The sequence below is a fragment of the Leucopleurus acutus genome, assembly GCF_964270905.1.
Source record: "Leucopleurus acutus genome assembly, chromosome: 4".
Lineage (NCBI taxonomy): Eukaryota > Metazoa > Chordata > Mammalia > Artiodactyla > Delphinidae > Leucopleurus > Leucopleurus acutus.
The window spans coordinates 115,839,478-115,963,984 of record NC_139146.1 but is presented as its reverse complement, the minus strand read 5'-3'; the positions used below and the strand labels follow the sequence as shown (position 1 = coordinate 115,963,984).

Sequence of the window (124,507 nt, the reverse complement as noted above, 5' to 3'; positions counted from 1 at the left end):
AGCTTCCCAGATGAGATTAGAAACTGGCCCCAGACAGGGAGGACAGGGAGAGACTGAAGATAGAGGCAGACCGCTCCACTTTGGTAGGTGGTGATTTTAATAAGCAAGAGAACTAACAGAGCTGTGCCTTGGGTGGCCATAAGATGAGTAGATCTCCACGCCCACCCACCAGAATCTTAACGTTTATATAGAGGCCCATCTTAGTGGGGTTCAGCCACATACACAGTCCAGATGGTCTCAACAACATACTGCTCTCTCAAGGCTGAGTCCTTGAAGTAGCTTTGGCTGTGAGAACAGTGGGCAGAACATTCCAAGGACAGGGGAGGGGGTGGGGAGCCTCCGATTGCTGGGGTTCAGCTCACAAATCAGTCAGTGGTCAGGGACTTCCCTGGTGGTGCAGTGGTTAAGAATCCACCTGCCAATGCAGGGGACATGGGTTTGATCCCTGGACCAGGAAGATCCCACATGCTGTGGAGCAACTAAGCCCATGCGCCACAACTACTGAGCCTGCATGCCACAACTACTGAAGCCTGCATGCCTTAGAGCCCGTGTACTGCAACTACTGAGTCCATGAGCCACAACTACTGAAGCCCACGTGCTCTAGGGCCCACGTGCTGCAACTACTGAGCCCATGTGCTGCAATTACTGAAACCCGTGCTCCTAGAGCCCGTGCTCCACAACAAGAGAAGCCACCACAATAAGCCTGCTCACCACAACAAAGACTAGCCCCCGCCCACCACAACTAGAGAAAACCCATGTGCAGCAACAAAGACCCAATGCAGCCAAAAAAAAAAAATCAGTGGTCAAGTCCTTCCATGACCTCTTTCAATGATGGTCAAGTTGCCAAATGGAGTGTGGTGAAGCACAGAAGCTGCCAGGACCAATAGGGTCTGGCTGTTGACTTGTCTTTTCTGATTTACCTTCTCAAGGTGACTTGGAGGGAAGTGTTTGTTGTAGGGATGTATATTGCTTTAGTATTCTCTTCAGAACTAAAACTGGACAGCTCTCATGGTACAATTCTAGGGGGTGATAAACTCACCTTCTTCCTCTCTCTCCTTCTCTTTTGGGACCCATCTCTGAGTGTCTGCTTGTTTTGCTTTCTTTACTATGAGGCTTTTTTTGCTTGCTAATAGTTTCTATTGCCTCATAATTTTGGATTGCATGTGCCTTTGGCTTGCTATGAACCATGCTTCATGGCTTTTTTCAGCTTCAATTCATAGCACCAGCTGGTATACTCTGTCTGTATGACTTAATTCAAACTTAGGAGACAGAGAACTTAGTCATCCCAGCTCATCTTTTTTTTTAACACCAGCAAACCAAAGGCTTAGCTTTGCTCAGGTTCTCACCATTAGCTTAAGTACCTGAAGCCTGGATGGTAGGAGGAGGGAAATAAAGAAAAGGGATTGTGTGTATACAATGTAGTAGCTTAGATATCAGGGGCTGAGGGTGGGAAAATTTCCCTCCAGAGGTGGTGTAGGTGAGCAGACATCAATTGACATCTCTTATTCGGAGAATGAGATGACTGCTTGAGGGGGAATTGAGAGTTAACTCAAGAGTTTAAATATTATCACTAAGTGCTAAGTGTCAAGAGTAGGCTTGTGAGGGAAAAAATGAAACCAATATTTAGCAAAGTCCGGCAAAGTCCGGTTGGGAACAGAAGGCAGTGAGCTGTCTTAGGAGGAGTCTAAGGAACATCTCTAATGGAGGTTGGTCTATTTCTTTTCCAGGTTGGCACCTGCCACTCCTATTTTATTGGGCAATGGAAGAAATAGGGCAAGTCCTCAAGGTCATACACATATAGAGAGATGTATCGGGCTGATCCAAGATAAAAGCTGAAGGGAAGCTGAGGGTTCATATAAATGTAGGTAGTATGCTCCAATGGCCTTCATTCATTTAAGACTTAACTCAGAACTCGGTTCCAGGCATTGTCATAAATACTGGGAGTATGGCAACTCTTCCTCACCATTGACACTCCCTATCCCCCTTCCCTGGTCTATTTTTGCTAATACCACTTTTAACTTTCTGAAATACTACCTATTTCACTTACTTCTTTATTTTTTATTCCTCCGTGGAACCTGAGATCCATGGTGTCTAAGCTCTGTGAGAGCAGAGATGTTCTCTACTTTTTCAGTGTTACATTTGCAGCTCCAGAAAGTGCCTTGCTCAAAAATAACTTGCTGAATAAATTAATGAATTCCATAATTTATCTGTGTTACTTGTGCAGGTTAGAAGAGAGATCATATTCATAAGTCAGAAACTATCTGAGTGTTCCCTGGAAGCATTGATGAGGCATGTATACATTTCTGTATTAACTAGAGGATTTTCCTCTCTTATTGGGCATAAATACTTCTCAACATATTTACCAGTATATTAATCAGTATAGGCTACAGTATGCTGTGGTTACAAATTAGCCCCTAAATCTCAATGTCTTAACACAACGTATGCAGTGATGGGTAGCAGGAGGTTCTGCTCCATAGGGTCACTCAGGAACCTAGGCTAACAATGTCTCCACCATTCTTTGACACTAGCACCTCAAAATGGTACTTCAGAGTTTGCTGCTGCAAGGAAAGGGAGAACAAGGATAATTTACAATGCTCTTCATGTTTGCTCATAGCTTGTTCCTTTCTCTAGTAGGACTACATCTTTTTCCAACATGACCTCAAGGGAGGCTGGGAGGGCTTTCCACATATCCAGGAGGCAGAGGAGAACAGTTACAGTAAGCACACATCTCTAGCACAGCCAGTGACCAATACTATGGAACTTTCACTAATGTTAACATAAAAAGCCCCTGGAGAGGGGCTTCCCTGGTGGCGCAGTGGTTGAGAGTCCGCCTGCCGATGCAGGGGACACGGGTTCGTGCCCCGGTCCGGGAAGATCCCACATGCCGCGGAGCGGCTGGGCCCGTGAGCCATGGCTGCTGAGCCTGCGCGTCCGGAGCCTGTGCTCCGCAACGGGAGAGGCCACGGCAATGAGAGGCCCGCATACTGAAAAAAAAAAAAAAAAAAAAAAAAAAAGCCCCTGGAGAACACAGAATTGACTTTTTGGGTTAAGTTGTTTGGTTTAACAAGATTTGAAATACAGGGCTAGAAATAAATAATGATAAATGCTACTGCATATGTATGAACAACACTTGAAGCTATTTTTTCAGTTAATTAAAGGAAAAAAATCACACAGGATGCCAACAAGTAGTCACTGACCCACTCAAGTAATTGGGTCAAGACTCTCTGGCCTGTTGTGAAAATTTGTATCTGAACCAGCTCTCTCAGTACTCATTTCCTTTCCTCTCACTGAGAGGGAATTTGTTTTTATCTGCTCTTAATGTGAAATTGCTCCAGCAGAATCCATCTTTCTGAATAGAGATGTCTATTTGAACCTGACCTCCAAGGCCCTATTAAGCAGGAAAAGCAAGTGCTTACTATCTTCTAAAGACAACAGTTTCTGGCTTTTTATCTTATTGTGAAGGAAATTCCATCATACGAACAGTCACTGACCTTGAACTCTCAGGCTTGGCAGGAGGAGTTGTGTGTAGTCTCAACAAGCTCAGTTATCATGAATTCACCCTACGCTTCATGGGAAATGTTTGCAGAAACTGGTTGTAGGAGCAGGCAGTTGATGAACTTATATTGACACGTCCTAATCACCCAAAGTCCATAGTTTACCTTAGGGCTCATTCTTGGTGTATAATAACATGATAACATGTATCCAACAACATATAGTATTACACAGTAGTTTCACTGCCCTAGAAATCTTCTGTTGTCTGACTGACTGTTTATCCTCTCCCCTGCCTCTTGGCAACCACTGAACTTTTTATTGCCTCCATAGCTTTGCCTTTTCCAGAATGTCATAGAGTTGGAATCATATAGCATGTAGCCTTTTCAGATTAGTAATATGCATTTAAATTTCCTTCATGTCTTTTCATGGTTTCATAGCTCATTTCTTTTTAGCACTGAATGATATTCCATTGTCTGGATGTACCACAACTTATTTATCCATTCACCTACTGCTGAACATTTTGGTTGCTTTCAAGTTTTGGCAATTATGCATAAAGCTGCTATTAGCATCCATGTACAGGTTTTTGTGTGGACATAAGTTTTCAGCTCCCTTGGGTAGATACAAAGAAGCATGATTGCTGGATTGTATGGTAAGAGTATGTTTAGTTTTGTAAGAAATTGCCAAACTGTCTTCCAAATGGGTTGTACTATTTTCCATTCCCCTGTTGCTTCACACCCTCGCCAGCATTTGGTGTTGTCAGTGTTCTGGATTTCGGTCATTCTAATAATTGTGTGGTGGTATCTCGTTGTTTTAATTTGCATTTTCCTGATGACATATGATGTGAAGCATCTTTTCATATGCTTATTTACCTTCTGTATATCTTCTTTGGTGAGGTGTCTGTTAAGATCTTTGGCCAATTTTTTAACCTAGTTGTTACCTTATTGTTGAGTTTTAAGAGTTCTTTGTGTATATATATATATATATATATATATATTTTTTTTTTTTTTTTGCGGTACGCGGGCCTCTCACCGTTGTGGCCTCTCCCGCCGCAGAGCACAGGCTCCAGAGGGGCAGGCTCAGCGGCCATGGCTCATGGGCCTAGCCGCTCCGCGGCATGTGGGATCCTCCCGGACCGGGGCACGAACCTGCATCCCCTGCATCGGCAGGTGGACTGTCAACCACTGCGCCACCAGGGAAGCCCTATATATTTTTTTAACATCTTTATTGGAGTATAGTTGCTTTACGATGTTGTGTTAGTTTCTGCAGTATAACAAAGTGAATCAGCTGTATGTGTACATATATCCCCATATCCCCTCCCTCTTGCGTCTCCCTCCCACCCTCCCTATCCCACCCCTCTAGGTGGTCACAAAGCAGTGAGCTGATCTCCCCATGTGATGCAGCTGCTTCCCACTAGCTATCTATTTTACATTTGGTAGTGTATATCTGTCAGTGATACTCTCTCACTTCATTCCAGCTTACCCTTCCCCCTCCCTGTGTCCTCAAGTCCATTCTCTACGTCTGCGTCTTTATTCCTCTCCTGCCCCTAGGTTCGTCAGAACCATTTTTTTTTTTTAGATTCCATATATATGTTTTAGCATATGGTATTTGTTTTTCTCTTTCTGACTTACTTCACTCTGTATGACAGACTCTAGGTCCATCCACCTCACTACAAATAACTCAATTTCATTTCTTTTTATGGCTGAGTAATATTCTCTTGTATATATGTGCCACATCTTCTTTATCCATTCATCTGTTGATGGACACTTAGGTTGCTTCCATGTCCTGGCTATTGTAAATAGTGCTGCAATGAACAGTGTGGTACATAACTCTTTTTGAATTATGGTTTTCTCAGGGTATATGCCCAGTAGTGGTGTTGCTGTGTCATATGGTAGTTCTATTTTTAGTTTTCTAAGGCTCTTTGTATATTTTGGATAACAATTCTTTATCAGGTATATTCTTTGCAGATGTAGTCTCCCAGTCTGTGGCTTGTCTTCTCATTCCCTTGACGTTATCTTTTGCAGAGCAGAAATCTTAAATTTCATTGAAGTCTAACTTATCAATTATTTCTGTCACGGATTGGTGCCTTTGGTGATATATCTAAAAAGTCAGCAACATATCCAGGGTCATCTAGGTGTTCTCCTATGTTATCTTCTAGGAATTTTATAGTTTCAGATCTTACATTTGGGTCCATTTTGAGTTAATTTTTGTGAAGGGTGTTAGGTCTGTGTCTAGATTCACTTTGGATGTGAATGTGGATGTCCAGTTGTTATAGCACCATTTAAAAGACTATCTTTGCTCCGTTGTATTTTCCCTTTGCTCCTTTGTTGAGTATATTTATGCTGGTCTGTTTCTGGGTTCTCTATTCAGTTCCATTGATTTTTTCCCCCCATTCTTTTGCCAGTATCACTCTGTCTTGATTGCTGTAGCTTCCTTCTAGTCATTTTTATTTTTATTTGTACACACACACACACACACACACACACACACTTCAGGAGATTGAAGCAAATGGGCATGGCTGCAGTTTACAGCTGCTTTGAGTGTAGACTATTTTCAAATCAAATTCATTGTCAGAGTGTATGAGAATTCTCAGACCCTCAAAATCAGGACACATGCATCGGACTGACATAAGATTACAGAAAGCAGGTAAACACCTGCAACTGCCCCATGATTTTCACTAAATTAACACAATTCAGAGCTACATTTCGAGTGTGTAGATGGTACCTTCAAAAAGTAACCAAGCAAGTGAATCCTCTCACTCCATGACAAGGTTTAATATTAAGCTGAATTCTTAGTTAATGTTCAGACTAACACTGACCTTAGCTAGATTACAAATTTCAGCCAAAACAAATAGATTTCATGAGACCAGAGTTCAGATTCAGTCAAAGAGCAGGGGGAATCTCCTGGATAAAAATTAGTAAAACAACTCTTCATATGAATTCTATCATGTTTTCCATTACTCTCTCATCTGTTTCGTGGTTAGGAACAGAAAGTTCTTTGTTCTTATCATGCCAAGTCAAGGTGAGTCCAGGTATAGACCAAATGTAATGATAAATTAAGGTAGATCAACTTCTGTTTTTCTTTTCTTTTTGCTATTTGTATATACACACTAATATTAAAGGGTAAATCCTGAAGTTCAAAAAAGAAGGTTAAGAAGAATACAGTGGCTGTGTTGCCATGTTTACTTTGTATTTTTAACTTTCTCTAAGACTTTAAATAAAGAAAAGCCATTAAAGTCATACCTTGCAGAACAAGGAATTAGAGGGAGGGTGACTCAGAGAAACAAAACATCAGACCGGCACATGAAACACCTAAATACTAGGTTCCAAACCAGCAGTGGTGCCTCATCCCCTGAGTTTCTTAGATGGATTTTTGTTTAAATTCAGATCCTAAATGTATTGTTTTCCGTCAAGAGCTGAATTCTACTTCAGTCTGTCTTTATCTCTCAAGTGCACTTTTATGATTCAGAAGTCATTTTATAATATTTATGATTATAAATTAAATGGAGACACTCAGGAAGAATAAACTGTCCAGAATATTGAGGATCAGGAGAGTGTTACTTGAATACTATTAGTGGGGTTTATATTTTCCTGGTGATGCGCCGGTGGGTTTTGCATCTGCTACATGTCTGCCCTTCTCCAGAGGAAGATGCCTTTCCCCAACACCTGGAAGGCATTTCCCTGCTTATAAATATGACTGAGGATGAAGTACATGAAGGTATTCAGACTTACCTGGTGTAAGCTTGAAGGAGCCAGCTGCCCACATTCTGAAGGCTGAAGTGGCCCCAGTGGGAGTAGCAGAAGAAATGCATGTGCTCACATCAGCCCAAACTGCAGAAATAGAAAGTACCAACACCAAAAGCTAGCTTTGAATTTGGATAGAAGGCACAGTTTTCACTTCTCTTCAAGGCTGATTAACAACACAACTTGTATCTAGCAATCACTTGTCAATTATAAGCAGCAGGCAGCAGATGATACTGTTACTGTCTGCTGGATAGTAATTTTTAGAGAGGAGCATTCAAAACAGAATTGGTTTAGGAAACAATGTAATTAAATCAGCAACCAAGAGAAAGATATTTCAACTGTTCTTATTGCCCTACTCTACCCCTCTCTATTTGGCTGACAGAGTCTTTTCTTAGGGGGTGATTGTTACTACCAATTTCTAAGTGGATTCCAATGTTGCCTTTTGATGTGACATGATTTTAGAACAGCAGCTACATGATATGCCAAGTCTATTCAATTTAAATTGTTTCCTTTAATGTTATCTATGTTTTAGAATAATAGAAACTTAAGAGAATTAAGAGAAATTCCACCCAAGGGGGATCCTCTTTATTTTAATAAACTGTGTCTGGATCAGTAACACTCTATGGCAATCAAACATCAAAAAACTACGCCAGGGCTTCCCTGGTTGCGCAGTGGTTGAGAGTCTGCCTGCCGATGCAGGGGACACGGGTTCGTGCCCCAGTCCGGGAGGATCCCACATGCCGCGGAGCAGCTGGGCCCGTGAGCCATAGCCACTGAGCCTGCGCGTCCAGAGCCTGTGCTCCGCAACGGGAGAGGCCACAGCAGTGAGAGGCCCGTGTACCGCAAAAAAAAAAAGAAAAAAACTACCAGCAGCATAACAACAGCAACAAGGCCAACCAACCAACAAACCAAAACACATCAATCTCATAATCGTAAAGTTCTTACAGGTTAAATCAGTTCGATATTTTGAACTGAGTCAGATTTAGTGTTTATCTGTAAAAAATGAAACAACAGAAAACAATTATATTCCTTCTCTACTCTGTACTCACTCTGAAAAAAATGGCATCTTTCAAAGAAAGACTTTAGATGGTGAAGAAACACATACTCTTTATGACCTAGCAGTGTTCTGACCTGTAATGTTTTAGAAAGGGTGTAAAATATTTTATGAATATGAATTACCATTATTATCTAAGACTCTATTTAGCAGAGCTGGAATGCAGCATCAGTATCTGCCAGTAACTGAAGGATATTGGCAAACAGTTTGTCATGCTCACCACTCCCTGGAATGTTCATCCTCAGACACATCTACCAGCTTGCCTAGGATGCTCTACAACAGACACCGGGAAAAAGTAAAGAGTCCTGGAAGATGGCTGCTGCTATTTGATGTCATTTAGATTGACAGGATCTGCTCTAAATGGCCTTCTAAATTAATCAACTCTTTTCTTAGATTTTAAAAGAGCAGTTATCGGGCTTCCCTGGTGGCGCAGTGGTTGGGAGTCCGCCTGCCGATGCAGGGGGCACGGGTTCGTGCCCCGGTCCGGGAAGATCCCACATGACGTGGAGCGGCTGGGCCCGTGGGCCCTGGCCGCTGAGACTGTGCGTCCCGAGCCTGTGCTCCGCAACGGGAGAGGCCACAACAGTGAGAGGCCCGCATACAGCAAAAAAAAAAAAAGGAGCAGTTATCAGTGTCATATATTGGTGAACAGCATAGATTTTGGAGGCAGACAACGTTGGGTTCAAATTCTTGCTTTATTATTCTATATAGATGATCCTAAGCAATTTAATTCAGTTTATTAAATGTCAGTTTCCCAATCTCATAAATATTAATCATACTTACTTCATGGGGTTTTGCCTAACCCAGTGCCTGGTGTATCACTGTCGAGTGAGAATGATTAACTAGGGTTATCTCTGGCTATCTTGCGATCGATCTAGGTGTGTGTGTGTGTGTGTGTGTGTGTGTGTGTGTGTGTGAACACTTAGGCACAGTATCTGCTTAGTAAGTAATCAATATAAGGTAGTTACATAGTGGCCTCAGGGCCTTCCTCCCCGTTACTCTTAACCTGTAACACTCTCCTCCAGGTTTTCCCACATGTCTTGTGAAGTTCTTATTTGCAAGCAGCAGGAACCAGCTCTGGCTAGTAGAAACAGAAAAAGAAATGTATGAAAAGACATTTCTAATGAAAGTTATATAATCTTATAGATCAATGTTACCTCAATAATAAATAAATAAATAAAAGACACTGCTAAAGGAAGTCTAAGTTTGGTGAAGTGCATGTTGGTACAACCACTTTGGAAAACTCTTTGGCCTTGTCTACTAAAATTGAGTATATACAGAGTCTGTGATCTAGCAGTTCTTCTACCACATAGAAAAAATATACATATGTGCACCAAAAGGCATGGGTAAGGACGTTCATAGCAGTACTATGTATAATAGCTTCAAACCGGAAATAATACAAATGTCCATTAGCAGTGAAATGGATAAATTGTGATATATTCACAGGATGGTACTACACAGCAATGAAAGTAAATGGACTATAGCCATACACAATGCCACGATGAACCCTCCAAAAATAATGTTAAGGAAAAGAATGGAGATCCAAAAATATATATTCTGGGTAATTTTATTCATATGACATTCAAGAAGGCAGGGAGGGGCAGGTGTGGGAAACTATGGTGTTAGAAGTCAGGATAGTGGCTTCCTTTGAGGAGTGACCAGGAGGAAGCATGGAGGAGATTCTACCTGGACGGGGCCCTGATTGGCCCTCAGGTTGCTGAGCAGGAGACCATCTTTCCCAGGGGAGGTAGAGAAAACTTCTATCCTCCTTGTCCTAAGAGATCTGGGAAGCCACAGTCTTGATTAGAGGTGTGAGAGGAGAGTCAGACCCACTAAGGGACAAGGGGCAAAGGTGACTCCATGTCCTAAAATATATCTGCTTTAAAATTTTTACCTTTCATAATAAAATTTCAGATTAAAATGTCACTGGCATGAATCCTCTCTACTAAAATACCACTGTACATTCCATTTCTTTGCTTGCTTGAGAGAAACTAACGTTTGTGTGATACTATACCTTCTAGCTTTTAAGTCATGCTCTTTGGCTTTGTCTCATGTGGAGTATTGCTTTGGGAATTAAAGACAATGTCAAACATGCCTCAATCACTGTGCTGACCAGAGTGGCCATTCATAACAAAGCTCTGAGGTGGGCAGCGCAGGTAAGAGAAAAGTTGTAGCAGTGTCTTTACTTTCTTTTTGAGGAATCAAAGAGAAAAAAGGCTCCAACCCAGATCTTCTGACACTAAATTCTGTGCCTTTCAACCTGAATGCAATTTGGATAATGGATCACGACTTCTAATAAAGAAAACCAAGCAACTGATTTAATGATTGAACACATTACACAAGATGCTGTGACAAGAACCCCACACCAGATGCCTCCTTGAGCAAGTCCAAGTAGGAGTCACCTCTGCTCTTGTTCTAAAGTCCAGCCCAGAGAGGGCTATCCTGCCATCAGGAAGAACTCATCTATTGATGAGTCAAGAACTACTTCCATAAAACACCATTCTTGTTCCTGAGATCTATAACCATAATAACATTTAAATACCTGAAATAATACAAATTGCATGGTATGGAGTCTACAATGTGGACAATTTTAGGATTTTTTCCCCTATTAAACTGGAGATTAAAATGGGAAAGACTGCTTTTGGCTTATAAATCAATGTGACATGTAACACATGACAGGGAACCCCAAGGTGCAGTGATGGGGCAGATGCAGAATCTGGTACCCCACTGCGTCTCTCTCAATTGCAGTCATCGGTCACTCCTCCTCGCTCTATTTCTTTCAAAACCTGATCTTAAGAGATTATTCTCCCTCAGTCATTTTCCCCTTATTGTGAATTAAAACCAACATGCCATCTCTCCCAGGGAGTTTCACACATTAAACCTTTTGCTAACTGTTAATTACAGAATGAATGTCTTTTCCTAGAAAAGAAATTTCAGGTGCAGATAATCAAAGGGTGGGCTTCCTTAACCTCTGCACTTGAAATTGTATCACCTATCTGCTCTCTGAGAGAATTATGCCCATGGGTTATGGTTCCATTTATGATCTTCCAACTGACCTCACTTAATTTCTAGTAACACAAGAAATTTTAGGGATGACTAGTTAAGGGCTATATTGTTTGAAAATGTTATTACTGTACACACTTCTTAGAAGTGGTCGAGGAACTCTGAGCAATATTGTAGCTTCAAGGAGAGAAGTATGATTAAGATATTTTTACTTTACTATGTTTAGAGCTGAAAAATGAATCCAAGAGTCACTATAAGGAAGATTTAAGAGTAGCAGGCAAGATGCATCTGCTTGGGGAACAGAGAAAAGCCCCCAAACGTGAGAACAAAAGCTTATTCCCTTTTCCTTAGAAGTGGTATCTGAGTATAAAGGATGCATGGATATTTTCATTTTTAAAATTATTTTAACATTGCATAAAACTTAATTAATATCAATAGATTTCTATCTTTGAGAACAGAAATTTTGTCTATATAGTCTCAGAATCCAAAACTTACCTTGAGCCTGTAGTTAGAGCATTCCCAGGTGCTTGGAACACATTAAGCTCATGTATTTTCAGACAGATCATTTTAGTGATTTTGGAATCCAATTTGACTATCTTTGTTACTTGTATTTTACCTGAGCTCCTGACTTGGAAAAAGCACTGCAATGTGTCAAGTACAGTTTGTCATAGCCCTCTAACCTTATATCAAGATAAATTTGCCTAAGAGTGTAATTAGGCCATGCACACTGTGGCAGTTATATATAGATAAACCAGTTTTTAAAATGCAAATAAAAGACAAATATCATATGTGGATATCATATCACTTATATGTGGAATCTAAAGAAAATGATACAATTGAACTTATTTACAAAACAGAAATAGACTCATAGAAAACAAACTTATGGTTACCAAAGGGGATAGTGATGTTGGGGGCGGCAGACAGATAAATTAGGGATTTGGGGTTAATATATACCCACTACTCTATGTAAAATAGGACCTACTGTAGAGCACAGGGAACTATACTCAATATCTTGTAATAACCTATAATTGAAGAGAATCTGAAACACTTTGCTGTACACTTGAAACTAACATAACATTGTAAATTAACCATACTTCAATAAAAAAAATTGGTCAGGGAGGTAGTTTACTATTCCTTTAAAGATAAAGCAGTTGTATATCAATGACTTCCTTTCCACCTAAACTGATTAGATTTGTGTCCATTACAATGTGTCATTAAAAAGTAAAGTTTAAATTAATGTCACAATCATTAAAAAAAATACAATTGAATTTTGTTAGCAATTTTTTAAGTGCTTACCAACAGGTTTGGGGATTGTCTTACCTGCTATTTTGGTACCTGGCCATGCTTAGACTTTCAGCAGGCCCCTTGGTTCAAAAAGCAGGAAAAATGCTGTTAAACATACTAAAATATAAAATGTTTTTGTTTCTTCTGCAGTCTCTCAACTTGTCATGCTGTTCTTTATTTGCTACTTGTCATTCTAAGTAAAGAAATATTAAATCAAATCGTCAGTATGAATTTTATCATTTATATCTATATTGTACAATATCTGCTTTAAATGTCCGTATAAGAGCATATAACTTGTATGCAGACAATGCATGTTTAGTAGCTTGTGCACGTATGAGTATTTCATTCTTGGCAGAACGGTGAACCCACGGCACACCAGGGTATGTGCATGGGAGAAAGCAAAAAAATTTGGTGACAGCGAAAAGTTTGAGTTGAGATAAGAAGGCAAGTTAAGGCCAAAACATAGTACAACATTTACATCAAAGAATAATACATTTAAAATCAGGACTCTGAAGTGTGAGTGCTCTTTGCGCCTTTTGGTGCCCAGGGTGTACCCTGATACAAAGGAACTGCCCCTCACCTGCACCCTCATCATGTCCTTCCCTTCTCCTGGAGTCTGTCAAGTCTGTGCTCCTTGTCTCTACTTCCTCACTCTCTAGACGCCTGTCTTTCCTGGTTTGTGATAACAGTAGCCTAAACGTTTACCTAGCTTACAGTCTTTCCTCCTCTCAAATACACGCTCCCATCTCCTGGCCAGGTAATCCATTCAAACACTATTATAAAAGAATCGTGGGCTTCCTGCCTGCCTTTCCAGGGTCATCTCTCTCCACCTCTGTCTCACTCTTTAAGATCTAACAGCCCCAAATGATCTGTGGTTCACATAAAAACTCAACAGTTTTTTGTTTTTGGTACGCGGGCCTCTCACTGCCGTGGCCTCTCCTGCCGCAGAGCCTGACGCGCAGGTCAGCGGCCAAGCTCACGGGCCCAGCCGCTCCGCGGCATGTGGGATCTTCCCAGACCAGGGCACGAACACGTGTCCCCTGCATCAGCAGGCGGACTCTCAACCACTGCGCCACCAGGGAAGCCCTCAACATTTATTTTTATTTCATACCTCTTGCCCTTATGGCGTTTCCTCTTCCTGCAACACCATAAACCTCCTTCCATATCCCCAGGCCCTCCCTCCCCTCCCTGCCCCACTCCACTTCTTTGACTACCTAACTTTTGTTCTGTCCTTCTGTCCTCAACTGCTGTACTGCCTCCATCTAGAAGCCTTTCAACCACGGGAACTCCTCTCTTGGCTGAGTTAGATGCTCCTCCCTTGCTCTCACTGCATCTTCCATATCATGGACACTTTCTCCAATGTCCTGAATATGCACCACTCCTTTTGAATGTTAGTTGTTTATCTCTCTCCCCTACTAGACGTGGGGGAGTTCCTTGAGAACAAGACAGCATCTTATTCTCCTGAATATTCCCAGGGCCTGCTCAGTGCTGATGTACAGGACGCTGCCCATTCAGACTTCTGCCTCTGCTTTGACACCAGTCACTGCAACATCTTCTCCCCAGTTCATTTGGAAACCTTTCCTACACTGACTGCCTAAAAGCCCCCAAAAGGCATCTCTTCTAAAGGCCCTTCCTCCTGATATTGAATCTTTTTTTTTTTTTCCTAAGAATCTTTGTGTTAGTTTTCTAGGGTTGCCATAACCAACTACCACAGACTAGGTGGCTTAAAGAACAGAAATTTCTTTTCTCAGAGTTCTGGAGACTGGAAATCTGAGATAAAGGGGTCAGCAGAGGTGGTTTCTTCTGAAACTTCTCTCCTTGGCTTATAGATGGCCATCTTCTCCTTGTGTCTTCACATGATCTTCCTTATGTGTGTATCTGTGTATAAATTTCCTCTTCTTATAAGGACCCAAGTTATTTGAATTGGGGCCCACACTGATGATCTCATTTTAACTTAATCACCTCTTTAAAGACCCTACATCCAAATACAGTCATATTCTGAGGTGCTGGGAGTTAGGACTTCAACATATGATTTTGCAGTCAACTTATAACTTGCACTTACCCACTGATACCTTTCCCTAAATTTGGTGCTGGTCTCCAAGCAGCCCCCATCTCCCGAGAGGCAAGTTACAGCATCCCCAGCTCCTTCCCTCACTCCTGTAAAGCTCCATGTGATTATTTTAGATTTGGATCTCTCAGAGCCCATACTTCAGGATCATTTTGCACATGAAGTTGACCTCCAGTGATACATGGGAACTGTGGAGAACTGTTTCTTCTCCTATGTGATGTTTTCTCATGTTTGAATAAATGATGACTTTGGATTTTCATTTTCCTTCCTATTTTTTCTGAACTCCTATTCAGGGTTCGTATCATACAAGTGAATGGACTGTTGTATGGTGTAACTACCACATCTTGATTTTGAAGTATCAAAAAGATGTACAATTTTTATGTATTGTTGATTTGAATGTTTTCAAATACATTGCCTTATTGGATCTTCTAAAAAATAGCAAATTATATACTATACTTTTTATTGCTAAAGAAATATGGAACCCCAAAGAAGTCATATATCAAGTGAGTATCAAAGCTGTTCTCAAATCCCAGACTTTGGAATGGGGGGCCAGGGTGCTTTCTACTTTATCATTATCGTCTTGTTTATAAGGTCCTTCGAGCCAGACATATACTTTTTATTTTTTAACATCTTTATTGGAGTATAATTGCTTTACAATGGTGTGTTAGTTTCTGCTTTATAACAAAGTGAGTCAGCTATACATATACATATATCCCCATATCTCCTCCCTCTTGCATCTCCCTCCCTCCCTCCCTATCCCACCCCTCTAGGTGGTCACAAAGCACCGAGCTGATCTCCCTGTGCTACGTGGCTGCTTCCCACTAGCTATCTATTTTACATTTGGTAGTGTATATACAGGCATATACTTTTAAGATAAGTATTTTAACCTCTGTGGCCCTTAGTGTCTCCATCTATAAATATGAGGTTAACTGTGGCATCTTCCTCGTAAGTTTGCTGTGTAGAAAAATGTGTGTGTGTATATACATGCATACATACATGATACATATATGATATATGGTAGCTGTGTAAACTAGTCCAATCATTTTGAAAAGCAGTAGAGGTAGAAAATAGCAAGAGCCATAAAAATGTCCATATATTGGGCACAGGAACCCTATTCCCGGAAAAATATTCTAAAGAAATGATTCAAAAGACCAAAACAAGTATATTTTCATAGATATTAAGTACAGGGAAAAGTAGTTTGATAGTTCCTCAAAATGTGAAATATAGAGGTGTCTTATGATCTGTCATTTCCACTCCGAGGTATATAACCAAGAGAAATGAAAACTTGTGCATGAATGTTCCTAAATGCCTTATTCATAATAGCCCCAAAGTAGAAACAACTCATATGAATAAACAGATGCATAAAATGTGGTATATCCATTCAATGGAGTTTTTTTGGCAGTGAAAAATGATGAAGTGATGATACATGCTACAACGTGGATAATCTTTGAAAACATTACACTATATGAAAGTCACAGAAGACAACATATAGTGTGATTTCATTTATATAAAGTGTCCATAATAGGCAAAAATATAGATAGAAAGTTGACTAGTGGTTGCTTAGGGCTTGGGGAGGGGACAGGAGGGATGGTGAAGAACTCCTATTAGGTAAAGTGTTTCTTCTGGCAGGGGACACAAATACTCTAAAATGACATTCTGGTGATGGCTGCACAACACTGTGAGTGTATTAAGAAACATTGAATTGTGCACTTTAAATGTGTGGAGTGGATGGTATGTGAATTGTATCAATAGAACTGTTTTAAAAACTTCAAAAAAAATTAGGGAGAAAAATGGAAATAATCGAAATATGTATCAAGATAGCAAATACATTATACTCCATCCTGTTGATGGAACAGGATGTAGTCACTAAATATTATAAACCCAAAGACTATGTAAAAACACAGAAAATATGTAATGTGATGTTAAATGGAAAATGTATAAGAGTGATGCGAAATGGCATTGTAGCTAAATATACATGCATTTGGATAAAGGCTGGCTGGAAACTCGGAGACAGGAGAGTATGGTGAAGGAGATGTGCCACTTTCTTTCAAAAGTCCCATTAATGGTTTTGAGTGTTTCGAAAGAACTTGTTTTAATGTTTCTTGTCATGGCAGCCTTGTGGTAGGTACAGGTGGTACTGAGGATGCACAAAACATAGGAAAGGAAGGAAAAAGCACAAGGGACATTTTAAAAATTAACATGTAAAAATCTAAGAAGTAGAAATTTAAATGCAAAAATTCAGCAGAGCATTTATGGGAAATGGGTATTGAGGGAGGTGCTGAAAAATGTATAAGCAGGTCAGGCCCTAACAAGATTCTGCCCAGAAACTTAAAAACCGGAATGCTTGCGAGGCTCTTCTCCCCCCGTGAGCCTCTCTGCTCACAAGTTTTGAAGGGGAGGGGATTTTCATATACCAGAGCTGGTGTAGGTCTGTGATAATAACCCAAAGGAAGTAGGAACACTTAGCAGTGTGCACAGTTTACTTAAGTTCACCAAATTGTACTGGAATGTGGAAAAAGGGAGGAAGTCTGGTCAAGCCTGAGTGAGTCAACATTTAATGGCCCTCCACCCAGCTCTCCTCCCTTCCCAAGGCCACCTCACCTCTGCATCTGTGTGCTTGACCCTTGCTAAGAAGGAACTCCAGCTGGCGTGGTGGGGCGAACCCAAATTCCTGCTGATTGGTCTCAACCATTAGGTTGGGGGGCCAGAGAGAAGACGAGTCAGAGCAATGGGGTCTGGCCCTTCTTCTCTATATATCTATATCACGTCCCTTTTCAGGAACTTTCTCCTTCCTTGGTTCCCAGTGGGTGTTTGAAATATCACAGTTCTCTCAATGTCCTAGGTCCCAGAAACAGCTCAGGTTTCTGTGAGGGGCAACTAAACTGCGGTGTTAGCAGTTCTTTGAAAGCACTCTATAGATGGAAGGTGCATTTGTTTTTATTCCAGATAAAGAATGGGTGACAAGTTGAGGCTGGATAGATGAATGGCAGTCTTTAAAGTAGAATCTGCTTCCATCTCAAAAACAGATTACATTGTTCCTAGCCCTGAGGTGGGGGGAGAAGGGACCGGCAGTTGATAGATATCCACTTCCATGTTTTCTGTAGGGTATAAGATCGAGATTTCTGAGGGAAGACACGTTCTTTCCTTTGGAGTTATTAGGGTCGTTTGAGCTGGCCAGGGACGCACCCTTAGGCAGATGCCACCTGGACTGACCCCACTGCTCAGCCAGCTAGCTGAGTTGCCAGATGATCCCAGCATCCTTCCTCATCAAAATCCTAGATTATTTCTGTCCTTTGGCGCCAGGAATTGCCCTTATACTTCAGACTCCAGGGTAAACACTGAAGGTTGTAATTACAGTTCACAGCCTTAACCACTTCTTTGGTCTCCTTTTAGGAATCCAGTCTCAGAAAAGTAACCCCAGGTACCTGTCATGTGGAGAGCTCTGAGTGGTTCCGTAGCTTCTCAGGAATGCTCTGAAGTTATGATGGGAAGAAGATAAAGGGGCAATTTTGCCCTTATTTTGCAGAGAGCTAGAGGATGGCCGACTTGCCTGAGGCTTCAACAACTTTTCTCTAATTCTCTCTCATTCCACTTTGTCCAAGTCAATCCTCAGTGCCCTGTCCCCATATTTAGCAAGTGGTGAGTTAGATGGGGGACAACTCTTAACACTAGCCGCTCAACCATCCAAACAACAGCAACAGCAAACCCTGTGTGGAAAGCCTGAAATGAGGAAAGGAGATAGGGAAAGGGAAATAATATTTAGTAATAACTATATACCCCTGACTACTCTGTATTTTGCATGTGAACCCATTATTTCAGAAATACCCTTTTATATATGGTGCAGAATCATCACATATTTTCCCACCACATAAATAATTTCTAGGTAAGAAGTCTGTACTTTGTGACTCTTGGGTTGTTTTTGTCTTAAGTATACCCAGTGCAATTGCATCAAGGGACTCTTTGGTCTAAAGAAAATCAAGCTCCACAACAACCTAAGAAAACTAGTTACATGTTGCCGTAGCAACCGGACCAACGTCAGAAGGAAGGCAGAGTTTTTCAGATTCATCTTCTGCATCTGCAGATTGACTTCCTCGAAACTGAATCATGTGTCCTGATCATCAACACTGAACCTGTTATTTTCATTAAAAAAAAAAAAAGTTGCAGTCTCAGTTGATGTATTTTGGCCTTTTCCCTGGTGCCATTCAATGTCTTTTTATCTCTGAAAGGTGGAATTGGGTAACTGGATCCTTTGGAACTTTCTTTCATGCATGCATTAACATGGTTGGGACCTAGGCCAGTGGGTTTGGTAGTAATTAAACTTTGATGGCTGGAACATGACCTGTGAAATGAGTTGCTAGTCTCAGTTTAACTCCTAATGGACAGAAATCCACATCCCTCGGAATCCAACCATAACCCATGTTTCCAGACCACGGGAAGAAGTCAGAGGTTTGAATGGCTTATCCTGGGGGTAGACTGCAGGGCCTCTTCCTCAGGAATTATGCTTTGCATTTCCAGGCCACAGATAGCTCCACAGTTAGTCTCAAAATACCCTGTGAGATGTGTGTAAATAACACAAACCACATTTACAGGCAGGGCCACCCTGGTAGAAAGTACAAGTAATTTGCCCAGAGTAAGATAATTAGTAACAGCAGGGGTAGAGATTCCAGAGGGTCATACTCCATTCCTTTGCTAAGACCACTGAAAAATCTTCCTTTCACTCAAGAAACATGGCCAATTAATGGACAGCGGGAGGTGGGGATGGGTCAATGCTTGCTGATTCGTTTTTAAAGGTCATTTTTATCTTATGGGGTTGTTGGTACCTATAGTTAAGGTTTTTTTTCAATAACAAGTCTCTTGATGTTTCCTCTAATGACACCGAAAAATGTGTGTAGTGAGAATCAGAGCTGGGGGCTGGAGAGAGCTGGATCTGCTGGGATGTTTCTACATAAAGAAAAGATTCAGCTGACGAAAGGGAAGAGTGCTCTAATGGAAAGCACCTACATCTATGTCTTAGTCCCTTCAGGCTGCTATAACAAAATACCACAGACTGGGGGGCTCATAAACAGCAGATATTTATTTCTCACAGTTCTGGAGGCTGGAAGTCTGAGATCAGGGTGTCAGCATGGTCGAGTGAGTGGCCTCTTCCAGGTCGCAGACTTCTACTTGTATCCTCACATGGGAAGGGGGCCAGCAAGCACCCTGGGACCTCTTTTACAAGGACATTAATCCCATTAACTTCCCAAATCACTTCCCAAAGGCACCACCTCCTAATACTATCACTTTGGGGCTTAGGATTTTAACATATAAATTTTGGAGGGACACATTCAGACCAGAGCAATGCATGAGACCTGTGTTAGATTGTGAAGGATACAAAGATAGCTAAGACATGAGTCCTGTCTTCAGTAGCTCACCTTCCCAGCAGATAGTGACAAGTACTCTAATAATAGTACAGTAAGTCCCCTAAATAGGAACGAGTTCAGTTCTGAGAGCACGTTCATAAGTCCAATTTGTTCCTAAGTCCAACAAAGTTAGCCTAGGTACCCAACTAACACAATCGACTATATACCGCTGCTTTTACATTTGCTTCCAGACATCCTGGGCTTGAAATAAAGATACTGTGCTACTGTACTCTATACAATACTGTACAGTAAAGTACACAAAAGCACAACCACTTGTAGAGGATGCCAGACACGTGAACTAACTTACGTGATTGAACATGCGAACGCATGTTCGCATCTTTGAAAGTTCACAGCATGAAGGTTCATATGTAGGAGACTTGCTGTATGTGGATCCTGTGTTAGGGAGAAATGTATTCTGACTCTCGCCAGAGTGGAGGAATATAGAGAAATTTTTCTTGGGGAATCTGAGCTGGGCTTTTTAGGACAGGTAGGAAGTCATAGACAGATAGTGAGGAAAGGATCTTTTAGGAACTAGGAACAGTATAAACAAAGGCATAGATTGGAGTCTATTTAAGAAAAACACATTGGCCAAATGTGGCTTGAGGTTTAGGTTAAACTGTAAGACAGAGTTGGAACTAAAGCAAAAAAGTGAAAAAGAGCCACATTTTGGAGTGTTCTGAAAAGCAGGTAGAGAACTTTGGACAGTATCCCATATAGAATCAGATATTTCAAAACCAGAAGTTTAACTGTGGTCAGTGTTTTTATGCAGTGAGATGAGATATTAATAAAGTTACTTAAAAAAAAAAGATTCACATAGTCTAATCTATGTTCTAGAAGGATGCCTTAACAGATTATGCTGAAAATATTCTGCACTTTTGTCAACATTCCTTCAAAATGTCATAAAAGGTTTTGTAATATAACCCTGTAAAAGGTTAAATGAGTTTGCACAGACTGCAAACTGAAGATGCCTGTGCAAAAACGCTGACTCAGGTATTTCAAGTGACAACCATTACGGTTAAGTGCTTGAGGCACTATTGTGGGAAGCAGGGAAATGGCTTCTTGCAGCAGAAAGGCCAGCCAAGTCCCTGAAATCTCTCTCTCTGTTTCCTTTCTCATAGGAACAGCAATGGAAACCTTCAATGTACAGCAGCATTACTCCAATCTGCTTTACAAGCCCTCCAATTGAGAAGCCAATTGGCAAAGTAAGAATGAATTCATTTCTTGTTGAACAGTATGATTTGAGCCTGTTGGCTGTTCTTTCTTTTTGTTTTGAGCTATCTGGGTGACATCATCAAATTGATCTCATAAAAGTGACTGATAAAAATCCAAATTTTGACCTATTTGGTTTGCCCTAGTTGCATTTGCCCTAGGCAAAATGTTGAGCTGAGTGACATTGAGCTGAGATGCCCTGGCTTCAGCTTCTGCCCTTCCTTGCATTTTGATGATGCCCTCTCCAACTCCCTTCAGTGCCCTGCTTTCTCAGCTCTTTGACCACCTTCCCCGCCTATCAGAACTTATTAGAAAGAAAGAGGTGGCTTTTAGCCATTTACATAATAGGGGAGGGAAAGAACCTTTTTCCTCTTCTCTTCTAGGCTTAGTACCTGGGGTGATGAAAATTAAACTAAAAAAAAAAAAAAAAAGATGGGTAAACAGGAGGAAAGATTTATTATTATTATGAATAAAGAGGCCTTCATAGAAAAGAAGTGAAGACCCAAAGAAGCAGTTGTATTTGGGGCTTATATACCATTTTAACAAAGAGTGATTAACTGTGGAGAAGTGACAAGAAAGGAAAAGGGGTTTGGGCTTCTCTGGGCCATAAATTGTGAGATGGTAAATATGTGGGGACAATTAATGGAAGATTGTGTTATTTCGTAAGGTTTGTTATGCAAACTCACGTTGGTACCTTTTCTATTGATAAGAATCATCTCCAGTGATTAAAAGTCATCTTCTTCCTGGTATGGGAAAGAAAGACACCTTTACAAATTTATGTTACCTTTACAAAGGGAAATTTATGTTCTACTTTTAGACAGAAAGGGAGAGGGCAGGGAGCTTTTCCTACATCTGTTATTTCTCAATTGCCTTTGGCTCAAGATAATCCTTATGCCGAAGTGGCATATTTTGGGGTGCAAACTCTGATCCGCTTCAACGTCTTAGTGTGAAATCCAACCACTATACTACCTCTTTCAAACATATTTGTTATTTAAATTATGTTGTGGAATGAAAGACTTTGCCTCCAGAAGAGAAATTACAGGTATTTGGCTAAACTGCACCTGTTCTGAACCTGAAATCACACCCATCAGTCCCACTAGGGAGTGTGGAGCTGGATGGTTAAGAGTGTGGGCTTAATGGCGTCCGGCTGCCTGGGTTCAAATCCCGGCTCCACCATTCACTGGCTCTGTGACTGAGAAAATCACCTGTAAAGAGGGCTTCATAATAATACTACTGCCTCACGGGACTGTCATCAGAATTAAACAATTTAGGGCTTCCCTGGTGGCGCAGTGGTTAAGAATCTGCCTGCCAATGCAGAGGACATGGGTTCGAGCCCTGGTCCAGGAAGATCCCACATGCCGTGGAGCAACTAAGCCGGTGCGCCACAACTACTGAGCCTGCTCTCTAGAGCCCATGCACCACAACTACTGAAGCCCATGAGCCTAGAGCCCGTGCTCCGCAACAAGAGAAGCCACCGCAATGAGAAGCTTGCGCACAGCAATGAAGAGTAGCCCCTGCTCACCGCAACTAGAGAAAGCCTGCGTGCAGCAACAAAGACCCAACTCAGCCAAAAATAAATAAATTTATTTATTTTTAAAAGAATTAAACAATTTAATATAAATTCACAAAAGCAAGGATTTTTTTAACCCATTTTCTTCACTATGTATCCAAATACTCAATGAATTATGCAAATGAGTTGAATGAATGAATAAGTGAAATGCTATACACATGGTAAACTTAGAGGAAACATGTGCTCAATTTGCTTATCCCAAGAAATGGGAGCTGGGGCGTGTTATATGTCAGTGTTACCGAGTCCAAGCTTGCTCTGCTCGCCACACGACAGGCCAATAAATCGGGAGACAAGGTGTTGAGTCAAGGAATACGACTTTATTCGGAAAGCCGGCAGACCGAGAAGATGGCAGACTAATGTCTCCAAAAAACCATCTTATCAGGGTTTGGATGCCAGTTTCTTTTATAGAGCAGAGAGGGGGGAGGAGATGAGGAAGTAAAGTAATAAAAGGCCGTAAGTTTTGCAAATATCACCTGGAATGGCCAGCCTCGGGGAGGGGGTGTGTTAATTTCTTCTTCCTTGCAGCCATCCACGGGTGGACAGGGTCAGGATGCTTCCCTGAACAAAGGCACTTTGGTTTAACATTTAGGCAGAGGGGCAGGGTTCCCCGAGGCAGGCCATTACGTATAGACAGTATCCTTTCAGTGAACAAAAGCAGGGGAAAGAAAAGGTTAAAGTGAAAGAAACAGATCCAACATGTAGTCAGATTTGGCTCTTCCCTGTTACATCAGGAAGGGAGGCAAAACTCTGGTGAGTATGTCAAGGACACTTTCCAGGCACACCTTAACTGAAGGGCCAGTCTACCTGGGATAGCAGCCACCTTCCTATCCTTTGCTACAGTGGTGCATCTCTGGACCACACACACTCCAAGGACTAGGATGAAACGTAGTCACTGTCCAGACAAGTCAAAAACAAACAGAAGTTCCTTCAGTAGGGCTTTTCTCTCCAACTTATATATATGTGGGCAGAACTGAAGCTTTTGTAGTTTTTAAAAGGAAATGAATCTATTTTCCCAGCAATTCCTGGTAATTTTGCCTTGGCGGCAAGTCCTGCCAAGACAGCTTTCTGCAGAGTGCAAACTCCCAGTCGAACAGGAAGTCTCCTTCCCGCTGTCAGCCCGCTGAGGTTTTGCAGGCGTAGCAGGGGAGCAACCCAAGCTTCTAGGGACTGACTTTCTGTACTTCGGGTTCAGTAAGGTCTGCAATTCCCCTCTGCTGACTTCAGTTCCAAGTAAGAGGAGTATCCTTTGACCCAAAGATTAAAACAACAAACAAACAAAACACTCCCTGAACATCACAAAATGTGTTGGCAACAGCTCCATTTCACTGCCTTCCCCTGGCCTCGGTCCCCTCCAGCCCCGCCTCCTTTGACTTTATATAGGTTCTAAACAGAACACCACTCTGTGGGGATGGAAAGAAGCTGTTTCAAAGGCTGAGGTCAGAAGTCCATGAACGCTGGAGGGGTCTTTTCTGACTAAATTTCACTTCAATCCAATAGATAGTCCAGAGTTTACTGGATGTTTTCCTAGACCTGATTAGAAACACTAACAGCAGTATAGAAACGGTAGAGAGTAACTTTGGGAAATGCTTGTCAGAGAGCAGAAGGAAATCAAGTGCAGTATGACCATTCTTGGTTCAATGATATTTCACTGTGTGTTCCTCAGGTCTCCTTCCCGCCCAGGGCGGAGTGAGCAGGTAGGTGTCTTTCTGCACAGTGACACTAGGACTGTCCTGGGATGAGTGGGGCTGCTCCCAAAAGATACTCTCGCCCTTTTTTCTCCCCATAGCTCTGGCTTCTGGGCTTAACACATGTTCTGTAAAATACTCTAATGAATTCGTTTTGCAATCAGCTCTGTGATCATCCACCTGGAGGGGAAAATGATGCCAAATATATAAGAAAGTCAAGCTTTAATTATAGGGGTCAATGGAAGGCAGCATTGGGGGTGGATAATTAAAACCTATGGTTAACCTGCCCAGAATCCAAACTCTCTTACTCACTGCCAAGAAACTTTCTGTTGGGTAAAAAGCTTCAAGCTGGACCCAGAGGCAATTTCTACCACCCAAATTAGGGTACCCCAAGCTGAACCAAGGACCAGTGTTTCCTTCCTACCGGTGGTGGAGGGGAGGAAATGTGTTGGGAAAACACCAGTTGGAAAACAGACGATTCCAATGTGAGCTCATAATAGAAAAAAAAATATTTTGGAGCCAACTCCAATCTTACCATTAAATGATAACTCTTTTCATTAGTGGTTATGATTAGAGGGTAGGAATAAAAGAGGGAAACTTCCTTCTTTTCAGGGGAGAAGCCCTGGAAATCACTCTGGGCAGCAAGCAAGCCTGGGATGTGTGATTATCCACTCTCAGACATAGAGGAGTTTCCTGTTTTATTTTACATAATTGGAATCAGCGCCTTTTGAATGGAGCATACAAATTTATGTAAATAAGAATGCAAATGAGAAAAATATGTGTCTTGGGAATTCCTGGGGATGACCTGGCAGCTTTTTCTTTCTTGACTTTGCAGCAGCTAAATATTGTTGTGAAAACTCAGGATGAACTTACTTCCCCAAATGCCACAATGTTATAAGTAGAGGACTTTGTAATTTGTAAGAGATACTCTGGAGAATGAATTAAGACAGACTACTTTAATGTATTTGACAGTAAACATGTTTCCCCCAAGAGGTTGCACAGGCTAACAGTAAATGCAAAAGGGATTGGAGAATTTCAATAAATTAATGGCACATTCAAAGTGGACTACTGAAAGGGAATTAGAGAATAATGATGGAAACAAAAGCAGGGATTTAGGGAGATAGGTAACATTGGAAGATGACATAAAATTCAACTTCCAGGCTCTCCCACAAAATTCTCACTGGTGCTACTGACAAGACAGGATAGTGGGCTGAGAGAAGTATTAGTTCAACTCAGCAAAGCATTGCGCAGCTCATGCCAAGTCAAAACGACCCAATAAAGTGCCTTGACCACTGAAAGCTGCATAGAATACACAAGCAGAGGGAGCTGTTTTGGATTAAGAGCTGCCCATGACCATGGCTGTGCCAACCTACCTTTCTCAGTAGAATTTAAGTGACAGGTAAACTTGTCCTCAGTCTAAAGAAATGTAACTTTAATGCATTATTTGATTTTACCAGAAGGAAATGGAGGTAGATAAACAGCTTTGCAGGATAGCAGTGTTATTACATGGAAGGGTGGCTAAGAAAGTTATCGAGGCTCCCTGGGCCTTCTGTATTTCTGGGTGAGTGAAGGGGAAACTGGAAGAGCTAGATGGAAGTAACTGGATAAACAACAGATAAAAAGAAAGGAACTGGTGAACTCAGAATCAACAAAATATAGAGCTGCTTTATTTCAAAATTGGGAGGCATCTATGGGAAGAAAACAGAGGTGCCCCGTTTTGCAGATTGATCTTTAGCTTCTTTTAGCACTGGAGAATTTTTCTTACCAAAGGAAAATTTAGCTTAGCCAACAAGGGCCATTTTAAGAATAGTCTTCTAAGTCATGACCCGTTGAGAATCACTGAACGTTACCTCATTATATCATGGCTGGGTCTGAATAGACAGCACCAATTCTATGAGAAGTAGCTTGGGACTTAATGTTTAGGGCTCTAAGTGACCCAGGAAGATGGAGAAGCCAACCCACAAGCTACTCTGTGGCCTATTGCTGCTTCCAAAAACAATACCAGAAGTCAGGAATAGAATAATCAAAAGATAATAATAATTTTGAGCACAGGAATCTACTATAATTGCTACAGTTGTAGATAAACATAACTTTTTGAGGGTGAGTGCCCCTGATTTTACTGGATCTCTTTCTTTATACATTTAGCTTATGGTCACTGAGGCAAAATACATTAAGCTGAATATTTTTCTTCTAGGCCTTCTTGTGACAAGGTGAAAGAAACTTTCAAGTTAAGGGGTCGATTTTCTTCTTCCTCTAAGATAGTGGAGGATTTAGTTGGGCATACATCCACCCAGCTAAAGAGCACATTTTTCAGCCTCCCTTGCAGTTAGATGTGGCCATATGATGTGAATGTGGCCAGTGGGATATGAATGGAGGGGATGTATTCAATGTCTCAGTCATGCCCTTCATAAGAAAGGCAGACCCCACTTGCTGGCTGGAATACAAATATGGTAGCAGAAGCTGAAATAGCCACCTTAGACCAAGAGAGGATGGCAGAGAAACAACATAGAACCATTGCCTGCTTGTTTTCAGACTGCTATTGCCTGAGACAGAAATCAACTTCCACCTTGATTACACCACTACTAGTCTGGCCATTGGTATAGTAGCTGCAGTGGTATCCTAGCACACAATTAAAGCAGGGGAGAAAGTGGGCTGCATGCCCTATGAGAAGTCGCTTAGGTAGAAAGCAGAGCCTGGCACAGTAAATATCAGTTCAAGGGATGAAAGTGCTGAGTTGCTGATACCTGTCTTCCAAATCAAGCCTGGATGAGGAAGAAGAGTTAAGGAGGCTAACTTCTGGTCCTGAGGATAAGGTGATGAACAGAACTCTGCTCAACAGAGAGCCCCATCTTTGAGCTCTAACATAGTAAACCTAGATATCTATCATATCCTGAATTTTGGAGAAGCTCTCCTTAGAACTGAGGCAAACAAATTTCTACTGAAAATGCTCAAATTCAAGCGCTGTAGTGGAACTCGTTATCTGGTCAAATAACATTTCTATTGATACTTATTGTATGTAGGAGCTGTCATGAGTTTGGAAATATGTATAAATATCTTCATGTATTTGGCATAATATTCTGTTCTTTCATCATCTGAAGCAGGTATGGACTCCCTGGGGCTCTAGGGAATCATCTTGGGTTTCAGCTTTTGCTGTAACTCAGTTACTCAGGATTTTATAGGAAAAGTGAATTGTTACCTCATACCTCATTCTAGATCAACTCTCCTTTTATTAACATAAAATAACACATTATTTTGGCTTAGTAAATTAACCCTCTAAAACATCGACATCATCAGGACTCTTACTGCTACCCCACGTTAGAGTCCATGTCATTTTCCCCCATCATCTCTTCGCCCAAAATGCCTGACACATGACATTCACACAATAAGCAGGTAGTGTTTGTCAACTGATGGTTACATGAATATGGAATTTTAGTTTGTTATTCAGCTATCTTCACCTTCGTATCCTCGTTCACAATGGTTGTTGAATAGTACTCTATGTGAGTGGGCTACTATATCTATAAAAGACAAGAAAAAATTTTAATCAATACCATTAGCACTGTCCTATAAGTATCAAATAACTAGAGGTGAAAATATATTTGCCCTAAATTTATATTCCTGGATTCTCACTACCACTCAACCAAAACCTAGGCTGAAATTTACTACATTAGGTCCATTGGTAAGAGTTCAGCTGGGTGAGAAATGCAGCCTGACACACAAGGACAAGAAGTCTTTCCATCCTAACATTCCTAACAGGCAAGCTGACTCTATAAACAGACTTTGTAAGCTCCAAAGAGTTGGAATAAGGTTGAACAAATATGGTTAAACCAATGGCAGTTCAATTTATGTCCTCGTGTAAGCACAGAAACATATTCAATTCCAGATCCCAAAGCCTACAGGAAATAAGTGAAACAATATCTATAGAATATATTTTATTAGGCTTATAAAATTCATTAATTCAGAAACAGGTAGATGCTTATACACTATAAAAATGGGAAATAGCAAACTTAAAAATCATTCCTTTTTTTTTTTGGCGGTACGCAGGCCTCTCACTGTTGTGGCCTCTCCCGTTGCGGAGCACAGGCTCCGGATGCACAGGCTCAGCGGCCATGGCTCACAGGCCCAGCCGCTCCGTGGCATGTGGGATCTTCCCGGACCGGGGCACGAACCCGTGTCCCCTGCATTGGCAGGCGGACTCTCAACCACTGCACCACCAGGGAAGCCCTAAAAATCATTCTTGTTCTCTGATCTTGCTTTACAGCTTATCTCTAAAGGCTGAAATGTATGATACAACATGTATGACCCAACTGCAAAGTACTTGATGTTTAAATTTAAATGTGAGATAAATGTTTTGTTAACAACACATTCACACACGTAATCACCAGACCCTTACTATTGGGGACCGTGCCATTATCAAAGGTCTCAGAGTCATATTTGTATTATATAGAACTATTGTTTATTCTTTCCTTGTCTCAATGTGGTGACACTTTCCCATTAACGCTGCCTTGATTTCTCTCTCAGAACCTGGTTGCAAAATACCATGTGGAACTTCTGATGGAAAAATGCTAAGTAAAAATATTGCCTGTTTTGTTATTGACCAAAAAAGAAACTTTAATTTGTCCCACCTGAAAACAGGGAAAAAAGATGACCTGGGATTGGCATAGTATGCATGTACTCTATTCACATAGATCAGAAAAACATAATATTACTATATTCTGAGACATAGCACTACAACATTATCAGCAGAATTAATGCAGAATTTATGTAGCTTTGCTACCTTCTCAGTACTCGGGGTACCCTTGAGAAAGCCAAAGGAAGCTCCTCTTGGAAATATTGCATTCTAAGCATTCTATGCCAGCTGCTTATTTCCACTAAGAAATAAACAGACATTGAATGTCTTCCAAGTGTGAGGCCGTGTGCTATAAACAGTAATTCAGGGCAATTTGGTATAAACAATAACGGCAATAATCATTATTATAATAGCTTCCATTGTTTGAGAACTCTGTGCCAAACACTACCCTGAGTTCTTAATATCCGGTCTCTCATTAAATCGTTTTACAAATGAAGCCTGGAAAGGGTAAAGAACTTATTCAAGGTCACAGACTGGCAAACCATACAGTTGGCATCCAAAACCGGGCATGCTTGACTTAAGAACCTATGCCTTAACCACCTGCTGGAGAGATTTTTTTAAAAATTTATTTGGACAAGCTCTTTTTTATTCCTAGTTGAAATATAATCAAAGTTTCCTGAGAGGATGCAGAAGGATGCCAAAAAAAGTATGACCCGGCTTATATTATGGGTCACTCTGGCTACAGTTAACCAACCTTAGATTTTCATTTTCCAAAAGGCCCATTATAAATAGCAACCCTGCACAATAGGGAAATAATGTGTGAGCATGCAGCGTTAGGTTGCCCCTGTAAAGGCAGTTGCTTTACAAAGGACTTTAAAGGGGGTATGAACTGCAAAGATAACACCATGATGTTACTCAGATCAAAATAGTATTCCTCAGAAGCCATTCCATATATTTGGGTGTCCCAGTTTATCTCCTCTGGAAGAAGGAGGCTTGGTACTCACCTAATCCATGAGGCAATGCATTTAATTTTAAGAACTTTAACACTCTCAATGAAAAGGGTCAAAGTGGTATTATTAAAGTTCAATGTAACAAAAGAATCACCATACAGACAAGGGTAGAGCTGAAATCTCCACTTGCCACTAATGCCTTTTTCAGGTAGGCAGTTTGGTTGCCTGGTAAAATAAAGGCATCTGTTCTCTTTAGTGAACAGAGAGCAGATTGCATAAAAGTTTATGGTCTGAAGAGTAGGGAGGTAATTAGTGGTGCGATGAACTCCCCAATTGTGTCTATGTTTTTAAAGGTCATTTCCTGGGTTTTATGAGAGATGGGGAATTACATTTGGGCCCCCATAGAACTTTGCTTTTACTGCTATGAATGTTTTTTTCAGCTTACCTTACTTTAGGGTTGGCTGATTGTGTGTCTGCCTTTTTGCAGAGGCTTGTAATCTCCTTGTGAGGGGGCAGAATTGTGCCTTATTCATTATTTATGTCCCCAACGCACCAAGCTTAATTCTTTCCATATCTCAGCTGGTTATTGAGGAGGGGGAAGTGGTAGAAAAAGAAAGGGAAAGAAATTCTCATTTTGTTTATCTGAGATCGCTGTTTTCAAATTACCTGGGTTCAGGCTGCTTTTCATTAAATGCCTTCTGAAACCTCTCTAACGAACAGCTTAGTGAAAAAATTCAACTTTACCTTAAAAGACATTTACTTACAGAATAACTCTTAAAAGCCTCTATTCATTTGCAAAAGGCAGAAACTGCAATTTTTACACTAAGGACTTTCAAAGAGAATCAGCGATAAGAGACATGTTGAGATTAAAACAAAATAGAAAAAGAGAGTGAGAGAGAGAAAATGTTCTCATGCTTTGTGGCATGGAAGTTGTTTCCTTCCTTCGCTGCACCAGTGAAAGTGATCTTGCCAAGGTCAATAGGAAAATCCTAACTGCTAATACCCAGAGTACACTTCAATTCTTCTCGAACTTGACTCAGTTGACCTCTTCTCGAAAGTTGTTCCTCTCTTGAGGGATTTTATGAGAGCTGACTCTTTTAATTCTCATCTGACCTTCTCAGTCTCTTTTGCTATTTCATCTGCCCTCAATAATACCTCCAGTTCTGTGTTCCCCAGTGTTCCATTCCTGGTGCACTTAAAAAAAAATCAACTCTCTCTTCTTGAGCAGTATTCTTTATTTTCGTGTTTCATTTGCTCAACACGATTGAAACTAAACTAGTCAGTGCCTCTTTCTGGTCTTCTGATTCCCCTGCTCTACAGATGTTCTGTTCCTCTCTCAGTGAATGTTCCTACCTTCTACCGAGAAATTCAAGCCAGGTTCTTGGGTATCACCCATAATTCTTTCCGCCGACCTCATCCTTTCAGTCAGCCATCCAACTGGGATGGTTCTAAATCCTTAATATCTCACCTTCTCCTTTCCCATTGTGATTGATGTAATTAAGGCTTTCCTCATCTCTCATCTGGTTCCTAAGGAACCCTCTAACTGGTTTCCCTACCTTCACTTTCATCCTCTTCTTTCAATACCTCATCAGTATCACTACAGAGTTAACCTTTCAAATTGCAAATATGATCAAGTTACTTACTTGACTAAAAGGTGGAATGGCTTTCCACAGACTACTGAGCTCATCTGCATCTCTCTAAATAGTTGAGGGAGGCATGTGTGAAATACTCCCCCTCCTCTCGCCTCAGCTCCCATTACTCATTTCCCCCAAATCCTACATGACACTCTATTTCACGACTCTGCCATTGTGCATGCTGTTCCTTTTACTTGGTCCTGCCTAATCCCCTCCTCTTTTTTAAAATCTGTCTTAACAGTTTACTTCTACTTCTCTTTTGTCCCTCCTACAGCCTCTATTCTGAGTTAAACTGTGCTTTATATGTTTCCTATTACAGCACTGCTCTCACTTTGTTGAAATTGCTTGTATCTCTGCCTCCTCTCGGTAATGGAGCATGTTTCTTAGCTTGTATTCTTCCGGGTGTGGCACAATGCATGCACACGCCAGGAATGGATGGCCCAGAAATCTTGTTGGTGCCTATGAATACCTTGTCCATTTCACCGCAAACCCAGAATTCAGAGCTCATTCAAACCCACAATTTAGAACTCTTCTCCCCACTTACACATTTTAAGATTTTCTTGGCTAGTGTACCTGACTCTAAACTTTCATTAATGAGGAAAGTAAACACTACTCAAGGATGATTAATGCCGATTACTATGCTGAAGCTCATAAAGGGGAGATTTTTATCACTTGGAGAAGACAGCACCCTGGCCTATGTGAATTCCTTCCTCTTAACTGGTAGCAATGAGATAACTGAGGAGATAGACATATTAGCTTGTTTAGGTAAATCAACCAGATCTATTTTATTAAATAGAATTGCGGTGGGAGTTAGAAGGGCCCACAGTGCCTTTAGAAGGCAAGAGTGATCATGGTCAGTGTTTCCAGGTGCTGTCTGTACAATGGGAAGGAAAAATGGTTACTGGCTGCAGCTTGGACTTTGGATGGCTGGTCAGTTACCAAAGAAAGTTCAGCCTTTGGTACCTTGAAAATATCTGACCAGTTTAAAATTACGCATTCTGATAGGGAAATGCCAAGTGTGAAAAGATGGGAGCTTTGAGTATACCAATTTAAAAGTCCCACAATGGAGAGTTTGTAGCACTAAAATTTGTACTCTTTAGTTTTAGTCAATATGGCAATCATAAAAATAAAATTTAGTGGTATGCTTCTTTTAGAGGAGAAGAGATGAAAAAAAAATCAAGAATTCTCACACAGCTTCATTTTAGCATGGAACGATTCTTACTATGAGAAAAATATACACTTATATAATCAAAAATGTTTATTAAATATAGGGCTAAGTATTCTGGGAGATACTAAAGAAGTTATCCTGTCTTAAGGGATACAGAATGACTTATTCAGCACTGGAAGCTAATTTAAATGTCCTCTAGCTCAACTTCTCATCTAATGCTTAAATCTATCCTGCAAATACCTGCCAAATCTCCTCTGAATATCTCCGTTTAGAGGGAGCTTTCCACCTCCTGAGGCAGTTCATGTCATATTTAAATAGCTCTTATTATTAATGATAATAAATAAAATGTATTGAGTGCTTACTATATGCCAGACACTGAGCTAAACATTTTGTGTTCAAAAATCCTATTTAATCTTTATCACAACTTTATGAAATGGTACTGTTATTATTTCCATTTTACAGGTGATGGGAAAACTGAGCAACTGCCCAGCATCCCATAGCTGGCAAGTGGAAGACCCAGCTTTGACTGTGTAGTTTGCATTCTTAAACAGTATACACATGCAGCCTCTCTAACTCAACTTCTTCCTTATGATGCCCTGAAATCTGCCTTCTTATAGCTTCTATTCATAGATCCTAATTTTTAATGAGATAACACTAAACATGTCCCGTCTTCTTCCACATGTTAGCTCTTCAAATAGTTGAAGGCAGTTATCTTATCCACTCTACCCCTTCAGTATCTCTAATGGATACACAATTGCATTGCTTTCCATTTTTCCTTGTGTGAGATGGTCTCTAGGCCCTTCAGTATCATGATCATCGTCCTCTGGACAAACCCCACTTTGGGGTCTTATACATTTAACACAGCATAAAATCATATAAGCTTTGTTGTAAGAGTGGAAACACAAGGTTGAGTCATATGCTTGTGGTCAACTAAAGCCACTAAGTGTTCTGCATATATGTTAGTAAGCTATATCTCTGCTATCCTCTATTCACACAGCTGGTTTTTTTGAACTTGAATTTAGAGCTTTGTACTTAAATCAGTTTTTTGTTTTTTGGTTTTTTTTTTTTGCGGTACGCGGGCCTCTTACTGCTGTGGCCTCTCCCGTTGTGGAGCACAGGCTCCGGACGCGCAGGCTCAGCGGCCATGGTTTATGGGCCCAGCCGCTCCGCGGCATGTGGGATCCTCCCGGACTGGGGCACGAACCCGTGTCCCCTGCATCAGCAGGCGGACTCTCAACCACTGCGCCACCAGGGAAGCCCTAAATCAGTTATATTTTATCTCAATAGTGTAGTTTATGGTTGTAGAATGCTAAAATATTCTAGGATCAAGATTCTGCCATGTAAAAGTTTTTACCCTTTGTATTCATTAATGTTACCATGTATGAAGCCATCCCAAAGTTAGTGGATTAAAGAACAATTTAATTCTATGTGTCTGAACTTAGGCTGGGCTCACTTTAGTGGTTCTTGGACTTGACTGGGCCTACTCATGCATCTGTGATCAGCTGCTAGGTCAGCTGGGGGCTGGTGAGTCTAGAAGAACCTCAGCTGAAATGGTTAGTCTCTTTCTGCATGGTTTCTCATGGTTTCTCCAACAGGCTAACCTACTCTTGTCCACATATCAGAAGAGGGGTCCTAAGAAAGCAAGTGAAACCAAGAGAGGCCCCATGAGTCCTCGGCTCAGAACAGGGACGCCATCATTTTCCCTGTATTCTGTGGCCCAAAACAATTCTAAGGCCAGAAACCTTCAAAGGCTGGAGAAACAGGCTCCATATCTTGATGAGAGGAGCTTCAAAAGTCACTTTACAAAGGGTCTAGATAGGAAAAGAAAACACGACAATTGTGTCCATTTTTTAAAATCTACCGCACTCTCACGGTTATGCCATTTGTGGATTTGATAAGCACATCATCAAAATGATCCTTTAAAAATTCTTAAGAATTTTATTTTAATAAGATCTAAAAATAAAGTCCTATGTAGCATACTACTTTTGCTCTTACAATCTAGTTAGACAACCATAACAAATATACTGTAAACAGTAAAAGAAAAAAACTTACATGCTAAACTATACCATTCTGTTTCTAAAGAGGCATATTTAAAGAACAAAGAGATCTACAAAGGCCACCACCAAGCAAATGCTTGTAGATAAATTTAAACTTGATATGTATGGATTTTTTTTTTTAAAGGCTAGACTCTGGGACTTCCCTGGTGGTGCAGTGGTTAAGAATCTACCTGCCAATGCAGGGGACACAGGTTCAATCCCTGGTCCGGGAAGATCCTACATGCTGCAGAACAACTAAGCCCGTGCGCCACAACTACTGACCCTGCTCTCTAGAACCCGCGAGCCACAACTACTGAGCCTGCATGCCACAACTACCGAAGCCCACGTGCGTAGAGCCTGTGCTCTGCAACAAGAGAAGCCACCGCAATGAGAAGCCCGCGCACTGCAACGAAGTGTAGCCCCTGCTCGCCACAACTAGAGAAAGCCCACGCTCAGCAATGAAGACCTAATGCAGCCAAAAAAAAAGAAACAAAAAAAAAACTAGACTCTGTACTGGGTAAGAGAAATTGTAAAAGTGTTCAGATTAGGGATTAGCAAGTGCAAAAGCACAATAAGCTCAGAGAATAGACTAGAGTGAAAATATTGAAGAGTTACTCTGAAGAATGAGTGGTAGGGGAAAGGATGGCTAGTTGGTGGGTGATCCGTAGTGAAAGAACATGGAACTAGGAATTGGAATTTGAATTTGACTCTAAGCAGTGGGGCTCTATGGATGGTTCTTGAACACAGAGATAAAGTGATTAAAAGTTTTGCACAATTAGCCTAGCATTAGTTTGAATGGGATATTTTTGTAGTCAGGGAAATCATTGAGAAAAGCCTTACAGCTTTTTTATTCCTGATTAAAATCAAGTACCTAATACCATTTATCCTACAGTAGTTTAAAAAAATGACCTAAATAATTACCCTGCCAATAAGTTTCATTTCTGCCAGTTTAAGGAGAAGACAGAAGGTGCCAACATCTGGAAAGAGGTGACTATGTTCTTTTTCTTAAAGAAGAAAAGAAAGTATAACAACTTCTGCTTAAATTTGAGTCATTATGTCATGTGTATAGATTTTTCAAGGTTATTTCCCTCAATGGCAAGATGATGGTTTATGGAAATAAAAAGCTGACATTTTCAAAATTTGAAAACTTAGTGATTGAGCAAAACCCTGAGTACTCACAAAAGTCTTAGTTTTCCGTTCTGGTATAAAAGTACTCACTTACTGTGAGAAAATGTAATAGCACCCCAACCTTCTCAGATACTCTGTTAGTCTGAGTCCTACTGTCTCTGTAAATAACAAAATCTCTCTCTAATCAACGTTCCAATGCCAGGACACCAAGAGTATTGGAAAAATTATTAACTGTTTGGAAAACAGTTTGGGATCCCCTTAGGAAAGCACTGTAGCCAGTCAGAAATTCCATTGCTAGTTACGTGGTGTTACTTGTCTGAAGACCTTCTTGGAACACATCCTTTCTAGAAGAAATCCATTTAAATCCTCATTTTCCCTGTACGCTGAAGTGAATTTCAGGCTGATTCAAGATTTGAATGTTTAAGTACACATACACACACACAATAAAGTCCTGAGAAAATATTTAGTGATCTGATATTGTAAAACATTAAGGCTTTCTAAGCTCAAGTGCATTAGAGCCCTAGTGCACTAATGGATCTAGAAAACAGTTATCAATGACCATTAAAAATGTTAGCTCAAACGTTGATTAGGAATTTTATAAAGGATAGATCAGGCTTACAATCACTGCAATTAGTAGTTAATTTTAACATCGCTAGAAGTGGGATAGTGTTTAGACATCGTGTGTCCCATGACATGATGCAAAAGGAGATTCACAGTACCTTATGTCCTCCAAAATTAACCCTGAATTTTATCAAATCTGTAGATCCAACTATCGCTTGGTACACTTGGTAGAAAATTCAAGGGATAGAGGAATGTGGTAAATGACATCACAAGAATACAGTCATCCAAATCCAGCAAGTAGGATATTCCTTAGGACAGATGACCCAGTTTCTTCAACAAATACAGGGCATGGAATCTAAAAGGGAGGGGAAACCTCAGTGTCATATCAACTGAATATGGCACATGGACCCTATTTGAATCTGGGTTCAAAAATCCTATTCTGAAATGATACTTTTTTTAAATTAGAGAAGACTGAGCCTGACTGGGTATTAGATATTAAGGAACTCTTGTCAATATTGATGGGTGTGTTGGTTGTTATTTGAAAAGCTCTTATCAGCTAGAGATACATTCTGAAGTATTCTCATGTGACATAATATTATGTCTGAGATTTACTTTAAAATACTTCAGGAAAAGAACAATGAGGGGATGGGAGATAATAGACGAAACAAGAATTGCAGAATGGTGACAATTATTGTGCTGGGTAATGAGTACCTTGGACTCATTATAATATTCCCTTTACTTTCGTGAATGTTTGGAAATGTCTGTTCAAATTATTTGAAAATTGTTGGAAAATTCATGAAGGCAAAAGTTAATACAATCTATGCCATAAACAAAGTTAAGAATTTCTGCGTTTTCTTAAACAGCAGTCTGGGGAAAATATTTGTTACAAATATGGCAGACAGAGTTAACGTTCATTTTCATACAAATGCACATATGTGTGTGTGTATATATACATATATATGTATGTATATATATATTCATATACACACATACATAAAAGCTGATGGGACAAATCTAAGAGCCCAACAGCTAAATGATATAAATAGAATTTGAAAGGGGAAATGCAAATTGCTTAAAATATCCCTTTAGAAATAATCATTAAAAAATCAAGATGAAATTTTTTTGAACTGCTAAAGCAAACTATTCTCCAGAATATACATGCCTTTTATGTCCTGGAAAACAGCCATTTCCTATGATCAATAGAGAAATCTTTTAAAATAGTAGCAGCCTTTTTATTAAATGCCAAAATAGAGTCACGTACTGTACAGTAAGGACGATTCCTGGAAAGCCTTTCTAACACTACTTCAGTGCTGATAAAATTTTGGCCAAGAATCCCTGCTGGAGCCGAAGAGGGAGTACTTGAAAAACATGAACTCAGGGGAGGCTAGTGACAAGGAAGTCTTCACGGGGTGCTTCTGTGGGTGTTGGCAATGTTCTTAATGCACTTGATAGTCATACGGATGTTCCTTTATAACTATTTCTTAATAGTGATTTCTTATTTGTACGTACAAATTTCATGCCCTTTAAAAGATATATGCAATATATTTTATAATGAAAGTGTTTTTTTTTAAAGTAAACTCCAAAAAGTGTAGTCACTCACATGACTTGAGTTGCCTTATGTGTTGTCCTGAAATCACCCTGATTGAGCAAAGAGGAGCATGACCGCCTTGGAATGGAGTGGGCTTGAGGCTCTATAATGGTAGAAGCTATTTCCCAAGACGCACTCTGAACTCATGTTTGGCTATAGGGGTTCCCCAGAGGCATTGTTGGCTCTTGGAGGAGTGTTCAGCTCTGGAACTACCCTAAAGTTAGAATACCATAGGAAAACCCGAGAATCCCCTGAGACATTGCTCTTGTTCTTTATAAAATCCCAACCATATGGGATATGTTTAATGACCAGAAGAAATCTGTGTATATTATCCATAAAAATACTGGCATCTGGACTTTCTAAGAATGATCAGACCCTAAGATGGTTCTAACAGTGAAGATGGATTTATTGTTACTTATTTTCATCTTCTTACCTAATTCCTCCAGGTGACTAACGCGTGTTTGCAAGGTGGATGGCAGGGGTAAAGGAATGGATGATTTGGTTAAGCTATGATCTTAAAAAGTAACCGAGTTAGTTCTCCAACGTTAGCTTTCAGCTTTAAGATGCAGTGTCCCGTTTGTAATTGCCGGAAGGCTTGTACGTTAAGCAGTCGTATCTGGTCAATATCAAATCCTATTCTTAGCATCAGGTGCCCAAACAATGATTTGTCCATGGTCATGCAAGGGGAAAAAAAAAAAGATAAATGATAAAAACAACCCAAAAATATCACAGAAAAATGTGACCGTTTGTTGACCAAATTGTGGAGGTATTCTGTTAGAAAGAGCTTTTTAAAAAACCTACTGTGCCAGACAAATGGGAACATGTAAATACAATAATAATTCACCTTTAATGGCTTCTAATAATTCATTGCCTACTTTATCATTTAGAACAAGGAACTAAGGCTTTTCCTGAAACCATACAACTCACATTATACTCTATTAATGTAATTCTGTCTCTCCACATCTCTCTCCAATTCTCCCCAACTTTATCTAGTTACCTGGAACCTGAGAATTATATTCTGTCCTCAAGAAAGTCTCTCCCAGGGATAAGGGATTTTGTCTTTTAGTTTCATCCATGAGTTTGAAATATCAATTAATGACAAACAGGAATCACATTTGATTATCTACAATAGAATTTGGATGTCTTTTCTTGGTTCTTTTTTTTTTCTTCTTCTTTTTCTTTTTTTTGCGGTATGCGGGCCTCTCACTGCTGTGACCTCTCCCGTTGCGGAGCACAGGCTCCGGACGCGCAGGCTTAGCGGCCATGGCTCACGGGCCCAGCCGCTCCGCGGCATGTGGGATCTTCCCGGACCGGGGTACGAACCCGTATCCCCTGCATCGGCAGGCGGACTCTCAACCACTGTGCCACCAGGGAAGCCCCTTTTCTTGGTTCTTAAAAATCTCTTCTGATTTTGGAAGTAATACTCTCTCATTCTTCCTCATTATGGGTAATTTGGAAAATTCAGGGACAGTCAGAAGGAAACAAAGATTTCCACAATCCAAAGATAACCACAGTTAATATTTTGGTGTATTTGCTTCCTACTTATGCATACATTTGTATGGTGTATTTTCTTCCTACTTATGCATACATTTGTATTATATAACTGAGATTATTCAACATATGCATAAATAACCTTTAACTTTATATTATTGCATGAGCATTTACAACATCATTACATAGGTTTTTTAAATCATGATTTTTAATAAGTGAGATTTGAGTGTATCACTATAGCTTAATTTAATTTATAACAAGCCAACTCTGAGCCTTCTGGTTGTTTTTAACTTTTGTCATAAATAATGCTAAAATAAATAATGAACGTGATTATAGAGAGATCTGTGTGTGTTTCTCTGATTATTTCTTTATAACTATTCCTAGAAATGGCAAAGGTTGGAAACTTTTAAAATTTCACAATGTGTACTGCCTAGTTGCATTTCAAAAAGATTGTTCAGTCTGCATTTCTACCAGCATTATATAAGAATATACTGGGGCTTCCCTGGTGGCACAGTGGTTGAGAGTCCACCTGCCGAAGCAGGGGACACAGGTTCGTGCATCGGTCCGGGAGGATCCCACATGCCGCGGAGCGGCTGGGCCCGTGAGCCATGGCTGCTGAGCCTGCGCGTCCGGAGCCTGTGCTCCGCAGAGGGAGAGGCCACAGCGGTGAGAGGCCCGCGTACTGCAAAAAAAAAAAAAAAGAATATTAACCTCACTATACCTCCATCAGCTTGACTATTATAATTTTTAATCTTTGCTAAGTTAAATCATGGTATATTTTCATTCGTTATTGTTTACTAGTGGGGCTGATTTTTTCCTATATCCATTTGTCTTTTATATTTCTGCTTCTGTATTGTGTATGTTCATATCCTTTATTCATTTTCTATTGGAACTTTAGTATTTTTATACTGACTTTTTTATATGTATGACAGAGATAAAAGGAAATTATATTAAACCATGAAAGTTTGTAATCCTTCCATCTCTCCCTTTCTCTCTTTTCCAGTCCCCATTTCTCTACTCATAGGAGGGAATGATGAGCCTTTATCTCAGCTAATTGGATTGAGTCATGGTTGGGAGAATACAGGCTAAATTAATGTAGATGAGAAAAGACATGGAAATATATTTTTAAATGTGGAAATATGGAGATAACTGATGGAAGGGGGTGAGTTATGAAAATAGCAAGAATTTGGAGACACTTAGTAGCAGAGAGAAGAGAAAAATAGCCAGAATGGACTACGGTTTTGGGGACAGAATGATAAGGGAGATGAGAAGCTACTCTGATTGATGAGGCTTTGATGGGAAGGATAAGCAAAGAGGGTCGTTAGTATATTTTGCCGTGTTTTATGCAGTGAAACCTTGTGTTTGCTGCCACCTCTGCCCTTCAACCAAATAAAACCATCTTCAATAAAGTATATACATTACTCTTCAAGCTTGTGGAATTAGATTTGTGTTGGGTGTGTCGCTGGGCAAGGATGGGTCTTAAGAGAGGGTAAGATAACCCATGTTTACTATTAAGGTTAAACTTACATAATTAATACAAATAATCCTGTCATATTTTTAAACAATTATTTTCCCCTACTGGCTGTTTAATTTTGTTTGTGAGAATTTGGAAGGTGGAAATAGCAACTTACAAAACTGAGACTGAAAAACAGTCTTCTGTCTGGGAAAGATGTTTTCTTTAACCAAATGTGTGGTATTAGACACACATACAATATAGTTGATGTTTGAGAGGACCCCTCCTGTCCAAGCAGATCACTTGGGTCAACGCAGGCGATCAATTGTCACAACCAGGAAGTCTGCTCACATACAGTTGTACTATTATGATACTTCTCCACATTTAAGTAAATATCTGTAGCTGTATATCTCTGTCTTTATATGGTTATGTTTACAAGTGTGTGTGTGTGTTGGAGTGACCCAACATTATCACCTTTCTTTTTTTCCAGTTTTTCTGTGGCATCAATATTAAATAATTATGGGATGAATGACTTTTAATTTGTAGGATGAGATGAATATCTGTGTTGATTATTTTTTAAATTATCCAGTTTGTTCTCATGTCATCATTGGAGAGTTAATTCCTTCCCTGTTAGTATATGTCACTCACTTTTTTACATATCAAGTTCTCATAAGTATTAGAACCAGTGGACTTTGTCTCTTCTTTTTTGGTAGCATACTATGTTGATTTTTGTAGATTTAGAGTACCTTTTGATATTCCTTCATCACTTTTTCTAAGTTATTTTGGAAATGTTTTAAAATTTTTTTGAAACTTTATCAAAAGTACATTAAAACTATAAATTACTTCGCAAAGAATTGACATCTTTATCACATTTGTTCATCACGTTCAGAATAAAGAATAGCTCCCAGTTCCAATATTCTCTCTGTTCCATCAGAAAAAATTATACTTTTTCCTTATGTAAGGTACCACATGAATTTTAATCAAAGTTATTGTTATTATTTTATATATTCTATTGCTTTTATAAATGAGATTTTTCCCCTTTCCTATTTCCTAACTGGCTGTTGCTAATACATAGAACAACTTTTGAATTTGGAATATTTATTTTGAATCTGATCACCATACTGAACGTTTTTAAAAATTAATTCTAATGTTTTATTAGTTGATTCTCCTGGGGTTTTCTAAACAGAGATTTATATTATCTTTAACTAGAAATAAAATAACAGAAAGGAGATAAAATCAATTCCATTTCTTATATTTTGTTTGGAAGATTTTTCAGGAATATTTTTACATAATATTGAAAAGCAATAGTGAGGTCATAGCTCACTATGAAACACCAGAGACATCCCTATTTAATTCAGAAACAAGACAGGAATATCCATAAGACCACATTACAAACATCATTTAATCTTCTCACTAATTTAGTGTATGTAGAAGGCATTATTAATACAGAATACATTTAACCTTGATGAAATATACATCAATATTACCATATTACAGATAAGGAAACCAAAAGAGAGAGTGGTGAGGAACTTGCCTAGGGTTAAATAGATAGGATTTGAATCCAGGTCTGTGATATTCCAGTCTGTTCTGTTCACTCGACCTTTTTGCTTACTTGACCTTCCAGCAAAAGGAAGTAATTTTATTTGTTAATTGCTTAAAATTTAATAACGTGCTTTTATACACTCCATCTCACATTTTCTCAGAACTAAACTTTGAGTAAAGTAGACCCATGATCATTTCTAAGTAATACTAAATAAACAGTAAAACTCTGTCTCTTACTTCATAGGTGGTTTGGCTACATCAGAGTATCATCCATTCCCTGAAAAAAGATAAGGCAAAGCACTCAAAGAAAGGCTACTTCGAATTCAGAGTTGCCCCTGCTGCTTTAATTACACCTGTGGGTTTTCTCTCTCATATAATCTGAGAATACTGAATTGGTGTAATTTTGTGAGAAAAATTGGTGTGAGTTTAGGGGTTTGGGAAAAACCCAGCTAGAAAGAGTAATTTTCTTATTATGTTGGGAAGGAGAACTACACAGGAGAAATTTCAAATTATCATGTGGATAAAATTTGGATGAGGGAAGGTGATAAACTTTTTTCCCAAACAAGTTCCAAACCCACAAGGAGCAGCATTTGATATTATATTTCGAAACAGAGAACGGAGCCAGGATCCCTCACACCTTGTCCAAGGTTTTACCAAGCATTGGTGCCAATCTATGAGCTGATATCATTTTCTTACAAAGGGCAATCATGACATTTTATGTTCTTTCAATCTTTCTATTAGGAATATGTAGAAACAGAAATAGAGTACAGATGCAGAAATCAAACTTATGGTTACCAGGGGGTAAGGGCAGGGAGGGATAAATTGGATGACTGGGATTGACACATACACACTACTAAATATAGAATAGATAACTAATAAGGACCTACTGTATAGTACAGGGAACTCTACTTAATACTCTGTAATGCCCTATATGGGAAAGAAATCTAAAAAAGAGTGGATACATGTATATGTATAACTGATTCACTTTGCTATACACCTGAAACTAACACATTGTAAATCAACTATACTCCAATAAAAATTTAAACAAAAAAAAAAAAAAAAGAAAAGAATAGGTAGATTTAGGGTATAGGTGCATGTGCTGATTCTGTGTGTCTAACCTGTTCATCTGGACTTCTCAGTGACCTTTATCCCAGATGTTCTTGTCCTGTGACTAAGATTAGGTTAGGGTGGGGCTATGCCTGCCTTATTATGAGTTACAATGGCATGGTGAAGCTGGAAAAACACCCACTGAGCCCTCATAAAAACATTTGTAATGGGTTCAGTTAGGAAAATAGTACTCAAGGGATTTTTTGAAGGCAGGCTAGATTTCTCCACACTAAATTCTACTGACTAAGCTGGTGTGTGTGCCTGTGTGTGTTGCCACATCTGGTAGGTAAAAAGATTTATGGAAGAATATTGGAAGTCTTCCTGGATCATTTGGGCACCCACAGGTCTTAGATTTCTTAATGCCCAGGTAATAATTTCAATAGCATTAAAGTAATCAACTTTGTTGTCATTTAGGTTTCTTATACAGTGTATTCATACTATGAAATACTACTTAACCATTAAAAACTATGTATTTAAAGCATATGTAATAACTTGGGAAAATAGTCAATAAAAAATGTCAATTCAAATTTAAATTGTTTGAGGCAGGTGTCTTTTGGCTGTCTGTAACATTGACCCAGCTCAGATAAAAGGGGCTTTGAGTATGTTTCAGAAGTCTCATGACAATCAAAGCTTAGGAATCAAGGACAGATAGATCTCTTGAAAATTGAATCTGGAAAATCACCGAGCATAAGGCTTCTTTCTCAGGCAACTGGATTTCCCTGTGGCCTCTTCTCCATCTTTCTCTCTCTACCGAGCCAACCATCTCTCCTTAAGCATAGTTTTTTGCTGTCTCATAAATTCAGTTTGCACATAGTTCAAAATGCTTTATCATCTTGCATGTGTTCATCTCAGGTTCATTACTCACTGGCTTCACCTCTCAGTCTTCCAATTCCAAATTCCTAAACTGATTGGCTCAGCTTGTCTTTCTGAGCCAGATGACAGCTCACAGGTCTTGAGTCAGTCTAAGAATGGGCCACCCTTGAGTCTGGTGGCCCGAAAGATCAGCTCGCTTTACGCTTAACGTAAAGGAATCCTAGGTAGGAAGCATCATAAATGTGTCTAGAACTTAAATGCTATGTAGATATACGTGTGGATAGAAAGTAGAATTAGGGAAATAAACTAAAATATTAACAGCAGTTGTCTCTGAGCAGTGATATTACGGAGTTTTTCTTTTCATTTTTTTAAACTTTTCTTCAGTGAATACAATATTATTTTATAATTACAAAGTTAATAAGCTTCAAATTTTTTTTTAAGAATGATGACCTTAAAAAGAAAAAAGATTTCAGGATAATTTAATTCAACACCACTTCAGTCTACAAAAGTTGAAACAGGCCCACCTCATTAAGTGACTTAACCAAAGTCACAGAGCAAAGGAGTGACTAAGCTCCAAGTCTCCTGACTTATTCCTAAATGACCTCAGCCCCACATGGTACTGCCTTGTCTGAACAAAATGAGATTGACGCCCCTGGTTGCAAGTCAAAGCCTGTGGGTAGCAGATCTCTGAGTGTGAGATCTAACTGTAAACTATGTGCTAAATCTTTAGGACTTGAGCAAGTTTGTTAAAATAATACCCAGTTGACTTGAAACAGAACAACACACCCCAGGTTTCACTAAACCATCATTTTGCTATGAGCTATATTTTGCTAAGGGCTTCTGCTTACACACTCCGAATTGTCAGCTCTGCTTTATATTAAAATAATACCAGCAGCAAAGAAGCAAAGGAGGAATTAGGGAATTTCCAGACGTAAAGTGCAAGCTCCCTCTACGCTTGTGTCTTTCTACTCCGGTGGTTTTGGCTTCCTTCCCTCCAGTGTGTTTTTTCTTGATGGATTAACGTGATCTCTTAAGAAGAGTATAAAGTCTTTTGGGGTGAGAGTGAAGTAGAGGCTGGGAGGGGCATAAAATCAGATCTACTCTAAGGGAGAAAAGGAAAGAAAAGTTAGATGTCTCTTAAGATTTCATTCAAAAACAGGACTTCAAGCTGAAATAAAATACCTGCCTGGCAGGAAAAGGTTCCCACACAGTTTGAAACTGGCTCCTGAATAACCTAAAGGAAACAAAAGCCCTGAGGGATTTAGTCAGTTCTGGTCATCAAAATGCTCAGAGATAATCCCAGCTCTAAAGCATTTACAGTGTGCTTTACGGTGTGTAAATTCCTCCTGCATGGAGCCTCAGAGAAGCTTGAGATATGACTCAGGTAGAAACCCCTGGACCACTTAATATTTATTTCACTGTTGGCTTAGGGGAGGATGAGCTAATATGACATATGTCAAATGAATGATAGGCTCAAGATTCAAAAAGTCTCAATAGTCTCTAATGATATCTTGAAAAATTATTCCTCCCAAAAATGAAATTTAAAAAATTAATGTATAAATAAAAAGTCCTAAACTCAGAAACAAACAAAAATGAACCATACAAATAAAAGATAGGCCAATGTTGTCTAATGGAAGTTGACATAAAAACAAACTGTGGTTACCAAAGGGGGAGGGGGGGATAAATTAGGAATTTGGGATTAACATATACACACTACTATATATAAAATGGTTAACCAACAAGGACCTACTGTATAGCACAGGGAACTGTACTCAATATTTTGTAATAACCTGTATGGGAAAAGAATCTAAAAAAAAAAAAAATATATATATATATATATATATATATGTAACTAAATCACTTTGCTGTACATCTGAAACTAACACATTGTAAATCAACTGTACTTAAATTAAAAAGTTAATTAATTAAAAAATATTTGAAGTTTCAATTTCAATATGAGTTAAGCATGCCCAAGACAATGAAAATAGAAAAAAAAAAAAAAGTCCAAAATAATTTTTTTTTAGGTCTTAGTATTCCACGTTAGAAAAATGTCACAAAGAATTGGAACATGCCCAAAGTAAGGAGGAGGCTCTGTAAACCATGTCTTAAGGAATCAGGAATATTTACTTGAATAAGGATATTCAGTTTGGGGGAGGGAGGAATGTATAATAAAGGTTTTCAAATGCTTGAGGGATCCTCGTGGAGTTAGAGGTCTTTGATAAAGGACCAAAGGGTTGAATTTACGGGAGGTAAAATTCAGTTCAAATTGAGGAAGATCTTTATAACGATCAGAGCTATCCCCCAACTGCCTTGTGAGGGACTGTGTTCTCTGATAGCAGAAGAATTTAAGCAGAGGCTAAAGAATGTACTAGTTTATGATGGGGGTTCTCCTAAGACTAATTATATGAATCTGTGTACTGAAAACTTAGTCATTTAAATTATTTTTCTCTTTTTATATTGTCCTCTGCATTAACTTAGTGGTATCCCTGCCCTGGTTATTTCAAGGTAGATATTGAGCAAATAAGGACATGAAAATGACTTAACAGCAAAACACCAGCAGTCAAGGTTGCCCCATGCATTCCTTAAGTAAGGAGTTTGCTTACACTTTTGGGGATGCTATGAGACCTCTACAATATTTACTTACAATTCTCTCCACCAACATTTACTGAGCATCCGTCCTGTGCTAGGCAGGCACTGTGCCAGGGTCTAGGATACAAACATGAAAAAGACGTGGTTCCCCAGCATGCAGTTATATTTGGGGTTATAACCTATATAATGCGCAGGGTGTTACGTTCTTAATGCTGAAATGAACTTCGCTTTAAGCTTTTTTTAAAATTTAATGCTCCCTCATTTTGTTAGATGTTTTGACATCCTTAGATGCAAGTTGTTCAAGTATACCTTGGCGAGCCACCCCTAACATAGTAACTTTCAGTTGAACCCTTTCGATGCATGTAAGTCAAGAAAATCGTTTTCTTATATTCTGTTTAAGTGAAATAGAAAACAAATAAGTGTGTGTTTAATACAAGCCTTGTCCTCTATGCTGCTGTCATTGAATACCTAGTGGATTTATTCAGTATTTATACCTAAGGTATCTTTTGATCTTACAAGTTGAGCTGGTAAAATTCAAGTTCTGAAGAAATCGCTGATAATTAGAGGCCCTTTGATCTGGCGTATTCCACAGTTAATGTGTTAGCAGATGTTGGCCTGCACTGAGCGTTCAGATCAAAAAAGAGTTAAATGGGAGGTTAATTTTACAGAAGTCTTTAGTGGTATCCAACCAATTCTTTGGACTTCTGCTTAGCCAAGAGGCAACTGGCAAATTCAGTTCCAGTGTTATTTGCTCCTTGACTACTTTGCAGCTAGCTGCTTTCTTTGTATTTTTTACAAATTGCATCAAGTTGTTTTTTTTTAAAAAAAAGTAACCTCTAAAGTTGCCTTTTATTTGCTGAAACCACCACAAACCATCTGTGTGTACATATGAGGAGGATGGAGGAGGGGATGCTTGACCCAGCCTGTTCTGGTACTTTTGGACTGAAATGTGATCCCTTTCAACAGAAGGACAGGCAGATTAATTTCCCAACGGGGAACAGCCAGGCTGCTTACCAAGCTGACCGCCTCTTTATCATTTCTTGTTATTTCGGTTTGGCTATCTTAAGAATCCGTGTTCTAAGGACCCAAGCATACGAGTCATGTTCTTAGAAAGATTCATATCCACTTTTCTGAGTACCCATCTCCTTACACAGACAGTACAGCACAACTGAGTGTAGATAACTTTACTTCAGAATGTCCAACAAGTCTTTTAAAACAATAATGATAACCTATGACTGTTTTTGTTTTAACGTGTCAGCCCTGAAACAGCCACTGGTGGTGAGACCCACACTCGGTCAGGAAAAGTACAACTGTAGGAAATCAGATGGAACATCATAATAACTGTGGACCACAGATCATCACATTATATGATACCCCCCCTTTTTGCTTAGTTAATGCAAATCTTAGGAAATGCAGGAAGGACCCTTTTTCAAAGTTGTGTCTGTATATACTAGTGGGAACAGAAATATCATGTCTTTAGCAGTTGCTGGGTTCTGAGAAGAATCACTGATCTGTGCCTTTTCAGTCCCGGTGATCCTTCGGTAGAGGGGGCTGACTTAGCCAGGCCTGGTGACTTTAGAGGAGTTCCTTCTAATAATACTTTTGCTTGATGACCCTGGAAAAAGCATTTTCACAGGCCTCCCTGCTGCCGTATCTGGACCCCGGCTCTTGTAGAAGACAGGCCTGTGATGCGCACAGTAGCAAGAACGCACATTGATCTGCTCATGGTTCCTTGTAATATTTAACAGTTGTGTCAAAAATGAGCAAAGAGTAAGAGCAGACTCAAAAGAATCCATTTTACCTGTATTTGTTTTATAAGTTTTCATCTAAGGCAGGACAGAGAGGGACCGTGTCTTCAAGACTGACTTGTCTTTTTCAGTGTGGAATGAAATATGTTCAGTCCTGGTATCCTTACCAAGCTGTTTCATCCTTTCAGCATACTTTCATGTTTGTATTATACAGCGTGATACTATCAACCCAGATAAGTTTCAGTGCCACTCATTTCTGAAAGCCATCTGAGAGAACTACAAAATTCATTGCCAGAAATTCCCAAGTATCACTCCCATACCAACAGGGTTGTAACTGCTAATGTGAAGGAAGGAACAAGAAACACTGATGCTATTTTGCATCATAATTAAGAAAGTTCTACAGTCCTGCAAAATCAGTAGAAACCCCTGTCTTATGATTCTTAATCACTTTCTATGACTCTCCTTGAATCCCTGCACATAGATATTTTTCTCAAATTCTATTTCAGACCATTAGACATTGATTCTGGCCAGAAATTTTCCTTCTTTTAATGGTTTGCAGATGTTCTGCATATGGTGAGGCCAAGATAAAATATGAATGTGTCAAGAATTAAAACTGTCCCTGGGCTTCCCTGGTGGCGCAGTGGTTGAGAGTCCACCTGCTGATGCAGGGGGCACGGGTTCGTGCCCCAGTCCGGGAAGATCCCACATGCCGCGGAGAGGCTGGGCCCGTGAGCCATGGCCGCTAAGCCTGCGCGTCCAGAGCCTGTGCTCCGCAACGGGAGAGGCCACAACAGTGAGAGGCCCGCGTAACACAAAAAAAAAAAAAAAAAAAAAAACTGTCCCTAAGCCATCAATATAAATGCCTTGTTCACAAATGAATTCTAGGGAGGAAATCATGCTATTATCTCAAGAGCCTCTGAATGCACTTGTGTCTTCTGGTCTGATAGGAATCAATCTGAACTCCTACACGTTAAACGTACATTCTGACTCTAATAACAGGGTGAATCAGAGAAGCTTTTTTTTTGTGGTACGCGGGCCTCTCACTGTTGTGGCCTCTCCCGTTGCAGAGCACAGGCTCCGGACGCGCAGGCTCAGCGGCCATGGCTCACAGGCCCAGCCGCTCCGCGGCATGTGGGATCCTCCCGGAACGGGGCGCAAACCCATGTCCCCTGCATCGGCAGGCAGACTCTCAACCACTGTGCCACCAGGGAAGCCCTCAGAGAAGCTTTTAAATATCAAAATATCAGTTGGAGATGGCATACAATAAATTAAGGTCCACCTTTACAGATGGTTTGGGATATCAACATTGAATATAATAGCTCTTCCAACTTCAGTAAAGCATTTCACAAAAGACTCTCGTTAGCGTCCTTGATGATGAATCTGAGTAGGACACTGATAATCACCTAAGAAAAAGGCACCAGCCATGATACTGTATTAAAAAACACAAATGAATTAATAGCTATTGTTGATGGTGTTACCTCCAAACTCAGACCAACCAAGGCCCCAGGGCAATGAGAGCCAAAGGGGTGTTGCATTAGAGCTCTTTCCCATCCTTGCTCATTGGTGAGTGGAGTCTGGAAGCAGTGTTTCCTCTGTACCTCTGCCTGAACTGAAGTCTAACGGCTTTGTGAGCGTCAAGGCACAGCCTCCTTAAACTTTATGAGCATGGCAACTCTAAGTACCTGGCCCATCTTCTAGGTCCCTGGTGCCTAGATACCTCTTTTAATTCTTTAGCCCTAGATAAATTTCTTCCTCAGTTTCTTTATGATATTTTCCATTGAACAGGACTTTGTTTCTCGCCACCTTTATTTACCTCATCATGGGCTTCCAAGGTTAACTACATATTTGTACCATGGCCCGCTACAGACAAATACTGTGAAACCCAGACAAGATAACTTCCTGACACCCTCAATCTGTCTTCTCTTTGATCCCTGAAACTGACCCAGATTGGATTGGGGTTCCTCACCCTCCTTTAACACTTGTTTTGATCCAGCAACACTTCCTAGTTTTTTCAAGGACCCTGACTTGGCACTAGGTTAGTCTTTTCTCCTAGGCAAAAGCTTCTATTGCAGCATGGCTTTGGCTGACCCATGTATGAGACTTAGAAGTATACTGCATAACCCAAAGTAACGGGAGCTTTCCAAGAGCATAGGCGATCTAAGGCATTTCAGGTATTCTTACAGATGAGAGACCTCAGCAGGTAAACACTAACATTCTGTTCGCAGATGCAAGGGCATGGCAAGCTTAAGAAAATATGCCTTTCAAAATCCATTAAAGTGTAAACCAGAAGTGTGTTGTCAAAGTCACATCACATGGAATTAATTGATCTTTATTATTCTTTAATATTAAGATATGCGAATTGGATGTATTCAGCTGGTATAGAGCAATACATCTCAAAAAAAATTTAGTAATAGCTCTTAAATGATTTTATTGCAATGAGTGCCAGATGAATTTGTTTCTAGTTATAGTGTATCAATAATCAGAAAAATAATCTATCCCAAGGTCCTCTGCTGAAGTTGAGAGACTATGTAACCACAATTGACATTGCTGAAACTGCAGTGTGAACATACAGAATGGCTTTTGCACAGAACACCTTCTACTTAACCTTTTGAGAGGCCCAGGAAAACCTCTCAGAAAGGGAAGCAGTTCACAGAGAGAATAAATGGTCAATTTAATCATCAGAAGAGACCAACTGTACAAAGTAGCCAACAAATATACCTGGCTATTACCAAAGAAAATTGGAACTTATAAGTAGGATTGTGCTATTACGTTTGGACCCCACCAATTCACTACTTCATTTGAATGTTAAGAAAGTACCTTTTTGTTTGAAGAAGTAATTGATGGCTGAGCTCTGGAGGTGGTATAATCTAAAACAGTGGTCCTCAAGTGTTCCAATGCATGAGAATCACCTAAAGAGCTCCTTAAAAGAGCAGATATCCAGGCCCTACTGTGATTGATTCTGGTTCAGTAGTTTGGGGGTGAGGCTCAGTAATCTGCATTCAAAATAAGCACCCAGATGATTTTGATGCTGGTTTCATGAAACACACTTTGAAAAGCTGAGGAAAGAATATGGATTTTGCAATCAGACAGAAGGCTTCAAATCCTAATTTTACCACTTATTTGTAGCCTGAGACAAGTTACTACATTCTCTGAGTCTGTTTCCTGATCTGCAAAATGAGGATATAATACTCTCATAGGATTGTTAAATATAGAATGAAATTTGTATGGAAAGCACATGGGACACTTACTAGGTGCTCAATAAATGTTTGTTTTCTACCTAAAGTCCTTGGTGGGTTATATCAAAGATCTAGCAGTGAGACTTTGAGGGGAACTCTATATCTACTATTAGTACATGACTATGTAACCTATTGCCCAAACTGGGACACTTTTGAGAATGAAAGAAGATGCTATTAATAATTATGCTGAGACAACCAGTGTAAACCCAGGACTGTGTAGTCACCCTAATTATTAGTAAGATAAAAGAACACATAGTTATACTGTCTTACCCGAATCTATTCTACACTCTTAAACTGGGAGAATTGGACGTGGTCTTTGCAGTTGTTTACTTGGAGAAAGCTTCTCAACCACTGTTGGTAATCTGCTTGCAGTCAGACTCTGTCCTTAGTGCATTTTTCCTATCTTCACAATGCTTAGTATTAGTACCATGTACTGAATATGGTATGTTCCTCAGAAAATACTTTTGAATAATTAAATGATTTAGTTTCTGTGTTAATCCAATTATTCCTAAATAAAAAACATTCTAAGTCAATTCCCATTTCCTACTGTGTCTGAAAATTTCCAAATAACCAAAATAATGAGGATCATAGCACAATTCTAGGCAAATTCTTCTATTTTTTCCTTCTATATAGAATATATAGAATAAAACTCTCTCAGCCCATGAATCTCAGAATGCAGACATCTTCATATACCCATGGGTGCCATTTTAAAATAGAAGCTGATTGATCTTTCATTTTAACAGGACCTCATACTTTCTGTCAACAGATACTTTCTGTCAAATGATAAGAGAGACAGAAAATAAATAGTTTTTAGCTCTTTAATACTCTTAAGTTTAAATCATTTGACAAATGGAATATTAAGGAATATTGATTTGAGAATATTAATTGTACAAAAGTTTGTATTAGCATAAGAGCAGAAACAATCTAAATACCCAACAAGGTGGGACTGGTTAAATATGTCAGAACAGCAGTTCTCAAAGTGTGAGGCATAGATCCATCTAAAGCTGAGATGGATTTTCTCAGCATTAATTTATAATATATAGACATCTATGCATAATAAGTATTGTATATAAGTATCAATATAAGAAGAAATCTTTGGACACTTCAGTAATTTTTAAGAGTGTAAAAGTTCCAGAGACCAAAAAGCTTGAGAACTGCTGAGTTATGGTATATTAACAAAATGGAGTTCTTTGCAACAGTGGAAAAGAATGAGACAGATTTGTAAGTGCTTGTTGGAATTCACTCCATTATATATTGTTAAGCAAATGAAGTGAATTGCAGTATAATATGTATAGTATTCTTCCATTTGTATAAAAATAGGGGAATAAAGATGTATAAGAATATAGTTACATATACATATAAACACAGGTATTTTTATTTGTGAATGGCGAGTTCTTGTATATCCTAAACTGTGGTTGCATCTGGGAAAGTGACCTGGGATTTTAGTAGATGGAAGAATAACTTTTGCGGTATATCCTTTTGTATTAAAAAAATTCTTTTTTACAATGGATGCATGCTATTAAGAAAGCTATTTAATGGTTTTTAAAAAACAAAACGCATACAAGGAGGTGATAAATTATTCAATATTAGACAAAAATACTCAATAGGACAGAATTGGAAATAGACCCTAGGTATATTAACACAGAGTTGGCCAACTTCGTCTCACTATCTGTTAAAAGAAATGTCTCTTTTTGAGTTCACAGTTTCAAATGTCAACTTCAACCATAGCAAATAAGTACTTTTTGTCCTGCTTCTTATCTTTCTGCAAATATTTGTTTTTCATTAATGTTAAGCAATTCCACTGGCAGTGCTTATTTTTGTTAAAATGGAATGGCAAAATTTCACAGGCAGGAAATGTCCTTTCTTCTTCGTAGATTCAGTTTGTTGGAAGAGGGGAAGAAAGACAAATAGGACATGAAGGACAGAAAAGACAAAGAAGTTACCAAAAAGAATAAGGAAAAGGATTAAGTTGAGGAAAGGAATAGATGACAGTGGGAAGGGAATGAGACAGGGAAAGTGAACTGGGAAAAAGAGTCCAGAACAGCGTGGAAAGAAGCCAGGAGAGGAGGAGACAGAGTTAGTACAAGGTTAGAGAGCAAGTGCTTAGAGATAAGAGGACACGGGAAAGAAAAGCAGAAATCCAAACAAGGGGAAGCTGAGTTAAAAACAAAAACTAATCAATCGAAAAGAAATAGGCTTGTCCGCAAGTAACCGAAGGATGGCTGACTTTGGCTCCAAGAGAAAAGGGAGTGAAAATCAGTAGATAGAAATTCAGTGGAAGGTGAGACATTGAGTGGGACATGACACTTGACAGGAGGGGATCTAGAGTATTTTGATTTAGATGAGACTTGTTTTTAAGATATAAATTCTGAATAGAGAGTTTACAGGCACAAATGATGGGTCCCCTCACCTTTCTGTACTCCACCTGGAAGGCTGACAGCATAGAGAAGGAGATGCTGAACTGTGATTGGGGGGCCGAAGGAGATGCTGAACTGTGATTGGGGGGCCGGGGGATGCAGAAACCGAGAGAGAAACTTCTGTGATCCCTTATCCTGGAGGAGGAGAAAGGGAGGGGAACTCTTTCTCTGCTGGCCTTGCAGCTGGAGCCTGACTCTGTCTCTCCAGCTGAGCATCAGCCCAGAGTGACTTCCGACCCAGACAGTCCCTGCCAAACAGCAGTACGTCCACCAGCCTTGGGCTGCGGCCAGGAGCCTCTAGACTAGAATATTAGGGAAATGGAAATTTTGAGAGAAAAGGGGAAAGAGGGGATGAACATTAGCAAAAGTGAAACTTCCATAGTAGAAAAACTGGAGTACTTAACTTGGGGAACAAAGGTAGCAAGGGGAGCACGTGATCGGAGTATCATCAAACAAACTACACCCAACTGGATTTTGACTTAAGGATATGCTTATTATTCCTTTTCAGGAATATTATTTATTCTGTGATGATAAAGAATTTGGGAGTTCTAGGTCAACACTTTGTCAGTGTTGTTATCATCTCCTGAATCCTAGGTCCCCCGATTTTATCTTTTAAGGCTGAGCTCTTGCAACCAGAGTAAGTCTAACCATGATCTACTGTTTGCAAGCAGTTAGTTGTGTCAAGGCACCAAAGAACTAGCCGCACAAGAATAATTTACCGATTTGCTAGTGTAAGACATTTATTAGCCTACAACGGCTACTGGATGAACATACATAGAAAGCAAGGATGGGACAATTTAGTAACATTCTTGTCTTTATATGCTGTTACCTTTTGTCTATATGGTATTTGTCTATAAGGGAACTATTAATATAACAGTCCTCATACTCGGCTAACACTAACCAAGTAGGAAATATTCTCAAGTGATGAGAAAAGTGAGCAAAAGTTTAAAAGATTACAAAAAAAATAAATTATCCTGAAACATCGGGGGATGAACATTCAATGTAGTTGACAATGTGTCTCTTGAAGCATGAGAATATTTTTTATTGTAATTGTTTTATGTGGAAATCAGATTAAACAACACAATTCATTCTTCTCTTTCCTAAAGAGTATATTCTGATTATACTTTTGCCCTTCCTTTATTACTCAGTGTTCATTGTTGTTAAAATTATTTTCTTCTACAATTGTATAGTGATGATGTGGGTCCCTTGGAAGGGTATAAACTTGTTTGCCCCTCTGCTCAATTTCTAGATCAATGGAAGTTTAAAGGTGTTTCTCCTGAATTTTCTTTTTATGGCTTTCTGTTACTTTCCTTGTTGCCAGCTGTCAGCAACTGCTCCACACCCTCCCGCCCCAAACGAGTTGTCTGTAATCAACTGAGGGCTTGAAAGTCAAATAGCTATGTGTACAAAATTATGGATGAGATACCAGGAAATAGCTCTAAATCAGGGCAGGAGCAAAACACCTGAACTTCAGTGTGTCAGATCTGTTGGTCTGTTGGTTTCAGTGTGTGACCTTTGTGACACCATTTGGATGCTCGTGGTTGTTTTGGGTTTATTTGATATTCTTATTTATGATCTTGTTAACAGAGTCTGCCAGGTAAATTCAGGAAAAATGAAGTACTTTGAACATAAATTGAGGAAATCTTTAAATCTTGTTGGAGCTTTATCAAACACAAACTTGACAGTGAAAATAATACTTGTAGAAAGGGGAGGGCAGATTCCACCCACCCTACTCCCAAACCAAACACGTTTTTTACTCTCAAAACTCAAATTCACGGTAATTTTACACAATTTCAAAAATAAAGAGAAAGGAAAAACAAGTATCTCAAAAATATTATCAAAGGCACCCCCTATTAATATCTTTCAGGAAGCTCCAGTTAAATAACCGCTGGTTTTCTTTTACGTAGGAGTAATAAGACAGAGGAGTTCCATAATTCTAGTCATTTTGTATATACCAGTTTGTAGCCTATCTGCTTAATATATCATAAATATTTTTTGCCTTACTACATAATCTCCATTGAGTTCAATTACTGCATAATATATTGAATACTTTACTGTGCATATTTAATACATCCGGGTGTATTTTTCCACTTATTTTATGAATTTATCTATTTTGGTATTTTGAACATTATTTTTCTTTCATCAGATTGCTGTAATATCATTCCTTAATTTTTTTTTTTTTTTTGCGGTACGCGGGCCTCTCGCTGTTGTGGCCTCTCCCGTTGTGGAGCACAGGCTCCGGACGCGCAGGCTCAGCGGCCATGGCTCACCGTCCCAGCTGCTCCGCAGCATGTGGGATCCTCCCGGACCGGGGCACGAACCCGTGTCCCCTGCATCGGCAGGTGGACTCTCAACCACTGCGCCACCAGGGAAGCCCCCATTCCTTAATATTTTATTTGTCAGTTAGTTTTAACCATACTACTCAAAATGGTAAATTCATTTTTCTAGCAAAACATATTTTACAAATATAAACTAAAAAATAGAATACATTTGGATGGAAATTTTGTTGACAGCAAACTCTGTGAAAACACACTAATGAAAGACCTCTGAGGTTGTTTTGCTCACTCAGATGTCAGAAAGTTCTTTCTCTCTTGCTCTTGTTTATTTTAAACTGTCTTCTTTTTCTTATTCAAAATAATGATTTTTAAAAGGCCACTCTTTGTCTGACTTTATCATATTCTCCAACTTATAAACAAAATCCTTGACTCAACTTCAAATAGCAGTGACACAATACTTATATTTAAACAGGTGTATTGTTTATATATTCATTGGTAATAGAAGATAATATTACTTCACAGCACCCAAATGAAACAAGAAAATTTCTATTATAGAATGTATATGCTGCAGAGAGATCTGCTCGCTATAGATCTTCCTCACAGATATCTTGAGAAAGAAAACACAGTTTTTACTTCTCTGCTTTGGAAGTACATGAAAAAAAAATAGCAAGGAATTTAAAATCAGATTATGTGACCTATCACATTTATTCGAATTGTATTAACTATCTAGCATGAATTTCCATAAAAGGAGAAACTTTCATTTGGAAACTCAGTAATAGATTTAAAATACTTAAGTCGGATATTACACCTCTCCCAAAGATTCAAGGTATGCTTGAGAAAGAGTCTAAACACAGTAAGTCAAAGCAACATAACTAATCTGCTGAGGGACATTTTAGCATCTCAGATCTGCCAGGAACAGGCTTTCTGACCTTAGGATCATCACTAGCCTGCCTAGGCCTCTGTCTTCTCACTTGTAAAATGAAATGGTTGCATGACCAGATCTCAGAGAATCACAGGATGCTGCAACTGGGTGGAATCTCAAAGAGAGTCAGCATTAGAAGTTTGATCCATCTGAAAAGCTAAGCTAAGGATATCCTTCAGTTAAGACCGTGACTCAACCACCTATAGAAGTGGTAGGGGAAAAACCAAGACTTTCCCACTTTCATTATTTCAGCTGCTGGTTTCATTTCCCCCTTTGTAGGAACCCCCTGCTGTGACATACAGAAAGGATGCTTGAAATGCAACGGAAAGCAGAAACTCCAGGCAATATAGGAAACACCGGGTGAACTCATATGCCTGCAAGGGGATGCTGGCTGTTTATTGTTCTGAGTAGTTTGGAAGGAAAGGTATTTAACGGTATCCACTTCCTCAACTAATACCTTCTTTAAGTGAATGTACTGCCTAAAAGATATTAAACATAAGAGTCAAAATTTCAAGGTAAAATCTCCCTAGGAACTTTCTTATAAGAGAAATAAATGTCACCAACTGTCAGAGGTCAACTGGAATTTTTTGTTCTAAGCGCCTATAAATGTACCATTAAATAAACTGGGGAGCCATCAAGTATATAGAAAAGCTTGTGAACAAGGCTGGTGATAGAGATGTCTTGTAAAGAGAATAGATTCATCAAAAATTTATTTATGAGTGGCTAGTTCAAGCCCTTGCAAAGTACCATTTTATTTTGCCAAATATGTGACTTGGTATGGGTATGGACAGGCTCCTAATGAGGGCCAAAGACACTCCCCAAATTCAGCGTCTCTCTGCTTGGTTGCTCATGCTGCAAGCTGTTTTCCATAGCCATGGCCACCTCTAAGGCTGCTTCTGGAATAGCATTTTTAGACCTTTTTTGACCACAGCCCACAATAGAAACACATTTTAAACCATAAACCAGTTCTCACATATGTGAATGTATGCATGTATGTGTATAAGTAAATAAATCTGACAAAAGTCCCAGGAAGTAATCCACTCACCATATGGGATGCACTCTGCAACTTTCTGTTTTAGTCTATGCTGCTTTATTTATTAAAATGCTATAACAACCCACTATATTGACTGTAAAACCCATACATACATTGCAGTCCACAATTTGAAAAACATTGGCCTACATTAATAATAATGATGATAAGAAATATAATAATAGTACATAATAATACAATAAAAGCATCAACAAGAACGCTGAGCCTTATTTAGAAGAATAAGAGTTATTTATGAATGACCTAGCATAGAAGCTGTGGAGGAACTCTCCTCCAGTCCAGGAGAATTTTTGAGATACAAGTGACAACAATTTGGGAGGTTTTGTCCCCGATCCACCTGCATTCCTGATTCATCTAAATAGTGCTGCATTAGATGTTTGAAAGATCTGGTTTTATATATACTCTCATCTTAACTGGATTTAGGAGTTAAAAGGAAATTCAGTTGTATAGCACACTGTTATTTTATGAACTGCGAAGAAGGAAAAAATGCTGTCAGTTATGATTGTAAAGTGCCAGCAGTTATATATGACCTATCTTTCCTTCAGATATGTTACAATATAAAAATATATATACGTTTTAAAATCAACACTGGATTAATCACTTGGAGCGCTCTTCTCAAGTCTTCTAGGTCCCTTATTTTTTCCTTGAGGAGACCAACAGGGATTTTCTTATCCATGGGGAAAATTACCTAGGATTGTATTTTATTAATCTCATGCAATTTCATAGAATTCTAAACTTGAAAGGCATTCTCAGTGTTAATCTGGACTGTTCCTCCTCATGTTACAGTTGGAGAATCTGACACCCAGGGAGATGATGTGACTTACCCCAGATAACATACCAAAGTGGAGACGAAAACGAATTTAAAACCAACAAACAAAAAAATCTAGGTTGTCAGACTGGAAAGGAGAAAGAGTAGGACAGAAAATCAAGGCTGAAAGCAAAAGCCTCTGGTTCGTTTAGTCTATCTCCTCAGTGTTTGATACAAAATTGATCATATCAAAACAAGGTCATTGGATTTCCCTGGTGGTGCGGTGGTTAAGAATCCGCCTGCCAATGCAGGGGACACGGGTTCGAGCCCTGGTCTGGGAAGATCCCACGTGCTGCGGAGCAACTAAGCCTGCGAGCCACAACTACTGAGCCCGTGTGCCATAACTACTGAAGCCCGCGTGCCTAAGAGCCCGTGCTCGGCAACAAGAGAAGCCACCACAATGAGAAGCCCGTGCACTGCAACAAAGACCCAATGCAGCCAAAAAATAAATAAATAAATTTATATTAAAAAAAAAAAAAACAAGGTCATTAAAAGGAGGACCATAGGTCCCTTCTTTCTCTTGGACCCAGTATCTCCATTCTGTGAAGAGAGAGAAATTATTGCCAGACACTGTCTTCCTCAAACATCTTTTTGGTCACAATATTGTTCCTTCCTCAAGAATGCAAGAGCTACCTTGGCTTCAATCTGATTATTTATTTTCTGTCAGGCCATCAAGATCTTCCACTAGCAACCTAATTTGTTTATATTTATAATTTATATCCCACCCATTTCCCATAAGGATTATTTGGATCTCAGCCTTCCAACCTAGTTAACTTAATCCAGTCATGCTGTCCTCATTCTCACTGATTCCTGACAAAGTCCCAATCTGCTGTTTAAGTAAACCCCTCTGCCATCATCCTTGCATGATGTGAGGCTTCTCACTTCCATTACTTTACAAATGTTCCTCATACCAATTCCTGTTTATCTTTCCTTTTAAATCCAATATTTACCCCCCTCTGGAAAACATTCTTTAATTAATGTTTAGTGGCCCCTACATACATATTCTACATTCCTTTCATTTTTACTCAGAAATTTTCTCAAAAGGTGCTTTCTAACTGATCTCAACTTTTACATGCTGTGTTCTTTTAAAGGTACCACTTTTGCGTTGCCCATAACTTTGAGGATGATGCTTAGTAGGAAGGAATATTCAAGTACACACACACACGCCACACCGAGACACAGAAAGGAACATAGGAACAAAACAGCAAAACTGTATAAATGTTTATTCATAAAGGGTTACTTCATCACCTAAGGAGCAGCCGGGGGTGCAGAATATATGACTAAAGTAGAGCCTCTGATATCTTCTCCCAGCACTCACCATCTGCATCTTAATACTTGACTCATACTTAACTGTCCAGCTCCTCAGTGATGCTTTGCCACACCTCTGTGCCCTTATTGGTAATCTTCTTAGCCTAGAGCACCCCTTGCCGCCTTCTTCACCTGGATCACATGTGTTCTTTCTGAAATCTCTCAAGAGAAATTCTCTCTTATCACCGCTCTGTCCATGGTCCCCTTCACTGTGCATGCATGGAGCCCTGAGCAGCTATGGCCCATCTTAGCACTTGTCATTGTATCATAACTGTCTGCTCACAGGTTTCCATTCTCAACTAGCCTGACAGGTACTTGACAAGAGGTGCCAAGGAGCCTCTTTGAAGCTTTGGCATCTAGAATGGTGCTGGCAACTCTAATGCGTGGTGAGTTCATATTGTCCCAGGAAAACGAAAAGAAAATAAATTTGAGAGAAATGCTAAACCCACGACTGAATGACTCTTGCTAGGGTCAGTGAACAAACAGAACCATAGTTATTTCTCCTAGATATTAGAAGTTATTCTTAGAGTCAGGTTGTTCTTTAGAGCTCATCTTTAGTGTGGAATAAGTTATATAAGCTTATTAGCCGTATCTTAGAAAAAACTATTATCATCTAAAGGTTAGAGCCAGTTGGACTTCCGTTCGATGACTCATCAGGCAGCCTTAGAAATGACATTTCTCTCTTTAATGCTGCAGCAATTTTACTGCCATAATATTGTCTGGGTTGGATAACTCACGTTATGTTGATTTGCTCATTTCTCTTGAATTATGGTTTCCTGTGCCCTTTAAAACTAGTTATGTATGTATTAGCTTTAATAAAGTTTTATTAATTCATTTCAGTTTCCTTATTCTCTGCTGTTGTTACCGCACCATTGGCAATGTTTACAGAGCCAGGGAAGGATCCTCTTAAGGAATGAGAAGGCAATTAAAGTTTATTTTCAAATATTCAGTGCAAAACCTGAAAATCAGTCAGTATGCATTCTGGAATTCATAATCTGAGAGGTATTCCCTTTACTTTGAACCACACAAGAAGGGCAGCTCTGGACAGACCAATGGGTGGGACGCAAATATAAGACATATTAGAGTTTCTCACTTTCCTGCTTTGCTAGACGTCAGGAAGTTTAGCATAATGGAAATGGAGTGGACGCTGTAGCCATATTCCAACGTCTGTGGAATGCCACATACATTGTAAGGATGATGCAAAGAACATCTGAGTCACAAAAAACTTGATTAACCTCCTCTGCCGTTTGCTACCTGAGAGATGTTACTCTCCCTCTGTGCCTCAGTTACCTCATTTGTAAAACAGGATTTAAAACACCTGCTTCATAGAATTGTCATGAAACGTGTATGTATAGAAAAGAGTATATGTAAAGCCTCATATATATTAAATGTCAGATAAATCTTTAAAATGTTGATTATTACTAGTATCATCACTTCCACGTTATTATATAAAATTGTTACCCCATTAAATAATTTTTTATTAATATCTCACTTTTTTCAGAGGTTTAAATTTGAAAAAAACAAAAACAGTCAATAGCCAGTGGGGTGTCAGCACTGACATTGTAGATTTAGGATTTCTTATGTAACTTGTTTTCTTTTATTTATCATTCAGGATTTATTTCTGGCTTACCTTGTGTCAGGCATGAGTATTATTACAAAGTTGAATTACTCGTGAACCCAGAATACCATTATTGATATTCGACAGAGTTCCTGTCGAATATCAATAATGCTCTCTGGTGGTTTCTTTTGGCTGAATCAATTACTTTGGAAGTTTTTATTGATTCAGGAAAAGCCTGAGCTGGAGAGACAGTATCATAAAATGACTCACAAATCCAAAGATAGCTTCCAAATTACTTTGTCCATGATATGTAGGAAGACAGCTCTTGGAAAGTCCTCAGAAACAAGAGGAACTAATTCCAAAAAATTAGGCATGCCTACTTAGGCCATGAGGGATGACCTCAAAGTTCTGCTCATAGATTCAACTTTGTGGGGCAGATTCTGTAAGCAACAAATCTATTTAAAAGAATATGGCATTTTGGAAAGTTGTTCATAATTTAGTTTTAAGTGAAGAGACAAATTCCAAAATACAGAAAATCTAGATATACAGACATTAGAATGTAAAGAGGGAGTGGTGGGATTGCAGGTGGCTTTTCTTTCCTTTATGCATCTCTCTAATTTTTAAACAAGAATCATCTTATGTAATAATATAAAAGTCACATTAAGAATGTGAATGAGGGGCTTCCCTGGTGGTGCAGTGGTTGAGAGTCCGCCTGCCGATGCAGGGGACACGGGTTCGTGCCCCGGTCCGGGAAGATCCCACATGCCGCGGAGCGGCTGGGCCCGTGAGCCATGGCCGCTGAGCCCGCGCGTCTGGAGCCTGTGCTCCGCAACGGGAGAGGCCACAACAGTGAGAGGCCCGCGTACCGCAAAAAAAAACAAACAAAAACGGTGCCCAGGAAAACAAGATAGCTGTCTACTTTTGTTTCCTACTTGTGTGGGTAAAAGCGTCTTCCACAAAATATTTTCAAAGGCACTTTTGCCAGGATCTTTGAGAGCAAATGCTTCCTACAATATTTCAGTAAAAACAGTTGCTATAAACTGTTACCTATTTGTTAAAACTATGATCCTCTCCTAAGAGAAGAAGAGTCTGTCATTGCAAGGGAGGGGCACAGAAACTTCTTGGTAAAGAATTGGTTTATCTTACTAGTAATAAGCTTGCAGAGCTTATTCTAAATCCAGAGGATTAAAATGAACTAAACAAATAGAATTTTACCCAAACAATTTTTATATTCATAAAAATTAAGATTAGCCATATGAAGCAGAAATTTTCAAAGAAATACTAAGCTTTCCTTGCTTTCTAAAGTTAAAATTGTAGTAATTAGAATTCAGGAAACAAACAATACCAAGAATTGCTGTATAATTGCTTACCACCAAAGAACAAAGCATGCCAAACATCAGACCACAGAATCTCACAGAAATCAACTTCTTCCTAAATCAGGAAGGATAAACGCAGTTGTGAAATAAAGAATGCTTTGTGTTTTAAATTTTGGTTTAGACTTGAGGAAGTAAAGAGTCTCTTTATTAAAATGAGGCCAAGCAATCTTGAAGGTGAACTCTGCTGGCAAGAAGCCATTCGACATTGAACCTTCAGGTAGAGCTCAGTTAAAGTAGGCCTCCAAGTCAGAGAGAGGAAACCCAGAGGCAGACTCCTTGAGCGACACATCCAATAATTCCACACCTGCTAGGGGGTGAGCCTCACCCTCTTGTCGATGAAAAGCTATGTTGGTTGAGGGCAAGGGCAGGAAAGATACTGGGTATGCCAGAGAAGTATGGTGTGATATAGTTTTGTTCAGTTTTGTATGGCTGTTTCTTTCAGATCTGAGTCTTTCATGACTGAGGAAGTAGAGTGTAGGTTAATTATATACTTCTTCATTCTAATAAGGTTTTGTGATTAGCCTCTACCTTTTCCTGCCACTCTAAACACTGCTTGTCTTGAATGATAAATTATATGTTCTGTGAGTCATTGATTTTTCTTAGTCATTAATTCTTATTTATTCAGAAATCCATGGAAAAGTAGACCCCTCCAATAGGCAGTCTAAGCAGAGATGGGTAGTGATATTTGTAGACTTTTCAAGGCTGGGTCATAAGGAGAAATTCCAAATTGTTAAATACATATTTACTTGAATAAAGGATGATTTCTACCATTATAGTTTCACTTCCCTAACAGAGTTAAGGAGAGTAAAGTGAAGCAGTATATCAGGCTTATTTCATATTATATAACTTGGCAATTGATGTATTAGGGTCAGCACAATAAGAAGTAGACTGTAAACTCCATGTAGGTATCTAGTCGTATGTACCTATAAGACCAATAACTTTAACTATAATAGAAAATCTTTTCTCTCCATGTATTGTGCAATTCTATAAGTGGAATTTTTATCGGTGCAAAGTGTTTCCCAAATGTTTTTTAAGTAAGTACTATAAAATTTCCTGCCCAGAAACATGGTACTTTGATCATTGTAAAATCTATAGCTGTGTGATTTTTGTTTTAAGGATAGATTCTGGATTGTTCATTCAAAGAAATATTTATTGAGCATCTGTTATTTGCCAGGTACTAAGGAATTGTGATCTCCAGGCATTTATAGTTTAGTGGAGAAAATAGGTAAGAAACAATAAGAATTCAATTTGATAAATATAAACTTTAGGCATAAGGACAATATGCTATAATAAATTTAGAAATTTTTTGACTCTTTTTTCTAAAACATAATGTTACACTAGCCTCAGGGCCAGCTAGATCTAATGGCTCAACAATATCATTAGGGCCAGGGTGTCTTTCTCTCTCTCCATCTGTCAGCTTTGCTTTCTTTGAGACAGTGTCATTCTTAGGAAGCAGATTGGCCCCAATGGCTCAAAGCTTACTCCCACCGAAACAGAAATTTCATCCCATTAGTTCCTGCAAAGGTCCCAGGGCTGGCTCTCATTAACCTTTCTTGAGTCACGTGTCCACTTCTGATGTAAGTGCTATGGTTCTGTGGTACGCCACTCTAATTGACTACTTGGTGATATGGACTTAGTTAGGGATGGGTGAGTCTCCAAGGAAAAATCAGGGTGCTACTAGCAAGAGAAGCCACAGATGTCCATCATATATGATTATCAATTATATTAAACAATTAGCTCATTAAGCATGCACTCCCATAAACATTAAATTCAATAACTCTCTATGCTATATCAATTTCTGCCTTATACCAAATGTATCTATTCTATACTTTAATAGAGTCCATAAGGAGAGGTCTATACTAGACTATTCAAGATGAACACACAGAATCACTTACTAAGACTAAGGTCCATCAGAGAGCTGAGCAACCTTCAAATGTACCACTGAGAAGTCCAAAGCATGAGCAGACAAGGTTAAAAACAAGAGATTGCCTTGAAAAGTAAGGTGGAATAAAGAAAAGGAAAGGGAAATAATGTAAAAATAAAAGAAACATGGTTGACTCAATAGAGCATACTTCCAAATCTCTGAATCCATTGATATTTAGGAGTTGACATTATGAATGATTTTAGAGATTTGTCCCACCAGCTCAGAGAGATAATATAGATCAAATAAGCTACAGTGTCTTCCAAATAATTAAAAAATTTCAAACTAAAAGATGTGTTTTTGGGAATTCCCGGGTGGTCCAGTGGTTAGGACTTCGTGCTTCCACTGCAGGGGGCACGGGTTCGATCCCTGGTTGGGGAACTAAGATCCCGCAAGCTGCGCAGTGCAGCCTAAATAAATAAATAAACATCACCCCCAAAGAAATTTTTTTTAAAAAATGTGTTTTTTAACTCTTTAATTTTTATCTTGGATAACTGAACAAAAGCAAGAAACAAATTTAAAAGCTTGAAATCAATCTTTTCTTTTCAGAGAAGGATATTTGTTCGATTTTCCCAAATGTTGCTTGAATGATGCTTTAACGTGGCAAGTCAGTTACATAAGCAGGGAATAAGTTATCAGTAAACACATAACTGTGTTTTTCCACAGGACCAAGATGTTCCAATGGTTTCCCAGTAAATGAGCTTATTTTATTAAAGATCTATTTTCATAAGCTGAAGGTCATTACTGGTCATTGCTACTATGAGTATGCCCTAAATAAATCCCCAGATAAGCACATTAAACAAAAACTATGGTAGAAATCCAGGCTTGGGAATAGTCACGTATCAAAAAATTTAGACTAAGTACTTATCATCTTTTATATGTTCTCAAATCTTTCCAATTTAGAGATCACCTAATGATTATATTTAAAAATACTTGTTCCCTCCTCTGTACTTCACAGCACTTTATGTGCCTGTTATTTTCTTAATAAAATTTGTTGTGCCTGCCTTTTTGTGGTAAAAGATTTATGACAGGTGTCATTTGCTTCTTTACATGACTGCCTTTATACCTAGACTGTGAGCTCCTTAAGGACAGGGACTAAATCTTTGTTTATTTTTTGATCCCCAGAAACTGTGTTTGGTGCCTACGAAGTACTAAATAAATGCTGAGTAAAATAATGAATAAGTGATTTAATGGGCTCTTCCATTTAAATTAAATCCTGAACTCCTGTTTATTGTCTTTATTAGTTTCATGTTTGAAGTGCTTCAAAGCTTAATTCTACCTAAGTTAACCAGCTCCCCAGTATATACCTGCTTACAAAATTAGATTATGATTTATGCAAAGGTTGGGGAATGACAGCTTGGGCCTGGACCAGGTGCCCTGCTGGAGGACAGGCATGGTTGGCAGTCTCTGGTTACCTCACAGGACAGACCACCAGCTGCCTTTTTGTGTTGAGTAAAGAAGAGACTCCTGGTGACAAATCGATCAACTGTATTTATTGCTTACAACTCTATTTACCCATACATATGTGGGTATGTTTGGCAAATTCTTGAGTCTGCTCCAAGGAAGATTTTCAGGTTGGGGGACTGTGATATCCTCTGGAAGAGAATTAATTTTAAGGGGAAATAGCTAAGCATGACAGGCCAAGCCAATGGCACATCCTTCCTTACTTTGGAAGCGAAGGGAGTTCTGTGCTCAAGCAGGTCCGCCACTTGGATTGTCTCTGCCCACCCATTAGACTCAGGGAACTCAGAAGGACGATGAGCCAAAGCCAGAAGGACTCTTAATAAACTCTCTAACATCTGGAGTACATTTTTAGAGTACTTAATCTCCCATCTTCATGTTTTCACAGAGGAAGGAACTTCCCTTCTTCTCATCAAAGCTGTGGCTTTGAAAGAAGGCATTCTCTCCCAACCCCATACTTGCTTCCCCATGAAGGAGGAAGGGCAATACTCAAGAGAATGTCCCTGTGTTGAGAGTGACAGCTCCTGCACAAGTTTCTTGCTCTCTAGGACCTGCAGGGGAACAGTGGGCACTCAGGCTCCCTAGCTCTTTGTTTCTATATGAGAAAGCAGTACGGGAGAGAATTCACCTCTTATCCTTCCCTCTTCACTGTCTGGTCATCTAGTAACAGGGTTGAAGAGTCAGGCCTGTGGTCCTCCTGCGTACCTGGCTGGGTGGTGTGTTTGTGCTGCAGGCTCATTTCTCCTTTCTCCCCCACCCCTGAGCCCACCCCAGGTTCCGATTGTCCCAAAGTCTGCATTTGGATGGGGATGGGATGAAACACTTTGGCTTTAGATCCAAATTGCATTCTCCAATCCAACATTTACTTGGATTTTGCAGAGTCTCTTGGGCACTTGCCCAGTTCATTAATAAATTTGATTCATTAATAAGTGATCATCAATGAGCTATCAGTTCCGAGAGTCTGTAGTTTCTCCACTGGAATCTGGTGGGGAGTCAGAGCGGATCATAACTTCCTCTCCCATACAACCCAGATATTGCTCTGACACTGTCAAGGCCCAGGGAAACAGTGGGCTGTGCCCTGCAGGGTAGTGGCAGAGGAGTGACATGTACCCTAGAAAAGGCAGCATGATTGACCTGATGGAGTGTTGATGAAGTACAGGAGTGGCTGCATTGACCTGATGAAGTACAGGAATGGCTGAGCCTCGTGGAGCAGCAGAAGCTGAGCATTGAGGGTGGGTCTGCAAGTGCCCAGCAGGAGTCTATTCATGATTACATGTGAGAATACAAGATGCTGTACCAACTGGTGGCTTCCAGAAATGTTTGAGAATGGGGAAGTCTTACCTGGCTATTGAGGGTATACATACATCATGTAGGTGAAGCCAGTGTAAATTAAATGATTATTTTAGGTGATCTCATTCGTAGTCACAAACTGATGGCTGCTGGGAAACTCATGCTTCCCCCCAGTTTACTCTCTCTCTGAGCACTCGTTCACTAGAGCACCTTGTCCAAAATGGGCAATTATTGTAGGGATAGGAACTGATTAATTTACTTGAAATGCCAACCATTTCACATGTTGCTGTTTAAAGGATTATCAGCTGAAAGAAGAAAGCTGCTACTGTTATAAGGTGTTAATGTGCTATTTCAAGAATTTTAAATTTTTGTTCATTTCTATGTGCCCTGGCTTTGGAGTATGGTGAAAATTAAGTCCTGCAAACTAGCAATGAAGGCTTATTCCTTAAAAAAAAATGTTTTTAAGCCGATGTGATTACCTAAAGCTGATTCTCTATGTCCTAAAGAAATGCTCTTTCTTCCTACCTCAAAACCATGTTGCCGACATAAACTATTTAGTTTCGAATTGAGTATCTTTCAGCTAAGTTATTATTTCAAAAGATAATGCCAAATCGGCCTACAGTTTATGTTTGAAAGTTGGTCCGACAAGTAGATGCTACTTAATACATTTTTTGAATCTGATATTTGATTTGGCACCTAAATATCTTCATATATACACATGCATACACAAAATTTTATTTTGCTCTAAAACACATTTTTTCACCTGCCAATATTATGGTTGTAATTTTAGACATTTCCCAAATTTTATGGTATTTTCTTTTTTTCTATTGTAAACAATTACTTATTCTTTTCCAAGTAGTGGCAACATTTGTTTCCTATTTTCACTGAAATGGAAGCAAAGGGGGATGGGCGAAATAGGTGAAGGGGATTAAGAGGTACAAACCTCCAGTTATAAAACAAGTCATAGGATTGTAATGTATAGCACAGGGAGTATAATCAATAATATTATAATAACGTTAAGTAGAGTATAACCTATACAAATTTTAAATCACTATGTGTACACCTGAAACGAATATTATAAACCAACTATACCTCAATAAAAAAACTAAAACAAAATCAAAAAACAAAAGGAAACTAGTATAATCCTGAAACCACGGAAATACTTTTATTTGTATTATAATATTCATATAGTTTCTATTCTTTTTCCTTTTAAGAAAACTTTTGTATCAGTTATTCTCTGTAGCTTGGATCAAGTATTAGAATTTTGGGTTTTTCAAATGGCAAATTTGCATCTAAATTGTGTCTGATAAACTTTCACGTCACTAATCTATGCCATATATTTAAGAGATTAGTTAAAAAATGACATGTGTTCTCAATATTCTCAACAATTAGGCAATCCTTGAGATGTTTTTCCAGCTGTGTTGATAAATAGACAAATAGATTTTTGCAATCCTGTCCCAGTAGCTTTATCTCAAAGGTAATAATAATAATGCTCTACTTGGATCATGGAAAGGTGGCTTGATATGGTGGAGGAAAGAAGTGGACTTTTGAGAAAAGCAGACTTGGGTTCAAATCTCAGCTCTACTACATACTAATACTAGCTGTGTGACCTTGAATAAGTTACTGCACCCCTTTAAACCTCCATTTCTGCATACGTGAAATAGGAATCATGCATCTGTGCTGGGCAGATGAAACAAGACAATGTTTGTTGAGTACTTGTAACATGGTAGGCACTGAAAAATGCCAGTTGTATTATCTAGTAACATTTCTCCCTGGAAGCTCAGCTATTTCTATGGGTTTAATATACTACTCATCTTTTTAATAGTTATAAAGCCATAGTACTTTGGGGCTGGAAGTTACCTTAGAGATCAATTAATTAGTAATATTTCACAGATGGGGAATGTGCGGCACTAGAAAGTTAATGGTGTAAAGACTCTTTTTCTATTTATTTTTTGTTTGTTTTTTTTGTGGTACGCGGGCCTCTCACTGTGGTGGCCTCTCCCGTTGCGGAGCACAGGCTCCGGACGCACAGGCTCAGCGGACATGGCTCACGGGCCCAGCCGCTCTGCGGCATGTGGGATCTTCCCGGACCGGGGCACGAACCCGTGTCCCCTGCATCGGCAGGCAGACTCCCAACCACTGCGCCACCAGGGAAGCCCATCTGTATGTTTTGTATAATAAAGAAATTGGAGACAGAATCATTACTCGCTCAAGTTTCCATTTGAAAAAGGTAGGCAAAACCAACTCTCACAAACGTGGTACCAGGTATGAGGCAAGCCTCCATGACAGTTTACAGTTTACACCTAAAGTAAGATAAAGCCAACCTATTTTGAGAGAGGGTTTACTTCACCTTACTATTTTAAATGCATCTGAATGCTTCAGAGAATCCTGAAAATTATGAACTGAATGTCTATAATCAGTTGTTCAATATCTGAGGAAGTATATTCACTGTGATTACTAACACTACATCCCAAAGGTTTTTCAGATACACTTGAGATATTTTTATCTGAGGCTAATTATTATTACTATGAGTTTGATTCTGAGAAGTAATAAATCCTAGGCCCTAATTCCCGTGAACTGAAGAAGAAAAGAATTGAACTAGAGGAGTATTTCCCACATTGCAATCCTTTACCACAGCGACAGTTTTCATTGTATAACACACCTGTAATGTTATTTGCTGTTTTAAAGTGGCCTTATTTTGTAAACTTAACCTAATCCTAAACGTATTATCTGGGCAGTGGCACATTTGCTATATTGATTCTATTTTTTTCTAATATAAAGATAACTTCATGACTACTAAAATAAAAGATTCCTGTATATACCACCTAAACTCATCTCATGTATCATGCTGGCTTCTTTATAGACCTAGCAGAGTCTTACTCCTACTCTGCTTATCCCCAAGTTTCGTCAGAATGAAGTAAGATTTGCAATGACAAAACCCTTTCTAGGCTCAAGTGTTTAGTCTCTGGTATTAGAAAAAAAGCCACCACCCTGGGTTCATCCTGGTTTTTTGAGGATGGAGTGGCTCAGGGTAGGGTCTATGTGCTTTGGAATAGACACTGAGAGAAGATGCAGCCAAATCCTGTAAAATTTCCTGTTTAAAATATTGTTTCAAGGATTGACCCACCACCATTAGGAAGTATTATTTATTTTCAGATTAGTCCCAATAACATCAAATTAAGTCCAAATCTTTCATAGCAATTTGTACTTACCCAAGAAGACTTCATCTAAAAACTAACATTCTTAGTAACATTCCTGAAAGCCTATGGAAATCGTAACAGCCCCTAAAACAACATTCCTTCAAAAATAAAATATTTGAATAGGAACAAGTGGAAGAAAGTACATTTAAAAATTAGCCCTCATTAATGAAGAATGCATATTTTGGAAAAGATCTTGGAGAGTAATCTCAGACCCACATACACATTTACCCATAGACGCTGACCTCTTGGTTGAACTGGTTCATTGCTGATTGTCATGAAATTCCTTCTCTTCACCAAGAACTTAAAATTGCATTCTGCCATTTCTTTCAAATCTAGGAAGTGCATTTTCTTTTTTTGTTTTTTTATTTTCATTAAATATATAAATAGAATCACGACTATTTTCTATTAGATAGAGAGATTGAGAGATAAATATAGTATACACATAAATATATATGTATGTATATATACAATTATATAATTAACAGAGACATAGAATGCTTTATTTGGGAGGACTTCAGTGTTCATTGAGCTCAGCACCACCTAAATTGTGTTCCACAATTTCCATGCAGTGTTGAGTGGGTGTTCCATTGAAAAAGGGATCCATGATCAAATAACTTTGGTAAACATTGGGTTAAACAAAACTTAACTTGTAACACTATATGCATTTTGATTTCTAAGAAGAGCATATATCAGTGTTTCTCAAACTTTAATATGTATATAAAATTGCATATTGAGTAAGTCTGGAATGGGGCCTGAGATTCTGCATTTCTTTTTTTTTAATATAAATTTATTTATTTGCGGCTGCGTTGGGTCTTTGCTGCTGTGCGCGGGCTTTCTCTAGTTGTGGTGAGCGGGGGCTACTCTTCGTTTTGGTGCGCGGGCTTCTCATTGCAGTGGCTTCTCTTGTTGCAGAGCACGGGCTCTAGGCTTGTGGGCTTCAGTAGTTGTGGCACTCGGGCTCAGTAGTTGTGGCGCATGGGCTTAGTTGTTCTGCGGCATGTGGGATCTTCCCAGACCAGGGATTGAATCCATGTCGCCTGCATTGGCAGGCAGATTCTTAACCACTGCGCCACCAGGGAAGTCCCAAGATCCTGCATTTCTTACAAACTCCTGGTGATGCTAATCCTTCTGGTTCAAGGACCACACTTTGAATAGCAAGAGTGTCTTTCTTAAAACCTTATTTTACCAGTGAACTGTATCCCACTTACACATAGTTGGTGTTTTGAAATTTTTGGTTGGTTGGTTGATTGGGTGGCTGTCTTGTTAGTTAGTGTTTGTTGGTTTTGAAAGTAAACATCAGTGATTTACAATTTTTGAAACTGTTAGTATAGCTGAATCCTCTCATTTATAGGATGTCATTATAGATGTCATTTTTTAAAAATCACCCTAAATTTAGCTAATGAACTTTTACCTTTACAGTGGCTTTTTCTTGTTTCTCTTGGGTTGTGCTCGGGAAAACTTGAAATCTTATACCATTGCAGAAAGGGATGAAGGAACTAAAAGGACACGTGTCTCTTGAGTTCTATTCCAGTGTGCAGTGAAAGATGTGCTCACTTTATAAGCACACTAAAAAATAAACTTGACTCTTGTAGCCAGACTAAAATTTACTTGCAAACAATTGTTTGGATTTATACTATTGACATTTTTTGTTGGCTGTTCAAATCATGGGATCATACAGAAAATCATCCATTTTAAGTATCCAGCAAGCCAGCCACTCAGTCCTCTCGCACCTACTCATCCACCCACCACTGTTGACCTAATCCTCCACCTGTCTATCTATACACTCATCCACTTGCACATCCAATCGCCACCTATTCTTTCAGTCACATGCTCACCACATGCCCACCCACACATCCATCTGCCCATCCATTCCTTTATATCAGTGTGTTCCACAATATTTATATGACATTGTTTCTTGGCAAACATGGAATAAAAGCAAAATTAATCTGTGAGTTTAAGGTAGGTAAAAGAGTCGATTACATGTTATTTTACAATCTCCTAATATACTTCCTTATGTGCTAAACTCTCAATCTGTAAAAAAAAAAAAAAGTTATTTCAATGGTAGATTTTACACAGTGGCTGGGATGGTGCCAGTGTAGGGAGAAAAACAAGATGCCTGTGAGCTGAGAGCTGAGCTGTCCAACGTAGCTCCTCAACCTGACACTCCTACTGCTTCATTCCTTGAAGAATTCATTCAGTCCTTTCTACCACATTTCCTGGCATTCCTGTTCATGCTACCCTCCAGCTAGCTAAACTGAGCAATCTGAAACTGCTCAACCCATGCCTTTGATTGTACTTTTTCCTCCATCTGGACTATGTTTCCTGACCATCCTAGATGTCTTGTTCATAGCCCAGTACATCTCTTTCCTTCCTAAAGTTTTCCCAGATCTTCTCTGATTTGTCATCTGTACGTCTCCTCTGACATTCACCACTTTTGACCTTACATTCTAGTTTGTATGTTCATGTCTGATCTCACCTGTTAGGCATAAAGCTCCCTAGAAAAATGAGGTATGTATCTGATTTATCTTTGCGTCCTTCACAGAATCTCAAATAGGGCCACTAGGTGAACATTTCTGGAATAAATGAATCAATCCATCTACATTTCTGATTTAATGAAAACTTTGAGTGTGCTAATTTCAACTTTGAATAACTGAAGAGTTTGAGGCCCAGAAATATCCTGGTACCTATAAAATTCTTTGTTAACTGTCTTAGTGGATTATTACTGCTGAATCTCTTGTACTTTGCCATGTCTTTACCTGAGGATGTCGGTATGTTTCAAAGTGATGGTATAGTCTTGAGTTAATTAAAGTATTGACTTTCTGGAGCGTAAGCTATTAAAACAATATATCCTTACTCCTAGATCTACTAACTGTAACACTATTTGTTTTTTCCTCTAAAACTTTTCTGCTGTTAATAGTCAGTTCAATGTCAAAACTTGTAAAGAATCACATGGAGTTGTAGCTTGGAACTTACTATCCAGTGACAACTTCCACTGTTCCCTTTAGCTGTCAGATCACTTGGAGACGCAAAGTCTCTTTATCATCAGCAAAATTCTTACCTACTCTTTTCCATTTAAGAAAATGATTATAGCTTTTGTTGTTGTTGCTCTTCATTACTTTACCTTGTCCCAAATACTGTATGAATTCTCAGAAATTATTATATGAAAGAGAGAGAGAGAAAAAAAGAAAACGACTCAGCTGGTAGTTCAAAATTGTAGCCTGCAAGTTGTCCCAAGGCTGGAGACAAAAATGAATTTGTGTTAAAATTCTTTCTTTCCTACAAATGTATCTCTTAAGTCGTAGTCTGACATTTCAGGTCCTAGTCTTAGCGACGTTGCTAATTTGTATGATTGTGTTGAGGTAGACCTAGATTATATCTTGTTTTTTCCCCTTTTTCATGAAACTCTTTGATTTTTACAATGTCAATTTTGAAAATTATCTTACATACATACTTTTACTTTGATTAGTGACAGGAAATATAATAAATATATATAATATATATGAAGTATATATAAAATAAAAAACATAACAAGGGTTTTATTAACATTGATTCAGTTGTCGATGTAAATTTACCTGGACCTTTTCAGATGGTAAGTGGAACTGGCAAGCTCTGAGGGATGGAGCTGCTTCCATAAATGCCCAGAAGCTCCTGGCCTTGTTACTCAGTGACCATATTTCATCAGCTCTGTCAACAGAAGGGACTCTTTAATTCAAAAGAAATCATTTCATTTTGGTGACAACAAATAATAGTCTTTAATGCATATATAAAATCTTCCCATGGTCTCCTCCTGCCAGGATCATTCTTTCTCTGCTACTGCTGTGTTTCCATTGGTCTTGGGCTGTCATCCCACCAGGAATGGGGTTGTTATGGCTTTAAGCGCTCAGGATTTTTGCCCCTTCATTAAAGTAGAGCAAAAGAAAAAAGGACAAGAAAAGTACATGTCGTCCAGACAGTAGTTTTCCCTTTCTCTGAGCCTTGAACAGTGTGCTAGACACATGTTTAGCCATGCTTTTTAATTTCTAACAGTCCTGAAGGTTACTTTTCTTCAGGACTTACAAATGGGTCCTCTGACACTTACTGAAGTCCCATCTGGCCTCCTCCCTTGGAAGCCTCCTTTGCCACTGGCATCCTCCACTGAAGGGCCCTCCCCTGCGTATCCCACCCACTGTCACTGTCAGCTGCCCAGGATGGAGTACCACTGAGAGGTGGCCCCGCAGGGACTCCCCAGCCTGGGTGTAACAGCTTCCCTTTGTTGGATGTTTCTGCTGACTCTACAGTCTTCCCCACCAAACCCTTCACCCCGAGGGGCCTTGAAAGCAAGAGGGTCTCCAGGGGAACTTCCAGCACTGTCTCCTTTAGAGACCTGGAGAGACTCTGTCCCTCATTTCTAACATGGTCTCCTTTGGAAAAGGTAGATGAAATTCCAAATAATCAGCTTTCCAATGAATTTGGAAAGCAGACTGTGTTTGATTTGGGGACTGTGTGTACTTACATTGAGGAAGTGGGGTTGCATATATAAACTAAAGTCTGACTGCTGAGTGAGCAATTAACTTTTTTTCATAATTTAATTCTCTAAAGACAGGAAGCTGCAGGCAGCTGCTTTTTCACCATTCAAGAAGCACTTTGCTCCTTTACAGCAAAAGAGCTGAACTATGAAATGAACTTTGCTGTCTGGACTGGGACTAGGTATTTTGGTAGCCATTCAAAAGCCTTTTTCCATGGAGTGTCCGTCAAATTGCAAGTTTGTAAAGTACTGCTTAGAAATACTTGCTCTTATTCTTTGAAGATTAGGACAGGATAAGGAGGGAGCAGGAATCCAGAGTTACACTAATTTTTTTTTTTGCAGCTGGAGAAACTGAAGCAATGAAGAGAAGAACATTATGCAAGGTCACAGAGGGGAGCCTGAAATTTTGAGAAAATGATCTTCATTTACTCTGTCATTTCCAGGCAGCTGGTTGAAAGCTAATCTTATTTTTAGATAAGCTTAGTTGTCTGGGATATTATTGGCCACTCCGTCGTTGGGAAAGGTGGTGTGTTTTAGGAATAAGGTTAGTTATCAGACTTCTATCAAGGACAAAATTTAAGGAAAAAATAGACTATTTTCCTTATAAAGCTGTATTAACAAGTTCACTTTTTATTGTTTCATACAAGCAAAAAAAATTAATGTGACACAAATTAAGGAATAGATTTAAGTTATGAAACATAATAAACCCCCCCCCAACTTAAGAACTAGAACATTAGCAATGCCATAGAAACTTCTGGTATGTTCTTCCCCAGTCTCCTCCATAACCCCCCTGCCTTCCATACAGAGGTAGCCATGCTCCTGGATTTTATGTTTGTCTATTCTGTGGCTTTATTTGAATAGTAGTTTTAAATAAGCATGTATCATTAGACAATGTAATATGAATTTTCCTTTTTTTAGAGCTTCCTTGAAATGGTACCATATTGTATGTATTTTTTTCATCTAAGTTTTTCATTCCAATGTTGTGTTTCTAAGATTTACATTGTTGCACAAAAGCTGCAGTTTACTCATTTTCACTGCTGTATAATATTTATCGTGCCACTACATCAAAATTTAGCAGGCTTGCCCGGTGGCGCAGTGGTTGAGAGTCCGCCCGCCGATGCAGGGAATGCGGGTTCGCGCCCCAGTCCGGGAGAATCCCACATGCTGCGGAGCGGCTGGGCCCGTGAGCCATGGCCGCTGAGCCTGCACATCCGGAGCCTGTGCACCGCAACGGGAGAGGCCACAACAGTGAGAAGCCCGCGTACCGCAAAAAAAAAAAAAAAAACAATTTAGCAAGTTGGTCTTGACAGTGGAGTTGTGGGTTTGGGAGTAAAGGATCAATCATCAGGACTGGGCTGATGTGCTTGTCCAACAATCCCTCCAGGTCAGAGGCTTTCAAAAAACTTTTTTTCACTCTTATCAGAAACAAATACCTCATATTGCATCTCAGTGCGCATACACATATAAATAATTGAAAAAAAAAGTTTAATGAAATAATACTATTTTCATCATGTGTGATGTACTCTAATATTTCTATTCTAATCCATTCTATTTCTTTTTTTTTTTTTTTTTTTTTTTTTGTGGTACGCGGGCCTCTCACTGTTGTGGCCTCTCCCGTTGCGGAGCACAGGCTCCGGTCGCGCAGGCTCAGCGGCCATGGCTCACGGGCCCAGCCGCTCCGCGGCATGTGGGATCTTCCCGGACCGGAGCACGAGCCCGTGTCCCCTGCATCAGAAGGCGAACTCTCAACCACTGCGCCACCAGGGAAGCCCCCTATTTCATTTTTACTACTTAATACTTAACTAGCCTTCGGTGAGGCCCACCAAATTGATTTTGTTTCCCTCTGTGTTGCAGATCACAGTTTGAAGCACATTGCTCTAAGTCTTGCAGCGAAGAATGAATTAGTAGGTCCAAAAGTATAGCATGCTTATTTTTAATATTATGAATTTTATTGGGGTCAGGAAAAGCAATATAGCAAAATCCATCTAACATTCATGCACAGTGTTCTTTATTATGATCACTATAAGATTTTGTCCCCCAAAGCAATAAAGCCCCCCTAATGAGATTTTAAAATGTCCCACAGGCTTAAACATTTCTAGAAAAGTCTTTTTATCAAAACTAAATTTTGAAAATGTTCAGGACGACATTGAATCTTTCATGAAGTAAATTTTCATATCCCTTTAGAAAATTTAATTTTGTGATCAGAAAAAGCAAAATACTTTTTCCTTTCCTTCGCCATAGGAGATAAGATGTGGCTTTCCAGATTAGGAGTCAGAAAGCTAAGCACCCACAGACCTTGTGCTTGATTGTGTCCCCTGTGAGTTTCTAATTCTAAGCAGCTGGTGAGAGATACCGATATCTTAAGTGGGTCTATACCCACTCCTCTTACTACATAGACACTAGGAAAAATTCTATATTTTAGCCTCCTGAGGGGACACTGGACAAGAATCTCTTCCATCTATCCCCAAATGCAAAGCAGCCCCAAGAGTTCCTTTTTATACTTTATCAGAGTTGATGAGGAATTTATCATTTTTACCCCAAATTACAGACATCTTCAAACCTCAAGGGACACAATTTCCTTCCTGTTACAAGAGAATTCTGGTAAGCTGGGTAGATCTGCATGCCAGGTATCCTCAACCCAATGAGGACAGAGTTAAAAGAATGAATTCTGTTGCCACTTTCCCCTTTGTACCTCATACACCCAGGGTGAGGAACGGGTTAAAGAGTTTGGGGTCCTCAACGAGGTGTCCGAGATTTTAGAATATCCTATTTGTCTATAGACCCTCTCTCTCTTGCTTAGGAATGGAATTATTCTGTATCAGAAGAATTACGAGTGTCCTCTCCAAGTAAAGCAGAAAATATTTTTAGGAAGAGTTAAAAACATATTTTTATAATGATGATAACATTGGGTTATTCTTGGATCATAAATTAGTTTCTTCCTTCTTAACCTTCCTTTCTCTTTCTTCAGAGACTAGTGAAAAAGTTAGAAATATTTCCATTTCTAAATCTTTAAGCAGAGTTTTAATTTTTCATGATCTTTCTTCCTTTCTGTAGGATTTTATTAAGGAGTTTTGATTAGCTTTCAAATAGTGCCTATCCCTTTTCCTCCTTTATTTTTGTTTGTAAATCACTGGTTGTTTTACAATTTTTATTTAAGAAACAATGTTTATATAAGGGACAATTTACATTTTAGAAGGAGTCTTCAGTGGTTAAGAGTGAATGTTCTGGAGCCAGATTTCTCAGGTTCAAAGCCTGGCTCTTCCACTTACTGGTTGTAGGACCTTGGCAAGTCACTTAAACACTTGTGCCTCAGTTTCTCCATCTGTAATATGGAAATGATATCTTCTGCATGGGACTTTTGTAGGCTTAAGCAAGTTAATACATAAAGTGTGTAGACCAGCACCAGATATATAGCAAAGGTTCAATACATATTATTCTTGTAGCTATTGTCCTTACTACATTATAATATAGTTATTATATTACGTGGTAACCCACGATTTCTCTCTTATGCCTAAGAATTTAAGACTGATTTTTCGTTTCCAAATTTGTTAAAACCAACACATTTTTTCTTTTTGAGGAACTATATAACTAACATAACTTTCTGATGAAAGTTTAGCTTTGCTTAGTTATCAAGTGAGAGAAAGTCTATAAAGTACTTTGTAAGTCATAAGGTACTATACAAACGTCAGTTATTATAATACCTACTATTAAGAAAATGTCTATTTTCTGCATGCCATTATTTAAGAAGTCTTATCTTTCCTTTTGGAAATAAATTTGAGGTGATTTTCCCATAAAGAATAATCTTTACGGTGCCTCAAAGATCTTAGACTAAGATTTGTTGATGGCATTTTTCATTATTGGGATAAGGATTTAGATTGTATCAGATTTAAACATATTTGCAATTTCAGCTTCTCCTTCGACAAAGATATGAACAGATTGCTGTCCCTTGTCTGTCAAAAAGAAAAGCAAAGCATTCTTGGTTGCAGTAATTTCAAAAATAAATGTTAAATAAGATAGGTTCGCAGAAACTTCAACTCTCAGAGCATTTCATGCATACTTCATTTAGCTAACTGTGAAACTGTAATTAATTGTGTATCTTAAGAAATTTCCTAGGAAGGAGACATCCAATCTGCAGACTAATATTCAACTGCTGAAATTTCTTAGGCCATCAACACACAGTATTCTCTCCTTCTTCAATTTCCTTTTGTACACATAATGCAAGTCTCCCCTAAATAAGACCTTATCATGATGTATATTATCCTTTCACCAGGCTGTCAGCCCTACACAACCTGGCATTTCGTTATCAGCATATAGTGTTATCATATGTAAAATTATTTCCTGAGTGTATTTGCCTCCTCAGCTAAATTTTAAGCCCTTGAAATCAAGGATCATATTTTATGCTATTCATAATCTTTTTTTATAATGGCCAGCAAAGCCCTAAGCATATAATGATTGCTCAGGGAGTGCTGATTGATTGACTAATTGAAATTCACGAGCCCACTCTAGAATCCAATGAGACAAAGCCCGTATTTTCCCCACATGAAACAAGGCCTCAAAACAGAATCTTTTTTCACTTTTCCTCAGCCTCTTCTACAGGCTCCTCTGATGCTTCTGTGACTTGCAGATACAGCAGCTCAAAAGAGAAAGAGCTTCTCTTGGGGTTTCAAGTGTCTGGGTTTCAAGTACTAAATGTAAGCTGGATACTTGACCTCACTGAGCCTTAGTTTTCTCATCAATAAAATGGGAAAAGTAATGTCTGGACCCTCCAGATCCACTTTATTCTGAGGATTGGAGAAAATATTTTACGTAAAGTGCCTAGCACAGCACCTTGCTGGGGCACGATAAAAGTAGGCCGTTAAACACCTACTTAAGTGGAGGTACTGACTTGAACTTTAGAGCTGGTGTTCGCAAAGACTCTGTATGTCCAAAACCAAGCTCATGATTTTCACCAACTCCCAAACCTGAACATTCTCCTTCAGAGAATGGCACCACCACCCACCCACTTATGCAAACCGAAATCTAGACTTCACACCTCTCATACTCTCTTCCACACCTCCCATTTCCAAACCAGCACAAACTCGTTGCCTCTGGAGTCTTCCCACACCTCCCCACATGCAGCAACCCCCAGATCAGTAAAAGCTCCCATCACCTCTCTCTGGGACCACGACGATACCTCCAAAGGAGCTCCCAATCGCTCATAGGACACAAGTGCCTTCCTTTATGAACGCAAATCTGATGACATCTTTCCTTTGCTGCCCATCACTTTCAGAAAGGCAAATACCCAAGTCCTTCCCTTGGCTGATAAGATCTGGTATGACCTGGCCCATTCTCTGCAGGATATTTTCCATTTGCCTCTCCAGATCCTCTTTATTCTCCTCTACCCCACTCTGTGCCCTGGGAGCTGACTTGTTATAGGCTACATCACAGGGCTTCCTCATCATCTGACCTACAGTTCATTCCACTAAAGAAAGGTCGGAGATGATGAGACGGCCGGAGATTGCACTACAGTATTTACTCCCCTGAATCTCTCCCTGCTGTGTAGCCTCACACTGGCTGCATCTCCTTACAGCCACAGCTACTGTGAGGTATATCTTTCCTAGAGCTATTTTCTCTGATAAATACTCCTGCCTTCCACTTCAATCCCAGGCATAGGAACAGCTTTCCATTCTTGGGTACCATACAGCCCTGTTGACTTCCCTTAACCATTCAGACCTCATTACAGAGAGTCCCTTTATTAAACTGTCCTCGATGGCCCTATTTGAGTGTGCCGTGTTTACACTGACTGAATCATTCTTCACTCCTTAAGCCCTGGCCTTTCAGATTCCGAATATTCCATGCTACCTTCCACCTCTGCCTAGGGTGAACCTTTCTCTTTCCCTAGTTAACGCCAACTCATCCCTCAAATCTCAGCTCAAATATCAACTTTGTAGTGGAAGCTTTTCTTGTCTCCCAAAGTAGGTCAAGTAACTCTACAATAAGCTTTCCTACTTCTGTGTAATTTTCCACAGCACTTATAATAAGATAACAAATACATCATTTAATTAAAGTACGTCTCTGCCATGAATGTAGGAATCACATCTGATTTGCTCATCACTATACCCTATAGTTCCCAACACAGTGACTGACGCATGTGGTTCTCAGAACATAAATGATAAAAGAATGAATGCATTCAATATGCTAACTGCTAACGAGAAATGTGCCAATCTTCAGGTGTGTAAAAGTGGAGCACATTTACCTGTTTATTTTGTAGCTCCATGTCCATGTGCTAATCATACTTTGGACAAAGAGATTATTTTTATTATTTCTCCCAATCACAGTTTCCAAAGCCAAGCATTTCAAAATTACATTATTTAGGGATTTCCTGGCTGCCTATTTGCCTCCAATGACTGTCCCTTTCTTTTTCTTCCCATATTCTGCTCTTTGTATTTTTCTCAATAAATAGTTTTCTGCTTTCCATTCTCTCGTATTTGTATCTTGGAATGCCCCACCCCCTCATATCCATGGAACTAACTCCTTCACCTCCTTCAATCAAGGCTTTGCTCAAACGTGTCCTCAGTGGCGCCTACCCTAACCACGCTGTTTAAAATTTCAGAAGCAACCTTCTCTCTGAGTCTCCCATACCCTGCTCAATATTTTGATAATTTTTATTGTCATCTGGCATCATTTATATTTTTATAATGCCTACTTATTGTCTGTCTCCTCTAGTAAAATCTATGCATCTCAAGTGCCTACAACAGCACCTGGAACATAGTAGGCCTTCAAAAATATTTGTTGCATGATTTAAATCAGTGTCCTTTTCTCAATGTTTGACTGCCTGCACCTCTTCATTCACATCTACTCTTTTCTCACAAACCAAAAGGCAATTCTAGATTTAATGATTCTCGCTTGCCCTTTCCTCTACCTAGGCAAAAACCTTACCTATGCGAAAAATTTAAAAGAAATCTCATGTGATTTAAAGGAAATGCCCTTACCATACATACTTCTTAAATTATTATTTAAGCCATGTGAACACAAGAATAATGCTTTTTTGCATTAAATGTCCTACACTTAATAAATATTTTGTTATGAGGGCAATAAAAATGAAAGCAAGTGTTAATGAAAGTCCATATAGGGGTAAGTAAAATGCCTAATTTCTATTTGCTAAGCAACCATTTTATCTGCAAGTCACTTTAGAAATATTGCATAAAAAGCAAAATTGTCACATAATCTAGCAAAAGAAACCTCTCGTGAATTTGTGCTTTTGCCATTCTGTGTTATATTCATCATCGATATTCAAAACAATTAGTCAAACCTCTAAAAGATCCCAAAATGCCTTCTGAATCATTAAACATTAAATTTTCAATAACATTTTAGGCCTCATCTTATTTACTGAATATTGGTTATCCATGTCCTGTATACATGGTTACCCTCTAGTAACCAGAATATTCCAACCAATCAATCTGACAGGAAGTAGCTATTAAATGACTAGCATGTGCTTATTCTCACATTGTTTTATCAATCAGAACACCGTGCCTCTGAGCATGCTAAATGCTGAAAATTTACTGTATTACTAACAACTGCAAATATCCAATAGTCTGAAATTACTTTTACCCAGATGCCGTTGAACGGCTGAAGAAAAGGAGAGGTGAAGCTGGGTTAACAGTCGTGTCGGTTCTCCTGTCTTCGTTATGCTGCCTCTTCTCTGAGGCATTACCTCCTTTCTCCTCATGATTAATCGTGTTGAAGCGCTAATCGTTTTTTCTCCTTTAAGGGAAACATGGTAGAACATTTTATCTGAAATATTTTACATGTCTTTTTTTCTCCCTTATACCTTACATGTTAATAAAAGAGCAATTAGGAAGTACAGAGAGGGAAACGAAGAAAAATTAATTCCCAGTTCTCCCACATAGTTCATCACTAAACGTAGCTACTGTTAATTTGGTGACGTTTCTTTTCGTGGTTTTTACACACACACACACACACACACACACACACACACACAGCACTGTGATCTGAAACATGCCAACAGCGGTGAGCTAGAAAAAGAACAGTCCAACCCTATAAAAATGACATCTATAAAAAACATACCTAAAAAAAAAAAAGAAAGAAAGAATGAAAACCTAGTCTCTAGGGTAAAGGTTAACCACTGGACTGTCATTTAGAGTTGATGATTTGCTTTCCCCAAAGCTTAGAACTTTCAGGGAATTAGTTTATGATCCCAGGCAGCTTTCTCAGCAGGGGGGAGGATGCCCAGTTAGCCCTAATTATGACATTTTGTTTCACAGTCCCACTTAAACAGCTAACGTCTTTCTAATGGGTCTGGACTCCGGCAGCCACAGCTTGAACTGACTGAGCTGTTCTTTCCCTAAATGGCCTTTTGTGTGTGGATAATGACCCCACTCTCTTGAATAGGGTTTTTGGTTTTTTTCTTTTCTTTTTTTTTTCCTACTTGCTGTAGCTAAATGCATCATTGGAAAAAACAAAGCAGAGAGAAATTGCAGTAAAATGGTACCTGATGGCCCCCTGGGGTGGGGGGTAGGCTCGACTCTCAGACTTTCACACTTTCCTTCGTTTAAAGTTTTCTACAGAATAACGTTTTACCTCAGAGCAGGGATGCCAGGGTGTAGATTTGGGCCATGTTCTGGGCTGGGATTTGAGAAGACAAGTGGTCACTGAGATAAGGGGTGCCTGGGTCTTCTCAGTACAAATACTGCTCTGCTTCTTAAGCCAGCTTCTTGAGTGAGAGCCTGCCTCAGAATAAGTGCTCAGAAATGTAAGTTGCTTCTTGGTCAACCTCAGGTCTCCAAGGGACATTGTCATTCTTGTCCTTGTGCTACAATTCTGATGTGCTACCTGAATGTACCATGTCCAGGGCACAGGAGAGAGCCTTGTGAAACAGATGAATGAAAGCTTTTGGAAACCTACTTTATGTACCAAAGATTTAGAGTTATATTAACAAATTTCCGTACAGTAGAAGGGGTAATGGTATCAACGTTTATAAAACTGTAAGGCAAATTTTGATCTACCAATGTTACAGTTTAAATTAATTAAGGGGATACCTTGATTTCTTTGTAGTCCCAATATATTTTCCTTACCTCAGTGTAACAAAATCCCAATAAGGCATTTTAAGGTCTAAAGACTGTGTGTTAGTGGAGCCTTCCTACCTATACTAATTCACTATACTCTTCACTCCTTTTGTTTATTCTCCTCCTGTATGTAAAAAGCACTCAGTAAATAACTAGACATTGTGTAAATACTAGTCTGTGTGATCTAATCACTCACCCTTCTCTCCTGTACTGAATTCCCCCCACTGCACTTTATTTACTTGGTCCTTAACTGATTCCTACCAATCTATTTCTACCACCTCATCCCTTGCGTATTTTAAGAGTTCCATTTAATAAAGTAATAACCCATAATGGGTTAATAAAGAACACTTAAGGATGCTAGGGTACAGCCCTTTGAAGATCTGTAAGGAGCTTCCCTAAGGTGATTTATTCACTCCTACTTCTGGGTGCCTTGAGCACCTCATCTTAAAGGGGGGTAATAATAACACATATCTTCTTTACTCAAACACATGAAGATATAGGTGTGGCAGGTTTATGTGTGTTTAATACTTTTAAAGTTCGGACTCTGCATAAGCAAGAGGGCAGGAAATAGGACTGAAACCCACACAGAAGGAAGCTGAGGAGATTGTTTCCTACCGAAGACTACCTTTGTGAGGAGAGACAAATCTTAGTAATGACAGTATATATTAACTGAACTTGATCATTTTCGATTCATCACCAGAAATTCTGAATAGGTTTCAAGCATGTTGCACTTTTGTAAAATACTATTAGTTTTAAAAATCCAGTGGGGTTTGGAGATAGTTCAGGCAATCAAACTCATTCTCTATGAGGGTGTATTTCAGCGGTTTATGGATATTTCTACCCTTCCTGGAAAATTTTTGAGGCAAGGGCAGCTTTGCCCAATAGCTTTGGGCTGCAGGTGCTGAAGAGGAGCGTGGAACTAAGGAGAAAAGCAGATTGGTTTATAAACCTTGACTTTACACATGGACTGAGTGCCTTTTGACTCTATCAAATCTACCCTTTAGATGTGACTTAATCTTTAAAACCCATGTGAGAATCTGAAAGGTGACTAAAGTTTCTAGGACTAGGAAGGCTGATAGGTCTTAGAGTAACACCCCTCCTACGTCCCCTTTGTTAGTCTAGTGTTATCATAAGGCAAACCATTTGCTAGTGACCTGGAACAGCACAGACGCCTTGGGACACTTTCTGAGCAGATGCTAACCAGTGAAGGCTAAAATAAAAAAAGGTCATGGACTAGGGGCAGAACAATTACAATTCAATCATTACTGATGAAATGGTGGCATTCTATGTCACTTTACACTCCATGTGGAATTCATTCATTCATGTATTCACAGACCTTTGTTGAGTATCTCTTACTTGCCAGACATGGTACTAAGATCCAGCGATTCAGAAGATAAATAAAACAGGATTATCACTACCCTTAGGAGGTCACATTCTACTGGAAGAGAGTGAATATAAATAACAAAATAATAGCTCTCATTTACTCATGCCAAGTGAGTTCCTGTTACTGTTCTAAATGATTTGTATGCACTCGCTCACTTAATCTCACAATTATTTGGGGTATGTGTTATTATTATCCTTCTCCACAGATGATTGAACTGATGCCCAGAGATGTTTGTACTGGTACAAGGTCACACAGTAGTAGGTGATAGAGTCAGGACTCAAACCCAGAACCCATGCTCTTCTCTACTGCCTCTGATACCATATTCTGAAAGGAAGGTATAGAAAGGGGATCAGGAATCCCTGGGAAGGGATTAGCACTGTTGTTAAGCCTTTGTTTTCATCCTACCTCCCATATATAACGACTGTTGAGAGTTTGGTGAATTTCCTTTCATCTCAACCAGTCTATGCACCTGGTTTTGCTGCTTTAAAAAAAAAAAAATAGCTGTAATCATATTGTGTGTACAATTTTTAACATGTAATTCTGAAGTCTGTCTGTATGCCTTGAATGTTATTAAGCAATGACAGAGGAAGTCCTTGAGAATCATTGTTTAAGGGCTTTCATGGTCCAAGATACCATTTTTTACACTACCTTTAAAAAACTTAATTCACTGGGAAAGTATTCACTTACTTATATGAGGTGTATATTATAAAAATAAGCAATTTATCTGTATGAATCATCATGAAGGCTCACCTACATATTGAAATAACTAGAAGTCTTGGATATGAAAATGATATTTAAACACATTTACATCCTCTTGCTATTTAACCTAGGCAAGTTAAACTGGTGCATCAGAATTGTAAATGCATTTATAATTTTAGAAGGCTCCACAAATATTCATCAAGAACTCAGTAAAAATAATGTTTCTTTTACAGCAGTGCTAAAAATTGGCCATGGGGGAAGGGGATTTAAAAACATCATAATTAGAGCCAGTCTTTCCATAAAGTGTATGTCTGTTTAAATTTTAATGGTGGTATAAACAAGAGTACCTTGCACTCCATGGATTTTACATCTCATCTATTAAGAAGGCACATGAAACTCTTATTAGAAAAATAAGGAAGTGGGTAGGGGAAGGGGAAGAAAATGTGCTTCAGACTTTTAAAATGTAGCTACTGACTTTCCTATCAGAAGCCAATTCTTACATCTGAAACCCCAACTGATCTGAGCAAGTTTTTTGCTTGCCAACTAATGAGTTTGAAAACGAAGCCCTCCTGTTGTTGCTTGATTTTCTTTCTGCTTCAGTTGTTCTTTCGAATAAAATGCTGAAGTGCTAAGGAAGCTATTTTCAGAAATGCATTGGTAGCTGAATCACAGCTGTATGTTGAGATCACATGTAGGTGGACTTCATTAGTGTTACCTAAAGCCACTGTAACATTCTAATATTATTTAAAGGCAGAAAAATCAGTGCTTAAGGAAGGGAATTTCTTAGCCTGGGTAGACAAAAGCAGAGTAAAATTGCTTGGTCATGAAGTCATAAAACAAAGTCTAGTCTTTTCCTTATGATTGCCACATTCACTAAAACCTTGCTCTAACATTGATTTGATAGCAAATTCTTCAATATAAGACAAATTTGCCTAAATCTGATCCAAGATAGGCTTTTACAAAGCAATAATATTAGACCCAAGCACTTCCCTTAGATTATCTCATTTGATCCTCGTAACAACCATACGAGATATCTACCATAATTTCCTTCATTTTTGAGATAAGAAGGTTGAGGCACAGAAATTTTTAAGTAACTAGCCCACGTTTACAGTTAAGGAGTGGCAGGGCTGGAATGTGAACATAGATAAGGTTTCCCAATGCCTTATTTTTTGTCACTTCCTCCTTCAAAATCTCCAATGGAAGCTAATAGCCTTTCAATCTAAATGATAAGAGATGATATATTTCTTTGGAGATATCTTGGGAGAATAGGGAATGAACGAAGGCATAGGGAAGTGAAGGCACATTATTTTTTAACTCAGCTTTCATGAAAGTTGCTAAAAGATTAAAACTTAAAAGTTCTCATCACAAGGAAAAAACATTTTTTTGTAGTTCTGTGTGGTGATGGATGTTAACTAGACTTATTGTGGTGATCATTTTGCAACGTATATAAATATCATATCATTAAGTTGTATACCTAAACTAATATAATATTATATGTCCATTATATCTCAATAAAAAGAAAAAGAGCTTTCAGTTTCAATTCACCCAATGGGCTAGTGATTCTATTTTCCATTCTCCAACCTTCTCTCTCCTGCTCTCATGTCCTCTGGCTTCTAGTTGGGTTCAGCCAATGGGAGGCCCTGGCAGGAGAATGGAGTGTTGAAGGTGAGGTCGGGGTATTTCTTCCTCACATCCTCCCCACTTCAGTACTTGTGTCTGGTAATTACAGCATCTTTTCCACCAAATGGCTGCTCATTTGGTGAGCCCTGTCCTTTCAGCCTCAGTGCTGCTGTCAGCCTCCTGTTGCCAGTCTCATCCCTTATTCCTCTCCTTAACCATGCCTCCTGAAGTCACCCCTTCATTAAAGTGGAGCTTGAATTATCTGGGGAAAACTCTGTTTCCTGCTGAGACCTGATAAACTTTGTCTTTCTAGTCTTATTCTCCTCTCCTCTCTATATATTTATTCATTCATTCATTAAGCAAAGATTCACTAGCCAGGTCCTCTTCCAAGGCTGGTGGTGAAGAACATCAGGTGAATAATATGGATAAAGTTCTTGCTTTCTTGGAGCTTAAACCATCTCATGCTTTCATGTCCCCATGCTTTTGTTCATTCCCTACTCCTCACTCATCTCTCGACAACCGTAATTCTTTAAGCCCCAGTCCCAAATATTTCTTCTTCAAAATTGTAACATTTAGACTTCTTTTGAGTACTGTGATGGGCTAGGTTCTGTGCAAACAGCAAAGATTCTAAAAAGAATTCTGAAAGTATTCATCGGTCACCCCCGCATTCCAGATCCTCTTCTCAAGAATCCATAACTCTAAAAAATCCACGGGAGCAGATGGAATTTTCCTGAGTGGACAGCTGCTGACTATTTGCCCCTTTGACATGATTGACTTTCCCAGATGATAAAGAGATGTTTGTGTCACAGGATAATTTATAGGATTATAAAAGTATTTTTCCCTAACCATTTTCCAACAGTTAGCAAGGCTTTGGGCCTCCTTTGCCTCAGGATAAGGGTGTGTTGTGGAAAGCAGAAATTTTCCTCAGACAACCTGCCTTCATGAATTTTGTTTCTAGAGGCCTGAATTCTTGGGGAAATCATGGTGGTGGTGAAGGGAGGGGTGAAGGTGATTGGAGGCAAGAGAAGAAACTGGTAAAGACTCAAGAGGGGGCAGAGGCCGCTACAGGGCATTCCAGAGAGGTGGCTGTGGCTCTATGTGTCCTCAACAAGTCTGACTTCTAGTCTCTCAGCCAGGATAAAGGCCCAGGAAGGCTAGACCAGGGTATTCCTGAACTCCCTGAATCCCATGCCCAGATTGGTACCACAGTGCACACACCCCGCCTGCAAGGGACACAGATAGCAAGATGCAAGACCACCTTACTCTCCTCTGAAGTTTGGTTTTCAAATAAGGTAATTATACACTTCAATTGCTGATGTAGCTTAATTTCCTAGCAGCTAGACATACTGTCTACTATTGTTTTTTTTTCCAGGATCGCTCATGATGTTTAGTTGGCATCAACTCAAATCTGTATCTAAATTTGTATGTGAATCATTAAATTGTATTTACAAAACCCTAAGCTGATGATAAGAGAAATAAAATTGTAGCTCTCTGGGTAAGTAGGAGGATTTCTTCCTTCTGTTTTTCTTGTCTACTTGTAGTTATAGTAGAAGAGAAGGAGAAAGAGAGAGGGAGAGGGAGAGAGAGAGAGAGAGAATTGACCAAGTTCAAGAGATGTTTTATCAAATCATTGTCATTTAGGGTAGGAGTTGGCAAACTATGTCCTACAGGCCAAATCCAGCCACCACCTGCTTTAGTATGGCCCATGGGCTAAGGATAATTTTTACATTTTTAAATGGTTAAAAAAATCAAAAGAAGAAAAATATTTGGTGACACATGTAAGTTATATGAAATTCAAATGTCAGTGTCCATAATAGAGCTTTATTGGAACATAGCTACCCTTACTTGTTTATGCGGCTGCTTTTGTGTGACAATGCAGTTGAGAAGTTGTAACAAAGACCCCCAAAAACCTAAAATATTTACAACCTGGCCCTTTATAAAATTTTGCTGATCCTTGATATAGACTGAATGTGGTAATTCTTGTTCCTAGGCTTTAAACCTGGGTGTCCAAGAGAGGATCTGGTTACTTAATACCCAGATTTGTTTCTATTTATATAAGGAGTAGACAAAGGTTATTACTCACCCAGGGGTAAGGTCAGCATCAGAATAAATGAAATCCAAAAAGGGGGCCATCTCTATGAGTTAAACAGAAATCAATACATTTTGAATGAGCTTAGCCTGAGGAATTGCTCCCAGAGACATTATAATAATAGCTTCCACTGACAACTCTTACTATATGCCACATACTTCATTAGCAACTCAATTTATTCCTCAAAACAACCCTGAAGGGACTTCCCTGGTGGTCCAGTGGCTAAGACTCCTGTGCTCCCAATGCAGGGGGCCCGGGTTCAATCCCTGGTCAGGGAACTAGATCCCACATGCCACAACTAAAGATCCTGCTTGCTGCAACTAAGACCTGGTGCAGCCAAATAAATAAATAATATTTTTTTAAAAACAGACCCTGAAATGTAGACATTTTAAAGATGTTATGAAGGTAGGGCAATGAGTTGAAATATAAAATCAAAAGATGTGTTCAATCCACATAAAACTCTAGAGGTTGGAAAGCCATGAGAAAGTGCTTCTAAAGTACAAGGCCAAAGGTTGAGATTTCTGCCCACCTGACATGAGGTCTGGTCTTGGGGCAGCTAAGAAGATCAGCTTTACAGAGTTGTCATAGGGAATCAGTAGCCTAACTCACGGAAAAACTAACAGTGTCTGACAAGTAGTGGCTGCCCAACAAATGTTGGTTTAGTTTCTTCCCCTTTTTTTATAATTAAATTTCATGTTTACAAAATGTATGTGGGTTATACATAAAGAAAAACTGTAAGATTACAGCAGGAATGAATATAAGTGGTTATTGGTAGGGGCTAGGCAGGGTACGGGGCAGACAGGGACAGGAGTGGGAGCATTGCTTCTCTACATATTATTTTCATATTGTTTTGATTTTCAACCATGTAAATATATTTGCTATCAAAAATTAAATGAAAAATATGTAATGAGGTTTAATTTGGGACCTATACATTTTAGAGCCTCCCTACCTGACAAGCCTACTCAGTTTTATGATAGGGGTTCACTTCTGTATATAGATTTCATTCCATCTTATTATTTTTGTTTTATTTATTTACTTTGGAATTAATTTATTCCTTGATTTGAAAACGTAAGTATCCCAATTTCTTTGTTATACAAATAACTCCTGTGCATAATAGTGATTCTTAGCCAGTAGTTTGTTTGTTTATTTATTTATTTATTTATTTATTTATTTATTTATTTATTTATTTATTTATATTTTGCGGTACACAGGCCTCTCGTTGTGGCCTCTCCCGTTGCGGAGCACAGACTCCGGACGCACAGGCTCAGCGGCCATGGCTCACGGGCCCAGCCGCTCCGCGGCATGTGGGATCTTCCTGGACCGGGGCACAAACCCGTGTCCCCTGCATCGGCAGGCGGACTCTCAACCACTGCGCCACCGGAGAAGCCCCAGTAGTTTATTTTTATAACCAAAACATAGTTTCTGAGAGCTTGTTACATCTGGTTTTCAGGTCCTTTTTATCTACTATTTCAATCCAGTAGCATTACTTGAAGCATTGCTTCAACCGCGTGTATTCTGTAGTGGGTAAAATACTGACTATTTACCAATGGTATGTCAAATTAAATAATAACATACTCAGAAGTTAAAAGAAGTGTTTCTAAACTTACTAAAACATGTCAGAGACTTGTGATTATAGAGAGATTCAAGTCCTAGCTCTGTAAGTACACAGCCCTCTGGGGCCTAGACTCCACCTTCCTCTCTGCAGCCCAGAGCCTGAGGCCCCCTGATTGGTCCTTCCAACATCCCTAAACCACTCAGCTTCCTCATGCTGTTTCTCACCTAAATGCCTGCCACTTGGTAGATGCTAAATCAATGTCTGATAAATTGATGAATGAACGGCCAATAAACTCTCTGATACTGATTTAATTTTCCAGAATGCTCTTCCTATTAGAGAGGAGCGAGATAGGCCAAATTACTTACCATACCTACAAGCCATTCCTCTTCACAATTGTGTGTAGCTTCCTAAATGCTTAAATTGGCTTTTATGAACAGATCTCTTCTGAGTTTAGTTACTATGGATAAAACCATCTATAGGTAAATTGGTGGTGACAAGTTTCAAGATCCACTGAGCCTATGGCTTGGAACGGACACTTCAGAAGGAAGCATTTGAGAAGCACAAATAACTTACCTCCCATCACATGACTCTTCAAGAGGCCCTGGGCCCACACCGTGTCCCCAGCCCATCCTGAAGAGCCACAGCCTCTCCAGAACTCTGCTTTCACTCTCTTTCCGAAGACCTCATAGATCATACTCTATCAATTAGGATAATATTCAAGGCTCTTTATCACTTGGTCCCAGTTTACTTTTTAATGTGCCATTTCCCCCCATAAAGCGCTCTGCTCTGGGTCGGTCAGTTTCAGAAGACACATGCTCTGTTCACTTCTACCCTCAAGTCTTCAACCATATTCTTCCCATTAAAAAAAATCTCCTAGGTTTGTTTGTGTTTAAAGTGGTTTGTTTTGTTTATGCCAAGTAAGATTCTATAGGTCATAAAGCCTAAATAAAACCCATGTCTTTCCCATAATCTTCCCTGGCACTTGCTATTTATACCGTAACGTCTAATACTTGTCTATAGGTGCCCTCGTTACTTCCCAGTTGCAAATAGGAATTTATTTATACCTCTTGTCTCCTCAGACAGAAGGAATGTTCTTCTGAGACATAGTCTGGGCCTTCTACTCCTTTATTATTTCTCACAACGCCAACCACAGAGCTAGCTGGACTGAGGAAGCGTTCTAAGGATACCAATTAAACTGAATCTCCATAAAGTATTTCCTAATTGGGAGGAATAAAATGAATATATAATAACCTGCCATGATAGGTGTTTATTCTTTGTTATCTAAGGTAATCCTCACAAAATACTGCCGAGTATGTATTATTAGCCCCATCTTTTAGAGATGAAGACACAGATGTTCACAGACATTTAGCAATTCACCCATCTCATCTCGTATGTGGCAGAACTGGAATTTGAAAACACATCTGCTTGATATCAAAGCTTTTTTTCTCACTCTTTCCACTTAATCTTTTCCTAGTAGCAGACGTGGTAGCAATCTTTAAGACCGAAGGGTATAAAATGTTAGTATGCATTCTTAGTAGGTAATTTGATGGAAAAAATTAGTTTTGCCTATAAAATGGCATTCTTATCTTTCTTTTAAAATTAAAATTGCATAAGGGACAGCTTCTCTTCATCAAATAAAATACAGAAACAAGGGGGGATCATTAGGGAAATAAAGTCAATAGTTAGAGAAATAAAGCCTTGCCCATCTTAGGTAACTAACACGAATGTCCTGAGTTCAGACAAACTTCAGGGTCCCTGATTTCTTGGAGAGGCAGCAAGAATATCGGGGTACATTTTCTACTGCCTGCAAAAGGGTCTTTCACAGACAGAAATTTTTTTTTCTTTCTCTCTTCTTTAACTTTAGAAGACAAACTAAGATAGTAGTAAACGTTTAATTTCTAATATTTTCCAAAATAAAATCTAGGCCCAATATGCCAGGAAGGCAAAATGGCAAAAAAAAAAAAATCTTGTAAAATTCTTTCTTGAAACCCAGATCCTCTATCTACCTATAAACCTCAGCCACATTACCCATTCTCTGCCCCTGGGCCCTCCACCGACCCTGGAAACGGAGTTTGTGTTTGTTTTCTCTGCTGGACTCTTTCTTCCTCTTGTGGTTCAGACCCCAGTGCCCTGTGGCGGGTGTGCTGGGTGTAGGCAGACAGTATCTCCAGAAGCTGCCTGAGCCAGGCAGGGTGGCATATGGCAGACAGAAGGAAGGATTCAACCTGACTCACATCTGGGCAACTCCCCCTGAGAAAGTTTGAAGCCCCAGTTGTGAAATGACTGCAGAAAAATATATTTAATGGACATCATTGTTTCTAGTTGTTCCCACCACCTTTCCTTCCAGTGAGATCTGGAAACTCACGTGATAAGTCATACCCCTGTAAGTCCTCCAGCTGACAGATATCATCCTGAGGCTGGATAATAAGAGGAAGGGAAAGGATGAGGGGGAGGGAAGGGGCTTTTTGGAGGAGGTTGAAGCTTTCTTTGCGAGGAAAACCCATTTCCTTTTATTCTAACCTCGGGCTTGTTTTAATGTTAAGCTATTAATTTGAAATAGCCAATCAGTTGCCACGGGCATACATACATTATCAAGACTGCAAAATACCTGTCCTTTTCTCATCAACCCCAAAGTGATCACGATTTATATGCATAATGTGCACTTAGCCTGAAAAGCCCAGGCACTTTCTGTAGGATGATTTATAGAGATTATTCAGTAGGATTTTCTAATCCATACTAATGGCTGAGAGTGGCAGGGAGAATTAGTGTTTTCACAATTGAATATGAGAGTGAACACACACTTTATAAAAAAAACAAAACCAAAAAACCCACAAGCTCTAGGAAGAGCTTTCACAAAGCTTCCTTTACCCAATTATTTGGACAAGTGTCATTTTGTTTTGAATGTTTATCATTCTCAATGCAGTACTTATGGAAATGTCCTAGGAGCCCCCAAAGAAAAGTAAGGTTTACATAGCATGAGATTTCACTGCTGCTCTGATACCAAATATTTACTGGGAAGCAGGATGGGTTTCTTCACTTAAATGAGAATTATTTGGTTTGGCTTAATGAAGCAAGAATTAACTGTTAGCTCTATCACTTAACCCACTGCTGTGATGTATCTATCTTTATTAAGGAAACTTAGTACAGGCTGGCAGGTCACAGCCACACTATACATTTGAGGGAACTGGTAAGAAGGAAGAACATTGTTTCTAATTGAAATGACAGCAGGAATTTCAGCAGAAGGCAAGTCTGCATTGAAATGTTACCGCCATGCCAGTTAGAGTTTGTGTCCTGTCTTCTACCCAAATGGTCAATCAGATCTTCACTGACCTTGCAAAGCAATGTTTTGAACACCCCCTTAAATCCCGCTCTGGGGACTCCATTTCCGTAATGGGGTGCTCTCTCAAGGGAAAGCACAACTAAAGCATCATTAAGTGTCAAACTCAGCATAGCAACTTCCCTTAGAGTCCTGCCATTCAAATCAACTGCAGTGTTGACCCAATTGAGATTATGAAATATCTTGGGAACATCATAATCCTAGGGGACATGGTTGCAAAAAGATCAGTTTACACCTACTTGAATTTGACTCATCTTTTACAAAAAGGCTTTCTCACACTAAGGTGTATTCAATATCATAATTAAGATATACTCAATATTCAAATGAGTAGATTTCTGAGGCAAAACATGTTTATTATTAGGGTCATTATAGTATTAGAGATGGGGGGCTACAAGAAAAAAGAATGTAGGAACCAAGAGAAGTAACTGAAAATTAGTTTTTCAAGTAGAAATTCTATTCGATATGCCACTTTATGATAGTGTATTTTATTTTAGTGGCTGCCTCTCAAAGATCTCAATATACTTTACCAAAAATATCCTTTTTTATTATTTTGTCTCAGGTTCTGAATTTTGCAGCTTCAAAAATATGCCTTTTCCCAGTAATAAAAGAGAATTCCTTAATTTTTTATACCAGATCCCTGAAACGTCATTTTGGTAGAATAATTTTTTGTCCCTTTCTATGGATCTTTGTTGCTGTTTCCTAACCTAATATTTCAAGAGAGAAAGAAATCCTATACTGCCTAGAACGGTCTGAAACAGGAACATCTTCAGGCCACAGTCTCCTTAGGAAATTTGTTTTCAATTTAGTACCAGAAACATGGAAAAAGAAGCCAAAGAATACAGAATTAACTCATTGTGTTGCATGTCACTAATGCCAGAATTAGGGTTGCCAGAATCAATTGGACCTCAGATCCAACAGGTGCCCAGTAACTTTTTGCATATTTATAGATTGAGCAATTATTTGGTGAAGATATGTCTGCAGAACACATAGATACCTTGGGAAGACGTATCGATAATTCAATTCCCCTCAGCCAATTCTGAACAAATCCCTGTATGTATAAAGGGAACTGAGCGTGTTCCTGAGAGATGCCCTGTAGTTCTTCTGGTCTAAGGTTTCTCTCTTCTTGTTCTAACGGAGATAAGCCCATTTTAATGTGCCTGTTACCTTTCAAAATGGATGTCACTGTACATTTCCCCCACAGGAGATGGCTTCGGTGGGTAAGTGATGCAGAGATATCTAGATTGTCACATGCTCTAGAAACCTGTTGGGTTTTACAAATGCTCTAAATTTAGAGTTGCTAGTTTTAGGGTGTGTGAGTGTGTGGGAGACTGTCAATCAAAAATGGAGCTTAACATTTACCGTGACTTTTGATATTGAAATAGGATTCATTTTTATCCTCTTCTGTAAGCTCAGAAATGAAGTGGAACAAGTTAATTAAAACACTGGTGGCTTAATACTTTTCAGCCACTGATAGTTTCCAATCAACACCTCTCGGGAACATTCTTTGTTATTGTGAAGCTTATCCGGAGCTGATAGAAAGATTCTTTAACAAACACAATAGTTTCTTCGAAGCTCTTTCTGCCCTCTCTTTTAAGATCTGAAGGCAACAATTTTGTGGACTACTTGTTAATGCTTGAACCCCTCTATGAGGCCATGGAAATTGTGCGTGAATATCACATTTTATAAGCACATACTTAGAAAACAGCTTTATCGGCAGACATCAACTTATCTTTACCTACGCATAGACTTTGAACAGTCTGTCCACCAGCAATCGGCTAAATCCTGAGGAATAAATAACAACAAAATCCTTCATAGGATTTTTAAGGTTTTTAAGGTTATTTTTGGTTTTTAGGTTTTTAAGGTTATTTTTGGCCCTTGGTGTCCTAGATATAGAAATATGCAGGAAGAGATTTATTTGTATGTTGAACTCTTTGCTCTGTGTGGAATTATTTGAAGAATTTTCTTTTTTTTTAACTAAAATATTTTACTATACAAGGAGTGAGAATGCAATCATGGAAAGTTCCTCTTTCAGAAGTTGCTCACTGGTGGCCCGTAGGCCACATCCAGCCTGCAGACATGCTTTTTGTGGTCTATGTGTTTTTTTAATTAAGTGACTTCGGAGCCCTTTTATGTGAACCGGAGATTTCATATAAAAATGGATTCCGGGATTAAAAAATAATCTGTCAGTAGTGGGTTTGCACTACCTCGAGGTAGGAGCGAAGTAACAAATGCCATTTAGATGGGGCTCAGCCCCTCCAGGAGATGGGGGTGGACCCCCTTACATCAAGCATAAATCCTTTAACTGGCCCCTCCAAATGGGACACGGGCCTTCCAGTCACCCCCTTAAGATGAGCATGGGCCCTCTAGTTTGCCACAGTGCTCCACAAATCACAAATCAAATCCTACTGTGGGGTTACCAAAGACCTTTACACAAAGACTTTTGTGATCACTGCTCTTGACAAAGCAGTTTTTGATATCATAATCTTAATTAGCAGTAACAAGAGAGAAACTATGACAAATGCTCTTTTGAGTTCCTTAAGTGACTTTCTTTCTAAAAAGGTGAACCATCATTCATTAAGTGCCTATCATGTGCCAGGCACTGTCCTTACCCTATTTCATGTGATCATTACAACAGCTCCATCAACTAGTTATTTTACAGACAAGGAAAGTGGAGCTCAGAGAGACTGAGTAACTTGCCTAAGGTCACACAACTCTTTTTTCTTCTTTTTTTTTTTCATTAAAAATTCTTTAATCGCATAATTTTCAAAAACATTTCACCACAGAGATCAAACTGGTGATGTGTGGCCAAGTCTGGCCCATAGGCGTATTTTGTTTGGCCTATGTGATGTTCACAAATGTTTGAATTACTTGCCTATATATATATATATATATATATATATATATATATATATATATATATATATATATATATGTATGTATTTTTTTTAAATTAGGGCAGAGTTGTTTTACAATGTTGTGTTACTTTCTACTGTACAAGGAGATGAAGTAGAGTTCCCTGTGCTACACTAATGAGCAGGTTCTCATTAGTTATCTATTTTATACATATTAGTGTATATATGTCAATCCCAATATCCCAGTTCATCCCACCCTCCCCCTCCCCCCTTGGTGTCCATATGTTAGTTCTCTACATCTGTGTCTCTATTTCTGCCTTGTAAACCAGTTCATCTGTACCATTTTTCTAGATGCCACATATATGCGTTAATATACGATATTTGTTATTCTCTTTCTGACTTACTTCACTCTGTATGACAGTCTCTAGGTCCATCCACGTCTCTACAAATGACCCAATTTCATTCCTTTTTATGACTGAGTAATATTCCATTGTATATATGTGCCACATCTTCTTTATCCATTTGTCTGTCAATGGACATTTAGGTTGCTTCCATGACCTGGCTATTGTAAATAGTGCTGCAGTGAACACTGGGGTGCACATGTATTTTTGAATTATGGTTTTCTCTGGGTATATCCCAGTAGTGGGATTTCTGGGTCATATGGTAGTTCTATTTTTAGTTTGTTAAAGACACACAACTCTTAGCTAAATTGCATTTCTAGGCCTGCCTGGTTCCAAAGCCCAGACTCCTCCCCTGAACCTCTCAAAGATTTCAGATGACTCCATACAAAATCTCATTCATATTACCACACCCCTGTTGAGAGTAAGGATTGAGTCAGACAGGTGGAAGAGGGAAAAAAAATTTTTAAACTTTTTTTCTCAATTGCAACATAATCATTTCCTTCTTAGAACTGCAATAAAGTTTCCTGTTTTGGTTGTTGTAATTCCTCATAAGGAATTACATAAGCTATGAAACTTATGTGTGGCTCCCGTAGGCTGCTATAAGGTTGGCATCCATGTGGCTTTTATTTTTCATTGGCTGTGTGTTGTCACCTCTCAGTTGCTGCACAGCTGTACAAAGCTCAAACTGTAATAAAAGTGGTTTAGTGCTAACTGTACATATATAATGGTCTTTGACTTCCCCCTATGCTTTGCACATCTCTCTTAATTATCTGCCTATAGGCTTGGAATTACTTTGCCAAGTCTACCTTCATTTCCTGAAGTGTCTCCAGAGTACCACTTTTAGAGGAGTTTCTTCAGAAGTGAAAATGGGCCCCAAGCCCTCATGTGGGGGAAGGTCAATGCAAGTGATGAGGTTGACTTGAAAACTTACTCCAGTGAGGAAGCCTTTTAAGAAAAAGCACTTGGGGCCCATTCTGTAAAAAAAAAATAAAGTTGTAAAAATGGGAGTGAAGGAGGCAAAGAAGAACATTATACAGGCCAGAACTGGGGAAAAACAATTTAGTTGAGCTCATGCCCTGGGTGGAGGTGAAGCTTCCTTCTGTTCTGTGTAGCTCTGAATTCTTGCTTTTGCCCCAAGACAATTATACAACATTTTTCATCCCTTCATTCATCCAGTTATTCATTCAAGCCATCTGGGGGCACCTATGTAAAATGACACCTCCATCCCTCTCTAGCCCCTTGCCCTGCTTTACTCTTTCCTTTTCACGCTTATCACTGCCACATTATATTATATATTCAATAATTTTATATATGGTTTGCCCTCTCACCTAAATGTCAACTTTCTGAGCACAAGGACCTGGGCTGTTTTATTCATGGTTATACCCCTGGTACCTTACGCATGACACATAGTAGGAACTCAATAAGTATAAGTTACTGAATTCCCACTACTATGTACTTAGGATCTGAAAATGAATGAGACATGGCTTCCTTCTCCAAAGCATTCATAGGCTTTTTGGAGAGACAGATATAAACATAAGTACAACTCATACTATGAGAATTTGACTTGTATTCATGACTTTAGCAAAAGAGATTTAACTGATTAGCTGTTGAGCACCATAGTGGGATGGTTGGTTTTATATGTCAGCTTGACTGGGCCATGGAGTACAAAGATTATTTGGTTGAACATTATTCTGGGTGTGTCTGTGACAGTCTTCCGGATGAGATTAACATTTCAATCAGTAGATTGAAGACAGTAAATTGTCCTCCCTGATGGGGTTGGCCTCATCCAATTGGTTGAAGGCCTAACTAGAACCAAAAAACTGATATCACACCAGCACCAGCACAACCCCCACACCCTCCCACACCCCCACGAGTAAGAGGGGACCCCTCCTGCCTGAGTACTTTGACACTGGTCTTTTCTGTTCTTTGGACTCTGACTGAACCATCAGTTCTTCTTGGAACTTGAGCCTGCCAGCTTTCAGTGGAACTTAAACTGTCAGGTCCCAGGCCTTCAAATTCCAAAGGGAACCACATATTGGCTCTCCTGAGTCTCCAGCCTGTCAGCTGTAGACCTTAGGACTTCTCAGACCCTACAATTACATGAGCCAATTCCTTATAATAAATATATATCTCTTATTGGTCCTATTTCTCTGGAGAACACTGACTAACACAGTGGGACAGGCATACACACTTTGGAAAGTGTTATGCCTTGCTTCTCCTAGAAGGAGATGCCAAATGGAATTAGATGTGCAAGAGGTGAACTGAAGGCAGTGCCTGTGAAGGATGAGGGATAAAGTGGGAAGAAGCAGGAGTAGCCAGGGGTAGCCTTCAGCCCACGATACAGGTCTGAGATCTTTAAAAGGAAAGAGGAAGGAAGGATTGAGTAGGAAGAGTTTCAGACCACAGCACAGCTCTGAGAAACTTTTGGTTTTCCTGATGGAGAGTCCCCAAGCCAAAATTGCCCGTTTGAGGAAGCCCCCTTGAGACAGGAATGACCCAGCTCTAGCTCCCCCACTGTGCTCAGACGATGGCTGGGAGCAGCCCTGGGGAAGTGTGGCTTCAGAGTAAACACTGTAGTGGATCCAAACCTGGCAGCTGAGGCTGTCAATCAACTACACTCCACAATAGGTTTTCTGAGCAGTGTACCTCCATGTCCTGTTCTTCTAGAATGCCCTTCCACTTCTGGAAAGCCCACTGGCTTTCACATGTTTTGATAATCATAGAATCTCTATATGCGAGGGACAGTATGTTTTCAAGGGGAGATCCTAGGGACTTATCTTAGAATATATGGTCTTACTCAGATTGTATATTTACCAGAGCCAATCTTAAAGCCATCCCTGCCCACAAGCAAGAATGGAATTGGTTGAGGAAGGATGGTGGTGGGAATCAGGGGAAAGGGGGGCACAGAAGCTGGACTATCTGTCAACTCTGCCAAGGCCAGTGGCATAGGAACAGCAGGCACTTACCATTCTAAGTGATAGGAGGAGGATCTGGTGTTTGAAACCAATCATACATCAATCCATGGACCAGCTTTGGTACCCACACTCTACTTGACAGACCTCTGGGTGAGACTTTTAGGATCTGGATTCATTTCAACAGAGCTGGGAGGAATATGGCAGAGATCAGCTCTCCTTAGTTGGAGCAGAAAATCTCCTGTGAGTGGGCAGGAAAAGATAGTAGACCACCTGTTCTTCTCGCAAACCAAATAGTGCTTGTTTTGTTAAATGATTAAAAATCAGGTTCTTTCTTTTGTTTCTCCTTTAGGATCAGAATTTATCAGCAGTTCAGAAGATTTGTGTGGGCTGGGCTCCCCATAAACATTTTCCTTCTTTAGTGTTTTTCCCCACCTCTACACAATAAGAGAACTGCCAGTTAAAGCTTGTCAGAAACTACCTTGTCAATTAATTCTGATGGAATCATAGTGATAAAACATTAGTGCTAGCCAGGAATTTGGAGATCCTTGATTGTTACATATAGGGAAATTGAAACCCAGAAAAATAAATGATTGCCCAAGGTCACTGGGCTGACGGCTGTCAGAAAGAAGGCTGGAACCCAAAGCTTTAGATTTTAGGCCTGAGCTCTGCCCATCACAGCAACCTAGCTTTCTTCTCCAATTGCACCCTGCTTTTTATTTTAAGTTCTTTAAGTTAAATACATACTTGGTTAGCCAAAGATTTTTCATAACACCTTTTCTAGGAAATCACTTTTTTCTCTGGCTAAGAGTTTTGCAATGTAACTTAATCTCAGGAAAAGCAAAGCAAACCAAACCAAACCAAAAAAAAAGAAAAAAAAAACAAAACAGTGCTGTGATGCAGCCGCCTGTGCAAATGCCATTGCCTTGAAAACTGACAAGGGCAATAGCCTAACATAAACCCTGTGAAGGGAAAAGGAGGTCCCCAAATCACCCGGCTTTGTAACTAGTAGAGCCAAGCCTCATTTACTGGTCTGTAAAATTCCACAGTGCTTGTTTGTAGACTCGGAAACTTCTTGGAGCTGTGAGGAACCTTGACAATTATCTATGAGAAAACAGCCCCAGGAGAAGCAAGTTAGGACTGGAACCCACACTTTCTGACTTTTAGCCAGATGATTGTCTACAACAAAGTACTTGGAAGGATCCAAAGATGAGGGTTTTAACTGAAGACAAGCAAGGGCAAATTAGGAAGTCGTGTCAAAAGTCAGAGCACACTGGCGGTGAGAATCACTGTTGAGCCCTTCTTATGTTCCAGGCACTGTTCTAGGTGCTTTACATGGTTGGAGAACTTCTATCACTGGGCAGTGAGTCAACTCACCAGGTTATGTTCCAATAACAACCCCAAATCTCAGTGACCTTATAACACAGTGGCTTATTTCTTGTGTGTTGTATGTTGGTTGTCATGGTTGAGGTTCTGCTCTACATGGCTTCTTCATTCAGGATCCAGCATGAATGAGATGACCCTATTTGAGACAGATCAACCTTGTGGCAGAAGAAAAAGGGTACAATGGCCCTGAAAGCCTCTGCTCAGTCATGGCATATGTCATTCAAATTCCACATGTCAAAGCAAGTCATAAGGCCAAGCCTGATGCCAATGAAAGGAACACAGCAAGTCATGTGACAATGTGTGTGTGTGTGTACTTTTTTAACATGAAAGGCAGCAAAATATTTGAAACAATATTGCAGTCTACCACAATGGAATCACCACTTCACATTTATTATCTCCTTTAATCTTTATTAAAAAACTGTGAGATAGGTAAAAATATCATTTGATACTCAAAGTTTATACAACACTTAAGAGACAAAGCTGATATTGGAATACAAGCAGTCTGGCTCAGGAGCCCACACTTAATCAATAGGCTAGGCCACTTTTCATACTAAGATGCCTTTAATTCGATAACCCTCTGACACGGTTCCCCTCTCCCCCTCTCCCTCTACCAACTAGTAAAGTCTGCCTAATGCCCCACGCAGAGACTTCAGCCATCTGTTATTTTTACCTGCATTGCCACATTCACTTATTTATTCAAAAAATAGATATGGAGCATCTGTGAACGTGACATGATACAAAGCAGTAGGCAGAGAGTGGTTACAAAGATAAATCAGAAATAGATGATGGGCCCTGTTCTCAGAAACCTACTCAGGAGATATATAATTAAAATGCATGGAATACAGTAAGAAATCATCAACACGTATGAACCTACTGCTCATTGCTGTGGGGACGTTACAAGAGATTTCTTCTGAGGAGGGAGGCCTAGAAAAGGATGGGAGAGGGACATTTACTTTGGCCTTTGAAGGAGGGGTTGGGTATGAAGATGTAGATGGAGGGGAAGGAATGGGATGCAGGAAGATAGGGCCTGGGGGGTGCAGTGGGCAGCAGAGCCATTGGTTCAAGGCACACATTCAGCTGGGGCCTCAGAAGACTCTGTGCCCCGTTTCAGCAATGCATACCCTGGCAAAAGTACAGAAGACCTTGTTACCCTATTTTAAACTGGTTCCAACACTGGGTCACACTGCCTATAGTGACCCAGAAGGAATATTTTTTATAACTCCCGTGATTATCTTTGAATGGCACAATTATATTCCATTGTGTTTAATAAACATGAAAAACATTAATTTTTTTTTTTTTTTTTTTTTTTGCGGTACGCGGCCCTCTCACTGTTGTGGCCTCTCCCATTGCGGAGCACAGGCTCCGGATGCGCAAGCTTAGTGGCCATGGCTCACGGGCCCAGCCGCTCCGTGGCATGTGGGATCTTCCCGGACCGGGGCGCGAACCCGTGTCCCCTGCATCGGCAGGCGGACTCTCAACCACTGCGCCACCAGGGAAGCCTGAAAAGCATTAATTTGATAAACATTACCTTCTAAAATTAATCAAACATTTAAAAATCGTGTTTTTGTTTTTCTTCATTTTAAAAAAATACACCAACAGCCTCAAAAAATGAAAGCAGATTTTATATCTTTCAGTGCCCAACAGGCTCTACAGTAAAAAGCCTGGTGGAAAGAAAGTTATATAATTTTGGCTGGGAAAATTGTTTTCATTCATTCAACCAACAAATATTTAATGAACACTTACTATAAACAAGCCTTGATTCTAGGTACTGGGAATGAATCGGTGAACAAGAGGCACAAATTTCTGCCCCCATGGAGTCTGCAGTCTGCTGAATAAACAAAGATTAGTGAAAACCAAAAAACTAGATGCACATTTACGGAGGAACTGAACCTTGATTGTCAAGCTGACTTGTCTCGTTTTTCTTCTGAAGACTGTGGGGTGTCATCGAAAGTCTTCCACAAGGAAGAGAGAGGTACACAGCCTAGTCTCTGGTATGAGCAAAGTGGTTTAGGCCAGAATTATATAGAATGGGCTTTGGCACCAGATGACCCTAGCTTTGAAGTCTGGCCTGACTCTTTTTTTTTTTTTTCGGTACGCGGGCCTCTCACTGTCGTGGCTTCTCCCGTTGCGGAGCACAGGCTCTGGTCGCGCAGGCTCAGTGGCCATGGCTCACGGTCCCAGCCGCTCTGCAGCATGTGGGATCTTCCTGGACTGGGGCACGAACCCGTGTCCCCCGTGTCCCCTACATCGGCAGGCGGACTCTCAACCACTGCGCCACCAGGGAAGCCCATGGCCTGACTCTTAACAGCTGTGAAGTTTTGGGGAGATTGTTTAACCTCTCTGAGCTTTAATGGCCCCATCTGGAAAAGCAAAAATATAACCCCTAACTTGCAGGATTAAATAAGATGATAAATATAATGCACAGAACACAGACTGAGCTCTTAATCACTTTTTGTTGTGATTGTTATGGTTACATGGGAGATGAACTGGCTTGGGGTATGCATTTGAAATAATTGCAGGACATCCAAAGAGAGATGTTGAGTGGACAATCAGAAAGATGGGAGGCCTTACACAAGCCCCTAAATTAATAATGACAGTACATTCATGTCTATTTTGTGAGCATTTAGTGTGCTAAACACTTAACAACCTTTAACTCAATGAGTTTCCCAGAAAGCCTATAAGGAAGACATGGTTGTCACCACTATTTTATGGTTGTTGTTTTTTTTTTGTCACCACTATTTTAAAATGAAGAAACAGATTGCGTTTCTAAACTTAGCCCAGTCTACACAGCTGATGAGAGGCAGAACTTGAATCTGGGTCCCCTTGACTTAAACATTCAAAGTTTGGCCTGGCAAATCCAGAGGTGGCACTTCATTTAGTTTAAGAACAGCTAACTCCCCTGCCCATCCACAAGGCTGGCCCTGATTCTCCTGCTGTGCTTTTTTTTTTTTTAATTATTATTTTTGGCTGTGTTTGGTCTTTGTTGCTGCACGCGAGCTTTCTCTAGTTGCGGCGAGCGGGGGCTACTCTTCGTTATGGTGCGCGGGCTTCTCATTGTGGTGGCTTCTCTTGTTGTGGAACATGGGCTCTAGGCACGCGGGCTTCAGTAGTTGCAGCATGCAGGCTCAGTAGTTGTGGCTCGCGGGCTCTAGAGCGCAGGCCCGGTAGTTGTGGCGCACAGGCTTAGTTGCTCCGCGGCATGTGGGATCTTCCTGGACCAAGGATCGAACCCGTGTCCCCTGCATTGGCAGGCGGACTCCTAACCACTGTGCCACCAGGGAAGTCCCTCCTGCTGTACTTATGAAGGGAACCACCCTGCCCATCTGAACAGCACCTTTTGTGGATTGGAGCAGATTTTGTGGTTCCACTCAGATACTTACAATCACTGACAGCTCTTTTGGCTCTGGAAAGGCACTATATCTTTCTCTAGTAATTTTGACAAAGCTCCTTGGGGCTGGGAGCCAATGCAGTGAAAATATACTATACTAGCCCAAGAAGTCAAGACCCAGGTTCAATCTGGGCCTTCACTATTTACTACCTGTGTGATTTGGGGAAAGACCCTTATCCTTTTTGAGCCTGTCTCTCTCCCTCATTTGCAAATCAGATAATGACCCCAGGCTCAGATCAAAAAACAGAGAAAAATAAGGTGGTTTGCAGAAGGAATCACAAAGTAAATAGTGGCTGTTCCCCGTGACGTTTCTGTCTTACTGGTGGCCAACTGGAGGCAGGGACAATCTAGGCTCTTAGCCCCCAGAAGATTTTGTCAGTCTTGAGCCACAGAATGCTCCCAAGGGAAACATCTCGCCTGACCCTTTAATTAGACGCCTTGAACTTGTGTACAATCTATTTCAACTCTTCTTTTGTTTCCCAAGTGCAGCTGTATTGAGTCATTTTTCACTCAAGAAAAAGTGTCACATTCACAGTTCTGCCCCTTCTATTTTGATGTTAATTTTAGCATTACCTGTGCAGATTACAGGTTTCTGATCCAAAACAAGCCCTACTTAGGATAGAATGGAGGCAGCTCTCTGACCGACTTAACAGTTTAATATCAAGCTTTGCCATTTCTCAGTGAACAGATTCTGGCAACAAAGTCTACTGTGGTGTTCTTTTCTAATAATTTTCTGTGTGAGGATCTGACAAATTGGCTTCCAAAATCCATGGCACAAAGGTGGCATCTGTCAGCTAGTATTTGGGAAGAATTTGATATGATCAGAAGAAAGCATGAGGCAAATTGTTCTCTGTATAAGTCAGGGAAGCATGACTTTGTTTCTCATTCTAAGTCAATCTCTTAAAAATATTAACTCATCGCAGAGAGCAGAGACCTGCCTTTTCACGAACATCCACTCCTCACTTACACTGTCTCACGAGCAGGAATTTTCTTGTTTTTCTTTCCTTTTCCTTAAATGTACGATCTGGCCTGTCAAAGAAAACACCAAAATGCCAGAGCAGTCGAGCGAATAATCGGCATTTAGGCCGGGCTCTGCCACATTTTCTAGCCAGAAGGACGGCAGAGTTGAATGAGTGGGGTCTCTAGAATGTGGCTTTGTTCAGCAGGGCTGCCAAGCATTACTATTCCAGCCCTTAAGCCTGTGCCAGACTGTTAATGTCTTAATGCTTATTCAAGTGTCAGGGAGTGCTGGCAGATGTCAGGGAGAATGGGAGGCTGTCAATAAGGAAATTACTTACATTCACAGGGTGATTGCCGCAGTCTGTCAGGTAGCGTTTGGGAGGATGTCAAGCTGAAAACGAGGAAGCAGAGAAAAAAAGAAGGTGGCAGCAAACAGCATTGGGGGAGGGTCCTCTTTTTTTAATATAAATTGTTTCAAGATATTTTATTTGCCTTTTATTTCTAGAACTAGACACAGATACAGCAGTCATAGGTCAAGAAATAAACAAGCAGTTGTTTCCTATTTCTGAAGACCTTAAGGATAAGCGCTGCATGGCTGGGGGCTTTTGTTTTTGACACACGACAAATAATTCAAGTTCTTGCCTCGGAAGGCCGCAAGAGTCAGTTCCCTGGTCATCAGGAAACACATATGGTTTTCCATACGTTCTATGTTTTATTAGGCAACGACTTACTCACTACCTGCTATGTGCCAGGCATGGTAGGTAACCCAACAACTCCATGTACACAGAAATGTATCTAAAAACACATTCTTGAAATGCTGGGGAGGCAAAGTCTTCCTCTTTGTTGTGTGGTTTTCAGATTAAGAATTTGAATCAAGTAGAATGCCACCCATGTACCTTTGACAGCGCCTGCCTGTCTTCTTGCCTGTGTGGGGAGACTTGGGGAGTAGAGCTTTGGAGAAAGAGGCTTAAAGGCCATTTTGCCTTTAAAAGCTTCTCTTAGTTCCGGATTTGCTATGCTGATTCTATTTATTGCCTCCTTGTGCCTGTAAAGCTCTGTTCCTGTCTTACTGGTCTTTATAAAGATCAGTAAAGACCCCATCCCTCTGTGTATGTATATGTGTGTGCTTGGAAGAGGAGGAAGCAAAAATACTGATGTCCTTGGCCAATACAACAGTCTAATGACAAGGGGGGAAAGGCACATATGATTATAAAACTTACCTTTTGTAAGTGAAAGGATGGGTCCCTCAGAAATACCCTGGAAACATGAGACCCCTCTGATGTTTATCCCCGATAACGAGAAAACCACCATTGCATTTAAAGGGCATATGGCAATTCCATTCGTAGTTAATAGTGGCTTTTTAAGGGCTGTCTAGGCTTAACTTCCCATATCTGCTATTGTAACCTAGCTCCCTTTAATATCTTATCAATAGAAACTCTCCCAGAGGAATAGAAGAGGGGAAGTAAATCACATGTGTTAGTTGTCTTTGGACTACTTAAAGAAAAGCAAGTATTTTATTGATGGATACTCCAAAGTTAAAGGTGCCCAAGAATACAGGAATCAAGGACAGGGAACTTCCTCCCACAGTACCTGAGTCAACTAAGCTCCTGAAAGAGGCTGATGCAAGGACTGGACTCGGTGGGGGCAAAACGGGCTGGGTGTAATGGGGTGAAAGCTGAAGTCTAGACTTAGCCCGGACAGAGAAGTGGCCCAATGGCTCCCATGGGCCCCTTCATGCCTCCCCTCCTGTCCCAACTGTTCAGATGACTCGGTGTGGAGTTTGGATTCTGGACAAGAATGTACTCAGTCCACATCATCATAACCCCTCAGGAGCACCCCGACCCCTGCCACTCCAGCTGTGTACTCGTGGATTTCCAGGGCACATACCACATACTTTCATGCCCTAGTGGTGGGTGAGGCCCCTGGCCTTTGGAAGTGTCCTCTGAACTTTTGAAGTGCTCTCCCCAAGGGGGCATCGGCAAATTTCTCTCTGAAAAATGTGGCATTACTTAACCCATCCCCCGAGGCATTCTTCCAGGGACACCTCACATTTCAGGAAAGAGTAATAGTTTCTATCAGCTGAATTTACAACAGCTTTCCTTCTTTTCCTTGCTAAGTTGGAGCAGAGAGCATCGGGATGGATGCTCTGTGATCCGTATATCAGCTTTGAAACGTCTTTCCTCTTTAGTTCTACAGGTTCTTTATCCTCACCCCCTCCACCTTTACACACCCAAGTAAAGTCAGTCTAACCCCATCTCCTATATGCTGCAATATTAAGCTCTGGGTAAAAGAGCATATCAATCAATCAATCAATCAATCAACCCAGGACTAAAGCTGAAAGAAATACCTAAAAATACAGGAAAACATGCTATCAGCCGACCTAAGCAATATTAGGACAAAATTCTGGAGGTGTCAGTAAAACATTATCAAAGCACTAGGTTTCCTGTATGCATTTATTTTCCCATTTGGTTACTTACAATATACTGCTCATTTTACTGAAACACTCGATTTTTAAAAACTTAAAATCCATAGCATTTTCAAAATATTTTCTTTTTCTCCCGTCTTTCTACTTTTATGATTCCTATTATTATAAATCTTTGTTCCTTTTATCCTGTTCTCTAACTGGATACTGGTCAGGGAGTAATGAGAAAAATGAAAATAACGAGGCCAACTAATTGTGTCATTAATTAAGTACTTACTAAGTACTGGGTTAATCTCTTCACATTGTCTCACTAAGATTTTAGGACAATCCACTACCCCTATGTTACAGGTGAGGACTGAAGCTTAGAAATGTTAAACAGCTCAAGGTCTCAGGTTTTGTAATCCCAGCTCAAGGTCATTTCCATGGGAACCACCCTCAATTAGGACATATACCTCTTTAAATGTTCTTATAATCATATAATATCTTGTACCTTTCCTTCATACTTTTTATGAGAGTTTGTAATTTTACATTTATTTGTATAATTATTTGATTAAAGTATTTCTCCCCACTACACTCTGATTCTAGGATAGCAGAAGCCATGTCTATTTTTGCTATTACTGAGCCTGGTACATAGTAGGATTATAATACATACTGAATGAATAAATAATGAAATGACTTAATTAGTGAATAAATGAGTCTTTATCTAACCCCAGAATTTGAGAGTTTTAGATTAGGCAGCAAAATTGCTTTTTTTTTTTTTTTAAGCAAAAGTGCTTTTTAAATGATATCCTTGGTGACAGAATATGCAAAGTGCTATATAATATGCCACATTGAGAAGTACTAGCTCAATGGCCTGGGTGTGAATCCCAGCTCCACCACTTTTTAGCTGTTTGATCTTGGACAAGTTACTTAACTTCTCTGTGTCTATTTCCTCATTTGCAAAATGAACATAGTAATAAAACCCACCTCATACAGTTATGAGGATTAAATGAATGTGTGCATTTTGCTCATAGAACGGTGCAGAACAGTGCATGGTGCTTAGAACGTGCTGTGTATACATTAGATATTATCATTATTCAGGAACTTACTTAGTACAGAAAAATAAAATGCCCCAGGCTAATTTCACTCAGAGACTCCATGTGATAGTGTTTATTCATTGGCTCAAACCCCCTGTTTTGGTCCTTCTTAGAGGAGGATCCTAAAGGTGTTCATCTTAAAGATGTGGCCCCAGGCTTTTCATCTCAAACAGAAAATACCCAACATGAGTTCATCTTGAGATTTTTACTAATCTTTCACCTTTTAAGTTCAGAAAGAAAATACTTAGTGAAATTATTTAAAAATTTTGAGCGTGTATTATAAATATCCCTTTAAAAATATCTAATGCTCTCCCAACTGGGCCCAAATCCTCTATAATCTTTTATCAATGATCATAGAATGAGGCAGAGTGTTCAGGGGCCTGACCCAGAGTCCCACAGTCCCAAATTTCATCACAGCCCTGCCACCGATTAGCGGTCTGGTCCTGTGTAAGTCTGGTAACTGCTTCTTGTCATGTTTCCTCAACTAGAAAGTGGAGATGATATTTACTAGATGGTTGTGAGGGTTATATGAGATAAAGTTCTACAGGACCTGGTAAGTCAGAAATGCTTAGTAAAAGTTTTCTTTTCTTTTTTTTTTTTAATTTTTTATTGAAGTATAGTTGACTTACAATGTTGTGTTAGTTTCAGGTGTACAGCAAAGTGATTCCATTTTATATATATATATATATATATATATATATAAAAATATATTTTACATATACTATATATATTCTTCTTCAGATTCTTTTTCCTTATAGGTTATTACAAAATATTGATTATAGTTCCCTGTGCTATACAGTAGGTCCTTGTTGGTTATCTATTTTACACTGGGCTGGCCAAAAAGTTCATTTGGGTTTTTCCATAAGATTTTACAGAAAAACCCAAATAAACTTTTTGGCCAACCCAATATATAGTAGTGTGTATCTGTTACTCCCTTCTTATTTTCCAATAAACATCCCAACTAGGACCTGGACCAATACCCTGCTATCCTTTTGTGCCTTCTCTACTCACTTGTTAATGTTTCTCCAGTCTTCCTAAGACAACAGTCATCAGGTGGCCCTTCTTCATATTTTCCATGTGCTCTCAAGGCTCAAAGTGACAGAAGTACATTAGTAAAAAGAAAAATGAGACATTCAATGAAAATGCCTGAACAGGAATTTGTCTTCAGGTCTGCTCTGACTGGCTACTTGGGTTTGAGCAAGTTATTTAACTTTTCTAGGTTTCCTGTTGCCCATCTGTGAAAACGAGACTAATTCTCCATGAAGCATATCCTGGAATTGCTTTTTCCTTCCTCTGCCCTATCTGTTTAGATCTGTGTCATAACAGCAGTAACAGTAGTACTGTTTTCAATTTACACTTTCCAGAATCTTTCATATTATTTGGTCACCATATCGAAATTCTGAGGTTTTCCAGTTGGACACTATCACTCCATTTCCAGATAAGGAAAGTAAGCTAAGACAGGGAGAGGATATATGACTTGGCAAGGTCACAGAGACCCTAGAACACAGATGTATTTGACTGTGGTCTGTCAGACTTCTATGGTACATGGTATGCATTGCGCTGGGCCAAGCGCTAGCAATAAAACAACAGTCCCATACGTTTTTGTAATAGAATACACACACAAAGATAACTGATATCCAAAGGTAATAGATGTTAAGAGCCAAATGAGTAAACCACAATTCCTTTTCATCTTACTGATTAGCCTGTGAAGAAAGAATCCCTTCTGTTCCTTAGGTGGAATTCCCCTATTGTTGTGTGACATAGCCCTATCTCTTGTGGATTCCATGAAGAGCTCCATGGGAGAAAGATTAATTTTACTTTATATTATTACTTCAATTTTATGAAAGCACTAGGCCTTGGGCTGGGTACCTTTCAACAATGGTCTATTTGGACTTTAAATAGTGTATGTTTTGACACATAATTTGAAATTCTGTAGCACAACAAAAATCAACATTGGAAATTATCTTGATAATTTTCTTGTGAGTTTTTTCTTGAACCCATGTTTTAGGTCTGATTCGATGAAAAGTATGCAGAGTTTCAGTTTCATTTTTAGTGAAATTGAGAAGCAATAGATTGACTTTGAAACTCCACAACAAGAATAAACACTAAAAGAATGTCTGGGATATTTTTTTCTATTAAATTTTTTCTATTAAAAAAAGTACATTTTCTTAGGACTTTTGGTAGCACTTTTAAGGAATATTTAAAATTTTGAATGTATCATGTATTCCCACAATTCAAACATGGTGAAGCATGAAAAGGTGTCTTGAGAAGTTTCCTTCCTGTCTCTCCCTCTCACTGCCTTCCACTTATGTAGGTCCCATCTCTTCCCTCAAATAGCTAACCACTATCAGTTCCTTGTTTATCTGCCCAAAGATTTTTCTATGTAAAAAATAATACAATACAAATATATATTCCTTCTTGTTTCCTTCTTTTATATACATTATAGCACATACTACATAATAATCTGTACCTTTTTTCACTAAACAGTATATGAACACTTCATATCAGTACATAGTTTCCTTATTATTGTTTATTATACTAGCTAAGTGCTTAATTCTGTGAATGTATCAAAACGTATTTATCCAGTTCTCTAATGATGGACAGTTAGTTGCTTCTAATATTTTACCTGAGGAAATGAATTACTTTGTTCATGTGTTACTTCACATACTGAGTGGAGTGTATCTACAGGATAATTTTCCTTAGCTCATATGGGTGGATCAAAAGATGTGTGAGCTTGTAATCCTCCATGACAGTGGATTTTTGCTAATTTGAGGAGTGAAAGAAAGAGATAGCTCAGTATAGTTTTAATTTTGTCAGTATGAGTCAAACTGTGCATTTTTCATTTGTGCAAAAGCCTTTTCAGATACAAACTGTGTGTTCATATCCTTTGCTGGTTTTCTCTTGGACTGATGATGATTTTCATTCAGAACAAGTACAATTAAATAAGTGTATATTCACTATTTCCTAACTTTGCTATGGGATAAGCATCTTTGTTAGGAGAAGGTGGCCATTCTTACCTCCTTTGTATTTGAAGCTATAGGTGGTTAGTTTCAGCAAGCCCTAACGAACCCTGCATCTTTTCTTTCTGTTTTTAAGATTTGGCCAAAGTTGAATTTGAACAAATAGAAGCATAATTATCCCCAAAGTCCTTCTCTTTCTATTGCACTCCTCCACGTGGTTGAAATCTGCTCAATATATTTGAAAGAAACAACAATTTCAACTAAGACAAACTCCCAGTCTTTCTTCCTCTGTAAGTCATTTTAAAATCATTTCACCCGTTCTTACAATAAGAACTGGAAGAACCCATAATGTGAAAAGAAAAAAACCAAACACGGAACTGTCTACAACAGAATGAATCTAACACTATCACTAAATGATTGCTTGCTCTTTTTTTTCTCCTTAGAAGTTTGAAAACCAATTTTTTTCCAATCGATATACAGTTTTTAGAAACTTGGAAAAATAATGGCATGTTCTGATTTCTCTAAACATGCTATAAAATTAACCTATTGGCTTCCTAGTACACCACATAGAAAACAAGGAAAACCTGGAGTAAGAGAGGAGGATGAGGTGGCCTATGTGCTGAATATTCACTGATTGATTGATTGATTGATTGATTGAGCATGTATCATTGAGCAGTAATTAAGAGCCACCAGGCCTTCCACTGAACACTGCCAATATGTAAATAAGGAATGTATGCCCCTTGCCTTCTCAGAGCTGGTGTCCTAAACCCACCTCTCTTTACCCTGATTAAAATGAGAATCATCTGGAACAGCTTTACAACAATACCAATTCCTGGGCCTGAGACAAGAAATGCTAGGGATGCAACTCAGGAACAAATATTTCTTAAAATTCCCCAGATGATTCTAAGTGAAGCCAGAGTTGAAAACCACTGGTCTAACCATATCCCCAGAGGTAGCTACGAAACCACAAAATATTTTGAAGAGGAAGTGGTCATGGGAATTTTGCTGTGATGTAATATGAACTACGTAGCATCGACTTTGAAGCATTCTTGCCATGTTTAACTTAAAAACAAAGCTTTAAGACCCGCTTTCCAATTTATGGATAACTTAGAGGATAGAAGGACAAGTTAAATGGGACCTTGAGGAAAAATATCAGACAATTCCAGAAAGTGGTTCTTTCCCCAAGACAAATTGATTGGTTTCTTCACAAAAGGCAAGGTCAAGAAAAGCAGAAAAGGGCTGGGAGTGGGGTGGGGACTGGTACAGATTAAAAGAGAATAAAGAAACAGCAACCAAATACAACACTTTGATTATATCCTGGTTCAAAGAATTCTTGGGGATAATGTTGAGGGACAATTTAAATTATATACTAGAAATTAGATGATATTAATTAATATTGCTGATTTTTCTTAGGAGTTTGGATATATCAATATTTATGCCAAGAATGTCCTTATATTTAAGAGACGCATACTGAAGTATTTAAGAGTGTCAGCAACTTTCAAATGGTTCTTCAACAACCCAAAATGGAATCACACATACAGATAAAAAAATATAGTCATATCTTTTTAAGAAGTTTGGAAGAGCCTGAGGTGTTACAGATGAAAGAGGCTGCTGAATAGTGATGATAATTATATTTAATTAACTACTTTTTATTGACTTCTCTGTTCTAGATACTGTACGAATGACTTTATACATATGGTATTATTTCATTTTTAAAGCAAGCATTATTTTTTAATTTCACAAATGAGAAAACTGAAGGTTGAATAAACAACTTGTTCAAGTTCACACTGAGCCAGATTTGGAACCAAGCTCTTCCTGTTTCCACTGTGGGTGATCTTGATCTTTACGCAGCATTGCTCCGCCCCCAAACTGCACCATAACCACATATGTGGTAAAGGAGAGTGCACGCGCTTTGTATTTACTTCCATTACAACACTTATTACAATGCAAGCAAACCCACCTAATGCTTATGTGTCTACTCTATAGACTCTGTCCTTCTTGTCATACAAAGACCATGATCTTTGGAGTCAGGCCCACCTGGATCCAAATCCTGGCTCTGTCATTTATTAGATGTTTGTTCTTAGGCAATTTTTAAAAATTTCTCTCAGTTTTGGTTTCCTCTTCTATGAATATGGACATAATATTAAGTGCCTTATAGGATTGTTATGCAGATTAAATAAATATCTAGAGAAAGAACTTAGCACAGTCCTGGCATGTAGTAAATGCTCAGTAAATGACTCCCCTCTCCCCACCTTTTAAAAATTTAATTTAGGGCTTCCCTGGTGGCGCAGTGGTTGAGAGTCCGCCTGCCGATGCAGGGGACATGGGTTCGTGCCCCGGTCCGGGAGGATCCCACATGCCCCGGAGCGGCTGGGCCCGTAAGCCATGGCCGCTGAGCCTGCGCTCCGCAACGGGAGAGGCCACAGCAGTGAGAGGCCCGCGTACCGCAAAAAAAAAAAAAAAAAAAAAAATTTAATTTAGATGGCCACAAAGGACTTCTGCTTATACAGAGTAACCCCTGATGCTCCATGATTGGCAATGCTGGATCCTGCAATTGTATCCGTTACCTATCAACTTGGCATCAGGGACCATGGCTTTGAATCCCTAAAACCTACAACAGAACTCAACTAGTGTTGAACAAAATGTGTTTGTTAGTATTAAATTATCAGTATGATAGTCATTGTGACTTCATTAGATTGTGTCAGGTATTAAAAGTTCCCTCTAGGAACTTAAGATTAAGATATTTTCAACGGGTTTCTAAAATTCAGGCAGAAACAGTTATTTGTAATATATTTTGGGACTATTAAAGTTCAAATGGAACTTTCAGGTAAATGGAACAGTATGAGAAAAATCATAGAAATGGGAAAAAGAAACATTTTTTTCCAGAGATAGGCAGTGAACTCAATTGGATTCCTATGTATATAAAAGCATAAATAAGAGGTAAGATTGTTGGGAGATTGGATTGACATATATACACTAATATGTATAAAATAGATAACTAATAAGAACCTGCTATATAAAAAAATAAATAAAATAAAATTTAAAAAGAGGTAAGATTGGAAAGTTTGGTTGAAAGCCTTCATGCTTCAAAATATAGCAAACCACCATCAGTTTTGGAGCAAGTGAACAACTCAAGTTCCTGAGATACCACATATCAGGGCTAGTCTAATCTAGAAGTATACTGTATGTGTATCTGTATGTGTCTTTTTGGGCAGATGCAGGGGTGGCAGTCAAGTAGGTGGTCATTTCTCTAATCTCTGAATGCAATGGGACTGTAAATGGCAAGGGAAAACAAGGGAAATTTGGGGGGTGGTACAAAAACAATAGGATATAGCCGCTGACTGGATATAGGCAACAAGCCTGGATAAAGAGGCCAAGCTGGCCTTGAGGTCTCAAGCCTGAGTAACTGGGAAAATAAAGGTACCATGATCAGAAGTGAGAGAGTCGTAACGGTGAGCTGTTTCAATGGATGTGAGAAATGTCCTAATGGAAAAGGTGAGTTTGCTAGACCTCTGCTTTCTTTTAATTTGTACCATCACAACCCACCAATAGAAGCAGGTCATCATAAAGCTGAAGCCTTAAAACTTGAGATGAGACCTATCTCTCCTTAACTTAGGCAGCAAAACACCTAACATCCTATGAGCTGATACCTCGGCACAGAGCAAAGGAAAGGGCTTGAAAAGTCTCTCTTGGAGCCAGTAGGCACAGACTGGCTTAGAATAGCCCTAGCCTGAAGCTTATGGGTGTTTCCGTAGGATCTATATCTCCATCTGCTTTATGGACAGTCTGGTTGAGAAAAAGGATATAATTGGGGGAAAGTAAGTTTCAGGGAGCTACATTGTAGATTGAAATATTTCACTCCGTTATTTATTCAATAGACATTGAACACCTACTAAATACCAAGTATTGTGAGTACTGTTGGCATTATAGATTGGGTCTTTGCTGGAGTGCATTTTTTAGTCTAATTATTCTATTAGCATTTGTATTCTAAAACTAATTCTAATAGTAAGCACATAAATGGATAGATAAGATAATTTTAGAGAGTGATAATATTCCCCTAAGGTTTTCTTGAAGTGCCTCTTCATTCTTAGAAATGACCTAGAACTTACCTGTCCTGCCAATACTCATGACTGACTCCGAATCCTTCAGGGCTTACTTAAGAGGGATCTTCCCTGACCCCTCTAAGCAGAGCCCCACAGCTCTTCTCCATCCCAGGACTGATCATCATCTGTAGTGATTGGTTATTATTTATTCCCTTGTTTAATGTCTGTCTTGCCCACATGGATGGTAGCCTCATGATGATAGGAATCTTGTCTATTTCATTTTCTTTGGGTTTCCTTTTTCCAGGGCCTGGCCCATAGAAGGTCCTCAGTAAATATCTGTGGAATTAGGGTGAGCAACCATGCCAGTTTTCCAGGAGCTGAGGGTTTGCCCAAGACACAGGGTTTTCTGGGCTAAAACCAGGTTAGTCCTGGGCAAATTGATATGGTTGGTCACCCTATATGGAATGCATAACCATTGGATAAGAAATTAGTCCCCAAAATTCGTCACAGACCTTCCATCACTGAAGCTGAATGTCAAGTCTTATTAAACCAGACCCAGAGCAGTGGTATCACTATGCCATAGGATGTTTAGTTGCAGTTATTGCCTCTAATGTAGGCCGAGCCTTAAGGGGAAGTGAAAGCAGATCCCTAGGGACTCTTTCAAGCATCATAATCACTATAATAAGACAGACATTGAACTCCAGGGAAAGATAGCCCATAACCATGACCATAACCATAACCAGGTCAGTGGAGTTGGGTCAAGTCCATCACTTCTGGGCCATCTCAAGCCTCTTGGCCGGCTGCTGAGGTATCCAGATGGAATGAGTCTAAAAGCTGACAATTAAAAACAGTCTTAATATGAAGTAGTATTTGCCAGCTAGAAAACACCTCTGAAATCATATCTCCAATCCCCTCATTTTACAGTTGAGGAAACTAAGAATCTGAGATGTTAACTTCACCAACAGAGAGCCAAGTTCTATAGGATCCTTGTTATTTGTTCCTACACTGACCAGGGTCCCTTTGAAAGAATGGTCACTGCTTTCACTCTACAGGTGAGAAAATGAGTCCTTTCCATTGCTTGCTCTCAACAGGCTGTCCTGTTTTGCATTTTCTTCCTCATTTTGTGTGCTCTGGAGCAAGTTGTGCTAGCCTTTTTGCAAATGACTTATTTCAATATACTGGTTGGTTGTCCCTAAAATAACTGTCTAACAGGTTCAAACATTACCTCTTTGTTGAATCATGGGTTGGTTACTCCGAGATTTAGAGTAAAAAAATTCACCACTATGTAAATTGCAGAGAAAGAAAGAGAGAGAGAGAGAGAGAGAGAGAAAGAGGGAGGGAGGGATGGGGAGGAAGGAGGAAGGAAGGAAGGAGCAGGGGGAGGGAAATAAAGAAAAAGAAAAGAAGAGAAAATAAAAGGAAAGAAAGCCTAAAAACTCCAATATAAATTTGTGAAGCCTAATATAGGCACCTCATCAGGCTAGATGTTCCTGGATTTTATGTCACTGTGACATACTTTTAAAGTCTTGGTTCTGGCAATATATATGGGTTTTTTGCTCACCAATGGAAAGGCACAGTCCAAAATTCACATTCATTTTTATTTTGTTGTATGTTCTGAATGAAAAAATGACAATTGTCTACCATTAGCCTTAATGCAAGAGCAGGGGCAGGGCTAACCAAAATCGCATCTATTTAGAAGTATTTTCAAAACAGTATGTTCTGGGCTTCCCTGGTCACAGTGGTTGAGAGTCCGCCTGCCGATGCAGGGGACACGGGTTCGTGCCCCGGTCCGGGAAGATCCCACATGCTGCGGAGCGGCTGGGCCCCGTGAGCCATGGCCGCTGAGCCTACGAATCCAGAGACTGTGCTCCGCAACGGGAGAGGCCACAGCAGTGAGAGGCCCGCATACCACAAAAAAAAAACCAAACAAAACAGTATGTCCTAGTTCAACTATTTTGGGTGGAAAAGTACAGCTTGTTAGTATCTTGGAAGTTAGAAAGTTTGGGCTCACAACTGCTTTTCGTAACAGCTGGTGTTTGACTTTTAACTTAGGAAGGCAGGGCATTTCAAAGAGAGTTTGTATGGGTTCTTACTGAAGACAATTGTTTTATTTATCTGGGGAACTTTATCCAGACTAAGACATTTTATTTGAGCTTCCGTTATGAATTTCTTGCTGTGAGAGGTGTTAAATTCATACCTCTACAGAGAAGGCCTTGGTCTTTCTTAGGCTTATTTCCTTACATGCTTTTCCTTCAGAGATAATCTCTTTAAAGTCACAGAGCAACACAGTCTGGGCCAGAAAATTCCTATTTCTTCCAGTTCTTTTCAAACTTCACCTCTACAGGCAACAGACATGTCTTTCCACCTCATTTACTCATCTAGACACATCTCATAAGCATACACCCTGACTCTCTCAACAGACCTGAAGCAAATGGACTATTCCACTAATAGGGACATATTTCCATATATTCAACCTCCATTTTCCTTTAGTTCTTTTTTTTAAATTAATTTATTTATTTGTTTTTATTTTTGGCTGTGTTGGGTCTTCGTTGCTGTGCACGGGCTTTCTCTAGTTGTGGCGAGCAGGGGCTACTCTTAGTTGTGGTGTGTGGGCTTCTCATTGCGGTGGCTCCTCTTGTTGCCGAGCACGGGCTCTAGGTGCGCAGGCTTCAGTAGTTGTGGCACGCAGGCTCAGTAGTTGTGGCTCATGGGCTTAGTTGCTCCGCAGCATGTGGGATTTTCCCGGACCGGGGCACGAACCCGTGTCCCCTGCATCGGCAGGCGGACTCTCAACCACTGCGCCACCAGGGAAGCCCAACATAATTTATTGAATATAGTTTATGAAGTCTGATTAATAATCTAGACGATGGTTACTTTAATGATAAAGCAACCAAGAGTTTACTATTTTACTATCTTGACTATTAAATAAAATAAATGATATTAGCAATATTTAGAGAATTCTAATAAAAGCTATTAGCAACACCTAAAGAATTCTCCTTTATCATTTCATCAAGAAGTATTTAGTAGAGAATATTTGTCATAAATATTTGAAAACAAATTGTACTTCTATAACGTCAAAGTAGCTCCGTAAATTTCAGCCCTGCAGGAATAATTAGGAAGCAAAATCATAGTTTTTGAAGTTTTGGGCTTATCATCCAGGCTCTTTGACTTGTGTAACTTTGTTGTTATCTTGTTGGATGGCCTTAGATCATTTAATCTCTCTAGGATTCAATTTCCTCACCTCAAAAATGCCTTGGTTGGTGGCATTGGGGTGGGGAAAGATGAAAAGAGATGATCATTAATATTTCTCCCAGCTCTAAAATTTTATTATTCTATTATTCATTTTCTCCCTCCCACTCAGTGTTCTAGGACATAGATTGGTAATTAGTCAAAACTGAGGGGACCTTCTAGCAAAGTAATCAGACTTAACATTTAAGGCTATAAGAATTTGAAACAGAAAAACCTTTTCTTAATTCATTGTAAGATTAACTCACTCACAAGAAACCAGACAAAATCTGCTAGAAAGAGAAATGAGAACTAGAGAAATATATGTGTATTTACTATTCACTGTAAAGATTTTACAGGATAAAGAATATTTATCCAAAGAAACTCATGTTTATAATTGAATTTCCACTCAAAAGAATGATACATTGTATCAAAATAATGTGTTTAAGGTTATGAAATATTTCTTTGTCCGTGTAGAAAAAAATAAGTCACTATGAATTATATAATCAATGATGATAAGACTGTCTCATAACCTTATGATCTGGCCAAGTACTATTATTTCTCGATATCAATATCCCTCCTGAGTTTATTACAACTAATTACTTTATAAAAGTAAGTAAAAATTGGCAAATGAGCAAAACAACGATGCTTATAAAGGAAAAATAATAAATTTGCTGTTCAACAGTTCTAGTCTAGTATAAATGAACATATGGTAACTTTGTACATCTTCTTAGGAGACGTTGAAAACCTACTATATCTGTTGTGGAATTTCCCATGCAGTTGTTACATTCTTTTGTACAACTTTAAGATCTGGTAGACAAAAAGTGACAGTGAAAGAGGATCACCTAGTTGTGTGGAAGAAACTTCCCTGAAGTTATCTTTTCTAGTCAATTCCCTTCTATTTAGTGGTATCTTCTTAGCAAATCTAAATGAATGGATCTCTGTAGTATTTTTAGTGATCCCAAGAAAGGAAAATACATGCCTCTGTAATGACTACCATTAGAACTGATTGACCCTCACAGACCCAATATTCTCCCTAAATGAGACAATGATGTGAAAGAACACTGTAAATGATAACAATTGTTAGGAATTATTATTGAGGAGACCATTCCAAGGCTGATCCAATCATGTGTTTCATCACAAAGATTCCTCTAAGTGGCAGGGTTCATTTTGTATTTATGAAGGGCCTGGGACTCGGAATCTTGAATATCTAAATTTTCACGTCTGTCGTTCATCATCCTTCTTTCAAGTTCCAGGGAAAGGTATGAATAGAGGCCAATGTCAAACACGTACATGCTTTATTACTATGAAATTCCAACATGGCCTCCTCATAAGCTAGGTTGGCCCATGGGCAGAATCCCTTTTACTCAGGCTAGAATGAGGAAGAGGGTATGAAACCAAAGCATGCTAAAAAGCAAGGTAATATAAGGGGTTTTCTCTAAGGTCTAGAGCCAGCCTGCTCTAACTGACCTAACACCCCATCATACCATTGCAGCCATGTGGGAGAGAGAGTCCAAAGAGAGAGGATCCCAAGAAATGGAACCCAGATCCCAAGAAATGAGACCTCTGGCTCCAAAATATCTTTGTCTCTACCTAGCCACACCACTACAGTATTTCCTCCTCCTCTGTGAAAGAGGTGGGGCTGGGGGGAGAATTATGGTTTTTTTTTCTTCCTCTTCCTTTAAATCTATTCTCTGTGCAAAAGCAATTGCTTTTTTCTTTCTTTTACATAAAATAAATAATTTGGTATCTGTGCAGTACTTAGGTATTATAGGGTTTATTTCTTACCTGTTTAAAAAAAATAATTGGGTTTGTGTGTTCCAGAGAAGCTGTGATTAGTTCAGAGATGCTAAAGGGCGAGTTAACCAGCTACAAAGTTATATTCAAATACCTTGCTTAGGAATTGTTCAATGATTTTCTCAAAATTGCATCTGATCATTCTTCACGTTTTTGCTTTATGAAATTCTTGTAATCTTTTATTGAAATACACAAGAGGCAATATACATCATACTTATAAAAAATGGGTTTGTCTTCCTTGGCTTAGAAAGTGAGAAGTTTGAGGCTGCGGTCTAGATTGGCTGTTGGTAACTAGTGTGACCAATGCCTTCATTTCCTGCCATTTATAAACTGGGGCTAAGATTCAGTATCCTTGGACTCTTCATCTTCATATTTCAGAGTGACACTAGAAACTAAATGAAAGAGAATACATGGAAGTGTTTTGGAGAGTTACTTGGCCATTTCACAAGGTCCTTTATGATCCAGAGAGAAGGAATTCAATACGAGAAAAAGCTGCTATTCAACTTGGAGCATCGTTAATGTGTTTCTTACCCTGAAGCCTTGATCCATTCCCTTATACTTTTCCCTCTTTAGTCCTATCTGGTGTTCTGGAGCCTCATTTCTCTTTGATAGGACAATTTTTAAAACTTTGAAGGCCATTATGCTTTGTGAGCTTTTCATTTAAAGTTCTTGTGTCTTCAACTGCTGAGCTGGCACTCCACAACTACTAAGCCCATGCACCCTGGAGCCCAAAATCCCAGCAGGAGAAGCCACCGCAATGAGAAGCCCGCCCACCGCAGCGAAGAGTAGCCCCCGCTCGCAGCAACTAGATAAAAAAGCCCATGAGCAGCAATGAAGACCCAGTGCAGCCAATAAATAAGTAAATTAATTAATTAAATTAAAAAGTTCACACTGACCTTTAAAAAAAAAGTCTACAACAATCTCTTTAAAAAAAATAAAGTTCTTGTGTCTTAAGATCATAAATCACAAATAATGTTAAACTTGCATCTGAGACATAATAAATGCTGCTTTGCAATGACAAGAACTGATCTCTGGTTTAAATACATATATCTACTAGTTTTAACAGCAATGAAAAGACTCTGGTTTAATTTTTATTTTTATTTATTTATTTTTTTGCGGTATGTGGGCCTCT

The 124,507-nt window shown here is 39.4% G+C and overlaps 1 long non-coding RNA gene across 1 annotated transcript; it reads right to left on the bottom strand.

Moving 5' to 3' along the window:
• Window positions 1-21,881: 21,881 nt before the first annotated feature.
• Window positions 21,882-81,488, bottom strand: LOC309960846. The gene is made up of 3 exons (XR_014326145.1): window positions 81,354-81,488; window positions 75,273-75,384; window positions 21,882-21,992 (listed from the first exon to the last, which is right to left on the bottom strand). It is a non-coding gene; the product is annotated as an uncharacterized lncRNA (long non-coding RNA).
• Window positions 81,489-124,507: the final 43,019 nt, after the last annotated feature.